General features: G+C 45.7%; 1 protein-coding gene across 1 annotated transcript; it reads left to right on the top strand.

The window, feature by feature from the left end:
* Nucleotides 1–28,157: 28,157 nt before the first annotated feature.
* On the top strand, nucleotides 28,158–87,738 carry OVOL1 (ovo like transcriptional repressor 1). Its single transcript, XM_030219595.1, is given in 9 exon segments — nucleotides 28,158–28,602; nucleotides 77,957–77,976; nucleotides 77,978–78,029; nucleotides 78,032–78,109; nucleotides 78,112–78,172; nucleotides 78,269–78,374; nucleotides 78,377–78,445; nucleotide 79,667; nucleotides 84,822–87,738. Coding segments are annotated over 9 exon segments (783 nt in total). The 5' UTR covers nucleotides 28,158–28,502; the 3' UTR covers nucleotides 85,118–87,738.
* Nucleotides 87,739–144,179: the final 56,441 nt, after the last annotated feature.

Below are 144,179 nucleotides of genomic sequence, written 5' to 3'. Positions count from 1 at the left end.
ATTTGTTGGTTGGGGCCAAGGCCAGGACTGGTAGAGAGCAACAAGCAGAACAAGCAAGCCATCAGAATTCATTCACTCACCACTCCATTATTCAGTCCACACTGAAGTATTTTATCATGAACCAGAACTCTTTACTATATTCCTCAACCAATAAGGTAACAGTTGCACTTCAGATAATTGTTGGCCAACTATTTACAATGTTGTTCTCCTCTCTCCTCTATTATTACAACAAACATCTCTTTAATCCTCTCTCCTTAGACATAAGAATAGCAATGCTGGGTCAGACCAATGGTCCATCTAGCCCTGTATCCTGCTTCTAACATACTCTCCAAAATACTTGAACGTGCTGTTCACAGCCGCTGCCTTGATTTTCTCTCCTCTCATGCCATCCTCGATCCGCTTCAATCCGGTTTTCGCCCTCTACACTCGACAGAAACGGCACTCTCTAAAATCTGTAATGACCTGTTCCTTGCCAAATCCAGAGGCCACTACTCCATCCTCATCCTCCTCGACCTATCCGCTGCTTTTGATACTATCAATCATGATTTACCTGAATTCCAGCCTACAACAGATATCAGGTATTTTACGGGGAGATGTGGCTGAATTAAAGCAGGCTCAGGAAGTGGCTACTACTAAAATAGCAGAGCATACAACGAAAATGGAACTTTTTGATAAAGATTTAAAAGCAGTGAATTCCTCAGCTTTATTGTTGATAAAAAGCAATAACCTCCATCAGCGTAAGATGGAATATTTGGAGAACCAGATTAGGAGAAATAACTTACGTTTCTTGAACTTTCCCAAATCTCCTCCGATTCCAGCACTGGAAATGTTAAAAAAATACCTTAGGGAAATATTGGGTGTCCCTTCTGAGGGTTTTCCACCCATTACTAAAATGCAATATATCTCCGGTGCTGGAACAGGAACTTTACCTAATGCTCCTCAACCTGACCTAAATTTAACAGAATTCCTGGAGAGTTCAATGGAGGTTATAACTGAAAGAACTACGCTGCTGGTCACTTTCGCTCTGGAATTAGACCGCAATAATATATTCAAGCTTTATTTTCGCCACATGAACTCAAATTTCCTTGGATCAAAAGTCCAGATTTTTCCTGATTTTGCTAGAGAAACACAAAGAAGAAGAAAAGAATTTCTGTTGTTGAAGGAGAGAGTTCTCCGATTAGGAGGAACTTTCCTGCTTAGGTTTCCTTGTAAATGTTGTGTTTCCTTAAATTCTACTAATTATATGTTTTTTGACCCAGGGAAATTGTTAGAATTTATTTCCTCTAAAGAATAATTTTGTAGTAGTTCTTGATTGTTAGCGCTTTAATCTCGGCTGCGACATCTAGGCTCTCTCAGCTTTAATTATTAATTATTTGAGAATTTATTTGAATTTAATTTACCTAGATCTTGTATCATTATATTGTGGACTAAATATATTAAGATAATATGCCTATTTTTTTTTGATTAATGTTTGTTTTTCAATATACGAATTTATGAGTATTTTCATAAATGTAATCATTAAATTTATAAATAAACAAATAAAAAAAAAAATCATGATTTACTTCTTGCCACACTGTCCTCATTTGGGTTCCAGGGTTCTGTCCTCTCCTGGTTCTCCTCCTATCTCTCCCACCGCACCTTCAGAGTACACTCTCATGGATCTTCCTCCACCCCCATCCCGCTCTCTGTTGGAGTTCCCCAGGGATCTGTCCTTGGACCACTTCTTTTTTCAATCTACACCTCTTCCCTGGGCTCACTGATCTCATCTCATGGTTTCCAGTATCATCTTTATGCTGATGACACCCAGCTATATCTCTCCACACCAGACATCCCCGCAGAGACCCAGGCCAAGGTATCGGCCTGCTTATCCGACATTGCTGCATGGATGTCCAACCGCCACCTGAAACTGAACATGTCCAAGACCGAGCTTATCGTCTTTCCACCAAAACCCACTTCTCCTCTTCCTCCACTCTTTATCTCAGTTGATGGCACCCTCATCCTCCCCATTTCATCTGCCCGCAACCTCGGAGTCATCTTCGACTCCTCCCTCTCCTTCTCTGCGCATATCCAGCAGATAGCCAAGTCCTGTCGCTTCTTTCTCTTTAACATCAGCAAAATTCGCCCTTTCCTCTCTGAGCACACCACCCGTACTCTCGTCCACGCTCTCATTACCTCTCGCCTTGACTACTGCAACCTACTCCTTACTGGCCTCCCACTTAGCCATCTATCCCCCTTCAATCTGTTCAGAACTCTGCTGCACGTCTTATATTCTGCATGAACCGATATACTCATATCACCCCTCTTCTCAGGTCACTTCACTGGCTTCCAATCAGATACCGCATACAGTTCAAGCTTCTCCTTCTTACCTACAAATGCACTCAGTCTGCAGCCCCTTATTACCTCTTTACCCTCATTTCCCCTTACGTTCCCGCCCGTAACCTCCGTTCACAGGACAAATCCCTCCTCTCAGTACCCTTCTCCACCACCGCCAACTCCAGGCTCCGCTCATTCTGCCTCACCTCACCCTATGCTTGGAATCAACTTCCTGAGCCCTTACGCCAAGCCCCCTTCCTACCCATCTTCAAATCCTTGCTCAAAGCCCACCTCTTCAATGTTGCTTTCGGCACCTAACCTTTATACCTTTCAGGAAATCTAGACTGCCCCTATTTGACTGACTGTATATTTGTCCTTTAGATTGTAAGCTCCTTTGAGCAGGGACTGTCCTTCTATGTTAAATTGTACAGCGCTGCGTAACCCTAGTAGCGCTTTAGAAATGTCAAGTAGTAGTAGTAGTTCTAACAGTGGCCAATCCAGGTCACAAGTACCTGGCAGAAACCCAATTAGTATCAACATTCCATGCTACCAATCCCAAGGCAAGCAGTAGCTTCCCCATGTCTGTCTCAATAACAGACTATGGAGTTTTCCTCCAGGAACTTGCCAAACCATTTTTAAACCCAGATACCCTAACTGATGTTACCACATCCTCCGGCAGCAGGTTCCAGAGCTCAACTATTCTTTGAGTGAAAATATATTTCCTCCTATTTGTTTTAGAATTATTTCCATGTAATTTCATTGAGTGTCCCCTGGTCTTTGTACTTTTTGAAAGTGAAAAATGGATTCACTTCTACCCATTCTACACTACTGAGGATTTTGTATACCTCAATCCTATCTCCCCTCAGCCATCTCTTTTCCAAGGTGAAGAGCCCTAACCTTTTTAGCCTTTCCTCATATGAGTGGAGTTCCATCTCCTTTATCATTTTGGTCACTCCTTTGAACTTTTTCTAATTCTTTTGAGATATGGTGACCAGAATTGAACGCAATACTCAAGGTAAGGTCACACCATAGAATGATACAAAGGCATTATAGTATTCTTGGTCTTATTTACCCCCTTTCATAATAACTCCTAGCATTCTGTTTGCTTTTTTGGCTGATGCTGCACACTGGGCAGAAAATTTCAGAGTATGGTCTACCCACTACGTCGCCAACCAACCCTTATCTTTCTATCCAGGATTTTAAGACGTTCACAGGATATACATGGGTTTTTCCCCAACCTTGTCACCAGGCATAACTGTTGGGTTACTAAAAAAGGGCCTTTCCATTTAGCTAATAGCTTATTAGCAGATGTAGGTATAAGTACTAGCATATTGTCCTGGGGTTGAAACCCCCTCTCTCTAGCCCAGCATTTTTCAACTGGTATGCTGCGGCTGCTCCAGAGGTGTGCCACAGCCCAGAGCTGCATGGGGAATCTGCAGGGATCCTGCCAGAATCCCCTCTAGGTCTTCTGGGTATCCTGTGGACATAGAAGTAGTTCCTGCAGGGTTCCTGTGGGAGTTACAAGCCTCTTCCCAACCAAGGTCCTCCACGACACCCAAGTACCGCCTCCTCCTCCTCCATTCAGTAATTCAGCACAGCCGCACTTGCTCTCTGTCTCTGCCTGATTCAGCAAGGCTCACACTGACACATTCACGGACAGCAGCATCAGAGGTCACCTGATCTACTGATGCATGCGTGTGGCGTCCTCCATGTGCAGCTTGCCTTGCTTACAGAGCAAGTGCAGATGCAGTGAATCAAGGGAGGACTCGGAGGACTTACACTGCTATTACCAGTAATATAGTTTCTTGTGTGTATATCTTTATCTGTACATTGCTTAGTTTGAAAAATTATGAAAATGATTTCTTAAAAAGATATAAAAAGTTGATGTACTGGCAAAGAAATTGCTTTCTTGGGAATGCCCATAAACTGTAAGATGTCTATTGTGCCACATGAGCAGGAGTACCGTTGATAATTTCTGTAAGACTGTGGGAAAACGCATCTTTAAGTTGTTCTTATTGCTCCCAGTTTTCTGAGTAAAGTTCTGAAGAAGAATAATCTGGGGATTACCATCCTTGCTCTATGCTTGGGAGAATCCTGAGGATGACAGGCTATATGAATAAGACTGTTGGTCTGGGTATTTGGAGTCTTGTACAAGTTCTGGTGTAGAGGGTTCAGTTGCAGGGTTCAGTTGCAGTGGAAGCATTTTGAATAAATTGTTTCATTAGCTGAAGCAGCTGAGCTCCTCCCTCAGAGTTGGAGCCGAAACATTCTTTTTGTATGATGGGTTGGCACAGAAGATGGGTTGGCAGTGGTAAACCCATAGAGTAAGAAGATCCTTGACTCTTGTTTCAGTACTATATACCAGCATTTTTCAACTGGTGTGCTGCAGTCCAGAGGTCCATAGGAAGTCTGCAGCACACCGGGACTTATACTGTTATTACCGGTAATATACCTGCTTGTGTGTATATTGAGGGTGTGCTTGTCAACCATCCACCCTTGGACAAGTGAGATCAGGAAACATCATGGATGTGTCTCCAGGGAATAGTGCCCAGGTGGGAAGGGTTAGGACAGCTGCTGTAGTTGGTGATTCAATTATTAGGCATGTAGGTAGCTGGGTGGCTGGTGGACGTGAGGATCGCCTGGTCACTTGCCCGCCTGGTGCGAAGGTTGCGGACCTCATGCATCACCTAGATAGGGTTTTAGATAATGCTGGGGAGGAGCTGGCTGTGGGTACCAATGACACAGGAAAATGTGGGAGAGGTTCTGGAAGCCAAATTTAGGCTCTTAGGTAGAAAGCTCAAATCCAGAACCTCTAGGGTAGCATTCTCTGAAGTGGTACTCGTTCCACGCGCAGGGTCCAAGAGACAGGCAGAGCTCCGGAGTCTCAATGCGTGGATGAGACGATGGTGCAGGGATGATTTGTTAGGAACAAGGCAACATTCTGGGGAAGGGGGAGCCTATTCCAAAAGGATGGGCTCTACCTTAACCATGGAGGGACCAGGCTGCTGGTATCAGCATTTAAAAAGGAGATAGAGCAGCTTTTAAACTAGAGACTAGGGGAAGGCTGACAGTCACTCAAAAACGCATGGCTCGGAATAAGGTATCTTTTATAGATATCACCAAAACAGGGAAGATAGGGTATCCTGATAGTGAGGTTGCAAAAGAGACCGTAGTAGATCAGGTGTCCTTAAATAAAAAACAGAGAAAAGATAGCAAATTAATACTGTCAAGTACTGAGCATGATGTAAATAGGAACAACAAACATAGCTCGAATGTCTATATGCAAATGCCAGAAGCCTAAGAAATAAGATCAGAGAGTTAGAATATATTGCACTAAATGAAAAATTAGATATAATAAGCATCTCTGTGACCTGGTGGAAGGAGGATAACCAGTGGGACGCTGTCATACAATTATACAAATTATATCGTAGTGATAGGGTTGATCGAATTGGTGGAGGGGTAGCATTGTATGTTAAGGAGGGCCCTGAATCAAATATAGATTGAAAATTCTGCAGGAAACAAAACACATCTTGGAATCCCTATGGATTGAAATTCCATGTGTAAAATGGAAAAGGATAGTCATAGGTGTGTACTGCTGTCCGCTTGGCCAGGATGAACAGACAGATGTAAAAATGTTATCGAAAATTAGGGAGGCTAACAAACTGGGCAGCACAATAACAACCGGTGATTTCAATTACCCCAATATTGGCTGGATAAATGTAACATCAGGGCATGCTAGGGAAATAAAATTCCTTGATGAAATCAAGGACTGCTTTATGGAGCAGCTGGTACAGGATCAGAGAACAGAAGGAAAAATTCTAGACCTAAGTGGAGTGCATGATCTGGTGCGGGATGTAATGGTGATGGGGCCACTTGATAACAGTGATCATAATTTGATATTAGCTTTGAAGTAAGCATATGCAGGAAATCCAATACGTTAGCGTGTAACTTTCAAAAAGGAGACTATGGTAAAATGAGAAGAACGGTAAAAAACAAAAAAAAAAACTTAGAGGAGCAGCTGTGAGGGTCAAAAATTTACATCAGGCTTGGATGCTGTTTAAAAATACCATCCTGGAAGCCCAGACCAAATATATTCCATGTATTAAAAAAGGAGAGAGGAAGACCAAATGACAGCCAGCATGGTTAAAAAGTGAGGTGAAAGAAGCTATTAGAGCTAAAAGAAAATCCTTCAGAAAATGGAAGAAGGAACCAACTGAAAATAATAAGAAGCAGCATAAGGAATGTCAAGTCAAATGCAAAACCCTGATAAGGAAGGCAAAGAGGGACTTTGAAAAAAAGATTGTGTTGGAGGCAAAAACACATAGTAAAGATTTTTTTTAGGTATATTAAAAGCAAGAAGCCGGCAAAAGAATTGGTTGGACCGCTAGATGACAGAGGGGTAAAAGGGGTGGACAAGGGAAGACAAAGCCATAGTGGAGAGATTAAATTAATTCTTTGCTTCTGTCTTCACCGAGAAAGATTTGGGAGAGATACCGGTGCCAGAATTAGAATTCAAAGCTGATGAGTTGGAGAAACTGAATGAAATCTCTATAAACCTAGAGGATGTAATGGGGCAATTTGACAAATTGAAGAGCAGCAAATCTCCTGGACTAGATGGTATTCATCCCAGAGTACTGATAGAATTGAAAAAAGAACTGGTGGAACTATTGTTAGTAATATATAATTTATCCTTAAAATCGAGTGTGGTACCGGAAGATTGGAGGGTAGCCCATGTAACGCCGATTTTTAAAAAAGGTTCTAGAGGGGATCTGGGAAATTATAGACTGGTGAGCCTGACATCGGTGCCGGGCAAAATGGTAAAGACTAAAGAACAAAATTACAGAGAATGTTCAAAAGCAGGGATTAATGAGATAAAGCCAACATGGATTTAGTGAAGGAAAATCTTGTCTCACCAATCTATTACATTTCTTTGAAGGGGTGAACAAACATGTGGATAAAGGGAAGCCGGTTGATATTGTGTATCTGTGTTAAGCGGGGAGAGTCTGATAGGCACGGACGGGGAGAGGGATCTTGGGGTGATAGTATCTGAGGACCTGAAGGCGACGAAACAGTGCGACAAGGCGGTGGCCATAGCTAGAAGATTGCTAGGCTGTATAGAGAGAGGAGTGACCAGCAGAAGAAAGGAGGTTTTAATGCCCCTGTATAAGACGTTGGTGAGGCCCCACCTGGAGTATTGTGTTCAGTTTTGGAAGCCGTATCTTGCGAAGGATGTTAAAAAAATGGAAGCGGTGCAAAGAAAAGCTACGGGGATGGTATGGGATTTACGTTCCAAGACGTATGAAGAGAGGCTTGCTGACCTGAACATGTACACCCTGGAGGAAAGGAGGAACAGGGGTGATATGATACAGACTAAATGGACCAAACAGGTCTTCATTTACCATCATTTACTAAAAATTAGCGTGCAATAAAGCTAGACACACCCATAGGAATATAATGGTTGTCTTTAACGCCTGCTAAAAAGTTAGCATGCCTACAGCTTTGTAAACAGGGCCCTAAATATGTTAATATAAATACTGATACAACTTACAATACATAGATAATGTCCATTTTAAAGGAAATGTACCATCTCACTTTCATTATTGAGACCTGCTGGATATACAGTATTGTTAAAAAATGATTCTTTGCTCCAATCTTATGTTTAAATATTTTTTATTGAAAGTGCAACTGTACAATGCTACATCAACAAGGCATTCATAATATTCATAACATCTCGTATTGTACACCAAATAATAACAGAGCTCAATATCCAATAATCTGTTTCCAACATTTTCTCCCCAATTCCCTAGTACCCCCCCATCCCGTTATCCTCTGTCCTACTCCCACTCATTCTCCTATTATGCTTGACCCTTCATTACCGTTCATCTCTCGTCTTCACCTAAAACCATCCCCCCCTCCTCTGTATCCCCTGGAGCCTGGGCTCTTATGGCCCCAAGGGCCCCGTAGGGTAGGGTCCTATAGTATGTCTCTAACGGTAGTAGGGATAAGTAGATGGACAAGAACATTCCAAGCCTTTTATAAAACTATTGGATCTCTTTGCAAACATAGCCCTGTCCATTTTGATTGCGGAGTCTTCTTCAACCCTTCCACCCCCTCTCTTCCGCCCTCTCTAATCCTTCCAGCCCCCCTTCTCCCTATATTAAAAACTCCTTTGGGGATCACATTACTCTGAATATAGTGTGATTTCCTAATGTATCCCAATATTGTGGTGTCCCCCTATTAGTACCAAATCTCACCTCATCCCATCCCCCCACCTCTCTTCCCTTCGGCTCTGTGTTCTCCAAGTGGGGGTATTTCTCAATCATCCACAATCTCCTCTGGATCCTCCTTCCCCCTCCGTTCCCTATTCCACGTGCTCTGAGTGATGTTCATGAAAACGTGTTCAGTACCAAACTACGGGCTCTGTGAGACAAGGATTGGATATAATTATTCCAAACTGACAAAAAATTGCTGTTTCCGCTTAAATGTCACTCGAGCATATTGCAACTCGAGCAGCATCAGACTATGCAGTCTATTCCTCCAATGCCAATATGAGGGTGCCTGATCGCTGGTCCATGCTCCCAATATCACTCTCTTACCCAGCATTGCTGCCCTCCGAATTAGCAATTTATAATTTTTATTATGTACCCCAAAATCCTCATACTGGTCTAACAACCATCCTCTAGGTGATAACCTAACTGGCCCAACCCCCGGCTGTCCATGTAATGAACAAGTTTCTTCCAAAAAGCTTGAATCCGATCGCATTTCCAAAAAGCATGTATAAAGGAATTAATTTCTGTCTTACATTTCTTGCAAATCAGCGAATCAATGCCTCCCGCTTTAAAGAGACGTTCCTGAGTAAAATAAGCTTGGTGCAAAACACGAAAATTGCATTCTCTGAGTTCCGCACTCACCGACCCTGATGGGATCCTCCCTACCAATTGATTCACGTCTATTGTTGCGACCGGTATATCCAAATCCTTACTCCATTTTCGCTGCAAATTCCCCCTCTCTGGTGGCCGTTGAATGGCCTCTAGTGCCTTTTTAAGATTGGACACCGAAACACCTCTATCTTGAATAGGTTCAAAAAAATTGTTTAGTCTCTGTCTCAAAGGAAACCGCTCATCTGCCAATTCCAAACTATTAATATAATGACAGACCTGTCTATACACAAATAGATCGCTTCTTTCCACCTTCCCAGATAACACCAGCGATTCCCACTTCATTAGTAATCCTTCCGTATCTAGAAGATCACCCACACACTGAAGTCCCCTAGAGGCCCATCGTCGAAAACTAATATTGTCGCTCCCCGGGGTAAACTCTGCATTGCCCACCAAGGGTAACATATCGGATTGATGTATTTTCCCTCCCAACAGGGGTACCAGATAATTCCATGTCAGCCGCATCGACTTCAAAAGTAAGCTGGAGCGCATCTCCTCGGGAAGTCTGGTTGTAGGACACTGGACTAAGTGAAAAAAATTCCACTTACCATATGCGGCCTGTTCCAGCATCCTAGGTGTATACAAGTGACTATCCATTACCCAGTCCCCCAAATGACGCAACAAACTTGCCCAGTTGTAGCTTTGCAAGTCCGGCATTCCAAGTCCCCCCCTGTCGCCATGACCCGATCAAATACTTAAAGGATGTTCTAGGCTTCTTCCCCTGCCAGCAAAATTTAGATACCAGTTTGTGCAGTGCACCAATTTCCTTTTTTCTGAGTTTAAGTGGTAAGACCTGAAGCATATACAGCCACTTGGGAAATAAGATCATGTGAAACAACTGGAGGCGCCCATGAACCGAGATGGGTAACATCAACCAATGCGACAAGGACTGATCTGTCTGTTCCATTAAATGCGAGACGTTCAAGTCGTGTATGAGAAACTATTTATATGGGAGTTTAAAATAGCGCGTGGCCCATTTCAAAGGAAAGGGTCCCTCCCACTGTCTCTTCACTAAACTACTTGTTGGCAAGGCCAAAGACTTATCCAAATTCAGCTTAAACCCGGAGAAATCTCCAAATTCAGCGAAGCTTTCCATCAGTGCAGGCAGGGACTTCCTGGGATCAGTCAGATGCACTAACAAATCGTCGGCAAAGGCCGATATTTTAAATTCCTGCCTTCCCATTATTACTCCTGCAATCTCTGGGTGCGACACAATCTCTCTGATCAATGGGTCTATACTCAAGACAAACAGCAGTGGTGATAACGGGCAACCTTGTCTGGTCCCCCGTTGTATATCTATAAATTCTGAAACGATCCCATTGACCCATATCGCTGCCCGTGGTGTTTGGTATAGTGCCCGTACTGCCCGTACCCAATTGCCTCAAAGCCATACATCTCTAAAGTCGCGAATAAAAAGTCCCATCGCACTCTTTCGAATGCCTTCTCCGCGTCAAAACTGATCAACAGAGAAGGCGTCCCATGTCTTTCCACCCATTCCATAGAGGCCAAAATTTTCCTCATATTTTTTGCTATTGTCCTTCCCCTCACGAACCCAACCTGACTCTCTTCTATCAGTGATGGCAGTATCACCGCAAGTCTGTTAGCCAAGATCTTAGCAAATATTTTAGCTTCCACGTTGAGCAGCGAGATGGGTCTATATGAGGATGCTCGCTCAGGATCCCGGCCTGGTTTCAGCAAAACCACCATCCTCCTTCAAAGAGTCTGACATATCACCAGTCTCCATAAATGTATTAAATAAAGCTGTCGGGGTGTTACAATCTGGTGGTTTAAAACTTTGTAAAACTCATACCGAAAACCGTCTGGGCCTGGTGCTTTAAATAGAGCTCCCTGTCGTATCGCTAGTAGCACCTCATCTTCCGTGATCTGGTGATTCAGTGTAGTCCGCTGTGAGTCCCGCAAGGTTGGTAGGTCTTTCCCCTCCAAATAGGCCCTGCTTTCCAAGTCGTCTGTGTTCGGACAGGTATATAACTCTTGGTAATATTGCTGAAAAGTCGCAGCTATTTCTGTATCTGTTCTTGCGAACCCTCCTCCTGGCCTTAAAACTTGTAGTACCTTCTGTTTTCCAGTTTTCCGCCTTACCATTCCAGCTAATAGTTTCCCTTGTTTGTTACCATGGAGGTATAACTGGAATTTATAATATTGCATTGATTTAACTGCCCTAGCGTGCAGCAGAGTATTAAGGGTAGCCTGTACGGCTAAGAGATGCGATTTATTCTGTGTCGTGGGCCTAGACGCCCACTGCCTCCTGGCCTCTCCCACCTGATTGCTGAGACGAATAATAGCTTTATCTCGCATCTTCTTTTTATAGCTCGTATAAGCCAGTATTACCCCCCGCAGCACCGCCTTAGCAGTTTCCCAGTATAGTATCGGGTCCTCTCGGTGAGCGGCATTATGTGTCTGATAGTCTATCCATTGCTTCGTTAAGTGTTCCCGGAATTCATTATCCTGCAACAGATAACATGGGAATTGCCAGTGAAACTGTTGGCTCTGCCCGGACGTGCCCCTCATGGTCCACCAGACATAAGCATGATCCGATATCCCATATGGACCGATACCCGCGTCCTGGACACCAGAGAAAAGGGTCCTAGACAAAAGCCAGTAATCAATTCTAGATTGCGAGGAGTGGGCTCTAGAAATATGCGTATAGTCTCTATCACTTGGGTACAGCAGTCTCCACACGTCTACCAGATCCAGGGCCATACAAAGTAATGGAATCCCTTCCTTTGGAGACCCTCTTTCCGCCCTTTGACCTCTTGAGGAGTCCAAACTAGGGTCATGTACTGTGTTCAGATCCCCGCCCATAAGTATCGGAATACCCTCATGCTTGGCAATAATATGGACCATCGACCTGAAAAATTTATGATTAGGAACATTGGGGGCATAGATGTTCACCAGCAAAAATGTTTGTTGGTTGATCCTGACTTTTGCAATCACATACCTACCATCCTTGTCCCGCCAGCAAACCTGTGTCTGAACATCAAGCGTTTTTTTGAACAATATCATCACCCCAGCTTTACGAGCCTGTGTCGAGGCTTCCAGCAGAGAACCCACCCACCATTTTTTGAATTTAGCATGTTCCATTGAGGACAGGTGGGTCTCTTGTAAGAATACTACATCTGCTTTCTGCCTATTCAAAAGCTGCAAAACTTTTTGACGTTTAATTGGAGACGTAATCCCCCCCACATTCCATGACACAAACTTCAGCGTCTTCATCCTTCTCCCTTTGAAAGCCCTTTAATCATTGGATCAATCTTTCTTATCAAAAGGAGGGTCAGCCCAGCCTCTAACCCTCCCCGTTCCTCCTTAAATTTAGGAGGGTCCAGCATGTTAGCCGCTTCTCCCTCTCCCTCTTGAGATTTCCTAGATTCCTCCTCCCCTGGTCCCCACAGAGCCGATCCTCCCTCCCCCCTACCATGTCCCTCCCGTCCCCAGATCCTTGTCCTATTTTATTCACCCCCCCCATTCCCCCCTACATTACTAAACAACCTCCTTTGAGGTTTTCCCGCCCACAGCATATCTGTGTCAGGCGGAGCCTATTAGGTCACTTTCAAAGAGATGCTCCCTCCCTCCCTCCAGAACAGCTTATCCACCTATAACCCTCTTCTTGTCATATTCCAGCCAAACCTCTATTTATAGGTTATACATCTATCCCCTTGAATACAGCACATTTTTTTCCCTTCCTCTTCCCTCCCACCTCCCCACTCATATATTTCAATATATCATCACAATACATGAATATGCAATCGGCATTTATACAAGAGGCAAAAATAAAAGGAAATATCATTAACAGCCTTTCTGTCCACAAGTTTAGGAAATTAGAAATCCAAGAATTTAGAATGTAAAGAATACAGCACATTTTTAAGTTTATAGAGGTTAACAAAAAGGTTAACTCATGCCTTTAATTTTTGGTGTATACATCTCTCCCACTACATTGCAAACCAGTAGAGTACTGCCTGTCCCCCCCTAAGCAGCGATAACTATTCAAATGTCCTTTTAACATAAACAATTCAGCAACTCGCAACGAAATTGAACTTGTACTTCAAATTAACATTGTTATCCCCTCTCTCCAACCCATTTCAGTGTCCTTCCCCCACGCCTCCGTAACTCCAGCATTTTATCCCTTCCAGTAGCTTTGCATTTGAATGACAGGAGAAGAAGAGAGAAAGGAAAAGAGAAGAAAAAAAGAGGGGGAAAAAAAAAAACCCAAAAACCTTTTATAAGTAGCTGAGGATCTTTAATGTTTATTCATCTTATTCATCATCTCCTGGCCATATAATATCCTCTTTGGAGTCGCGGGGTGTCATTTATAATACCAAGGCAAGGGTTTATGAGTTTGTTTACTTATCTCAGCATGAGGAGATTTGAGTCTGTAGTCCCAAATCCCGGGGCGCTCTCCTCCACTTTCACAATCCTCTAAAGTTCGAGTCTCCTCGGGCTTTCCGAGTCCCCTCTCACGTTCTATTGCCGCTGGTCACAAACCCTTGCAGCTCCATTGTAAAACCTCTTGTTGATTCTCATTGTATTTCGTTACCCGCACCTGTACTTCTCATCCATTCTGTCTCAAGCATACACAATCCTGTGAATTGTCCTGTCAAGTCGGCTCCTCCATTCCGTGCGCCCTGACTCCTCTACCCTGCGTTCATTCAGCAGCCGCCCGTTGCACTGCATCTGGTATGTCAAAAAACGCACGCGCTGCTTCAGGGGTATCGAAGAAGGTCGCTTTGCCATCCGAGAAGACTTTCAGGCGTGCCGGGTATAGCAGTGCAAATTGCACGTGGCGCTGATGCAATGTGGAACATATTGGTGAGTATGCTTTCCTCAGCTGTGAAACTCTTGTCGAGAAATCCTGAAAGCATAATACCGGCTTGTTGTCATATTTTAACTGGCCTTTCGCCCTAATTTCTTTGAGGATTTCCAGTTTATAAACATAGTTCAATAACTTTAATATAACAATCCTCGGTTTGGCATCTCCCTGTCGTTTTGGCCCCAATCGGTGTGCTCGTTCGATTCGAAGTGGGCCTGCTTTCGATTGCAATTTTAGCGTACTGGTGAGCCATTCCTCTAAAAAGGATCTCAGTTCCAAATCTGTGATGGTTTCAGGCAAGTCCACCAATCGAAGATTGGCCCTTCTAGATCGGTTTTCAAGATCGTCCAATTTAATTTCCAGCGCGGTGACTCTCAATTGTAGTTTTTCTTGGCCTGTCTGTGCTTGCTCTACTCGATCCTCTAGATCCGAGATTCGAGATTCTTTGACACGATGCCGCAAACTCGCCTGTGAGTGATTCTATTTTTCCATCCATCGCGTCAAGCTTGTCCGCCATTCGTTGGAATTTCTGTTCTAGAGACTGATTTATGGCCTGCGTGACTTCCGTTACAATTTCGGACACCCATGCAGAGCAAATGGAGTTCGGACCTCCTTCTTCAGCTGCTGCCATTTTGTGGATTTCAGCCGCTTTCGGCTTCTCACTTTGTTTTCGCAGCGTTTTTGAGGCCATTAACGTCCGAGTCCTACACCCTCTGCGATGCGATATCTCCACTTTAATTTCCACTATTGATATTTCTCTGGTATTAAGTTGTTTAGCTAGCGTGAGCTGTTCTTTCGGTTGGGGCCCGGGAGCTCTCCTCGTCCACGTCTGCTATTCAGCGTGGCATCACGTGACCCATTTGCTCCAATCTTAATAAACCTGCATCAATGTCACCTCCTCACCAACTTCTCTTAAGTACAGGAAACACCAGAAACGAAATATCGACTGTGTTATGTCGTGCATCTAACCAATGTTCCACCAGAGGGGCTGATTTGATCTATTTATAGCAACTGCGGTACTCAATAATTCTTGTTCTTAGCGTTCTTTTGGTCTTGCCTACATATAAAAGTTTACATAGGTAGATTATAAATGTACACAACATTGTCAGAGTTACAATTGCTGCTAAAGGGTAATTTGTAACTTCTGCCTGTTAACAGATGAATGAACATAGTAAGTGCAAGTGAATGTTTGCAGACAAAGACCCACTCCAGGCATGACCTGTGTTGATGGTGTGCATTGTATTTTTATCTGGCAGGCAGGGTAGAAGGGACAAGGTAATTCTTGAGGTTAGGACTTCTTGAGAGGGCAAAAACCGGTGTAATATCCTTAAAACAAGGATATGATTGTTCAATGTGCCAGTGTTTCTTTATAACTTTCTTAATGAAATGGCTCACAGATGAAACACTGAAGGTACAGACTAACTCAGGGGCCTTTTATGTACCAGTTTTCATAAGGTCTTTTCTTGCGTGTGTACTTGCTTTCTGATATCCGTCAGTAATGCATTTTGTGGGGTACCCTCTTTTTAGAAATCTCTTTACTAAATCTTTGAACTTGTGATGAAAGTCATCTTGTATTGTGCATAATCTTCGTAACCTCAAGAATTGGCAATAAGGCAAGTGATTCTTCAAATCTCTACTATGGTAGCTGGAGAAGTGCAAATAGCAATTCTTATCCTTAGGTTTCCTATAAAGAGTGGTGGATAACCAATATCTTTCCTTCTTGACCACAACATCCAGAAAATTGCATTTTAAATCTGACTAGGGTCATGACTATTCATCCAAAGCAGAAAGGAATGTAGTTGATCAGTGTTTCCTTTCCAAAGAATGAAGATACAAATCAAGGTCAGGTATACACAAAAAGTAGCACATATGAGTTTATCTTGTTGGGCAGACTGGATGGACCATGCAGGTCTTTCTCTGCCATCATCTACTATGTTACTATGATATACCTTCTATACTTGCAGATCTCTTTTTGAAAAGGGTGGTCAGTAAGGTTTAATTTCTCAAACTTGGCCATATAAAGATTGGCAAAATCAGGGGCCATGGATGCCCCCATTGCTGTGCCTTTTACTTGCAAATAAAATTATCCATTAAAGTAAAAATAATTTGTTGTTAATGCAATCATGGTCAGTATAAGGATCAGCCTATTTGGAATGCGCTGATCTTACTGTCTGTTATGTAATGTCTCTTCAATAACAATACGGGCCTCTAATTGTGGGATGTTTGTGTATAAAGATTCAATGTCCAAAGTAACCAAAAGTAAATCACCTAAGTCACCATCATATCCTTCCAGTAATGAGATAAAATGGGAAGAGCAGAAAAAATAAGAATCTATCAAAGGTACAAATGGTCTCAGAAAATAATCTGTAAAATTTGACAAAGGTTCTAAGACGAATCCATTGGCTGAAATGATGGGCCTGCCAGGTTTAATAATGATAGACATGTATTTTTGGAAGCATGTATATTGTCAGAATAGTTGGATGTTCTGTAATCAAGTACTGTTTCTCTGTCATAGTCAAATAGCCCATTTTGCTAACATACACTAACTATTATTTCTTTAATTTCTGCTTGTAATGCTTCTGTCAGTATCTGTTTCAAGTGGTCTAACTCCCAGTGGCATGTGCCACATTATAGATTCTTTTTTTTCTCAGTTTCTTTTTGACATGTTCACTTTTTGAATATATAGCACACGTGGAGGGGCATAATCATAAAGCGGCGTCCCACCCGTATTATCAAAACAAGATGGCCGGCCATCTTTCATTTTCGATAATACGGTCGGAGTCGGCCAAATCAGGGATGGCCAAAGTGTAGGGAAAAGGCCGCCATTAGACATTCCATTATCATGGTTGAAACCGGCCAAATCATACGAAAAAATGCGCGTTACTGTACTTTATACTTCTCAATGGCCCAGATGCACTAAACTTTAACAACCCTTTTACAACCCTTTAACGAACACGTTTTAAACCATGACATGCATTGAAGGCCTTTTTCTGACGTAGGTAGCAGCTAACGAAAACGGAATGCAGATGAGCAATTCGTGTACAAACCCCATTGTAACAAGATGCACTAACATTGTCCGATTGCCTTAACGCAGGAAATCTAACAGAGGTCTGTACCTATCGTTAGAGCTGCCCAGCTGCCAAAATGTAATGAAAAAAAAAAAATTCGGGAGGGAGGGGGAAGAACGGGCGTCAGGAGCGTCCTTTATTGACGCCTGAGGTCCCTGCTGCTCCCCGCTCCCCCTGCATTTAAAAAAAGGGGGGGAGGAAAAAGGATCGGGATGGGGCAAAGGCGCTCGTCAGGAGCATCCTTTATGAGCGCCCTTGCCCCCCCCCCACCGCCCTCCATGAAGTTGTCGCCGCCGTTCCCCCCCTCCACCGGTGCCCCCCTCCTTGTTACCGGGCCATGCAGCGCCTCTCACCTCTGTGTGAGGGCGCTGCACAGGGAAGAACAGCTGATCGTCTCCTCTGCAGTCTCCGACGTCCCTCCTCCCTCCTGGGCCTGCCCTCCTCTGACGTAACCAGATGAGGGCGGGCCCAGGAGGGAGGAGGGACGTCGGAGACTGCAGAGGAGACGATCAGCTGTTCTTCCCCGTGCAGCGCCGTCACACAAGAGGTGAGAGGCGCTGCACGGCCCGGTAACAAGGAGGGAAGCACCGGTGGAAGGGGGTAACGGCGGTGACGACTTCAGGGAGGGCGGCGTGGGCGGGGCACGATGCGGAGAATAGCGGGAGGCGGAACTGGGAAGAAAGAGAAGAGAGGAAGGGAGGGGCGAGCCGGGGCAGCTTAAACTTTGGATTTTTGGCAAGCGGAGAGCAGTGGGGAGCAGCGGTGACCTCGGGCGGTGGGTGGGGGGGGCAAGGACGCTCATAAAGGACGCTCCTGACAAGCGCCTTTGCCCCTCCCGAAACACACGTTTGGGGGGTTTTTTGTTTTTACGTTTTGGGACATGCGCAGAGCAGCCAGCATAACACTTGGCTGCTCTGCACATGCCTTACGGGCCGATTACGGACGTTTTTACCGAACGGTTAGTGAATGCAAGTGAGCTGCAATGAACAGCTCATTTGCATTCCCTATCCTTCGTGCATTCTTCGTTTTTTTTACATTCGGTAACTTCTTTAACGTTTTAGATTTTTTTACGTACGGTTGATGCATCTGGGCCAATGTTCCTTATATTTTCCCCGTACCTGGATGTCCGCAACTACATGCACTGTACTTGCGGAACATGCAGCTATGGGAAATATAAGGAACATACATATTTTATTGTGTATATATGAAGTTCGCACACTTGATGATCCATATAAGGAAAACTCCCATAAGGAGGCCCCGCACGCGTGATGACAGAGACCATGGACGTCCATGCATCACGGCCGTCCATGTGTGGAGCCATTATACATACCAAGACGTACACGTACTGACCTATGCATATATGGGATGGTGAACCATATATGGAGCTGTGCATGTAAGGACGGCCATCACGAATGGGCGTCCATATAAGGCAATGCACGCTTTCCAACGGTTATTCACTGAGAAACATGGCTCTCAGATGGGAGACAAATTTTAGCATCACAGAAAATCTGCTCCTGGTACACCTGTGCTTGTGTTTCACTGCCCTCCCCCGGGGCTATCAGGGCCCCCTCCTGTAGCTACACATATAAGAGCTCCCTCAGCAGTGTAAGCACAAACTGTAGTGTGCATTCAAGGGTAATCAGTGATATGTGCACATACACATTCATTAATAGAATCTATGTACTAGAAAGGAAAAACATTCCACATCCCTACAATACTGCACACAAACAGTTCTCTCTGTCCTCACATCCACCTCAATTTCATAATCTGTACCAATGTAATGTCCCCCCACCACCCCCCAATCTGTGTTGCGAGTCTCTTCTATTTGATTTCCAAATGAATTTGACTTGACATTCCTTATGCTGTTTCTTATTATTTTCAGTCAGTTCCTTCTTTCATTTTCTGAAGGATTTTCTTTTAGCTCCAATAGCTTCCTTCACCTCACTTTTTAACTATGCCGGCTGTCGTTTGGTCTTCCTCCCTCGTTTTTTAATACACAGAATATATTTGGCCTGGGCTTCATCCTGGAAGCCCAGGCCAAATATATTCCAGGATGGTATTTTTGAACAGCATCCACGCCTGATGTAAATTTTTGACCCTCACAGCCGCTCCCCTAAGTTTTTTTTTTCACCGTTCTTCTCATTTTATCATAGTCTCCTCTTTGGAAGTTAAATGCTAACATATTGGATATCCTGTGTATACTTACTCCAAAGCTAATATCAAATCTAATCATATTATGATCACTGTTATCAAGCAGCCCCATCACCATTACCTCCCACACCAGATCATGTGCTCCACTGAGGACTAGGTCTAGAATTTTTCCTTATCTTGTCGGCTCCTGTACCAACTGCTCCATAAAGCAATCCTTGATTTCATCAAGGAATTTTATCTCCCTAGCATGCACCGATGTTACATTTACCCAGTCAATATCGAGGTAATTGAAATCACCCATTATTATTGTGTTGCCCAGTTTGTTAGCCTCCCTAATTTCCGATAACATTTCTACATCCGTCTATTCATCCTGGCCAGGCGGACAGTAATATCACTCCTATCACAAGAAAAAGGAATTGGTCGCTTTGAGAAGAGACCCAAAAATCCCTCCCATAATTCCCCTTATCTGTTCTTCCAGGTACTATCTATTTCAAACACACACACCCTCCTCCATAATCCCCCCAAAATCCCTGTCACCTCCTCCAGTGCCAGCCCCCCACAGAGTGTCTCTCTGCAGAGACGGATCACTACCTGCCAACAATCTCACACTTAACAACCAATTTATCCCCCCACCCATCTCACTCATTCGCTCCCCAGAAATTTACAATCCAACCAATCACTCCATTGTTTGTATACCTGAATTGTACCCCATCTTATAAAAAGAAAATATACATAACACCATTAAACATGTCAATCAAGACTGATAAGAAAAACCTCAGAAACAAGAAAACAACAGTAAGTCACAGTCAAGTCCAAGGGATACCCGCTGAGGCAGGGGTCAGCACCATGTAATATAGCAGAGGTCCAGTTCACTGAACGTTGTCTGTTCCAAATGGTTCCAATAAGTTCCACATCTGAGAGTCCACCAGATCACCAACATCTCCCATTAGAGTCAAATAACAGTATAAAGGGAAATGGGACTTGATATACCACCTTTCTGTGGTATTTTGCAACTACATTCAAAGCGGTTTACAGGTACTTATGTTGTACCTGGGGCAATGGAGGGTTAAGTGACTTGCCCACAGTCACAAGGAGTTGCAGTGGGAATCGAACCCAGTTCCCCAGGATCAAAGTCCGCTGCACTAACCACTAGGCTACTCCTCCACTAAAAGGCACCAGTACCATCTCGAAGGACAATAGCAGGTCCAAAATCAACGGATCACTTGCCAATGCAGAGATGGGTAAAGAATACATAGGCTGCAGTGCATCGTCCACACATAGGTCATCGCCCCCTCCAGAGTGCCAGCAATCCAACACAGGCATGGTCCCAATGTACAATGATCAAATGTCAAAATGTCTCCAAGAAGAAAACTTGCAACCAACCTAACCCCTAGCGATTGAAGATCCAGAGCCATCTATGAACAGTTAGGAGGTTGAGGTTCCCATTTTCCGCACCCTGGTGACCAAACATGGCGGTCTGTGCCTTTGTTAGGGCCAGCCAACCAGATAGGAAAGACTAACAAAAATGGCTCTCTCAGAGCTGAGACGAGCATTATACAAATTGTAATACTCTGATGCCCATTCACGCCAATACAGAATATCCAAAAGAACCTCTACACTGTCACTGCAGTACTCCCATTTCACTGCCATCTCAATTCAGCCAATGTAAAAACTCCTAAGCATCAGAAAGGGTGTTTAAAAAACAGTCTTTCCCTGGTGAAAGACCCAAAAACGGACTGAGTAGAGAAGAACATATCTATTGCTCTTTTCGTCCAAGCTGGATCATACCGGTGCAAATGTCTGCCACTTAGCTGCTACACCAGCCAAATAATCCTGAAAGCAAAGTACTCATTCTCTTAAGAGAGAAATTTCCTTGCAAGGAGTTTCCTGCAGGACAGCCTCCTTTGTGAGCATAACTGAATATCCACCACAACACAGGCCTTGGTTTGTTGTTGGTAGGAGGTCGAAAGCCTACCCAGTGTGCTCTTTCTACCTGGAGGGGGCCCAATTGCACAGGGAGTTGCAGTTTGGTGATCAGCCAGTTCTCCAAAACATGTGTCATGTCCTTAGACCCCACCGACTCCAGGAGGCCTACCAAATGGAGATTATTTCTCCGTGACCTGTTCTCCAGGTCCTCAATCTTGGAGCTCAACTAGGCCTGCACATACACAACCTCTTGCACCCAATCCCCCAGTACACTTGCTCGCTGTTGGAAGGCCGCAAACTTAACCTCCACTCTGCCTCGATTGGCTGCAACTTCCGTGCCAACACCTATTCCAGGGCCACGGTCACATCCAAAGTGATCTCAGCTGCCTAGGCTGAGCCAACAGTAGGCGTGGAGGGACTGGGGGGGGGGGGCATCTTAGTCTCCAGCAGCTTCCCATGCTCCTTGTCTTTTTGTTACTGTTTAGACGCCATCCAACAACGGTGAGTAACTAAAAACGACTCTCTCAGATACCAGGAACCACACACCACAAATATCCAAGTCAGGCAGGCAGTGAATTAGCAGATTTTATAGGAATTCCAGGGTGGAAGCAAGAGAAGAGCTAACCAGCCTCTTCCCTGTAGCATGGTGTCATTTGATCTCTAATGCAAGTTAATAGTTAATGCTTGCTAATTTCCACATTTGATTTATTGATACTTAATTGATCGCATTTCATCACAGGGATAACAAGGCAATGTACACAACTAAAATAAGAGAAAACCTGGACAGGAATACTAAAGGTGCAAATACTGGGGTCAATGCACAAAACATTACTGCAGGTTTTACTAGCCAAGCAATGCTCAAATGGTTTCAGCATGGGTATTAACTTGAGCAGAAACCATTACCACAGACCACATTAAAATGTATGTTAATGTGGTCGTTAGGTATTCTGTCTCCATGCTTTAAACAACAAAAAAAAAATCTCACACACATGTGCAGTAAACTTTTCAGCAGGTCAAGGGCAACGTAGAAGGGTTGGTTAAGAGGAGTGGGTGTCTAGTGGCAGCCCTTCTCTCCCTCCAACCAAACTACTGTGCCCTGGATTGCTTCTTGCCCCTGTCCCCTAAAGTTTCTCAGGTGATCTAGTGGCCCTCTTTCCTTTAACATTAAAAATATATATACCCTGGTGGTCTAGTGCCCACTCCTGCCCTCTCTCTCTCCCTACCAAACAAATTCCTTCATAGACTAGTACTCCTCTCCCTCCCCTCCCCAGTTCCAGAAAAATCCCTGGTAGTCTAGTGGGCCTTCCACCCACATGCAACTCCAAGCCGAAGCCCCGTGCCCTACTCACCATCATCTTCAAAAAGGTAAACTGATCTTGCCTGATGTACCATGTGGGGCAGAACACCACCATTTGAAGATGGCAATGACTGACGCAGGAGTGAGTGGGCATCAATCCTGCCTCCTTTGAGGTATAGGGCCAAGGTGGCCTGGGCTTGAAGTCACAGGGTGGGTAGAGGGCCCACTAGACTACCACTGATTTTTATGGGAATGGGTGGGGGGAGGGAGAGGACTACCAGTCATCTAAGGAATTTGCGTGGGAGGAGGAGAGGGAGGGGGCCAGGGCATCTTTTTTTTTTTTAATATTAGGGGAAGGTGGCGTCAGGTCACAAAGAGGGGTCAAGGGGCCACTAGACCACCAAGGCATAAGAACATAAGACTAGCCATACTGGATCAGACCAATAGTCTATGGAGCCCAGTATCCTACTTCCAACAGTGGCCAATCCAGCTCACAGGTAGCTGGCAGAAACACAATAAGTAGCATCATTCCACGCTACCAACCCAAGGCAAGCAGCAGCTTCTCCCATGTCCATCTCAATAACAGACTATGGACTTTTCCTCTAGGAACTTGTCCAAACTTTTTTTAAACCCAGATATGCTAACTGCTGTTACCACATCCTCTGGCAGCGAGTTCCAGAGCTTTACTATTCTTCAAGTGAAAAAATGTTTCCTCCTATTTGTTTTTAAAGTATTTCAATGTAATTTCATTGTCTCCTGGTCTTTGTACTTTTTTAAACAGTGAAAAATCGATTCACTATTACCCATTCTACACCACACAGGATTTTGTAGACCTCAATCATACCCATCATACCCCCCCCCCGTCAGCCGTCTCTTTTCCAAGCTGAAGAGCCCTAACCTCTTTAACCTTCCTCATATGGGAGGAGTTCCATTCCCTTAATCATTTTGGTAGCTCTTTGAATCTTTTCTAATTCCGCCATATCTTTTTTGAGATACGGCGAACAGAACTGAACAAAAGGCATTATAATATTCTTGGTCATATTTTGCATCCCTTTCCTAATAATTCCTAGCACCCTGTTTGATTTTTTTGGCTGCCACCGCAAACTAGACAGAAGATTTCAGCATATTGTCTACAATCAGGCTCATTTTCGAACGAGGACGCCCATCTTTTGACACAATTCGGAAGATGGGCATCCTTCTCACAGGGTCGTCCAAATCGGTATAATCGAAAGCCGATTTTGGACGTCCCCAACTGCTTTCCGTCATGGAGACGACCAAAGTTCACGGGGGCGTGTCGGAGGCGTAGCAAAAGCGGGACTTGGACGTGCCTAACAGATGGGCGTCCTTGGCCCCTTAATGGAAAAAAGAAGGGCATCCCTGACGAGCACTTGGACGACTTTACCTGGTCCTGTTTTTATTAAGACCAAGGCACAAAAAGGTGCCCGAACTGACCAGATGACCACCGGAGAGAATCGGAGATCACCTCCCCTTACTCCCCCAGTGGTCACTAACCCCCTCCCACCCTAAAAAAAAATCTTTAAAAATATTTTTTGCCAGCCTCAAATGTCATACTCATGTCCATCACAGCAGTATGCAGGTCCCTGCAGTAGTTTTAGAGGGTGCAGTGCACTTCAGGCAGGCGGATCCAGGCCCATCCCCCCCCCCACCTGTTACACTTGTGGTAGTAAATTTGAGCCCTCCAAAACCCACCACAAACCCACTGTACCCACATCTAGGTGCCCTCTTTACCTGAAAGGGCTATCGTAGTGGTGTACAGCTGTGGGTAGTGGTTTGGGGGGCTCAGCACACAAGGTAAGGGAGCTATGTACCTGGGAGCAATTTATGAAGTCCACTGAAATGCCCCCTAGGGTGCCCAGTTGGTGTCCTGGCATATGAGGGGGACCAGTGCACTACGAATGCTGGCTCCTCCCACGACCAAAGGGGTTGTATTTGGACGTTTCTGAGATGGGCTTCCTTGATTTCCATTATCGCAGAAAATCAGAAACGACCATCTCTAAGGACGACCTAAATTTCAGGATTTGGGCGTCCCCGACTGTATTATCGAAACGAAAGATGGACATCCATCTTGTTTCGATAATACGGGTTTCCCTGCCCCTCCACCGGGACATTTTGTGAGGACGTCCTCAGCAAAACTTGGGCGTCCCTTTCGATTATGCCCCTCCACGTCACCTAGATCTTTTCTTGAGTTGTAACTCCTAAAGTGGACCCTTTCATCAGGTAACTATGATTCGGATTATTCTATCCAATATACATTTTTTTAAAAAGATATCAGGAGGGCAGGTGGGTGCCACTAAACAACAGTGATATTTTTTTTGTGTGTTGGGGGGGAATGGTGTCAGGGTGGAGGTAAGGCGCTTATGCATGCAATGGCATGCTTGTGATTTTTTTTTTTTAAGTGTTCACCCTTTGTCAGTGCCTGAGCCAATCACCCAGGCTTTGACAGGAAAGTTGACATTTAGAAATGCGCCACAGATTAGTTCCTTGCTTTAACAGAACAGTAATTTGCAGGCTCATTGATTAGTGCATGCCGTGGCATTTTTTGTGGCACATTCACAATAGAGCGAAGACTCTACCTAGAGCTTTTGAGCATCAACCCCACTGTGCCTTACAGTTAAAGCAGAGGTAGTTACACAGGTTAACTGTATCCTGTTATCTGCTGAGTTAGCTTCTGCAAGCCTAACCACACAAAGGAGTTGAGTACAGGAGTAAACTTCTGCAGTACACATGGCCTCACATTTCAGTGGGCGAATAAGCTCCATAATCAGGGGCGTAGCTACGGGTGGGCCCAGGCCCACCCAATTCCAGCCCAGGCCCGCCCAGCGCCAGCTCCCATTGCCAGCCACTGCTGCTTTTCCTGATGAGCAGCAGGGCCGGCGCTACAAAAAGAAGAAGCGCTCAGCTGACTGAGCTGAGCGCCAACGCGTCGCTAAGGACAAGAAAAAATGTTTTTTAAAAAATGCGGCACCGCAGGCAGCCTCGAAGCATTGGCTGCTGGCTCTGTGCAGGCTCCTCCCGTCTCTTACATCACTGCCCCTGCTTCGCTACAGGGGCAGTGACGTAAGAGACGGAAGGAGCCTGCAGAGCCAGCAGCCAATGCTTCGAGGCTGCCTGCAGTGCCGGGTTTTTTTAAAACATTTTTTCTCGTCGGGTTAGCGACGCGTTGGCGCTCAGCTCAGTCAGCTGAGCGCTTCTTCTTTTTGTAGCGCCGGCCCTGCTGCTCATCAGGAAAAGCAGCAGTGGCCGGCAATGGGAGCTGGGGCTGGTGGGCCTGAATGGGAGAGGGAAATGGATGGCAGGATGGGGAGAAAGAGGAAAAATGGAAGGATGGGGAGAGAAAGAGGGAAAACAGATGGGAGGATGGCAGAGAAAGAGGGAAATGGAAGGATGTGGAGAGAAAGAGGGAAAACAGATGGGAGGATGGCAGAGAAAGAGGGAAAATGGAAGGATGGGGAGAGAAATAGGGAAAACAGATGGGAGGATGGCAGAGAAAGAGGGAAAATGGAAGGATGTGGAGAGAAAGAGGGAAAACAGATGGGAGGATGGCAGAGAAAGAGGGAAAATGGAAGGATGTGGAGAGAAAGAGGGAAAACAGATGGGAGGATGGCAGAGAAAGAGGGGAGATGGATGAAAGGATGCAGAGAAAAAGGGGAGAGTGGAAGGATGTGGAGAGAGAAGGGACACTGAACAGAAAAGGGTAGAGAGATAGACACTGGTTAGAAGGAGGGAGAGAGACATTAGATGGAAGGATCAGGAGAGCGGGTAGATGGGTGGAAGGATGGGGAGAGAAAGAGGGAAGACGCTGGATGGAAGGGTAGGGAGAAAGAGGTGACACTGGATGGAAGGATGCAGAAAGAAAGAGGGGAGACTATTGGAAGGATGGGGAGAGAGAGGGGAGACACTGGAAGGATGGGGAGAGAAAGAGGAGAGCTGCTGCATGGAAAGGGGGAGTAGTGAAAGATTGGAGAATAAGAGGAAGGGGCATGGGGAGAACAAGGGTGAGAAAAAGATGAAAAGCCATAAGTAGATGAAGGAAATTAAAGAATGGATAGTAAGAATGGACACAGAGAGGCAGAAAAATATTGAAGAAAGCAAAGGAGAGAAAAATGACAAATGGCCAGGAAACCCTGGCAGAAGAGTCAAGCGAAAACGAAGGAAAGCAGAATCTAGAGACTGGGAGCAACACAATGAGAAAAAGTAAATGGCCATACAACAAAGGTAAAGAAAATAATTTTATTTTTAATTTAGGATAAAGTAATATGGTGTTAATAAAGTTTCAGAGACCAATACTTCCTTCCTTAGGTCAGGAGAGGATACCGTAACAGCATTATACTGACCTGAGGCAGGAGGTTTTGGCCTCTGAAAGCTCACTGAAAAGGGTGTTAAGGCTATTAAATAAATTGTTTGAAATCTGATGCACTGAAAAGCAGCACTTTACCCTGTGTGACAAATGCATCTGAGTGTGACTACATTTTGCTGGGGGGGGGGGGGGGTAGAGAGAAAATTTTGTGCCCACCCACTTTGGGTTCAGGCCCACCCAAAATTGGCAGTCTGGCTACGCCACTGTATAATGCACAGAAGGAAAACTGTGGCTTTTAACAGCACAACACGAGAAATTTTTCACCAGGTCCAGGGGCAACCTTGGAGGGTTGGTTGAGAGGATTTCGTGTCCTTTTATGTGACCAAAGTGCCTCAATTTTCTTTTTTATGCAACCCGAACAAGTACCTGCAACTTGCAAAGACAGAGGTAACAGTAACAAACGTGTGTGTTCAAACAAAAAATGAGAGTACCAGCAAACATCTGCAGTGGTTGTTCTGCACATAAATATTAGCTTTGAAAAAAAAACCATTTTTTGTTAAGCAAATATTTATAAGCATTACAGCCGCCACAGACGTGTGCTGCTGCTGCTGCTTTCATTGTCTCTATATTGTGTGCACGAGAAGCTGCGCGCTGCTTACCCCTGAACCTTTGTGTGCACGTGCTCAGCAGCCTCCCCCCAAAGCTAAAATTTTCATCTATTTTGCATGGCACAATTTTAAAGCTCACAGTAAAAGTCGCATGTTCATGGCTTTCTGCTTTGACCCCAGACAGGACTGCCCAAAACACCACCTAACATTTAATACAGACGGTTTTGCACATTAATTTTGGTGCTGTATGATAAGTGCATTAGTAAATAGGCTCCCACATCTTTTTAGAACATAAAAGAAACGAGACTGAGAATAAGACCAAACAAAGGCAAATACGCCTGTATAGGAGGTGGTAGGAGCTCTTGCCACCCTGCAGACGTTTGTATTGTAGACAAATGTGCAGACATATAAAATATAGCCAAATATATGCTTAAGTGTCTAGCTCCCGACCTCCATCTCACCTGGCAGGAAAGGCTAGTGTTTATGTCTTTCCAGCTCTTCTTTTCCCCATTTGCAAGGTGGTATAACGGCCCTCTGTTAATCATGCAAGAATGGGTAGAGCTGCCAGCCTGCCACAGCCTGCGCGTCCTCCGCCCGATCCACCCTACAGGAAGAACCGGTTTTACAGGTAATCCCAGCCAGGTGGCTCTCACCGTTATTTCTCCACGCTTGCGCCGTCCTTCCCCCTTTGCATACAATCTCCATGGCTTCCTCCTTCCTTTCTAAATACAGATTAGATCTTTTCCCCTCTCCCTTCTTTTACTGCAAACACCGGAGATAAACTCTACTGGGTCCGAAGCGGAGCCATGTGCAAGGTGTTCCCTTGGCAAGCAGAAAGTGCAAAAGAACCGCTTTCCTCTCTCTCTCTAACTTGTTTTATGCCTTAATTCAAACCTGCTTCGCATTTTAAAACTTGCAATTTATTTGGTTAAAAAAAAAGTGGCACGGAAAATCTTTAGCACTCTCTACAGTTAGCAAAGCAAGAAGACTGAAAAAGGGGGAGAAAATATCACTTAAGACTTTTCTATTTCAAAATCGGACTTGTCAAAATAAGGAAAATGCCCAGAGCTTTTCTGGTTAAAAAAGCAGCGGTAGCTACGAGTAGGAGGAACTGGAGTGAGCTCCCTGATGAAGAAAGAGGAGAAATTTATATCCCAGGTGAGTGTTGGATAACAACAGATTGAATTGTTATTATTTAAAATTAATTATTCAGACCTTTCTAATTAACTTTGCATGCAAACACCATTGCGCCAAGGATCAAAAAAAGTTAAAAAAAAAATCTCTTTATTTCCCTTGCTGGAAGGTGGATAATGGGGAAATAAGGGAAAGGTAATTGTTATTTCTAGCTTACTTAGAAGAAAATACTTGTAATCAATATTGTGTGTCTAATTTAAAAATACAAAATCATTAAAAAAAACTATGACCTTGCTTATAGTGACTTTTAAAGTTTCTAAATAAAGATGCTGTTTGAAACCTTATAATTTGGCTTCCCAAGAGAAGAGGTGTAAGCAGTTTACGTTCAGGGTGGCTGCTGGGGTGAAGGGGGATGGGACTAGGAGTGTGGAGGTGGTCTGAGGTGAGATTTAAAATATACTGCCTTTCTGTAGATACTTATTTTGTACATGGGGCAATGGAGGGTTAAGGGGTAAGGGCCTCTTTTATCAAGTTGCACAGCAGTGCTGACGGAGCCCATTCAAACTGAATAGGCTTTGTTGACACTACCGCAGCCGCTAGCATGGCTTTGCAGCACATCATTTTAGCTCTAGCGCTGGGCTACCGCAGGAGCCCGACAGTAGTGAGCGCCATTTCCGTAGCTTAAAATATATTTTTTTATTTAATAGTGCTGGGGGCTTACATGGCAGCAATTGGGCAGCCCCATGCGCAGCCTGGTTAGTATGGGAGCCCCCCACCATCTAAATAGGTGGCAGACAGTAAGAGCCCACCCCACCCCCCCCCCCCCCCAAGAAATGGCTGCAGGGCAAATGGTTCACTTATTCTATGGCCATTAACTTTTTTTTTTCTTTTAAAGCCTTTTACCCGCTGCAGTAAAAGGGGGATTCGTCATGGTTCAAATCCCACACGCTACCGCAGTGACCCTTTTACCACAGCTTTGAAAAAGGGGCTCAGTGACTTGCTGAGAGTTACAAGGAGCTGCAGTTGGAATCTGGCCGGTTCTCTTAGTTCTCAGGTCCCTGCGCTAACCATTGGGTTACTCCTCCACTCTGAGGTGGTGAGACACACCTTTATAAGGGGCTGAGGCCCCAATGCTCAAAACTCTAGCGTTGTTCTGAATAGCGCAGTAAAAATACCGCCGGAACAGAGCAAAACATTGCCCTAATGCCCAGCGCTAATGAGATGTAAATATAGGCACACTCGTGTGGCGCATTAGAGAGTTCAGCGGGAGGATTGTGCTTGGTGGATGCGCAGAAGAGTTCCGCAGTAAGCCTGGCTCCTATGCACATGGCGCCTGGTAAAACCTGAATATGAAGCACACATTGGCATCTGTTTTCTGCGGCCTAAATATAAGCGTTTTTAATTTTTTAAAGCTTGGACGCTTATATTTAGAAGCAGGAAATGGATGCCACTGTGTGTTTTCGCTTAAGGGCTTGCAAGGGCTTCCGTCTGCTTCCAAAAGCAATCAAAACCTTCAAAATTTGCAGAAAGATTCATGACCTTTCTTCCAACATCCTAATTTCTGCTCCGACCTGGCCTTATTTGTTTTGCAGCAGTAAGGCAGTTTTGTTTCCAGTGATCTTTTCTGAGCATTGGGGAGGAATACAAAATGACCTCATTTAATATGAGCTTGACTATATTAGCATGCTACTTGTGGCGTTCATTGGAGTGCTTGTTTGTTCCTATACTCTGGGCCGCTGAACATTCTGTGCAAGTAAATGCGGGAATGCAGGTGCTAGTACCGCGCTAATGGCCTCTAGCGCCCACATTTACTTTTGAGCATTGAGCATTTCTGTGGGGCTTAAGGGATAGGATAGGTGATGGGATTTGATATATTGCCTTTTTGTGGTTACAATCAAAACGGTTTACATATTATATACAGGTACTTATATAGGTAGTGGGGGCTGAGGTATTTGTAGTATTAAAAAGGCATACTAACCCCCCTTAATTTAAAAAATAAAAAAACCAGATACATATTGAGAGGTCAGTTAAATATTGTCTGTGTTTAAAATGGAGGGGGTGGGGGAGGCTGAAAGTAAAACCCCAGGTTAAATAAATAGACTGACACTGGATTGTTTTGTATTTGGGGTGGAGGGTGATTAAGTTAAATGCAGACCATTGCTCCCATTGTCTTAGATTCAAAGAGCTTTTAACTGTCTTTATTCATTCAGGAGGCCAGGAAGGCTCCTGGAGTCTGCTGAAGCAGAGACCCCACACTTTCTCTTGCAAATCCTACAGTCAGGGCTAAGGGAGTGGGAAATGTAGGCTATGCATGATCTGTAGGTAGTGGAATACGTTCAAATTATGAGCCTCCACAGTGGCAATAGCCAGGAATTTTAAACAGGGGGTGTGGCGCACACCACATCTCATTCCTACTGCTCCTCCCCCTCCCTCCCCCCCACCCTGTTCCTTGAAATCACCTCCAGTCTTTGCCTGGGCAGTGTCAGCAGCATTCATAGGGTGCCTGCGGCCTACATCAGGGCTTTTTCTCTGAACAAGATGTTACGTCAGAAAGGGCAGGACAGTTCAGAGAGAAAGCCCAGTGCAGGCCGCCTATGAGTGCCGCTGGTGCTGCCCAGGCGAAGACTGGAGATGATTTTAAGGCATGGGGACATGTGGTGGGAGGGACTGACAGGGAGTGCGTGCGTGCGTGTGTATGCATACAACACATGCACCTCAAATGGATATGCCATTGGGCCTCCAGAATATGGGGTGTCTGCTTCAGAAGAGCTGATAGGAGTTACCAGTGGTCCTGTACATTGGATGTGGCACTCGCAGATTTTGTTACTGTCTGGAGTGAGACCTTTCTGCATAAGCCAGAAATTTCTATATCCTTTCTATAGTTCAATTAGATGCTTTCAGGACTGCTATGGAACCAAGTCTTGGTCTATCTTTTTCATAAGAATTGGCAAACTGGGTCAGACCAAGGTTCAAAAAGCCCAGTATCCTGTTTCCAGTAGTGGCTAATCCAGATCTCAGGTGCCTAGCAAGATCCTGAAAAGCAGAAATTCCATGCTGCTCATTCCCAGATACAGTTGTGGTTTTTTTTTTTAATTTCAAGTTTGTTTTTCTTGCATCCAGGTGAGCTTAAAGAAATGTGACTATGCAGCTTTCTAGTTTCCTCTTGTACGTTTGTAGGCCTCACACCTTCTGTATGTAGTGGGTCACCTCCTGCATTTTCAGTTGAGAGCATAACTGACACATCTAAGTTTCCAGCAAAACTTCTTGAAGGATCCTGAGCTGGCTCTGCCCACTGTTTCAGCCTATGACCTCATCTTTGGGGACAGAACAGGTGAACCTTGAGCAGGAACACCCAACCTCCAGTCACATGACCTCCAACCTGTATAACCATGCTTTCTTATGTTTCTAGAGGTGTGATTCAGCACTTGCTACCAGCCCGGGGTTAAACTTAGCCAAAACAATGCCACAAGATTCGGATTGTGAGTTCTGAACTCTAGCTGTGCCACTGCATACAACCTGTGGGGAAAAGTTACTTTATCTGAACAGGAAGTAGGTGTCCTTTATGCAGTATGAGTGGAGTCAGAGGCCCAGCAGGAGAGCAGGTCTCCTTTAGGCACAATTACAGCCTGAACAGCAGCTATATCTCTGTGGTCTATATGGGATCACATCCTGAGACAGAGGCAGGTCTCCTTTCAAAAAACAAAACATCTTCTTAATTAGGAAAGCAATGGGTTACATAAGTATTTCCATACTGGGAAAGACCAATGGTCCATCAAGCCCAGCATCTTGTTTCCAACAGTGGCCAATCCAGGACACAAATACCTGGCAAAATCCCCCAAAAGTACAAAACATTCTATACTGCTTATCCCAGAAATAGTGGATTTTCCCTAAGTCCATTTAATAATGGTCTATGGACTTTTTCTTTAGGAAACCGTCCAAACCTTTTTAAAACTCTGCTAAGCTAACTGCCTTTACCACATTCCCTGGCAACAAATTCCAGAGTTTAATTACACGTTAAGTGAAGAAATATTTTTGCCGATTCGTTTTAAATTTACTACATTATAGCTTCATCGCATGCCCCCTAGTCCTAATATTTTTGGAAAGCGTAAACAGACGCTTCACATATACACGTTCCACTCCACTCATTATTTTATAGACCTCTATCATATCTCCCCTCAGCCGCCTTTTCTCCAAGCTGAAGAGCCCTAGCCGCTTTAGCCTTTCCTCATAGGGAAGTCATCCCATCCCCTTTATCATTTTTGTCGCCTTTCTCTGCACCTTTTCTAATTCCACTATATCTTATTTTGAGATACAGCGACCAGAATCGAACATAATATTCGAGGTGCGGTCGCACCATGGTGCGATACAAAGGCATTATAACATCCTCATTTTTGTTTTCCATTCCTTTCCTAATAATACCTAACATTCTATTTGCTTTCTTAGCCGCAGCAGCACACTGAGCAGAAGGTTTCAATGTATCATCAACGATGACACCTAGATCCCTTTATTGGTCCGTGACTCCTAACGTGGAACCTTGCATGACGTAGCTATAATTCGGGTTCCTCTTTCCCACATGCATCACTTTGCACTTGCTCACATTAAACGCCATCTGCCATTTAGACACCCAGTCTCATAAGGTCCTCTTGTAATTTTTCACAATCCTCCTGCAATTTAACGTCTTTGAATAACTTTGTGACATCAGCAAATTTAATTACCTCACTAGTTACTCCCATCTGTAGGTCATTTAAAAATATGTTAAAAAGCAGCGGTCCCAGAACAGACCCCTGGGGAATCCCACTAACTACCCTTCTCCATTGAGAATACTGACCATTTAACCCTACTCTCTGTTTTCTATCTTTTAACCAGTTTTTAATCCACAGTAGAATACTACCTCCTATCCCATGACTCTCCAGTTTCCTCTGGAGTCTTTCATGAGGTACTTTGTCAAACGCCTTCTGAAAATCCCGATACACAATATCAACCGGGTCACCTTTATCCACATGTTTGTTCACCCCTTCAAAGAAATGTAGTAGATTGGTGAAGCAAGGTTAATTAAGCTTATCTCTCTGATCAAACCTAACATTTAATTTTTTGCTGGTTCTGGCTGAGAAAAGTATCAGTGACAGCTGCATAATGCCAATTGTGCAGAAGGAGGTCGTGCAGGACTTTTATATTTTAATTTTGTTCCTGTGTATTTCATGATTATGTGTTTCACCTTGTAACTAGCTCCTGAAACTTCTGAAAGAGAGTGACTGAAGGTGTTTTTCACTGCTAGCTGGCCTCTCATGTGTGCTCCATTCCTGCTGGAGAGATGGCCCTCCTCTCTGCCTAGTGATCCATGAGTCATCCTCTATCCCCCTGCAACTGCTTACCAAACCTAGTCAATGATGGCAGCCTGTTATGCTTCCTGCGGCCTCATTAACCCTATAGTAAATGAGAACAGTGATGCTTGAAAGTCTGAGAGAGCTATTGTCCAAGATTAGGGCATGAAAGAGAAATAGGAAAGTACTGGAGTGGAGGAGTGACCTAATTATTAGTGCAGTGGGCTTTGATCCTGACAACCTGGGTTCAATTCCCACTGCAGCTCCTTGTGACCTTGGGCAAGTCACTTAACCCTCCATTACCCAAGGTACAAAAAACTTAGATTGTAAGCCCTGTAGGGACAGAGAAAGTACCTGCATATAATGTGTGTGATGCTATAGAAATGATTATTATTATTATTAGTAGTAGTAGTAGTAGTATTGGGGTTCTAATTCACAAGCTGCCACCAATTCTCTGTGTTTAACCTTGAGGGTAGTCCTTTATATCTCTCTGTGGGACAAAAGGTTGAGTGGCAAACTGAGAACTAAGGAAGCTAGGATTCAGATCCTCTTCTCCCACTTACACTCCTTGTTACCTTGGGCAAGTCACTTCACCCACCATTACCTCAGGTATAACTTAGATTGTAAGCCTCCCCCTTAGGGACAGGAAAATGCTTGCTTTAGCTGATTGTTGCTCGCTTTGAGTTATTACTGTAAAGGTGTAAGCTAAATTAAAAAAATAAAAAATGGAGGGGGAACAAGCCCTTAAGGGATCCTTCCTCTGGGGTCAGTGTCTCCAAATCCACATAAGTACATAAGTATTGCCATACTGTGACAGACCAAAGGTCCATCAAGCCCAGCATCCTGTTTCCAACAGTGGCCAATCCAGGTCACAAATACCTGGCAAGATCCTAAAAAAGTACAAAATATTCTGTACTGCTTATCCCAGAATAGTGGATTTTCCCCAAGTCCATTTAATAATGGTCTATGGACTTTTCCTTTAGGAAGCCGTCCAAACCTTTTAAAAACTCTGCTAAGCTAACCGCCTATACCACATTCTCTGACAACGAATGCCAGAGTTTAATTACACATAGTAACATAGTAGATGAAGGCAGAAAAAGACCTGCACGGTCCATCCAGTCTGCCCAACAAGACAACTCATGTGTGCTACTTTTGTGTATAACCTACTTTGATTTGTACCTGTGCTCTTCAGGGCACAGACTGTATAAGTCTGCCCTGCACTAGCCCCGCCTCCCAACCACTGGCTCTGGCACAAACAGTATAAGTCTGCCCCGCACTATCCCCGCCTCCCACTACCGGCTCTGCTATCCAATCTCGGTTAAGCTCCTGAGGATCCTTTCCTTCTGAACAGGATTCCTTTATGTTTATCCCACGCATGTTTGAATTCCGTTACCGTTTTCCTCTCCACCACCTCCCGCGGGAGGGCATTCCAAGCATCCACCACTCTCTCCATGAAGAAAATACACGTTGAGTGATACCATGGTAATGAACCTCATTCCTAAGCCAGGGTATATGGAGTATGATCTATGTCCCCTAAATTTACTGCTAATATTTGCTGTAGTACTTGCCAAAGAGAGCTTCGTTCTGGAGTTTATACGATGTAACACATATAAGCAACCTATAGGTGTGCTTGGAAATTCTTTTACATCAAGTTTATGGCAGCCAAAATGATTCTGTATCTGCCACATTTTCTTGGTCTAGGACTGCATTTCTTCCTCCTGGAGGCCTCTCTCAATCCCTCACCTTCTCATGGATATGATTCAAATGCTGTGAGCCATTCAGTTTTATTTTCACTCCTTATTTCAGCTTATTATAACACAAGGGTCATACATCAGCACAATGTGTTCCAATCACATTTTGACAAGTCATTTATAAACAGCCTTTTTCCTCTCCGAATTGCCCCTCTGCTGCCCCAATTTCAAGTTCAGAGCACCCAACATACCCAAGCACATAAAAGCTATATGATTTGGAATGTCTGCCTTTCCTTGTGGTATGTGGAGTGGGGGAGCAGTGTGTTTAACAACCCCTCCCCCCAGCACACACTCTCTTATCAAACATTAAGCTTTGCACTGCAGAGCCTCATTGTTAACAAATTGAGGAACTGCTCCATGTTCTCAGGAATTTATTCACTACCCATTTTTCCCACTATATAGACAGATAACCTCTCCATTCTCCTGCATCTGATTTCTCCAAAGAGTAACATCCAGCGGGCCCCAATCAAAGGAGGACCTGCAGCTAATTCTCTTAACAATTTCTTCATCTGATAGCGGGACTTGTCCGACCAGCATATATTACACCTGCATTGAAAAGGTTACATTGGTTGCTAATTGTGTAAAGAAACACGATGGCAAATAAAGGCCATACGGTCCATCCAGTATAAGATTCTTTTGTTAAAGCATTTGTATGTGGAAGTACCTGGGTATTTTACTGATGTGTTGAAATTGTATATTCCTAAGACTTGTGATGGGCTATACAAATACTTTGCAGACTCCGAGCACATCAGTTAAAGCATGTCATTATGTTAAGATGCGGCATTGCGCTTTTTCTATGGCAGCTCCTGTTTTATGGAATGGGCTTTCCAATTATTTATGATGCTGTGAAAATATACAACAATTTGCAACATTTTTGAGAACTCACTGTTTTGGTAAGGCTTTTAGAAGAGTAAAAGTTTATACTACCTTACTACCTTATCTGTGCCTCTCTGGACAGACAGGGTTTTTGGGGTGTTATGATTTTTATCATTTGTTTTTGATTGATTGTGTACATTGTTTATGAATGTCTACTTGTAACCTGCCTTGATAAAGGCGGGATATAAATTTTAAACTAAATAAATAAACAGAGGGACTTCTCATGAGTAATGCATAATCCTGAAAACCTATCAAAATTGCTAAGATGATAGTTTTCAACATACTTTTCTACCCTTAAGCTCCCACACCTATGTCCTGTATTCATTTTTGGGCTAGTGGTTCCCTATACAAAAGCAAAACTGGAGATAGCGGGCACCTCTGCATAGTGCACTGCTCCCACAAGAATTAAACTAACACCCTTCCATTAGTAATTACTTGTGCTCTTGAATCTCGATAAATTTTAATCTTTTGCAGTATCTCAGCCAAAACAAGATTTTTTTAGGGTTTGCCACAGATATGTCCAGGACATACTATCAAAAGCCTTTTCAATATCCACACTGACCAGTGCAGCTTCGGAGTCACTAGACCATGCTGCCATTATTGTTTTACTACGCTTACAGCAGCCACTGTGGTTCTGCCTCTTATAAAGTCCACTTGATGTGGGCCAATCTTGGCAAAACCTCTTGTATCCTGTTTGCTAAGACCTTTGCATAGAATTTAAATCTACATTTGTTAATAATATTGGTCAATAGGTTCCCGCTATTGCTGTTTCTTTCCCACTCTTAGGAAGTATTGTTATCAAAGCAAGATTAAAGAGAGTACTCCTTTCGCTCTGCTTCTTCACAAGCCATTTCTAATGTAAGTACTACTACTACTATTTAACATTTCTAAAGCGCTACCAGGGTTACACAGCGCTGTACAATCTAACAAAGAAGGACAGTCCCTGCTCAAAGGAGCTTACAATCTAAAGGACAAAAAAGTGCAGCCATTCAAATTGGGGGCAGTCTAGATTTCCTGGATAGAGGTACAATGGTTAGGTGCCGAAAGCGACATTGCAGAGGTGGGCTTTGAGCAAGGATTTGAAAATGGGCAGGGAGGGGGCTTGGCGTATGGGCTCAGGGAGTTTATTCCAAGCATAGGGTGAGGCGAGGCAGAAAGGGCGGAGCCTGGAGTTGGTGGTGGTGGAGAAGGGTACTGAGAGGAGAGATTTGTCCTGTGAGCGGAGGTTACGGGTAGGAGCGTAAGGGGAGATGAGGGTAGAGAGGTAATGAGGGGCTGCAGATTGAGTGCATTTGTAGGTAAGAAGGAGAAGCTTGAACTATATGCGGTACCTAATCGGAAGCCAGTGAAGTGACTTGAGGAGAGGGGTGATATGAGCATATCGGTCTAGGCGGAAGATAAGACGGGCAGCAGATTTCTGAACGGATTGAAGGGGGGATAGATGGTTAAGTGGGAGGCCAATGAGGAGTAGGTTGCAGTAGTCAAGGCGAGAGGTGATGAGAGAGTGGATGAGAGTTTGGGTGGTGTGCTCGGAGAGGAAGGGGCGAATTTCGCTGATGTTATAGAGAAAGCAGCGAGAGGTCTTGGCTGTCTGCTGGATATGGGCAGAGAAGGAGAGGGAGGCGTCGAAGATGACTCCGAGGTTGCGGGCAGATGAGACAGGGAGGATGAGGGTGTTGTCGACTGAAATAGAGAGTGGAGGGAGAGGAGAAGTGGGTTTGGGTGGAAAGACAATAAGCTCGGTCTTGGCCATGTTCAGTTTCAGGTGGCGGTTGGACATCCAGGCATTAATGTTGGATAAGCAGGCTGATACTTTGGCCTGGGTTTCCGCAGTGATGTTTGGTGTGGAGAGGTAAAGCTGGGTGTCGTCGGCATAAAGATGGTATTGGAAACCATGAGATGAGATCAGCGAGCCCAGGGAAGAGGTGTAGATTGAAAAAGAAGGGGTCCAAGGACAAATCCCTGAGGAACTCCAACAGAGAGTGGGATGGGGGTGGAGGAAGATCCATGAGAATGTACTCTGAAGGTATGATAAGAGGAGAACCAGGAGAGGACAGAGCCCTGGAACCCAAATGAGGATAGTGCAGCAAGAAGTAAATTATGATTGACAGTGTCAAAAGTGGCGGATAGTTTGAGGAGGATGAGGATGGGGTAGTGACCTTTTGATTTGGCAAGGAACAGGTCATTACAGACTTTAGTGAGTGCCGTTTCTGTTGAGTGTAGAGGGCGAAAACCAGATTGAAGCGGATCGAGGATGGCATGAGAGGACAGAAAATCAAGGCAGCGGCTGTGAACGGCGCGTTCAAGTATCTTGGAGAGGAAGGGTAGGAGAGAGATGGGGCGGAAGTTGGAAGGACAGGTAGGGTCCAGTGATGGTTTTTTGAGGAGTGGTGTAACTACAGCATGCTTGAAGGTGTCAGGGACAGTTGCAGTGGAGAGAGAGAGGTTGAGGATATGACAGATGGGGGGGGGGGGGGTGACAGTAGGAGAGATGGTGTTTATTAAGTTGGTGGGGATGGGATCAGAGGAACAGGTGGTGCATTTCGAGGAGGAAAGAAGGTTGGCGGTTTACTCCTCGGTGATATCAGGAAAAGAGGAGAAGGAGGCCTGGGTTGGTTGGTTGAGGGAGTGGGTTAAACGGTGAAGAGGAGGAGGTGGCTTGGTAGTGAATTTGAGGTTGATCTTCTGCACCTTGTCATGGAAGTAGTCAGCTAGTGATTGAGGAGAGAGTGAGGGGGGGTGGGAGCAGAGGGCACTTTGAGGAGGGAGTTAAGGGTGGCAAAGAGATGACGAGGGTTGGAGCCGAGAGAATTAGTCAATTGGGTGTAATAGTCCTGTTTGGCAAGTACCATATAATGTCCCAATATGTTAAGAAATTCCATTAGGAATCCATCAAGCCCCGGGCTCTTATGGTTACCCATCTGTGCCACCACCTGTCCATTTTCCATTCGCGTAACTCTTGAGGTCCTGTAGGGCCAGGCAAGGCAGTTGAGAGGGCACAAAAGATTCATCTCCCTGCCCTGCTTGATACAGTCTTCTATGGTACCTAAAAAAAACAAAATGAATCCCCCCCACCCCATTGATCTCTGAATTGGAGTGTACCCTTCTATTATTTTCAGCCTGCACAGTTAATAGATCTTGGCCCTTTTGCCAGGCAGTTATTGGAGGTAGCTGATCTCTTTGTTCCCAAATATGAAAAACACATGTTTATCCTACATCAAAAGTCTGCAATGTTCTCATATGTATCAACTCATTCAGACTATGCTAAGCAGGTTTCTATTGACTTTTGCCCTCTCTCTTACCAGATTTACCCGTGGCTGTTGTAGATCCCTTGTAAGCAATAGGATCTGCCTGTTTAAACTCACACACATATTTTACATATGAAATGATCTCCCCCTTTGCACTGCCTTTCTTGCTTCCCAGAATAGCCCATGGGTAACCCTATGATTCTGATTATTACATGAGTACTCTTCCCATTTCTTTATGTAAGACTGTACCTTCTTCCAGCCCCCTCGGCATTGTCCAGAATGCAAGACACTCCCTCCTAGCAAATTCCCAGTGCATGATCCAATATCACCTGACCAGGGGCCTATTTCCACCCCTATCACTTGAAAAAGAGCCTGTCTTATTAACATGTAATCCACTCTATCTCAAAAGCCTTCGATAAGTGGGTGTACTCTTCTGTGGGGCACAGAGCTTGCCAAACATCTACCAACCCTAGACTCAAAATACAGGCCTGCTTTTCCCCAGTGCTCCTTTTTTCTCTTTACTATCCCTGTCCCACTGTGGGTCAGCTATGTGTTCCCCAAGGGGTATGCAAAAAATCAGCAAGGGGTATGTTGCACCCAGCATTCAACTGCTACCTTTCCCTCCCTGTTGCCCCTTGTTTGCCTGCCAGGCCACTGCCTTCCCACGACTGCAGTGACAACAAGAAATAGAAACCACGGCCTTTCCCTCCCTGCTGACCCCACTGACTCCATGTTACAAAGAACCCAAAACCAGGTGCAGAGTCATAACCCTGTATGTACCACTGGCAGATCTTGCCGGTCCTCAGGAAGTTACATCTTAGGGGAAGGACCAGCAGGAGCTGCCAGTGGCACGCACAGGGCTGTGGCTCCACACCTGGTTTTGGTTTCTTTGCAGTACAAAGTCAGGGAGGCAGAGGTGCCAACAAAGGTGGGAGAGAAAAATGAGAGAGAAATGGTGTTGGATAGTGGTAGTGGAGGGAGATGGAAAAAGGTGCTGGTTGATTTATATATAATATATCAGGGGGGTGGAACTGCCTTGATATCTGCTGATGATATGGCAGTATAACAAATGCTTGATTAAATAAATAGTGAGACAGAAGAACAATGTTGGATTGGTGGGGGGGAGAAATCCACCAAGGATATTCTGCATGGTTGGGGGGGGGCAGCTCACACTGGTAATGTTGCTTGCTACAGGACCTCACAGACACAGGCAGATTGCAATGTACAGTCAAAAGGAAAAGCCTTATTGGTGCACAAATAATCAGAGCAATACAGTCTGTTCTCCCGTCAGACTCTGTTCTACTTTGGGTAACATCAACAATAACAATTACTTCCTTCTCTCTAATAGTTCTACCTTCTTCAGTACGGTTCTAGTTACTCATATATAAATCCAGACCTGGCTTCAACTAGGACACTCAGGACCTGGATCTTCATAGGTAAATAAAGCCGCTCTTCTGCCTATGCAGTCTTCTATTCTTTCTCATGCAATCCTTGGGCTTCAACAGGGTGCAAACCTCTGAGCTAGGGCTACACCTTAATTCCCTGGGACTCCCCCACAGGTACTGCAGCCCAACCAACACCTTAGGGAAGATTCCTTCTTTTGGGGCTTTCATCCAGGAGATCTCTAAGCTCTACACATGCTCTCTCTCTCTCTCCTGGAGACTTCTTGCCTCAGGACCTCCCTGAGCCACTTTGCTTCAGGGCATTTAACCATCTCCAGGCCTGAGCCCCACTCTTCTGACTTAGGGCTAGATGCACTAAAGTCCTCGGAAGAGCCGTTCCCTTACCGATTCCATAGCGAATCGTTAGAGAACAGCAAAGCATCAAGGAAAGGGAATGCAAATGAGCTGCTCGTTGTAGCTTACTTGCATTCTCTATTCCCTTGGAAACCAGTCGGCCGGTCGAGCATGCGCAGAGCAGCCAAGGACATCCTTTTAAAGTGCCTAACATGGACATCCTTCACTAAACCAAAAAAGGATGTCCCTGACGAGCAGGTCGGGCTTTTTTTCAAGGGTGCTCGATTATGCCCCGCCTCCAGGTCTCTCTCAGCCAATCACAGTGCTTTTAGCTCTCACTGGTGTCAGCTAAGCGTGCTGTGATTGGCTGAGAGGCCGTGGGGGGAGCCTCACAATTGTCCATTAGCCCTCTCTTCAGCTGCCGATGAGGAAGGGAAAAATGTCTCAAAGGAAGATTTAAAATAGAAGAGTGAGAGTAAAAATTAAGAAGTACGACGTCCTTTTTTTTTTTTTTTTAATTATTGTTTTGAGTGAAGGACGTCCAAAAAGGACGTCTTTTTGGAGTCGTTTTTTATTATTATTATTATAAGTGAAGGACGTCCAAAAAGAACGTCTTTGGAGTGGGGGGTTTTTACAGGTGGAGGACGTCCAAAAAGGACGTCCCTGACGACATTTTTTTTTCTTCCGATTCTTTCCTTTGCCCCAACGAGAGGTATAGACCTCCCATTAGATTTTCCATGGTTAGGCAATCGGAAAACGGTAGTGCATCTCATTACAATACGATTTATACACATTGGGGTACTAATTTGCTCATCTGCATTCCGTTTTCGTTAGCTGCTACCGTGATCGGAAAATGGCTCGGAGAAGCATTTAGTGCATGCCACGGTTTACTACTTGCTTGTTAATGGCTCGTTAAGTTTAATGCATCTGGCCCTTAGCCTCTGACATGGCAGGTTAGTGCCACCTGCCTTAAGGTGACTAAACTTAAATCTCAATGAGGGATTCTACAGACACCTGCTACTATACCATTCACTCCCTCACATACCCTCCCCCTCAACTTATCCATACCAGGTTGAGCGCTTGCCTCTACCTGGGCCACCTTGCTTAGGGGTTGAGAACTATCACTCCAGGGACCAAAAACCTGCCCTTGGGCCAAATCCAGACACCCACCCCGGACAGGCAATAGGTCCATCACTAGCACACAAACAGAGCATAGTAAGCACAGCAGCCATTGGATCCTGTCACATCAATGACCTTGCAACATCTAGATTTGGCCATCCTTCCTCCACTCTGGAGCCACATCCACAGGTGACCACCACTCAAGGACACTTCAGTTCACTCCTCATAGACCGACTTTCCTGGAGGCGTTCCTGAGAACTTTCAGCACCTTCCAAGCTCACTTCATTTTCCAGAACTGCTTGGTAGCAACTGTTCCACATGACATATCCTGCACTCTTGAAGCATCATTCACATCCACAACTGGAGAGCCCTGTACCAAAGGAGCCTCTGACTGCTCTCCATCTTCTCTGTGGAGTTGAAGCTGTGCATGTGTATCCAGTTGTACGGGTACTGTATTTCTTTTCACTTTAGCATTCTGGACCATCTAACAATGGTTGGGAGCCTTCCCACTTCACAGGCAAGGAAGTGCTTTCCCAGTTTCTCATGAGCTCACCAAGAGCTCTGCCTCCTTGGACTACACTTTGCAGCTGCTGTACAGTGGCTTCCTCATATGCCTACATCAAAATCACTCAATACAGCCATGTTCTTGGTGACTGTTCTCCAAAATTCAGGAACACTGGACTAGCTCTCTTTCTCTGTACTGGTCAGGTCACTCTATCCAGGGTGACCCCACTGATCTCAGTCGTCCACTTGGTGCACACTTGGTTTGCCGCTGAACCACTTCAGTAACTGTTTGGACTAGCGCCCCCTGGAGTCTACTGTTAGTCTCTGGCTCATGTTGCACGTGATGAACTCTCTCAAGCTCTGCAAGGCATTTATCATGCCTTTCTTGATATCTGACTCTTCCTTCGAGTGTCTCCTTAAGTCTTCCACTTGGAGAGACATCTTCCTGGTTTGAGTCAAGACATGGGGACTTTGAAGGCATAAATAAACATGTCGATAAAGGTGAGCTGATTGATGTAGTGTATCTAGATTTTCAGAAAGCTTTTGACAAAGTTCCTCATGAGAGACTGCTGAGAAAATTAAAGAATCATGGGACATGAGGCAATGTTCTGTTGTAGATTAGGAATTTGTTATTGGAAAGAAAACAGAGGGTAGGGTTAAATGGACATTTTTCTCAATGGAGGAGGGAGAATAGTGGAGTGCAGCAGGGATTTGTACTGGGACTGGTGCTATTTAACATATTTATAAATGATCTGGAAATCGGAACAAGTGAGGTGATTAAATTTGTATGGCACAAAACTATTCAAAGTTGTTAAAACAGATTCAAAGTTGTTAAAACAGACGGACTGTGAAAAATTGCTGGAAGACCTTAGGAAACTGGAAGACTGCTCAACTCTTGTATTTCGCTCTGGAGCATGGCATTCAGGTCCTCTAACCCATGTGTCCTCGCTTGCAGTTCCTCCTGGATCTGCAGGACTCCACTTAGCTGCCTCTGCAGCTCAGTATGCTGAGTATACTATGGCACTGTTGGTGCCAATTCTTGCTGCAGCTGCTTCACTTGAGCTTCTGCAGCCTCTGCTGTGGCCTGATAGTTCTCAATCTGAACTGTCAAGTTAACTTGGTCCTTCAACTCCTAGACCACTTGTAGCTGCTGCAGTGACGATACTTGGTCGGCTGCCACCTGGGGCGGATCGCCGCTGTGCACCCCCCCCCCCCCCCACGGGTGTAGCGACATCTGTCCCCCCAGGGTGTAGCATGACACCCCCATGGCACATCAACCCCCCACCCACCGGGTGCATTCTTAGCTGCTGGGAGCAGCCGCGTGGCTCCGCTGGTTCCCTGCTCCCTCTACCCCGGAACAGGAAGTAACCTGTTCCGGGGCAGAGGGAGCAGAGAACCAGCAGAGCTGACAGGCGCATGGCTGCTCTTCACCCCTCCAGCAGCGTGCACCCGGGGCGGACTGCCCCCACCGCCCCACCCTCGGTACCACTGTGCTGCTGTGCCAGCTATTAACATAGTAACATAGTAGATGACGGCAGAAAAAGACCTGCACGGTCCATCCAGTCTGCCCAAGAAGATAAATTCATATGTGCTACTTTTTTTATTTGTACTGTCCTCTTCAGTGCACAGACCGTATAAGTCTGGCCAGCCCTATCCCCGCCTCCCAACCACCAACCCCGCCTCCCAACCACCAGCTCTGGCACAGACCGTATAAGTCTGCCCAGCACTATCCCTGCCATCCACCACCGTCTCTGGCACAGACCGTATAAGTCTGCCCAGCACTATCCCCGCCTCCCAACCACCAGCTCTGGCACAGACCGTATAAGTCTGCCCAGCACTATCCCTGCCACCCACCACCAGCTCTGGCACAGACCGTATAAGTCTGCCCAGCACTATCCCCGCCTCCCAACCACCAGCCCCAGCACAGACCGTATATGTCTGCCCACACTAGCCCCGCCTCCCAACCACCAGCTCTGCCACCCATTCTAGGCTAAGCACCTGAGGATCCCTTTCTTCTGCACAGGATTCCTTTATGTTTATCCCACGTATGTTTGAATTCCGTTACCGTTTTCATCTCCACCACCTCCCGCGGGAGGGCATTCCAAGCATCCACCACCCTCTCCGTGAAAAAATACTTCCCGACATTCTTCTTGAGTCTGCCCCCCTTCAATCTCATTTCATGCCCTCTCGTTCTACCGCCTTCCCATCTCCGGAAAAGGTTCGTTTGCGGATTAATACCTTTCAAATATTTGAACGTCTGTATCATATCACCCCTGTTCCTCCTTTCCTCCAGGGTATACATGTTCAGGTCCGCAAGTCTCTCCTCATACGTCTTGTAACGCAAATCCCATACCATCCTCGTAGCTTTTCTTTGCACTGCTTCAATTCTTTTTACATCCTTAGCAAGATACGGCCTCCAAAACTGAACACAATACTCCAGGTGGGGCCTCACCAACGACTTGTACAGGGGCATCAACACCTCCTTTCTTCTGCTGGTCACACCTCTCTCTATACAGCCTAGTAACCTTCTAGCTACTGCCACCGCCTTGTCACACTGTTTCATCGCCTTCAGATCCTCAGATACTATCACCCCAAGATCCCTCTCCCCATCCGTAGCTAGCAGACTCTCACCGCCTAACACATACGCCTCTCTTGGATTTCTACTCCCTAAGTGCATCACTTTGCATTTCTTCGCATTGAATTTTAATTGCCAAACCTTAGACCATTCTTCTAGCTTTTTCAGATCCTTTTTCATGTTTTCCACTCCCTCCGGGGTGTCCACTGTGTTACAAATCTTAGTATCATCCGCAAATAGGCAAACTTTACTTTCTAACCCTTCATCCCTGGGTTCCAGTAGTTTAACTCTCTTGGTTACCTCAGGTTAGACCTTTCTGCATTTCTTTGAATTGGTCAGGTGGGACTCTCCTCTCGAACTATCCTTGCAGTTTCTGCAACCTGCAGGTTACTACTTTCACTCTTGCACAACTGGCTTTCTCCTTCACAAAGCATATGGTACTCTCTTTTAAGCTGGGCTTCCTTGCAGCGCAACTTTTCTGCCTGAAGTACCAGCTGCCTGCACTGCTTACAAGACTGGCTGACTTAAACCAAGAAATTCTCCAATTTCTCCTTTGCACCTTTGCCTTCTCCAATTCATCAAGCAGGTCCTCTTCCCGCTTCTGCAGTGTCTCAGTGGAGGACTTCACAAGGGTTACCTGCGCCTGCAGCTGAGTAACCTCCTCCATCTTATGCTTCAGGCAGCTTCTCAACTCTGTGTCATCCTGTCACTGGCTTGATACAGGATTTCCTGGGTTTTAGTTTTTAATCGGGCCTTCAGCCACATATTCTGGCTCTGTGTGACCTCTCTCTCTCTCTCTCTCTCTCTCTCTCTCTCTCTCTCTCTCTCTCTCTCTCTCTGTAGCTTAAGGAGGTCTCCAAGGCCTGGAGCTCCTCCAGTCTTGCTTCTATTCCTGTCTCTGCAGGGTCCCTTCCTAGGGATTTGGCACTCAGTTGCTTTATCTCTTGTTGGTTGTTCAAGGTTCTTCTGAGCTCTGCTTTCTCCACTTCCATGTGCTGGAACATGCCTCATATTCTTTCGTTCCTTGACTTTCAGTTTGCAACAACTTGGGTACAAAAGCTTCAGATTTTATTTAACAGTAGCACATGTACTGAAGGTTTATGAGAAAAAAAGGATGTGATTAAGCACCAGGATCTTTCCTTATAATAAAAAATTTAAGAGGCCCAGTTTACATTGCACCATTCCAAACAATGAGCCATTTTTCTTCTGGACTTCGGCAAAAGCTGTGGACTAAAAAAACTGACACTGGGGAGGGGCAGGAAATGCAGTTAATGTCCCATTCCAACCCCCTGCCAGTTTGTAAACTTTGTCTCCATACTGCAGAGCTCTCCAGACAGTTTGGTCCTTAACCTCTACCAGTTGCTTTTGGAGGAACTTCTTTTTTCTCGCGTAATTGACCCACACATATAGCGGCTTGCTGTAATTCTTCAGTCAGCATTTTAATATAGCGGTCGGCTTTCTCTGACTTACTAACTAGATCTTGAGGTGGGTATTTAACTTCTACTGGGTGATCTTATAAGTACACTAGTAAAAAAGGCCCGTTTCAGAAAGCAATGAACGGGCGCTAGCAAGGTTTTGAGCGATCAGCGCGATCGCCGGTATGCGAGCCCTGCTCCCTGCCCCCATGTGCTGCAGCGCGCGCACCTACCTGCACCATGATGGGCAGTCACAGCGAGTCCTTGGCAATGCTGTGCCCGCATTTCTTGCATGAACCTCGGCCGCTGTTGGCGTACTCGGCCCGGTAGAGCTTCTCACCTGCCTGACAGTCCTCCATGGTAATGGCTGCAGGAGACAGCGGAGCAGGAGAGGAGGACGCAGACCGTTGCCCCGCGCTGGCGCAGAGCCGCCTTCACCGCTGCAGGCCGCCAAGCAACAGCTTGGCGAGGCGATGCCATTCGTTCAGTGTCAGTGCTCCGCACTCGACGTCATCACGTTGTGACGCGAGGGCGGGGCAGACACTAAACTGAATATCTATGCCACCTCAAGTTTCCGGCTGAGGTTTCATTAGAACGTTGGAGGTGCATTTTATATATATATAGACAGTGGTGTGCTGGAGCCGGCTCGCACCAGCTCGCAAGAGCCGCTTGTTAACTTTGCTCAGCTCTTGCGAGCCGGTTGTTGAAACCCGCGAGCCGGCTCTCCTCCCTCCCTCTTCCCTCACATCACCGACCTGACGAATTCTTCGGGGCAGGCCGTCTTGCCTGCCCACTGCAAGTGCTGACTCTCCCCAGCTGGCGCTGCAGGTTTGCGCTTTAAAAATGGCTGCCGAGACTTCGTCCTTGTAAGTCTCGGCGGCCATTTTAAAGTGCGAACCGGCAGCGCCAGCGGGGCAGAGTCAGCACTTGCAGCAGGCAGGCAAGACTGCCTGCCCCGAAGAATTAAAGGAGTCAGATCGGTGACGGGAGGGAGGAGAATTCTATTAACAACTCGGGAGGGGGTGGCAGGGGAGAGAACTAGGGAGTCACTGGGCATGGGTGGATCATGGAGGGGAGAGAAGGGTCGTCGCTAGGCATGGGTGGATCATGGAGGGGAGAGAAGGGTCGTCGCTGGGTATGGGTGGATGGAGGGCAGGGGAGAGGAGGGTCACTGCTGGATTGGGTGGATGGAGGGCAGGGGAAAGGAGGGTCACTGGGTATGGGTGCATGCAGGGCAGGGGAGAGGAGGGTCACCGGACATGGGTGGATGGAGGGCAGGGGAGAGGAGGGTCACTGGGTATGGGTGCATGGAGCAGGGGAGGGTCGCTGGGTGCATGCAGGGCAGGGGGAGAGAAGGGTCACTGGACATGGGTGGATGGAGGGCAGGGGAGAGGAGGGTCGCTGGACATGGGTGGATGGAGGGCAGGGGAGAGAGAAGAAATGCTGGATATGGATGGAGGGGAGGGAAGAGTGAGGAAGGAGATGAGATGAGGGAAAAGGAAGAGAGGAGAAAAACTGCATATGGATGAAGAAAATAGGCAGAAGTTGAGGACCAGAAATGAAGAAGAAAGGAAATAAATAAATGGAAAGGAAGCCCTGGAAACGGAGTTAAGAGGACAGATAGCAGCAGAATCGGATACTGGGCCAGCATGATCAGAAAAACAGTCACCAGACAACAAAGGTAGAAAAAAAATAATTTTATTTTCATTATAGTTTTTGGAATATGTTCACTTTGAGAATCGGGTGCTCAACATTAAAAGTTTATATTTATTTACTTATTTATGGCATTTTATCCCACATTAAACATGAATTAGATTGGAACCTGGGATCATTTAATTTTTTTTTCCTGGAGAGAGTAATGCATTGCTGCCCCCCCTCCCCCCCCCCCCCCCGGCTATAGCCAGCTCTGCAATTTTGGGGCGGCGCAGAGGTGGATGGGGGGGGCGCAGAGGTGGATGGGGGGGCGTAAGGGTGGACGGGGGGGGGGGGCGCAGAGGTGGACTGGGGAGAGAGCCTGTTGTTAAAAATTTACCAGCACACCACTGTATATAGAGATAAGTATCGCCATGCTGGGACAGACCAAAGGTCCATCGAGCCCCAGCACCCTGTCACCGACAGCGGCCAAAAGAACAAGCAATTTGTCCCGCCCATCCTAGAAACACTGTATTCCCTCGTCCATTCAATAACATTCTATGGCTTTTTCCTCCAGGAAGCTGTCCAACCCTTTTTTGAAGTCCGCTAAGTTAACTGCCTTAACCACCTTTTCCGGCAGCAAATTCCAAAGTTTAACTACGCGTTGAGTGAAGAAAAATTTCCTCCGATTCGTTTTAAATTTACCACACTGCAGCTTCATCGTATGCCCCCTTGTCCTAGTATTTTTGGAAAGCGGTAACAGACGCACCACATCGACCCGTTCCATTCCACTCATTATCTTATAGACCTCTATCGCATCTCCCCTCAGCCGCCTTTTCTCCAAGCTGAAGAGCCCCAGCCTCTTCAGCCTATCCTGATAGGGAAGTGATCCCATCCCCTGTATCATCTTTGTCGCCCTTCTCTGCACCTTTTCCAATTCCACTATGTCTTTTTTGAGGTGCGGCGACCAGAATTGAACACAATAATCGAGGTGTGGTTGCACCATGGAGCGATACAACGGCAGAATAATATCCTTATTTTTGTTTTACATTCCTTTCCTAATGATACCCAACATTCTATTTGCTTTCCTAGCCGCAGCAGCAGGTTGAGCAGAAGTTTTCAACGTATCATCAACGACGACACCTAGATCCCTTTCTCGGTCTGTGACTCCCAACGCTGAACCTTGCATGACGTAGTTATAGTTTGGGTTCCTCTTTCCCACATGCATCACTTTGCACTTGTTCACATTAAACGTCATCTGCCATTTAGACTCCCAGGCTCGTAAGGTCCTCTTGTAGTTTTTCACAATCTTCCTGTGATTTGACTACTTTGAATAACTTTGTGTCATCGGCAAATTTGATTACCTCACTAGTTACCCCCATCTCTAGGTCATTTATGAATATGTTAAAAAGCAGAGGTCCCAGCACCGATCCCTGAGGGACCCCGCTAACTGCAAGGGGCTCCTTCTCTTCTACTGGGGACACCACGCAGCCAGACGATTCAGGCCTTCTGTCAGCTCTGGACTATGGTGTTGAACCTCTTAGACTGCATTTGTGGTGGGTACTTGACCTCTACCTGTGGCCTGACATGTCTCTATCTTTTTTTTTTTTTTGTCTTGTTCCTTGGGGCTTTAGGACTTGGGTTGCAACTCACTCCTATGCTCGGGCATCACTTCCATGATACTCAGCTGCTGGCCTTCCTTCTGGCTTGCTGCGCTTGGAGCCTCTTAGAGGCTCCTTTATCTTTCTTCCTCCTGGCTTTTTCTTGGCTAACCCATTAGGCTCCCTGCCAGTCAACCTTTGTGATTGTTTCATGGTCCTTTTTTAGCCTTGCATCTCTCTTCCTCAGGGCACTGCTGCAGGAGTTCCAAAACTGCCTGGCATGCCTGATTCCTTGCTCCCTTCCACCTTTTACAGGTACCGTAAGGTTCTCCTGCCAGGATATACAGAGGCTAACTGGCTGCCCCCTTTGATGCGGGCAGACCGCCTTTACACAGCTGCCCCACTCCGGATTTTCCACAGATCCAGTTGCAGCTGTTTTCTCCTCTGCTGGGATGTTCTTAATCTTGAGCCTTCTAGTATGCATTAACTCTGAGTTGGCCCTTCCCAGGAACCAGCTCCAGCTGTACTCCCACTCTGGACCGGATTTTTGAACTGCCCCGTTTCAGCCTCTCTGGCAGCAGTTCTGCTCTCACTACTGTTCTGTACACACAGTTTGTACTTCTGTTCTCTGCAACTTCTAAGAGCCAGCTTCTTACTAACAGCATCTTGCATATCTGGTTCCAGCTCCACTCTTTAATCTGGACCAGCTTTCCCTAGTTGTTCCAGCACCAATTCTTGGTTTCACTTTCCAGGAGAGCTTCCTTGCTCTAGAACCAGCTTCTTTCTGCCATTTACTTATACTTAGATACTCATTCTCAGCTTGAATGGGTAACCCCCCAGCTTGATAATCACTTTTAATTTTGTTTTTCTTCTGTTCCATTGGCTCAGTGGCAACAGTTTGTAGCTTACTTTGAAGCCCCAACCATACACTCTTCCTCTCCCCTTCAATTAAGGAACAACTTCCAGGGTTTAGTTGTTAACTAGCTTTTAACCTTGCCAGCATCTCTGGCTATTTTGTGCCTTGCGTATCAGCCCAAAACACTCTCTGCAGAACCATTCTTGACCACTCTGGGCCAGCTTGTGTGGCTTCACTCCAAGCCAGAATTTGCTTCTTGCTCTACAGCACTCTTCAACCCCAACCCAGAAAAAAAAATCCTGCTTGTTCCAGTGGCATAGCCAAAGGGGCCTGAGGGGCTTGCCCACCCCAAAAAATTGGAGTAGATATTGCAGACGAGATCCACTGCTCAAACAGGCCTCCTTTCCAGTTGCTGACATCCACACTCTTCATGCATGCTGAGTTCACACATGATCTGAGTATGTGCGAAGAGTGCAGACATTGGCAGCTAGAAAGGAGGACACTGACTTCTTCCTGCTGAGGTAGTTTGGGCACGGATCCCGTCTGCTGGTGGAGATAGGGCATCCCTGCCAGCAAAGGTAAGATTAATGTTGCGGTGGCAGGGAGGAGGTAATGCATTGCTCCATCCATGGGCACCCCCCAAAATCCAGTGCTTTCTATGTCCTTGGATTGTTCAGCACTTTCTAGTCTTTTTTTTTTTTTTCTTCTTCTTCTTCTTCCTTTTTTTTCTCTCTAAGAGCTAATCTCTTTAGCCTTCAAAAAAAATCCAACTGTTCTGTGCTGAGGCCTTAAGCCCTGGAGCTAGGTGGATTTTCCTCTTGTATAGAGATGCATTTATCCCACAGCCAAAACCATAAGTGGTAACATGACTTGCGGTTGGCTACAGGACCTCACAGACACAGGCAAATTGCAATGTAAAGTCAAAGGAAAAGCTTTATTGGTGAACAAGCCAATACAGCAATACAGTCTATTCCCCTGTCACAGACTCAGTTCAACCTTGGGCAACAACCATAATAACAATTACTTTCTTCTTTCTCTAGCCGTTCTACCTTCTTCAGCACAGTTCCAGTTACTTATATATAAATCCAGGCCTGGCTTCAACTAGGACACTCAGGACCTGGATCTTCATAGATAAAGGCACTTGTTTACTTTTGCAGTCTTCTGTTCTTTCTCATGCAATCCCTGGGCTTCCGAGCTAAGGCACTCTTTACTTCCTTGGGACTCCACCACAGCCCAGCCCAGCCAACACCTTAGGGAGGATTCCTCCAGATCTCTCCACTCAGGCTCTCTCTCTCTCTCTCTCTCTCTCTCTCTCGGGGGCAGATGATCAAAAGCAAACACCGGCGGTAGAGGCTGTTAGCGCCATACTAGCGCCAGCATTTGCTACTGCCCCATGATCAGAGCCCTCGAGCGCGTGAAACAATGCGCTCGAGGTCTCTTTGTGCAAGTAGCATGCAAATGCATTCTAAACAGGGCTTAGCGCATTCATCGCCAATGATCAGTGGTCAGCGTGCCAAAATTTGGGTCGCTGGCTGTGGCAAACCCTACGCCAGCTCCGAGCTGGTGTTAGGGTTTGCAGATCATTGGGGAGGAATGGTGAGCCCTGTCCAGCATGCCAATGGGGCTGGAGGTCTGGAAGTCTCCCCCGATGACCCCCCCCCCCCCCACAAAGGTTCAGGGAGGGCTGGAGATCCAGTGGGTCTCCAGCCCCCCCAAACCCCCAGAAAATGGTCCCTGGTGGTCCAGTGGTTGCTGGCCACCCCCCAAAACAAACCTGCCAATGGGGCTGGAGGTCTGGCGGATCTCCGGTCTCCCCCGATGACCCCCCCCCCCCCCCCCCAAGGTTCAGGGAGGGCTGGAGATCCAGTGGGTCTCCAGCCCCCCCAAACCCCCAGAAAATGGTCCCTGGTGGTCCAGTGGTCGCCGGCCACCCCCTCCCTTATATGGTCTGTAGCCCCGCCCAGCGCATCCCAGGATGCACTGTGTGGGGCTGGGCTACGCCATTTTGCGGCGGCTTCAATCCAAGGAAGAGGAGGGAGGCAGGCTACCTTCCTCCTCCAATTCAACTAAGGAAGGGGGGCCGTGAGGGAGTTCTTTTTCACGCTGGACCACCAGGGATTCGGCAGACAACGCTGGGGGGGGGGGGGGATTTGGGATGGGCTGGAGGTTTACCAGACCTCCAGCCCCTCCGTTGCTCGCTGGGAGGGGGGGGTTTGGCCGGTGGCCACTGGACCACCAGGGACCATTTTCTGGGGGTTTGGGGGGCTGGAGACCCACCAGATTTCCAGCCCTCCCTGAACCTGGGGGGGGGATCGTCGGGGGGACCAGAAATCTGCCGGACCTCCAGCCCCCGTTGCTCGGGGCAGGGGTAGTCAGGGCCTGGGGGTCCCATGGACCTCCAGCCCCTGTGTTTGACAGGTTTGAGCTTTTGACAGCCCAGACCTGTCAAACAAGTGCGTGAGGATTGAGCTGAGCACATGCTCAGGCACAATTTGCCCGCACTTCTACCCCATGATCAGAGATAATTACGCTGCTTAAATTTGCATGCATTATCTCTGATCATAGGTCTAATAGCGCCCCGTGCTGTTCCAGCGCTATTTTAGAGCGCTGTTTGGAACAGCATGGGGCTTTTGATCATCTGCCTGCTGGAGACTTCTTACCTTCGGGGCCTCCCTGATCCACTCAGTTCCAGCGCATTTAACAACCTCCAGGCCTGAGCACCACCCTTCTGACATGGCAGGTTAGCGTCACCTGCCATAAGGTGACTAAACTGTAGTCTCAGTGAGGAAGTGTTCCTAGGGACACCTGCCGATATACCGCTTGCTATCTCTTCAGGTCAGGTACCCATACCAGGGCCATAAACAAAAGTTTTATTTCACTGAGCTGGTTGTAGGCTAGGGTCAGGCTTGATCCTGGTAGGCCGTAGGGTTTCAAGCCATACTTTTACTTATTCTCTTTATTAGACTTTGAACAAATTGACTTCACTCACACTCCAAAGAAACTTTCCACTCCAGGTTTTGTATTTAATGCCAAACAGAACTTTACTGGACCACTGCAAACTTCATACCTTTATTTAACAATCAGTTCACTTAGCTGAAAGAAGTTTTTGTGCCAATCCAAGACTTTTGGTGAAAAGCTCCAATTACTAAATTAATAGTCTCTTGAAAATCCAAGGGTATTTACATATTTACAGTATTCACCAGTCCTCCAATACCCATCCTTTCTGGCAGAACAGTCCAGGGCTATGGCTTCCCGCTCTTTCGGCAAGCTCTACTGCTGAGCTTTTTCCCAGCCGCCAGATTAGGGTTACCATATGTCTGGATTCCCCCAGACATGGCCTCCTTTTCAGGGGACTGTCGGGGGTCCGGGCAGTTTGTTTGGTTTTCTGGGGAGGTGGGCTAGCTTGCCTTCTCTCCCCCCTCCCCCCCGTCCCCGAACCTACCGTAACGCACCCTGGTAGTCTAGTGGCCTCTTCGGGGCAGGAAAGAACCTCACTCTTTCCTGCCTGCTGCCACTGCTTCTTGAAAATGGATGCTGAGACGTCAAGCGGCGGCCACGCAAGACTTTCCTGGAAGTCTTGCAAGGCTACCACTTGAAGTCTCAGCAGCCATTTTCAAAGAGTGGTGGTAGCGGGCAGGAAAGAGTGAGGTTCTTTCTTGCCCCAAAAAGGCCCCTAGACCACCAGAGCTTTAAGGTAGGCCTTGGGAGGGGAGTTGATATGCTGTACATGGATGGGAGGCAGAGGGACACGAGGACATACTGTACATAGAAGGAAGGAAAGAGAAAAGGGGGAATTGCAGCACATGGCTTGAAGGAGATGGAGAGGAAAGGGGACATGCTGCTCATGGATGTTTGCTTTTTTGGACATTTACCATACATATTTTCTAATTTTGCATTTAGCAGAATATGGAAGAAAATATATTCCTGTTACTTTATCAAAATTTTCACTGCTTATAGAATCTGGCTTTCTTGGGAGGTCAAGGTGACGGTGCGGCATTTTATTTTTGTGTCCTTTCGTTTTCCTCTCCAAATGTGGTGACCCTACGCTAGACTCATTCAGGATCAGTCAGACCTCCCTGTCCGTCCGTCCATCCTTCCTTCAGAGATGCACTTCCCAGAGCTGTTGCCTCTGGCACTAAAGAGGCTCTTCCTTTTTGCTGGGGGTGAGGAGAGGGTAAAGGGGGAGGGTGGGTTAGGGGTTAACCCGTTCTACCCACCTGGAGCTTTCCTCAAAGTTAATGCTATTGCTAACAGAAACTCCTTCTTTAGTCAGGTTATTGGGCCTGATCAGGATACCCCTCCCCCTCCTCAGGGGTCCTGGAGTGGGTGAAGGCAACCAGAGACCATGTGCTTACTAATCCAATAACTTTTATAACCTTCCAACTGGACCCCAACTATTGTCAGTTATTCTCTCCTAAACCTCCCTCTGGGCTGGATTCTACACCTCCCCACTCATGCTTTCTTGAACTTCAAAGTGATTTTTTTTTGTCTCTCTCCAGCTCTGCAGTGTCATATTGAAGATATTCCACAGTATATCTCAAACTGAGCCCCATTCCACTTTATATTTCCCAAGCTATTGACCTTGTTCATCACTGCCGTCTTGACTGTGAATGTGATGTTACTCGGTAAATTACTGAATTATGGGCTCACTCTACTGTATCGGGCCCAGCACTGCTAGAATTACCACACACACACCTCCTGAACAATTTCCATACAACTCTCATCAGCTTCCACCTTCAGCACCCCCCCCCCCCCCCCCCCCCACCAATTGCCAGGACCATCTCTCCTCAAGTTCCTCTTTCTCCTTTGCTTCATCTGAATTCTCAGCTTCTCAAAAGATGACTCCTACTCCTTGAGCATGTGATCCACCTCCTGTGCCCACTTACAGTTTATTTATTTATTTGTTTTCAAAACTTTTATACTGCCTACACCAAAGCAGTTTACATAAAACAAATAAAGCTGGCTGTTCAGTTCTTGTGTGGTCACTGCATTAGCTGCAGCTTTAACATCGTCTTCCAAAGAACTCCCTTGATAGGTACTCATTCCTGCTCTGCATGTTCTACCTCTAAGGTGCCTTCCAACTCATGATCTTCAGAATTGTGTCTTCAGACGTCCCATAGGGGGGGGGGGGGAACCTCTTAATCTCCTGGGGTTTTGCTAAGCATGCCCCAATCTCACTTGTGGCTCCTTATACTCTTAGCTGTCCTCTTCTTGATACTTTGCCTGGGTGAAATGTTGAAGGATTCCAGCTAATTAGGGGTTCTTCACTGGGAGCTCCAGGCTTAGGCAAGAGGAAATGCCTCTTGTCTATTCAGTTTAACATGAGGAAATAGGTTAAATTATCATTTTAGGGCATTGGAATAATCTTATTTGCAAAAGAGGGTTCATTCTACTGAATTCTCCTTTGCATGATGCTCTTACATTGGGAGAACACCATTAATTGATAACAGCTTTGCTTAGTGTAGGAATCATTCTCCTTGTTGAAAAATCAATATAAGAACTTATAGCTTCCATTTCTGAACTAAAACTTTAAGGGGCTCTTTTATGAAGAGGCAGTAGGGCTCCTGATAGGATTGCTTGCAGCAAATTGGCCCTGCCATCGGGCTTGCCCAGGAGCCAGCAGTAATTCCAAGTTTGCCACTCACCATTTCCGACGCTAGAAAATATTTTTTATTCTCTAGCAACGGTGGGTGGGGGATTGGGTATGCCTAGTGGTAACCACGCAGCACTGCACGCTGCCCAATTACCGCTGGAGTCCTCACCACTTCCTAAATAGGAGACAGTAAGGGCGCAGGCGACCTTTATCTGCTGCATGGTGAAAGGACCCTACTACTAATACTATTTAGCATTTCTATAGCGCTACAAGGCATACGCAGCGCTGCACAAACATAGAAGAAAGACAGTCCCTGCTCAAAGAGCTTACAATCTAATAGACAAAAAAAATAAATAAAGTAAGCAAATCAAATCAATTAATGTGAACGGGAAGGAAGAGAGGAGGGTAGGTGGAGGCGAGTGGTTACGAGTCAAAAGCAATGTTAAAGAGGTGGGCTTTCAGTCTAGATTTAAAGGTGGCCAAGGATGGGGCAAGACGTAGGGGCTCAGGAAGTTTATTCCAGGCGTAGGGTGCAGCGAGACAGAAGGCGCGAAGTCTGGAGTTGGCAGTAGTGGAGACGGGAACAGATAAGAAGGATTTATCCATGGAGCGGAATGCACGGGAAGGGGTGTAGGGAAGGACGAGTGTGGAGAGATACTGGGGAGCAGCAGAGTGAGTACATTTATAGGTTAGTAGAAGAAGTTTGAACAGGATGCGAAAACGGATAGGGAGCCAGTGAAGGGTCTTGAGGAGAGGGGTAGTATGAGTAAAGCGACCCTGGCGGAAGACGAGACGGGCAGCAGAGTTTTGAACCGACTGGAGGGGGGAGAGGTGACTAAGTGGGAGGCCAGCAAGAAGCAGATTGCAGTAGTCTAAACGAGAGGTGACAAGGGTGTGGATGAGGGTTTTGGTAGAGTGCTCGGAAAGAAAGGGGCGGATTTTACGGATGTTGTAAAGAAAGAAATGACAGGTCTTGGCAATCTGCTGGATATGAGCAGAGAAGGAGAGAGATGAGTCAAAGATGACCCCAAGGTTTCGAGCTGAGGAGACAGGGAGAATGAGAGAGCCATCAACAGAAATAGAAAACGGGGGGAGCGCGGAGGTGGGTTTGGGGGGGGGGAAATGAGAAGCTCGGGTTTGGTCATATTTAATTTCAGGTGGCGTTGAGACATCCAGACAGCAATGTCAGACAAGCACGCTGAAACTTTGGTTGGAGGCAAGGTGAGATATCAGGGGTAGAAAGGTAGATTTGGGAGTCATCAGCATAGAGATGGTAGGAAAAGCCATGGGATGAGATTAATGAACCAAGGGAAGAAGTGTAGATAGAAAAGAGGCGGGGACCAAGAACAGAACCCTGAGGTACGCCGACAGGCAGAGGGATAGAAGTAGAAGAGGATCCACCAGAGTGAACACTAAAGGTGCGGAGGGAGAGGTAGAAAGAGAACCAGGAAAGGACAGAGCCCTGGAATCCAAGTGAGGACAGAGTATCGAGAAGTATGCTGTGATCAACAGTGTCAAAAGCAGCGGAAAGATCAAGAAGAATGAGGATGGAATATTGACCTCTGGATTTAGCCAGTAATAGGTCATTGGAGACTTTTTTAAGCGTAGTTTCGGTTGAGTGGAGAGGGCGAAAACCAGATTGTAGTGGGTCAAGAATAACATGTGAGGAGAGAAAATCAAGGCAGCGGCGGTGAACAGCACGCTCAAGTAATTTGGAGAGAAAAGGAAGGAGGGAGATGGGTCGGTAATTAGAGGGACAAGTAGGGTCGAGTGAAGGCTTCTTAAGGAGAGGTGTGACCACAGCTTGTTTAAAGGCAGCAGGGACAGTCGCAGTGGAAAGTGAGAGGTTGAGAATGTGACAGATAAAAGGAATAAGAGCAGGAGAGATGGCATTAAGAAGGTGGGTGAGAATGGGATCAGAGGAACAGGTGGTACATTTTGAGTAAGAAAGGAGAAGTGTAGTTTCCTCAGTAGTAACTTCAGGAAAGGAGGAAAGGGAATGAGGGGAAGGAGAGAGAGGGGAACGGACTAGTGAAGGGAGAGGTGGTGAGGTAGAGAAAGCAAGGTTTATCTTTTGAACCTTGTTGTGAAATAATTCAGGAAGGGTCTGAGGAGATAATGAAGGGGGAGTTGGGGGAGGGGGCACCTTGAGGAGAGAGTTCAATGTGGTGAAGAGAAGTCGAGGATTAGAGCAAGAGAGTTGGTCAGTTGGATATAATAATCCTGTTTGGCACGTAAAAGAGCAGATTGGAAGGAGGTCAGCATGAACTTAAAGTGTAAGAAATCAGCAAGGGCCTGAGATTTCCGCCAGAGGCGTTCGGCAGAGTGGGTACAGGAACGTAGGTAGCGGATATTAGAAGTCAGCCAAGGTTGGGGTTTTGTACGCCTTACAGGGCGGGTCATCAAAGGTGCAAGAGTGTCTAAGGCAGAGGATAGAGTATTGTTGTAAGAAGAAACAGCCTCGTTGACAGACGTGGATGGTGCCACAGTAGAGAGGAGGTTTGAAACATGGGAGGATAGAGATGAAGGGTCAATATCGTGAAGATTCCTAGATAAATTAGATAGGACGGGACTGGGAGGGAGGAGATTTAAGTGTGAAAGTTATAAGATGGTGATCAGAGGAGGGAAGATCAGAGGCAAGGAAACAGAGGGTGAACAGTTGGAGGAGAAGATGAGATCAAGACAGTGACCATTTGATGAGTGGGGAGGTGGAGCATAGTTGGAGATTAAAGGAGGACATTAAAGCGAGTAACTTGGAAATATAAGAGTTGGAAGGATCATTAGCAGGAATATTAAAGTCACCAAGGATGAGAGAGGGGGAGGAAGGATCATGGAAGAAGGCAAGCCATGCGTCAAAGTCACTGAGAAAGGATGAAAGGGACTTATCAGGGGGACGATAAATGACCGCTATTCGAAGAGGCAGAGGAGAGAAAAGGCGGATAGAGTGGACTTCAAAGGAGGAAAACAGATTGAGGTGGAAGAAGGGGTTGAAATCTGGAGGAGGGAGAGAGAAGTAGTCCAACACCGCCCCTAAGTTTTGTACCATTCTTTAAGAATGTTTTCATGAAAACTCAACTGGTTTCCTTAATAGGAGATGGCAAAACTGAGAAGAAACATTAAAAAGGTTATGAAAATATAAAATGCAGAGAAGGTACCAGTAACTTGACGGCATTCTGGCAGGTTTTCAGTCACTTTTAATTGTCATTAAGTCACTATTATTATTAATTTCAATAAACATTTGCTCTGTCTTTCTGGAATTTTGAATTTCCTTGTGTTCTCCAAAACATTGGCTTCTCTTGTTCTGTAACTTTGCTTAGTCAGGGCTGGATTTCAGATGCTGGTGCCCCCAGGCAGCAAGTGATGGTGGTGGGGTGAGGAGGTTTATCACAAAAGATCATAGAGCACAGTATTTTATACACCTGTGCAAGCACACTTTATAAAATATGACTATACATGCTTTTATTTATTTAGATGTAACTGTCTTTATGAAGTGAGACATGAGCTCTTTATAAAAAAAACCTAGGCCGTTAAGCCCGTAAAAACGGGCAAGATTTCCAGCTACCCTCCTCGCTGCCGCTCCCTCCCCCCTCCGTGCCGGGCCCCCTGCACTGACCTGACAGCGCCTCTCACCTCCGTGTGAAAGCGCTGCAGGCAGCAGCAGATCGCTCTGCTGCTGCCTGCAGCGCTTCCACACGGAGGTGAGAGGCGCTGTCAGGTCAGTGCAGGGGGCCCGATGCGGAGGAGGGCGGGAACGGCGGCAGGGATGGGGTGGAGGTTGGTGCGCGCGATGTCCGTTTCTAGGCGGCAGCGTCCGACAGTGACTCCGACTCCATTTCCCTCTCTGTTCCGCCCTCTGATGTCATCACGTCTTGACGCAAGGGTGGGACAGAGAGGGAAGTCTCTACTGCGCATTTGCAGGTGAGGTCGGTCACTTGCCGTTCATATGTTTGATTCCTGTACACACATAGAACACATAAGTGGCACCTGTACTGGAGCTTTGGAGCAGGTGTAAATTGTGCAGCACCTTTTGTGTGGTCCAGGGATGGTTCTGGGAGCCTGTTTTACAAGGGCAGATAACGTCTGTTGCCTTTAAAAACTGGCATAATTTTGGAAATTTTATAGGTGTGCCTGTGAAGAAGTTACAGACAACATGTCTATCCTATACCTAAGAGGTAGAAATATATTTAGAAATGTAGATACTGGTCAAAATATATATATATATTTTAAAATAAACTTTTGTGGGTTTTTGCTCTTTTTTTTTCCCCCTCATTTTTCCTTATTTTGCTCATCATATATATTTGTCCATTTTTAGGCTGTGGTTTTCTGAGTCATAGGAACTGGGTACTAAATTGTAAGTCTCCAAAGGGCCCTGTTTACTAAGGCACTCTAGCATTTTAGCGTGTGCTAAAATGTAGCACCCGCTAATGCTAGAGACACCCATATATTCTATGGGTGTCTGTAGCGTTAGCGTGTGCTCATTTTTAGGGTGCGCTAAAAACGCTAGCAGGGCTTACTAAACAGGGCCCCAAGTGACCTGTTGCCCAGGAGTTTTTCAGCTCTGCCGCATGTTTTAGTTCTGATACAGATTTTCCTTTTGCAGTCTCCACTGGTAAATGCTTTCAGGGGTTTATCTCCTTTCCAGTGTTCTCTTGTTCCTTTTTTGCCATCCTTGCTGCTCCATACAATAGCCTCTTTCATTCTATGGAAAATGCTTCCTTCTGGTACTTTCTTGGAAACCTGCTAGCTATTGAATTGATGTCCCTTTATTTTCTTTTAGGAATAACATCTTTAGCGCTCTTAATTGTCTGGGCATGATTTATAGCGCGATCTAATGTGAAGATATGCCAATTGCTGTTATGGAACTTGCTTATGTAATGTGAAATGTTACAGCTGATTATGTTCACTTAATAAAAATGATTGAAACATAGCGCGATCTATGCACTGTTTGGTGGCCCTCCTTTAAATTGTCTTGCTTTTACAATATATAACTACCCTGGCTCCAGTCAGCTTTTGGTTAGCTGATTGGATTCTGAGCTTCAAGGTTATTTTATTTGATAAACCGTTAAGAGCAAACATTAAAGCAGGGTACATAAAACTAAGAGGGTCCCTTACTAGGTGTTTTTATCTTGCACTAAAAATTGGCTGGTGCTAAACACTGAGATGCCCATAGGAATATAATGGGCCTCTCAGCTTTTAGTGCCAGCTGGTTTTTAGCATAAGCTATAAATGCTAGTGCACTTTAGTAAAAGACTCCCTAAAATAGCAATAAAATCAAAAGAATCAGAAAAGGAATACCAACCATATGAATGAAAAGAGTAAAAGGACAGAATAATACAGCATTTAAAACCAAAAATAGCAGAAAAAGAAAATAAAATCCAAAGCCATAACCTGCTGAGCTGCAAGAGCCCCAGTCCCCTGCACATAATGCCGTAACTCTGCTAGCTGGACAAAAAGACAGGGGAGGGGAGGGGAGGGGAAGGACCAGGAAAGAAGACGACTCACCTCAAGGAAGACCGCCTGAAAAAAAGTGCATTTTAAGCAGCCTCTTAAAGGTCAGTAAAAATGGTTTCCAACCTTAAAAGGGCTGGCAATTGATTCCACAGCGTTGGCCCAGTCACACTAATCATTGCATTGCGCTGTGGAGCTAAGGAGACCTGGAAAAAAGGGCACAACCAGTTGGCCCTGGCCTGCCAACCTGAGATCTTGAGTGCTAAATGATAGGCCAAACTAATGAGTTTTAAACAGCAGCACCAAAACATTAAATTTAATGTGAAATCTTACTGGTTACCAGTGTTCCCCCTTCAGTAAAGGGTCACACGTCATATTTACGCACCCCAAATAACAGCTTTACTGCCATATTCTGAATCAGCTTCCTGAGGTTCCTTAAAAGGGATTCTATTTATACCTTCAAAGTCCCTTGACCTTGGTCAAGACAGGATGAGTTCTTGTTGAAAAGCTTTGTCTGAGATAATTACATGGTCTAGGCAGAATTCACAGAGAGGCTTAATCATATCCTAGTTAAACCTTATTGCAGAAACTTGCCTAGATGTTAATCAGGTTGGGAACTGTAGACTAGCACATCTCTCGTGTATCAAACCTATTAAAATGGGGTGTCAGTGGCATCTCTAGACCGAAATATGTGGAGTGGCAACAGGTGGGTAAGCTAGGTATGGAGTGGGGGCAAGTCAAAGTGACATTTCACACATCATCCCTCTCACCCCTCCCCCACCCCGACTTTTAAATTAGCATGATAATTGATAGCATCATTCAACAAAATTCTTCTGTATGGGAGTGTTCTGTATTCTCTACAGGACTGGTCAGAATCCTCTACATAAACCCCAAAGGTCCAGTTCTATATCTCAAACTTCATATTCCCCAACACTGGAACTATCCTTCTTAGAACGCGCCATATAAAAATATTCAAATTGTGATTATCACCTCATGAACAGCATAAGCTCCTTCCACTGCCAGACACTTTCTTTAAAGCAGATGGGTTTAGTTTGTGTGGTAACGCTATAGGATGCAGAGATCCATTAGTCCTGATCATTTTTATTTTGGGTGACGGGCCACATTTGGCAGCCCTCGCCCCAGAGCCTGCTTTCAAACAGGCCACAGACACTTAGCAATATAACACACACAAATTCTATACAGGAAAAGCTTACCAAACCGTAACAGCCCTGACCCACCCATGAAAAGACTTAGGCCTCTGTTTACAAAGCCGCGCAGCAATGCAGACACAGCCCATTCAAAGTGGGTGGCTTTGTAAACGGGGGGGGGGGGGGGGAATGTTAGATTGGGCCCTAGAGCACCAATATACCTGCTACTGGGAAACTGGAATGAGCTGGACTGTTACACAATATTACACAGACACTACATTTTAGCAGAATCCTTCACTTCAGTCACACAAAAAAATAACAAACACAAAACCAAAAAAGAAATTACACAGACATTCCAAATGCCTGTGTGAATAGCCAAATCTATCCAACTGGATGAAGGTTTACAGGCTGACTAAATCTGCTGAAGGCAAAGACTGTTTCATTGGACACACTCATGTTCCAGGTGGGGATTTGTACTTTTATTCTTTTGTGTGTGTTTCAATAAATTTGTATTAATTTTCAAAAACAACAATGCAGAGTCAGTATGAGAGAGCATTTGTCAAACTGTACCCAACTCAACACATCACTGGACTCCCCATTAAACCTCCTTCTTCCCCACCCATGAAAATATTCAACTTTATCTCTAATACAAAAAATGTAGGAGAGACCTTTTAGATTCTGTCCTCTGTCAGTGGAAACCTCTCTCTCATTCTTAAAGCACCTGTGATTGCTTAATTTATAAAAAGCTTTAATATATTTGCTTCCTTGGTAGCAATTGCTCAAAGCTGTGTATATTACAGTGCAGTTCACCTCTCAAAACTTTCCTTAGCAGCCTCTCAAGTTAGGAATATCTCCCAGGCCTGAGTTTTCACAGAGATCGACTGTAGCAGAGCTTCCCAAACAGTGGGTCATGACCCCAAATGATATCCTAAAACCTGTGTTTGTGGTCAGGACTTGGAAGGCTGCTTCATAGGAAGTCATTGTCCTGTGCCACACTAGGGTCATACTGTTTTTGTGTCAGCACAAATTGGGGCCATGGCTGCAGAAAGTTTGGTGAGCACTGGATCACAGTAATTCTCTTAGCACTGAAAAGACTATGCCGCCTTCAGATGATTCAGAATTGTTTGGACCATTTGGTATCTGGTTGTTTTATTGAGGACCATATTTTCCCAGTTTTGGTCTTGTATGACTGGCAGACTACTGCCCTATCTGCAAATGGAGTTCTTTTCAATTAAATTTGTTTTTCTTTATTGTAATTTTTATTGTAAATCGCTTAGCTCCTCTTTTGGTATTAGGCGGTATATCAAGTTGTAATAAACATAGTTTGCACTGTCTCTTTCTGCAGTTTAGGTCCAGTTCAGAATCCTTTTGTTTGACTTACAAAGACCTCCGTGGTAGAGGTCATTAGTACGTGACTAGTCATTCATGAAACATGTACCAGCCTCTCTCCTGAGAGTAGAGGATAATGTCCAACTATCTTCCACCTAGCAAAGGAAAGTAGATGGATCAAAACTAGAGGCAAAGCTTGTATATTTATCATCATCCCTTCCAATGGCAATGTATCTTGAGCAGGACCACTGCACACTGAGATTTAGGGAAGAGGGTGGCAGGCAACAAGGATTCAGCTAGGATTGCTGACATCCATCCCTGGGCCTGTTGTTGCTACCGCCACCACCTCCCCTCCCACCCCCCCAGTCTGCCACCACCATTGCAGTGCTGATACAAGGCCTTCCTCCATAGGCCTGCACTGCAGCATTGCGACCTCCCACCACCTGTGATGACTTCCTGTCAAAAGGGGAAAGACATGCAGCACTGAAACACAAATCTAGCACTGTGGTAAGTCTGGTAAGTGTGGTTCCCCCAGAAAAGTATTAAAATTCATTTATTTATTTATTTTTATTTTATGTTTGTTACATTTGTACCCCGCGCTTTCCCACTCATGGCAGGCTCAATGCGGCTTACATGGGGCAATGGAGGGTTAAGTGACTTGCCCAGAGTCACAAGGAGCTGCCTGTGCCGGGAATTGAACTCAGTTCCCCAGGACCAAAGTCCACCACCCTAACCACTAGGCCACTCCTCCCCCTACCCTCCTCCCAATCAGTGGCCAGCAGAACCTGGTTGCCTACCATAGCACTTGCACAGTAGCAAGAGAGAGTGGAGGAGAAAGGGGACATGCTGCTCCATCAGATTGGGGAGGGGGGGAGCATGAGATGCTGCAGTATGGAAGAGATGTTGGAGTACTGGGAGGTGGTGGTATCTCTAGACAGACATATTTGGGGGCAAGCCATCACCACATCACACACCCCTTCCCCAACCCCCTTTTTTAAAAATTAGCAGTGTAAGACAGCATGAACTTCTACACATAAAGAAGCCCTCCTCATTCTAGTTCGTTTAGCTACCAGGTAAAACTGCCATTATAATTGAGAGCACTATTCAATAAAATCTGCTGTATGGCTTGGTCTGGATTCTCTTAAAGGATTCTCAATATAAATCCTGAAGCTTCAGTTCTGTACCACAAACTCCATATTCACCAACAAAGGAGCAGGAGTGCACTGACCATTCGGGCAACTGGGCAGGGTCCAGGGCAGTGGGGGACCCAACCTCCCACATGCCCGACATTCTACTCTACCGACCGGGACACCCCCTTTCCCCCTCCTGCACATCCGTCTTTGAATCCCATCCCCTGTCCTTTCCTCCATGCAGGCAGGGCACTGGCAGCTACATTGGCCGATGCCGCTGATGCAGAACTTCCCTCCACTGTGGCCTGCCCCCCTTCTGACTTAACTTCCTTCTTACACAAGACCTCAGGACAGTAACTTGTGGACTCCGCTTCTCCTTACATAGGTATGGACCGAACGGGAGGAGGAGTTATGTCTCCATACAGTTTAGGTTCTTTTCCAAATGCATTCATTCTGGGCTTATCCTTGCCTCTCTTAGTTTTCCCTATAATCCGGCTCCTTGTAACTTCTGTTCATAGAGGCAAGCTGCCTTTATCTGTACTTTTCTCCATCATTACCACCTTCTGACTGGTTTCCAGATGCTTGGAAATTGAGTGTACAGTCCCTAACACTCCCCCCTCCACCCAACTCATAACGTCTTCTCCCAATGCATGCTCTCCTGCAAACCCCTTAAGCCGGTATCCAGCCTCCCACACCTCTTCTACCAGTCATCCTCAGTCACCTTGTCCTCCCCCCCAGCCCCTCCAACCCATCTTTCTCTACGTTTATGTTTTAAACAACACTTCCCCCCCCCCCCCCTTTTTCTTAGATCTCATTCTCTTGCTTTGTTAGATCTTATCTTAGTGTCACTGAGCAACTATCGTGTGTCCTTCTTTTAATGGTGCAGTTCCTATTTGATGGAATAAGTTACCAGTGGATTTAAAATCAGTAACCAATTATTCCCTTTGTGATACCATCTGAAAATTTGTCTTTTCATTCAATTGTAGGTCAACTTTGGAGGATTTGTGAAGGTTCTTTGTTGTATCTATTGTACTGATTTTACCTTTATACCTATATTACCTTTATTGTTTTACCGAGGACAATTTCTCAAGTTAGTTTTGCGCACAACCATGATTAAGCTAGGGCATGTGAGTATGAGATCAGTCTCTCAAATTTCTTCTGTTTGATTTTTGTTGTTGTTTCTGATTTGTAATCTGCTCTATATTCTTGGTAGAGGGAAAGGGCAGAATATAGATGCTTCAATTTAAACTTTAATTGAGTAAACTGCAAAAGCAGACTTTTCAATTAGAAACATGTTGAGCAGGACTGACTGCAAGTCCAGTCCTTAAGGCACTCCAATAATCACTGGGGGAGGGCAATGATTCTTATTGCCCAGGGGCCCAGATCACTGTTGGTCTGGCCCTGCAACAGAATTATCCCTCTTATAACACATCATACAAAAAAAATGTTCAAATTGTGATTTATCATCTCAGGTGCAGCACATGCTCCTTCCACTGCCAGATACTTTGATTAAATCAGATGGGCTTTTGTTTATGTGACAACTGTATAGGATGTGAGACCACTAGTCTTGAACATTTTAATTTTAGATGCCAGGGAACTCTTTTCAAATATGACATTCCTTGTCATCAAGGCAACAACAAAGAGAGTCCAAAATCTCCCGCAAAAAGACAAAATAACAACAAAAATGGGCGGAAGCTATGCAGTCTGGTCTTTCTGGATAGCTTCCGCCCATTTTTGTTGTTATTCCTTGTCATCAAGCAGATGAAGCCATTACGTATGGGTTGTGTCCATCAACCAGCAGAGGGAGATAGAGAGCACTCAACTTTTCACAGTGCCTCATGGCCAGCTAGCTCCACTGCCTCTTCAGTATTCTCTATCTCCCCAAGCAGGGTGGCTGCAGCTTCTTCGAGCTCCATCAAAATCTGCCTGGGGGTGGCTCCTGGCTTGCCAGTTGTTAGCTGGGGTGTTAGAGGCTATAGCAGCTTCACTTTGAAGGCACATAGGTCAGCCCTTTCCTGCCTTACCCATGCCCCCGTGGATGTGGACATATTAGCTTGCTTTTCCCTGTCCTTTTCCACTCAGTGGATGCAGGCACATTGGTTCGCCTTTCCCTGCCTTTCCCACTTATCTGAGCCTCCGGAGTGTTTTTATTTACCTCTTTTGCCTCTGCTTTCCTCACAGCGTTAAAATAAATAAATAATTAATTAACGTCGCGCTTTAGCACAGCGATCTTGGAAAAGAGGTCTTTTTTCTTGAGATTCTTCTGCAGGACCGGAGCTGTGATACTCGGTCTAGTGAGGTAAGAGTGTTTTCTGACTCCTCCGGGGTGGGCCCGCGATTGGGATGTTTTGGCGCGAACTGCCATTTTTGAATTTACCGCCGTTTTCGGTGATGGTAGCGGAGACTGTAAAGCACTGTTCTAAATGTGACAAGCGCAAATCAGCAGCGGGGCTCTGTAATTCATGCTGTACAGACGGTATGAGCCGGTCCGAGCATGGCGAGCGGCGATCTTTCGCGCTCTGAGCTGGCAGCGGACACTATTTTGGATTTTCCACATGGCGCGGCCTCCGTTGCGACGGAGAGCCCTGAATCCGGGGGGGTCCTCTGAGTGAGGCTAATAATAGAGCTGATAGCCCTGGGCAGGATCCGGGCGGTCAGGGAGCGGTTTTCTCCCCTGATTTTGTTTTAATGCTGCATAAGGCATACATGCATAAAAAGAGCTCTTCCACAGGGATCTTCGGACCCTCTGCCTGCCCCCCAGGTGGATTATGGCCTTTTGGAGTTGGCTTTGCCTGTTTCTTATCCTCCTGATAAACGCAGAAGGGCTAATTCCCCTTCTGAGTGTGGCACTTCCCCCCCCCCCCCTGGTCGGGCTATGAGGATTCTGAGGGGTCTGGCAGAACTTCTTGGGCTGAGGAGCCAGAGTCGGGTGCAGAATTGCCACAGGAGCTTGATGATCCATCTGCGGTGAGGATTTTCCACCGCGAGGAGCTGCCAGCGCTTATTTCAGATGCCTTACAAGCCCTCTCGATTGAAGATCCTGGGAGTGGCACAGCCTCCTCTGTTAATCCTAGGATGGCTAGTACCAGAAAGCCTGCTCGAGCCTTTCCTTTGCATGACTCCATCCAAGAGCTTATTTCGGCTCAATGGGCTGACCCCGAGGGACCTTTGAAGGTTGCCAGGGCTATGGGGCAATTATACCCTCTGAGTGAGGAACATTTGGCTCGCTTTGCAATGCCTAAAGTGGATGCCCTGGTCAAGGCTGTGACAAAGAGAACTACCCTCCCTGTTGAAGGAGGTGTTGCCCTGAAGGATATCCAAGAACCGCAGGCTTGATTCAGCTCTGAAGCGGTCCTTTGATTTGGCAGGTCTCACTGTTCGGGTGTCTGCATGCAGTTGTTATGCTGCTAGAGCCCGCCTGGCTTGGTTACAGCCCGGTGATGGAGCGGAGACCTTATCTGAAGTGGCTCCGCGGATGGAGTCCGGCCTTGTCCTTTTTTGGCTGACGCCCTTTATGATATGGTCAGAGCTTCGGCTAAACAAATGGCTGTAGCAGTGGCGGCTTGCCTGCACTCTTTGGCTGCGACATTGGGCGGCGGACATGGCCTCTAAGCAAAGGTTGGTGAAGTTGCCCTTTCAAGGCCTTCTCCTGTTTGGTGAGGAGCTGGAAAACATTGTTAAAGGCCTGGGGGATTCCAAACCTCAGCGCTTGCCCGAAGATAGGCCGAAGCCTTCCTCTAAGGGTCAGACGGTCCGCTCCTCTTACAGACCTCGCTTCCGTGAAGCTAGAAGGTACCGCCCAGGGTGTGCTGCTGGGTTCACTTCGCGTGCTCGCTTTCAGCAGAGAAACTCCTTTCGCTCGGACAAACGTTCCGCAGCTGCCGGTTCAAGGCCTGGAGTTCAGGGGTGACCCTCTCAATGATGGTGCGCCGGCCCCCTCCTCGTTTCCTGTCATCGGAGGAAGACTTTCCCTCTTTTCGAGGAGTGGGCCAAAATCTCTGCAGATCAGTGGGTCTTGGACCTGATCAGAGATGGATACCGAATAGAATTCGATGCTCCGGTGAGAGACGTGTTTGTGGAGTCCCGATGCGGTTCTGCCGCCAAACGGGCGGCGGTAGAGGAGACTTTGCACAGTCTGTGCCAGATAGGGGCTGTGACCCCGGTGCCTCCCACCAAACAAGGTCTAGGCCGCTACTCCATTTACTTTGTGGTGCCACGAAAAGGCGGGTCTTTTCGCCCGATCCTGGACTTAAAAGAGCTAAACAAGTCCTTAAGAGTGCGGCATTTTCACATGGAAACCCTGTGCTCCGTCATTGCAGCGGTACAGCCAGGAGAGTTTCTCACGTCTCTGGACCTGAAAGAAGCTTACTTGCACATACCAGAAGTTTCTGCGGTTTGCGGTGTTGGGAAAACATTTCCAGTTTCGGGCCTTGCCTTTTGGCCTCGCCACAGCTCCCCGAACCTTCTCCAAGGTAATGGTGGTGGTAGCTGCCTTTCTCAGGCAAGAGGGTATCCGGGTTCACCCGTGCCTAGACAACTGGCTCATCAGAGCAGACTCAGAAAAAGAGAGTCATCTAGCTACAGCCAGAGTGGTTTCAGTCCTTCAGTCTCTGGGCTGGGTCGTCAATATGGCCAAAAGTTACCTGACCCCTCGCAATCTCTAGAATATTTGGGGGCCAGGTTTGACACAGCCTCGAGCTATGTGTTTCTTCCCGAGCAAAGGCGGTGCAAGCTTCAGAATCAGGTCCGTCTGCTCCTGAGGATGCCCCGCCCGCGAGCTTGGGACATTGTCCAGCTGTTGGGATCGATGACGGCCACCTTGGAAGTGGTGCCATGGGCGAGAGCGCACCTGAGACCTCTACAGTATTCTCTACTTCAACGATGGTCTCCAGTATCTCAGGACTTTCTTGGCTCCCTGCAGCCCGCCTCAGTATGGAGTGGTGGCTCTCGGACAGCATGTTGCGGCGGGGAATGCCGCTGGCGCTCCCCGATTGGTGCCTAGTGGTGACAGATGCCAGCCTAAAGGCCACATTGCCAGGGGAAGCATGCCCAGGGTCTGTGAACGCCCGACGAGTCGGAGTGGTCTATCAACCGCCTGGAGTTGAAAGCGGTGTTTCTGGCTCTTCTGGCCTTTCAAGTGTCCCTGGAAGGATTGGCTGTCCAAGTGATGTCGGACAACACGACAGCAGTGGCCTACATAAATCGACAAGGCGGCACTCAGTGCAGAGCTCTAGCCGCACAGGCCGAACAAATTTGCCACTGGGCCAAGCTGCATCTACAGTCCCTGTCAGCAGCTCACATTGCAGATCAGAGCAACGTGCAAGCCGACTATCTAAGCAGGCATCAGATCGATCCAGTAGAGTGGGAACTAGCAGACGATGTATTCCTGCAGATATGTGCCAAATGGGGCAAGCCAGTGATGGATCTTATGGCGACCAGTTCCAATGCCAAAGTCCCCGTGCTTCTTCAGCAGACAGAGGGATCCTCGCTCTTCCGGTTGGATTGCCTTGGCTCACCCTGGCCACTGGGCTTGCTGTATGTCTTCCCTCCGTGGCCCTTGATAGGGCGAGTGCTCCTGCGGATTCGGCTGCATCCAGGAGAAGTGGTGCTCATCGCCCCGGATTGGCCCAGGAGGCCTTGGTATGCGGACCTCCCGACAGATGCTGTTGGAGGCTCCCTTTCCGTTACCTCTGGTTCCACACCTGTTGTCACAGGGTCCGGTGGCCATGGAGGATGCCTGCCACTTTGGTCTTATGGCATGGCGATTGAGAGGGCGCAATTGAGAGATAAAGGCTACTCAAATAAGGTTAATTTCCACTCTCCTGCAGGCCCGTAAGCGCTCCATTTCCGTGGCTTATGCCAGGATTTGGCGCCAGTTTGAAGTCTGGTGTGTTTCAAGAGTGCTTTCTCTGTTGCGGGCTCCTGTCTCGCCGATTCCTGGACTTTTTGCAGGATGGTGTACACAAAGGCTTGGCCTATAATTCCCTGCGGGTGCAAGTGGCAGCATTGGCCTCCCTGCGTGGCAAGGTTGAAGGGCGTGTCCTTAGCTGCTCATCCAGATGTATCACGGTTTCTTAGAGGGGTGCTTCGGCTCCGTCCTCCCGTGCGGGCACCTTGTCCAGCTTGGAACCTGGGGTTAGTAGTGAAGGCCCTTCAGGGGGCTCCCTTTGAACCGCTTCGGTGTGCTTCAGAGAAAGATTTGACACTGAAGGCCGTCTTTTTAGTGGCCATTACCTCGGCGAGACGGGTGTCAGAGCGCCAGGCGCTGTCCTGTAGAGACCCTTTTCTGCAATTCTCAGAGTCAGGGGTCACGGTTCGGACCGTGCCTTCCTGCATGCCTAAGGTGGTTTCAGCGTTTCACCTAAACCAGCCTGTTTTTCTTCCCTCCTTTGTTGAGGAGGAGTTTTCAGATTCATTTGGGCAGTTGCACCTTTTGGATGTGCGCAGGACTCAGTTGCAGTATCTGCGAATACAAATTCTTTTAGGACCTGTGATCATCATTTTCTGCTGTTTGCAGGTCCTCGCAGAGGGTCTTCAGCGTCTAAAGCCACTATTGCCCGTTGGCTCAAAGAAGCTATCTTTTCAGCATATCTGCTGTCTGGCCGGGCTCCGCCTGAAGCCTTTAAGGCACATTCCCACAAGAGCGATTTCCTCTTCCTGGCGGAAACTGGAGCACTATCTCTTCATGAGATTTGCAGTGCTGCAACATGGGCTTCTAAGCTCTCTTTCGCGCCGACATTACAGGGCTGGATGTGGCTGCCAGGAGGGATGCGCGGTTTGGAGCACAGGTGCTAGCGCGTTCCCACCCTATTTGTTCCCACCCTATTTAGGGATTGCTTGTTACATCCCATACGTACTGGCTTCATCTGCTTGATGACAAGAAGGGAAAATTAGGTTCTTACCATGATAATTTTCTTTCCTTTAGTCATAGCAGATGAAGCCATGAGGCCCTCCCTGTATGATTATCTGTATTGCAGTGATTCTGATTTTAGGGTGCGGTTCTTGTTTCCTGAAGTTATATTCCTTCCTTGGGGAGTCGGAAACAGTCTTCAGGATTCTTGTTACAGTTATAGGAGGATGAGTTAATTCCCTCCAGTTCATGTTTTGGGAGGATTGATTATTCCCTCCAGGAGGATGCAAGTATTCCTCCGTTTATACAAAGTGGAGGACGAGCTTATTCCCTCAAGGAGGTGAGTTCATTCCCTCCTTTTTGAGTTCCTGCCCTTGTTAAGGGGCCATCGTTCGCTTGTGAGGAAAGTTCATGTTATTCCCATTGCGGTTTGGCCATACTGCTTTGGAAGTTTCAAATACTGAAGAGGCAGTGGAGCTAGCTGGCCATGAGGCACTGTGAAAAGTTGAGTGCTCTCTATATCCCCCTGCTGGTTGATGGACACAACCCATACATAATGGCTTCATCTGCTATGACTAAAGGAAGAAAATTATCATGGTAAGAACCTAATTTTCCCTTTAGCATGATAACACAAAAAACCCTTCAAAGACACATTCAAAACCTAAAGCCCCCCCCACCCCCCGAGCCCTACAAACATGTGTTGTTTACTGTCAACACAGACAGTGATCACAAAAAGGCTCCCTCTGGCCAACCCCAGGGTCCTTCCCTCTGTCGCAACTTCCTGTTGTCACATAGGCAGAAATCAGCAGAGGGAAAGCTCGGGGTGGCCAAAGGGAGCAGCTTGCAATCACTGCTTGCAGTGCCAGTGAACACCACAGGTTTTCTAGGCCTTTGGTGGGGGGGATAGATGGAGGTAGAAAACAAAACTGGACCCGCAGGAGGGAAGGGGGGTGGGGGAGGGAAGAAAGCTGCACATGAATGGAAGGGAATGGAGAGGGGCAAATACTGCACATGATGGAAAGAAAAGGGGAGGGCACACAATACTACACTTGGAGAAGAAAGGAAAAGATGCTGGGATGATGGGGGTAGGGTGACATTTTGTGTCCTCTGAAAAAGAGGACACATGTCACGCCCCCTACCCCCGCCCTCCACCACGCCTCATGTCCCGCCCCCGCCACGCCCCCTTCAGGGTCCGGGTTCCGCCCCTATTCCCCCCCCCCCCCGTCACATAGTCCCCTCCCCCCCATCACATCCCCCCCCCTCACTTACTGGTGGTCTAGTAGAGTCCTTCTCTTCGGGGCAGGAAAGAGCCCCCTCTTTCCTGCCCGGAGCGCTGCCTGCCCTTGCCTGCTGCATCCTCCTCGTATGCTGGGGATTCAAAATGGCCACCGAGAGTTGAAGCGGGCCTCGCGAGAGTTCAACTCTCGCGGCCATTTGAATCCCCAGGCCAGACCGAGAAAGATGATAGACAGGGGAAGGCAGCGCTCCGGGCAGGAAAGAGGGGGCTCTTTCCTGCCCCGAAGACGTCACTAGACACCAGGGAACATGGGTAAGGAGGGGGAGGGGACGGGAGGACCAGGTCACCAGACCCACGGCGCCGATCACACGCCCACCTGCACGCACGCGCCTGCTCGCAACCCGCGCCCACGTTTGTCCAGAAATCGGACAAACGTTGGGCGCGGGCAAAATCCGCCGGACGCCCCGGACATGCCCTCAAAAAGAGGACATGTCCGGGGAAATCCGGACGTATGGTAACCCTAGATGGGGGGAGAGAGAGGGGGGAGAAGGAAAAGAAGCCAAGATGGGGGGAGGGAGAGCTTGCCAGGATGCCTGGTGTGGGGGGGGGAGAGGAAGAGAGGCAAGGACAGCTGCCAAAGATTTGGGGAGGGGAGGAAGAGCTGCCAAGACCAGGGTGTTAAGAAGGAAGAGCTTCTGGGATGGGGAGGGAAGAAAAGAGGAAATGATGCCAAGTACTGTGAGGGACAGAAGAATGAGGGAGGAAGGTCTGGGACCTGCAAGGGGAGGGGCAGAGAGAGGAAAAGAGATGGGAGATATGCTGGACACATGGTGGAGGAGGCATATGGGAGAGAATGCTGGCACATGGTGGAGGGGGCTAGGGATGCAGAGAGAAGAGGCTGGTGGATATGGAGAGAAAAGAGTGCCAAATGAAACGATAAGACTCTAGCAAGGTCAGGTAAGAAGAAGATGAGAGGAACACAGAAACCAGAGACTGGGACCAACACAAAGTAAAATTACCAGACAACAAAGGTAGAAAAAGCTTTTTAGTTTCTGTTTATTGATTAGAATATATCAGTTTTTGGAATGTGCATCTGCCAGAACTTGTTTTAGACATGACTGGGGCCCATGAGAAAAACCTCATTTCTTGGCCTTCAATCTTCAGCATAGCGGTGGTAAATCTCCAGCTTTGGGGGACCACCCTTGATGTTCCTGCAGAATGCAGTAGAGCAGGAGTTCTCAAACCCAGTCCTTGGGACACACCTAGCCAGTCAGGTTTTCAGGATAACCACAATGAATATGCATGAGATACATTTGCATGTGTACCTACATTGTATGCAGATTTGTCTTGTGCATATTCATTGTGGGTATCATGAATACCTGACTGCCTAGGTGTTTCCCTAGGACTGAGTGAGAACTCCTTCAGTAGAGGGAAGATCCCAGTGCTGTCCAGAAGCTGCCTGCTTTAATCACTGCTGCCACTGGTGATGAGGCAAATTTGTAGGAAATGGGAGGAGGGGGGATAGCAAGACGCTAGACTCATGGGGGGAATGTGGAAGAGAGAGACAGACAAGAAAGCCAGAGCTTGGAAGCAGAAAGTGGGGAGAGGAGAGAGAGAGAGAGCCGTTGGCTGGACCGGGGAGGAGACAGAGGCGGACTGTGAGTTGGGGACAAAAAAAAGGCTTTTGTATGTTGTTTTTAGGGGTCTGTTGGCAGCCTGCCTGGCCATGACAAACTAGCCAAGCTAGGTGAAACTTGGCGAGTTGGCAACCCTAGCTGCTGGGTATTGGTACAGGTGGTGATGCTTGTTACAGGCTGGGCTGGAAGTTCCTGGTAATGATGTCTCTAACCACGTTACTGGGTGGCACCTGGAGTAACCGGTTCCCAGATGTTTGCTTCTTTTTGCTCTCCATGGCCATCCCAAATCACATTCAGTGCAGAGGAGCCAGATGGCACCTGACAAGATGGTACTCCTGGGTTCTGTCCTGGGGTAGGTGGCAATGGGAGGGCACAGAGACATATTTTAACCCTCAGGATACTCTCATCTGCCTACCCTGTTAAGAGACTATTTAACCCCTGAGCAAATTAGCAAAAGGATCATTGTGTTTATATTGGAATCATTGGCTGACTATTAAGCTATTCTTGGTTTCAGTATGCTCCCTCTCTCCTCCCCCCACCCTGTTTCTCCCACTTCCCTCGAGGGTTCATAGGTCATGCAAGGCCCATTAGCGGGACGATGTTTTCCACAAATGTGGTCCAGAAGATAAAAACAAGTTAGGAAAATTCTCCTCCTCCCCATACCCTACAATAAATGGGGGTGGGGGAGGGGGTGGTAGTGCAGGATTAAAGCATAGACAAATTAGGCACATGCCTAGGGCCCATATGTTTAGGATGAATCTTCTCAGATGTGCAATTTTAATGACTCCCAAGGCAGATTTTTTTGTCCTGCTAAGTCTGCTGTGGCAGAAAGAAGGGACAAGAGTCACCACTACTCTTCAGAGGTCTCTCTCTTTCCCACTCTCTGTACATTGTTCGCCAGTGGTCAGAGTTGGTGAGCAGCATTTCTTTCCTCCTGCTTTCTTCACTGGCGTTTTTGGAACCCCTTTTGGGAGTTTGATCATTCTCCCTGACCTCCTGATTAAAGCGCGTGTTGCTTTAGAAGGTGCATGTTTTATTTTAAAGGTTCTGAATGGCTTGGTTCCAATGATTTTGCCTTCATTGATCCCTTTCTCCAGGGATAAGGAATCTTCCAGATCAAGGAAATGTCTTTTTAACTTTGTCCGCTATAGGAAAATGGATGAGTCAAGTATTTTCCTATCAAGCAGTTCCGATCGGAACTAGTGTTACCCTCATTGACTAAACAATTGTCTTCTAAACATTTTTTAAACTTACCTTTTCAAAAATTCTTGATCACTTCTAATAATTGTTAAACATTTACATTTGTTAATTTTTATGTATTGTAACCTGTTTTTGTACCTAAATTTTGGGGATAAATTGGCCTATAATGCTTAGATTATGATGCGGGGCTCAATGTGCTGTTGCTAAGGCCCAGCAAAGAGTTAATCCTGCCCTAGCAGGTGGCAGTGAGGAATGCTGACCACCAAGAGAGTAGCAGGTTGTGCTGGCTGCTTTTGTATGTGGAGCAAAACTGCACCTGCTTCCTTAGTGGCAGTATTTGTAAGATGTTGTGCATTACAATCTGATTGGACAATACTGATGGTGATGATATAAATAACATTGCAAACACTAATATTTGATTGGCTCGCATTATGTGCTGTCATCTTTAATATCAGAGAGGCCACACCTAATGCAGTGGTGAGATACTGGATCAATCCTGGCTCAGCGAGAGCCCCTTAACGTATACGTGTGGTGGTGATGGGGAGCATTGGGCCAGTACTGAATCAAAGAGCGAGTTTGTCCCTTCACTTTCTCATACTGCTTTTTCTGAGATCTCCTGGAATCAGAGCCTGAGCTGCTGGTAACAGTTCTTGATAACAAAACGGCAATGCCGTTCCCTCATAGTCAGACCCATAACTTCAGGGAGTGGCCCAGTGAGGACTGCCATTCATAATCCTCAAAATTATTTATAGCGCCTTCAGATCATAATTGAGAGAGTGGGCAGGCATTCATTGCTGATCTTTGCTCCAAGCTGTTGGAAGTGACAGGCTTATTTGGAAAGAAAAATATTTTCTGGGGCTGCTCTCTCAGTTGAAAGGGATCCCACCCTTCCATCTTCTACCTCTCCTGCGCTCCCGGCGGGGTGTGTGCTAGGCTTCTAATGAAGCAATGATCCTACTGAAGAGTTTCAAGAAAACCACACAAGTGACACATACCTTGGATTTTACAACTTTGCAGAAACACCAAACAAGATAAAGTTCCATGATTGCATAAGTTGTTTTTCTTGTTATGCATTTTCTGTCTGTGCTGTGCCTTCCCCTCCCTATTTTACTGTGTTTCTTGGCTGTACAAACAGCACATGCAATGATACCTGTGATTTTTATCTCTTGCAGTGACTCTGGGCCTGACTGCCGCATTGGGATGAAACGGTGTGCTCGTTTTCACAGTCTCCGCCCTGCTATGATGCATAGATTTATCCCGGCATGGGTGCTACTAGCCCTAGCTCCCGGGGTTGCAGTTACCTGGCAAGGGCAATGCAGGACAGGCATGGATATAGAAAATCAGGAGCAGGGTTTTCTGCACCCCAAAATGAAGGTAAAGGATAAGGGGCGGGAAAATTGTGAGCTGTCATTTGTACGAGGAGCACCAGGGGAATGTTCTGCACTCACATCTATTGCTGGTGATTTTGTGGCAGGTGACAGGAGGGATTCAACTCGAGACACCTTCACTGTCACATCTGCCAGAAGAGCTTTTCCTATCAACCGCATGCGGACCCGTCACATGAAGTGTCACAATGAGGTCAAACGCCACCCCTCTGCACCTATTGCCGGCAAGGGCTTCAATGATACATTGACCTGAAGAGGCATGTACGGACCACACAGGTGAGACTTAGAACATACTCATACATAGTTTCAGTACTGTCATGATATGCACAAAACAAACCCATTTGAGACAATACCCATGAGGTGGGGAGAGAGGAAGATGTCTACCAGACAGAGTATCAGCAGAGGCACCTATATGATACTTGGCCACTCTCCCTCCCACTCCCCCAACAGCATTGTGCGTTCCTTTAAGATAGCTTATGATCCATTTGGGCCTAAAACATAATATCCAGCCCTGAGAAGGGAGATGTGCTTTCACTTGACTGGACAATCCATCACTTAGATTTCTCACCAGATAATTTCCTCAGGCTTCATCTAGAAGCTGATGCTGAGGAAAAAAAACTGAACTTCAAAATTCAGACAGTTAAGGTAGGTGTCTATTTTCAAACAAATTTAGGTTTATGTGCCCAAAATGTAGGCCTCTAAATTAAAGCCTGCCATTTATTTGCTTAGATTTTTGGATAGTAAGTTAGACCTTTATGAAATGGTGCTTGAAGGTTGGCGCCCTCTGTACAAAATTAAGATTGCATGTCAAATACCAGCATATACATGCACATGTGTGCACATAGTCTGGCTATTCATGATTCTATAACATGATGCTTAAATGTGATAGCATGTAGTTTGAAAGTGGGAGCGTACACATGGGTGGAGTATGGGCAGGGCACATAGTTGCACGTGTAAATTACAGAATGCTATCATATACATTTGTGGGGGGTTTTAGCCATCTAGGCACAAGCATTTACACCAACTCTGTGGCTGGTATAAGTGGTCACACCTAAATTGTATGTATGTATTTGTGCTGCTATGCTAGTATTCTATAAAGGAAAGAAGGGACCTACTTTCCTGTATAACATTGGCTCCACATAGGCATCTTCTTAATGCCTAGAATTAGGTGCTCCTTTATAGAATTGCCCTCTTAAGGGGTAATTCTATAAAGTAGATACCAGCCATTTTATAAAGCCGCGGTAAGCCCAATGCGGGCCCTTTTTCCTGCAGCTTGGTAAAAGGACCCCTTACATATCAAAGACAATAATTTTCAATTTTGCTTATCTTTATCGGCTGAGAGGACATCATGCTCGACTGAACATATGCAGCTTGAACAAAATGAAACTTCAACTTCCAGGGGAGGCTCATAAACTTTCAACATATCCCCCCAAAAGGGCTACTATCACTGGTTTCAACTTAAACTGACATGATCACATTTTGTAGTAACTGCTTCAGGGTGGAGGCTCCTGCAAATATAATATAATCGGTGTCCAACCTTTAAATATTTCTCTTAACATTTTGGCACAAAATTCAATAATAAAATCTTAGTTATCAAAACTTTTCACTGCTCAAATCTTCATATTCATAACAATTCCAATATGGTGCTGACATCCTTACTGTAACAAAGAGAGGGAACTAAGCACAAAACAAAGTCCAAGCAAAAAAAACAGCACAAAGGGCCTTTAAAAACGAAAGGGACACAAAAACTTATATTGAAAAACCTTTTAATGATCAAATTTGATTGGAGGAAGACCCGACACGGGCCGTGTTTTGGTGCTACCGCACCTGCGTCGGGTCACACCAATGACATGGAGGCTTATACAGACAAATTCAGAACATCTGTTGAATTTCAAAGTTGTCTATAAATGTATTTCTCCGTATATCATGAAATATTGAGCTTTAAAAGTGAATGTCAAAATGACAAAGAAAGAAAAGACACCTTAAAAGTGAATGTCAAAATGACATTCACTTTTAAGGTGTGTGCGCTCAATATTTCATGTGAAAAAACAGGTAAATCCAGGGAGGATAACAAAGGAGTCTTTATTAAAGATACTTATAAAACCGAACCGACCCGACACGGCCGTGTTTCGGCCCAAAGGCCTGCCTCAGGGGTCTTGGTAAATCTACATAAAAAACAGTCATGAACAAATATTGTGTTTATGTCTGTTTTTTATCTAACGTATTTCAGCAGAATAAATTGACTTACAGGTAGGAAAATTAAGACAGGTAATCTGTCACACCAAAGGCTGGATTGTGAGAAGGCAAAGTAAGAAGGGGCAACATATAATCAGGGACAGTACCAAATAAAATCTGAAATATGAGAGCACAGAGCTTAAAAATAACCCTGGTCTTAATAGGAAGCCAATGCAGTTGAATCAGCAGTGCATTAGCCCTTCCAAAGCCACAGTATTCTGGGCAGTTTGAAGCTTCCTTAAAACACATTCTTTGCAACTAGCATAGATAGAATTACAGTAATCAAATTGGGTCAATCCTAGAGACTGGACAAGTAACCTGAAAATATCTATTGAAAAAAAGGGCCTAATTCACTTCAGCTTCCAAAGTACCTTAAAATATTTAGTGATTATGGAGGACACCTGAGATTCAAAGGTTAAATGCCGATCAACAACAACCCTCAATGTTTTAAGAGTAGTTTCCAAGGCATAAGTAATGCAGTTAGTGCTAAAATTGCTCCAGGGATCATGGTCAAATGAACTGGTTAATAACAAAAGTTTAGTCTGTCTCGATTTAATTTTAGCCTAAATTCAGAGGCCCCGGAATCCATTAAATCAAGGCCTGATTTAATTCTGTGGAGAATTCCATGGATGCCACCTCGAAAGGAGATGCAAGTAGTGACATCAGCTACAAAAATAAAAGGATGGAATCCCATAGACTCGAGTCTCCCCCCCCCCCCTAGCAGAGCCATTATGACATTAAATAGTATTGGCAATAGAGAAGAGGCTTGGGGTACACCAGTCAGGAGACCAAGGGTCCCTTTGTTATCCTTGATCTTTTGTAACACCAATTGCTTCTTTGTCATCCTTTATCATTTGTAACACCAACTGTATCTATTATCCTGGAATGGTCATGCCATAACAGGATTGTGTAAGCCACATTGATCCTGCAAATAGGTGGGAAAATGTGGGATACAAGTGCAATAAATAAATAAATATATGCGTAACTGCAAATTGGTGCTAGTTAAAGCCAATTATAGATATTGCCAATTAAGGGATAATTAGCACCACTTTTCATGTAAATTATGCATGCTACTGCATGTGTCACAGTGCATGCCTTTTATAGAATTAGAGGGATAGATTATAAAATATGCAGATGTAATTGTACAGTACACAGTGGCATCTCTAGACAGCAATATTTGGGGTGACACCAGGGTGGGGCAAGTCACAATGACATGACATTTTTCACATCTTACCCTTCTTCTCCCCCCCCCCCCCCCCCCCCCCAGACACATTTAAATTAGCATTATAATTGATAACTTCAACAAATTTGCTTCTGTATGGGAGTGGTCTGGATTCTCTACAGGATTGGGTAGGATTTCTACATTAATCCTGAAAGTCCAGTTCTATAGTACAAACTTCATATTCCTCAACAATGGAGCTGTCCTTCTTAGAACTTGCTGTACAAAAAATATTCAAATTGTGATTATGCCCTCATGAACAGCACACGCTCCTTCCACTGCCAGACACTTTGTTTAAAGCAGATGAGGATTTGTTTGTATGGTGACTGCTATAGGATGTGGAAACCAATAGCCCTGAGCATTTTTATCTTGCATGACAAGAGCTGCCAAAGGCAGCCCTTGCCCCAAAGCCTGCTTTCAAGCAAGCCAGATACTTTGCAAAATAACACAAAACCCTGCAAAACGACATTCAAAGCCTATATAGGAAAACTTACCAAACCATAACAGCCCTGACCAACCTATGAAAAGGCAGTGTTAAAAGAATATTTTATAAGGCAGTGCACCTAAGTCCCATAGCGTTCATCTCGAAAAAGGGCATGGGCATATCGGGGCATTCTGAAAATTTGCACACGTGGTTATAGAATACTGGGTCAGTGTGTCTAACTTTGACACCAGTATTTAAACCAGGTTTCAGCAGGTGTAAGTCTGGCACTCAACGTTAGGCACACGATCCATGCTTAAGCGCTATTCCATAAAGGGCATGCATCCCTTACAAAATAGCACTCAACGCCAGTTTTTTCCCAGCACCTAATTTTCAGCACCATTTATAGAAACTGGCCCATTGTGTTCAGTCACTTTATTAAAAAACATTGAGGGGGTGTAGTTGGGTTTTTTTTTAACTTATGATGTAATAATAATTTAAAAAAATGTTTTGTTACGTTTCATAATGCTCAATATCCTGCTTATAATCGAAAGAGAAAAACGCCTATATTGTGACCCAAATCGGGAGATGGGCGTCTTTCTCCCGTGGGCGCCCAAATTGGTGTAATCGAAAGCCGATTTTGGGTGTTTCCAACTGCAATCCTTTGCGGAAACGGGTAAAGTTGATGGGGGCGTGTCGGAGGCGTGGTGAAGGCGGAACTGGGGCGTGGTTATCGGCCGAGGAGAGATGGGTGTCTTTAGCTGATAATCGGGGAAAAAAAAGGCGTTTTTACCGCGATTTTGGGTCACTTTTTGTGGACCCTTTTTTTTCACGAACAAGTCCCAAAAAAGTGCCCCAGATGACCACTGGAGGGAATCGGGGATGACCTCCCTGGACTCCCCCAGTGGTGACTAACCCCCTCCCACCAAAAAAAAACCCCACTTTAAAAACTTTTTTTCCAGCCTGTACGCCAGCCTCAAATGCCGTACCCACCTCCATGACAGCAGAATGTGTTCTATCCTGTGACAGCCTTTCCCTGGTTCTGATGTGGCTCTCGGGTGAGTGTGACACCTTTTCTGTTATGCGCACTGCAGAGTCACATCAGCAATGCATTGTCGTGGGTGTAGGGTATTGGGCTCCGTGATTCCACTAGCTTGTGTTAAATGCTCACGATGTTGGTAGTTGGTAGGCTCTACTCCCATGGTGCTGTTCCCCCTGCTTACTAGGTCAGAGTGTGCCCTGTTTTGTTTCCGGTAGTCCATGAGGTAGTGGCCATTTTTGTAAGCCAGTTTTAGATCCCTTTCACATGTTAGCCACGTTACAGAACTTAATTCTTACCTTGAATGTAGCTGAAAGAGGGCATTGTGCACCATTCTGCCAGCTGTGACCTACTGCTAATCTCAGTACCAGGGAGACTCGTTGCCAGTGGGGCACAACCTGTGATCTGCAGTTAACTGTGAGTAAGCGTGCTTATTCCAATAAAGGACGTTTTCGGAGAGATTAGTCTTCAGGTGTCAACTGGTGTGCCAGTGTTATATAGCAGCAACAAGTCCTAGAGGCCTGCGTATATGCAGGTCCCTGGAGCACTTTTAGTGGGTACCGCAGTGCACTTCAGCCAGGTGGACCCAGGCCCATCCCCCCTACCTGTAACACTTGTGCTGGTAAATGGGAGGCCTCCAAAACCCACTGTACCCACATGTAGGTGCCCCCTTCACCCCTAAGAGCTATGGTAGTGTTGTACATTTATGGGTAGTGGGTTTTGGGGGAGAGGGGTTCGGGGCTCAGCACCCGTGGTAAGGGAGCTATGCATGTGGGAGCGTTGTCTGAAGTCCACCGCACTGACCTCTAGGGTGCCCAGTTGGTGTTCTGGCATGTCAGGGGGGCGAGTGTACTACGAATCGTGGCCCCTCCCACGACCAAATGGCTCGGATTAGGACGTTTTTGAGCTGGGCATTTTTAGTTTCCATTATCGCTAAAAAACACAAACGCCCAGCTGAAAAATGTCCATTTTTTTTCGAAAATACGGTCTGCCCCACCTCTTCACGTACCCGTTTTTGGACATAGACGCCCATGGAGAAAGGCGTTCGCGTTCGATTATGCCCCTCCACGTCTTTTTGACCCTAAGCAATTGACCACTTTTCTGGATAATACATTTCTCATTTAAATTGGTGTTGCATCCTAGGCTAGTATTTCCCAAGTCCAGTCCTGGAGAACCCCTTGCCAGTCAGGTTTTTAGGATATCCACAATGAATATGCATGAAAGAGATTTGCATATAATGGAGGCAGTATTCATTTTGGACTTGGGAAACACTGTCCTAAGCTATCAGAGTCTTCAAGAGAGTGTAATCGGGCATTTAGAGTTTCATGCACGGCTGTTATTTCCTTATTTAATTTTGTCATTTGAAATTCCTCCATATTTCCGCTCCCTCTTTCCTTTTTTTCTGTAGTGGACAGAAGTATTGTAGTTTATTGTATTGTGATTTATTACCTAAATGTTTTCATGTAAGTGATGTTTTCTTTGCTGTATTCAAGTAAATTGCTTGTAAATTTTGTGCATAAATTTAATAAAGTTTTTTAAAAACCTACTTTGGAGGAGATGGGAGATGCATCTGTCCTGTAGTAGCCCACAAGGGAACAGCAATGTTTCATGGACAGGACTGTGTTGTGCAAGACTTGAGCCAGTGTGCATGTCTGATGTTTCTCTTTTAGTGCATAGGTAATCATTTTCTACATGTGTTGGCTTCTCCCTCCTGTTCTTCCCACCCAACCTTTTGCAGGTGTCCGGCCCTACAAGTGTAGCCTTTGTGACAAAGCCTTCACCCAACGCTGCTCATTGGAGTCCCACTTAAAGAAAATCCATGGTGTACAACAGCACTACGCCTACAAAGAACGGCGCACAAAGTTATATGTTTGTGAGGCGTGCGGCTTCACAGCAGGAAGCCAGGAGGCCAGTGTTCTGCACCTGAAAGAGCAGCACCCCCACAGCCCTCTTCTGCACAAGACCTCCAAGAAGGTGGCAGCGGCCCTGCAGAGCACTGTCAGTACATTGTTGCAGAGCGGACACCTGATCTGAACTCAGCTGGTGCCAGTTCCAGACTTTCTTTTGAATTTTTACATCCTGTGCTGCAGAGTAGAACTAGACGTCCTTTATTGTTCCTTCCTGAGGTTTGAAGTCGGATTGCAGCTGGGAATTTCCCTAAACATTCACACGTAGCAATATCACCCAAAGGGTGTTTTTATATACAGTGCTTTGGAGGGGGAAGTTGACCATGGAAAGAGATTTCTTGGTCCCTGGCATTCTGTCTTGAAGGTCAAAGGTCAGCATGGTGTCTGTATGCAAACAAATGACCAGCTGCTCTGTTTTTCCATGCATGGGTGTATGTAGGCCTAGATGATAATAACAAAAAATGACACATCTCATGTATTCATGAACACTGTCAAACTAAACCCCACTCTAACGCAACTCTAGTCAACCCAGGCTGAGAAACCACCTTTTCAGAAAGGTTCAGCATCCCCAATCACTTTCAAATCAACCTCTCGAACAAAGTCAAGGCATTTGCTCAAGTATCCAGTGGACCCACGTTGCTGGTATCTATCCATAAGGGGATGGGTACAGGGGCTCACCAGATGGCTTTCTAATTTTAGTAACTTTTAATATGAAGCTGGCTGCATGTGAGGAGGGGCAGAGGAGAGGTTTTTTTTTTTTTTGTTTGTTTGTTTAGGGATAGAGAATTCATATAACCATTGCATCAACACAGAATCCACCTCTTCTGTTAATTTTTTAATACATTACCTGAGGTGATGATACAGTTATTTAAGCATTTTGCAGTAAGGGGGCTACTCCTACTTTGAAATCACTAGAGCCCACTGCAGTCCTCATACTGATTCCTGTAATTCATGCATACTGCACAGACAGCTGCAGAGTGGATCTTCATCGGAGCCTCTTGCAGGCACTGCATTGATAAACACAAAGCAGGAATACAATATGAATAGTTGAAGTGGCTGTTTATCAAAGCCCTGTGCTAGCATCATACTGGTATATATGAATGAACACAGCAAAGACATCAAATCTTCATCAAGTGATACACATAGAGCTTAAATATACCACAGAGTGATAAGGATTATCATCAGAGCTGAATGCTGGTGTCATACTGACAGGATAAAAATGAGAAAATATTTTTAAAAGGAGACTGGAATATGATCAAATAAGGCTGAACAAAGCCCAGAAACTCACTGCTGGATTGTTTACAGGTTAATAAGTGTATTAACCTCAAAGAGGAACATTGTGGCTCCCACACTAATTTATCCAAATAGATCTGTTGAAGGAATTGAGAAAAGTGTTGCTTGAAAGAGATTTTTAAGAGTAAAATCTGCCAGTAGGGCAATGGTAAATGAATTTGAATTTGGACTAATGCCTGTTCCGGTGGGCTGTTGCATTAAAGGAAAGCTGATACTGCACTGCTGTTTGCTGCTGGGGAATAAGGCCATCATTTGCCAGGCAAACCTTCATTAATGGACTTTTTTTTGGGGTGGGGGGGAGGAAAAGTAGGATTTCAATGCAAAACTACCTTGGTTTATGGACTTAAATTTATCACATGGCAGACAGACCAAGGCCCAAAGCATTGGTACCCAAATTATGGTTTGGGACTTCAAATGGGATCATAGTGGTAGATGGGGGTCCCAGAAAGCCAGCAGCTCCCCCTCCCTCTGGACATCCACTGTGACCTATGCTTAATAGTGGCAGTTAGCATAGGGTCTGAATCAGTGAACATTCACAGGCCCTGGCTCCTCTGGCAGGGTGGGCTTTCGGTGTAGAGTACTGGAGTTTGTGAATGCACACTAAAGCACAGGCCCCTGTGCCGAGAGTCATTATTGGCGCCGCCACTGCTGCCTTCACACTTTGGATAAGTAGGGGAAGGAGGAAGTGCATGCGACGAGGAAAAGTGAAAGTTGGTCACGTATTAATTTTTAAAGACTTGGGCAGGGGCAGTGGAACACCTTGTGTTGTATTGGGCAGATTAATGGTTTGGCCATATCCCCAGTGGCCCACCCCATTCCACTGCCTGTGAAAATGGGGTTATATTATGTGAAAGCTTGGGCAGCACTAGCCCAGAGACTAAATCGATTTGTAGAGGAATCAATAGGAGACCCTTCTCCACCCCCAGCTAGCCCAACCTATGCTTGAAATGTTTCTGGACTACTACCTAAACTGGCCAGTAGGACTTCCCCTCCACCTTTATTTCTTCTGAGCGACTGGGAGTGTCCACATTTAGATGAGTTGACATTCCATCCCACCCCACCATCTGACTGGGAATGGTTGTGATATTACAGCCACGATGTTTGCTCTCAGTGCTGGCACTGGCTCATGTTTGATGGACTATCATCTTTCATTTTGCAGGAAGAAGTGAAGTGTGTCACACCAGAAGTTGAAAAAAAAAACAGCTTAGTATACAATACAATGCCTGACTTGTATAAATAGAACTTAGATCTTTATTCCTGACCCCTTCTCTGTCCCTTTCCCCAATGATGCATTGTCAATTTCAGCTACACTTCTTATATAGCCTGTCTTATTCAAAAATACAAAAAAAAAGGAGTAGCTTAGTAGTTAGACCACTGAACTGACAAGGAAGCCAGGATTCAAATCCTATTGCTGCTCCTTGTGACTTTGAACAAGTCACTTAACTCTCCATTGCCTCAGATACATATTTACCAGCACCCCACACACACACATACACACACAGACTCTTTACAAAGTCATGCGGCAATGCTGACACAGTCCATTCACTTTGAATGGGCTGTGTAGGCATTACCGCACGGCTTTCTAAAAGGGGGAACTAGAGAGGATGTTATCAATATGGTCTGCCATTGATATTTTATCTTACTGTGAACCCCAGTTATTAGTAATTAGGTCTCATTGCATAAAATGGGCCCTATGCTAAAATAGCATGAGTTAAAGGTAATATAACATGTCCTCATGGTAACCCATGTTGATAACTATGCCTCTTAGATTGAAAACCCTTTAGGGACAGGGAAATACCTAGTGTACCTAAAAGTAATTTTCTTTCAGCTACTACTGAGAAATAATGTGTGACATTTTGCTTTTTGTAAAGTGAAAATTGTATTTATAATATATAATATATTTTTTATTGTACATGTTTAACTCTTTTAAGGACATTTTGATGTCCCCACTGGTTGATTCAAGGGACATTAGTGTTCTAGTAACGGCCCCTTCTATTATTTGAACTGCAATGTTCCTACCAGACACTGGGAATGGCTGTGGCTGGTGACCGTTCATACAGACCAATGAGACAGGGTGCAAGGTGGTGTGATGAGCTTTGGCACTGTACCCTAGTACCTTGGAATTCTCGCAACATATCCAGAAACCATTCACCACTTTCTCTGCCACCTCTCGTTTGTTTTTTGGGAAGATTCAGAGCTTACAGGACAGTCAAATATCCCAGGGATAACTTGTAGTTTGTATGTAGTATGTTCCTTCTGTGTCTGCTTGTCCTTGTGCACAGACATTGCCTATTGATATATCAGATGGGTTTACTATGGAGGGGGAAGGTGGTTGGCCTGTGACCTTATTAAAAAAGAAATTTCAGGGATTTAAGTGCCATGTTGCCTTCTGTACCTGTCGAGGAGGGTGGTGGGGAAAGAGTACACCAAAGGGTAGGATGAAGGGAAATAGGATGCAGAGGAGCACAGTTTCAGGATGTTCCAGGCAGCTGCAAAATTTGGCACCATCCCTGTGGAATACTAATACTGATATGACCCTGCTGCCTCCCATTTTGGAAGCATGTTTAGGAATGAGAAGAGGTGGAGCAGCAGTGTAGCAATGATGGATTATGCTTTATCCTGATCAATGGCTGCTCAAGTGCCACTGAGGAATAGGACAGGACAGCAATGTTGGGAGGAGGGGAAGGTGTTTTTTTTGTTGGCAATAATTGTTCCACCAAATTGACAATTAGATCTTTTGACCTACCTCCTTATCCTTACATTGAATTACTCCATTCAGATTGATTCCTTGAGCTATACAAATCAGGATTTAAATCAGATATTTAAAATAAAAAAATTTTTTAAAATCTTCTAAGGTAGATTTTCAAAAGGCATTTACTGGTAGCAGATGCTGCTAACCAGATAAATGCCAGTGAGATGGATATCAGTGGTACTAACTGCTGACAACTTTAGCACTGTCTGGACAGGGCCAGGCTAGTCTGTGGTTGGCAGTGAGGATTATCTGGTTAGCGGTTATATTCAGGCCGCTAACCAATTTAATTAAGACTACATAAAGGCTGAATGTAGTCGCTAACCAGATAGCACTTCCAGCTCAGTGCAGAAAACCAGATATTCAGTGCTGGCCAATATCCAGGCAAAGGCACTGAATATCCAGTTTTCATTTTAATTGTGGCGCCAGCATTTTGCTCAACACTGACCACCATGGTTAAATAGCAGGTGGTGTATATCTTTGTCATTTTCCCTCACATCATACTCTTCTCTCTTTCCTCTGTTTACATCTTCTGGCTCTCCTGACTCCTGTCCTGTTTTCTTTCCATGTTACTTTTTTTAGTTCTTATACTGTTTATTTGCACATGGTATACCACTTTCAAATCACTGTTCAAAGCAGGTTACAGCTAAAACAATAGGAACAGAAAGAACTACAATAAGTAGAGGAGTAAAGTATAGAAGGAACAGAAAGCTGGATGTGTGCTGTGCTGCCAATCAACACAAGCTACTGACCACCATCAAAAGCCTTGGAAAAAAGGTGGGTCTTAACGGAAGCCTTAAGCGAGGATATGATAATTCTGCTTGAAGATCTGGGTAGGCAGTTCCAGAGCGTAGGGGTCAGTGAAAAAGAAAACAGAGGGTCTAGCGAACTCAAGTCTAGACAAGAGAGGGGAGGAGTGGGTAAATGATTTCCGGTAGAAGAGTGTAGGGGGCATGCAAGTTTGTAGGGAACGATCATGCCAATAATAGGAGGGAATACCAGTATGAAGGACTTTGTGGGTTATTACCAGAATTTTGGAGTGTATTCAGAAAGAAACTGGGAGCTAGTGCTGCTGTTTTAATCGGGGTTATTCTGTTTCTTCCTCTCCTGTTCTTTCTCCCCCTTTGTCTTCTCTACTTAGCCCTTCACACCTCTCCTTTTATCTATTTGTTTCTTTTACCTCCCCCATCAGATTCCTCCTTGGTTTAGTTTAGACCTCTTTTCATGAGTCCACAGCTGAGATTATTGGATTGCATACACTGCTAACACATAAGGAGAGGCAACAAAAACAAGAACATTCATCCTCAGTCCATTTTACAGGCCAGAATCTTGCCTACCAGGCCAATGTTGTGTGTAAGACAAAGCAGCTCTACTTCTGGATAAGGCAAATTGTGTTCCACCACCTATTCAGAAGTAATTTTGTATAGTCTTTCCAGTTATTGAGAAGTAGATCAAGTGGGGGGGCATAATCGAAAGGGACGCCTAAGTTTTGTTGAGGATGTCCTCGCAAAACGTCCCGATGGAGGGGTGGGGAAACCCATATTATCGAAACAAGATGGACGTCCATCATTCGTTTCGATAATACGGTCGGGATGCGCAAATCTTGAAATTTTGGTCGTCCTTAGAGATGGTCGTTTCTGATTTCAGCGATATGAAAACCAAGGATGCCCATTTCAGAAATGACCAAATGCAAGCCCTTGGTCATGGGAGGAGCCAGCATTTGTAGTGCACTGGTCCCCCTCACATGCCAGGACACCAACCGGGCACCCTAGGGGGCACTGCAATGGACTTCATAAAATGCTCCTAGGAACATAGCTCCCTTACCTTATCTGATGAGCCCCTCCAAACCCCCCCCTAAAACCCACTACCCACAAATGTACACCACTATCATAGCCCTTATGGGTGAAGGGGGCACCTAGATGTGGGTACAGTGGGTTTCTGGTGGGATTTGGAGGGCTTGCTGTTTCCTCCACAAACATAACGGGTAGGGAGGAGGATGGGCCTGGGTCCGCCTGCCTGAAGTGCACTGCACCCACTAAAACTGCTCCAGGTACCTGAGTAGAAATCTGAGGCTGGCAAGAAATATTTTAAAAAATGTTTTTTGAGGGTGGAAGTAACGGGAGGTCATCCCTGATTCTCTCCGGTGGTCTTGGTACCTGCATACTGCTGTGATGAACCTCAGTATGACATCTGAGGCTGGCAAGAAATATTTTTTAAAATGTTTTTTGAGGGTGGGAGGGGGTTAGTGACCACTTGGGGAGTAAGGGGAGGTCATCCCCGATTCTGGTGGTCATCTGGTCATTTCGGTCACCTTTTTGTGTCTTGGTTGTAAGAAAAACAGGATCAGGTAAAGTCTTCCAAGTGCTCATCAGGGACACCCTTTTTTTTTCCATTATAGGCCGAGGATGTCCATGTGTTAGGCATGCCCAAGTCCCACCTTTGCTACGCCTTCGATACACCCCCTTGAATGGAAAGCAGTTGCGGACATTCAAAATCGGCTTTCAATTAAACTGATGTGGGTGATCCTGGGAGAAGGACACCCATCTTCTGATTTGTGTCGAAAGATGGGCGTCCTTTTTCGAAAATAGTAATATTCCATAGACAGCTGTTATCTGAAATGCCAAGGAGCTTCCACACAATCACTTTAAATTCCAGTTCTTCTTGGGAGCTTTCAGAGATCCTTTTCCAAATTAATGCCCAGTATGGAAAAAGGTGCAGAGAGTGAAAGAGCATATGAGAAACGTTTCCCATAGCTCCCTACATGACCAACATTTATGAGGGAATTCTATATATTGCGCCGAACATTAGGTACTACTTTCATACTGAATGTTTGGTGTGGAAAGCGTTCTAATGGGGGTAGGATGGGATATGATGGACTGCCTTTCTGTGGTTACAATCAAAGCAGTTTACATATTATATAAAGGTACTTATTTTGTACCTGGGGCAATGGAGGGTTAAGTGACTTGCTCAGAGTCGCAAAGCTGCAAGCTACCGCAATGGAGCAGAAACAGGAGATCCGCTCAAAAACACGCCCACTTATAGAATAGTGCCTAAGTATTTCTGCATGGATTTGTAAAGGGGTGTGGCCATGGGAAGGGCATGGATAGGTCAGGAGTGTTCCCTTAAAATTCACGCAGTGTTAGAAAATAGTGTGGAATAGTGCCCAACTTGCATGCCAGGATTTACACCTGGTTTCAGTTGGTGTAACTCCCAAATTCACTGGGGATCCCAGTGCTGCATGCTATTCAAAAAAAGGGAGCCAAATTCAGTGGCCCATTATAGAATACCATTCAGTGCCAATTTTTGGCACTAAAGTGTAAGCACCATTTACTTGAATCCAGCCCTTATTATACTATTTCTACTGGAGACAGCTTAGCCATCTTGCCAAGCATCCAAACAGTTCTATGTACTATCAAATAAGAGGACTGAATGATAGATATTGATGAAGACATTGTTTGATTTACTCCAACTTTGCCCAAAGGTCAGAAAACACTTTCCCAAATCTGCCTCCAGGACTTTCTCAGTACCAGCTGAACCTTTACTGCATTCCCTAGTCAATAAGTAATAGAAATATGAGGAAGCTGTACAAGTATCTTCAAGCACCCATGTGTCCAGTAGGGAGGCTAAGTTCACTTAATACAGGGCTTCTTTACAAAGCCGCGCTAGCGATTACCATGTGGCAAATGAGAGGAAGCCCATAGGAATTGAATGGGCTTCCTCTTATTTGCCACACCTGGAATTGGTAGTGCGGCTTTGTAAAAGACGCCCACAATGACTTAATTGGAGCCATGTTAAGTAGAAGTGGTTGGGGAGATCGAATTCCCTATGGAGACCAGCAAACCGTCTTAAGCTTACCATCAGCTACAGGTTACCCCACTGGTCAGAAACTCCAAGTAATCAGTTTATTTTGTATTTAAAACCTATGGACTACACCTAAAGGGAGGGGGGCAATCCTTCCGAACATCACCATATAGGTTTGTTCTGACTAGCAGGTTTTATTTGTTTATTGGGATTTATTATCTGCCTAACAAGATTCACCCAAGGCTGTGTACAGTGGACATAAAACTTGCAATGTTGTTGACAGTATAAGCAATAATAAGATGAACAACAATAAACACAAATACAAACAATAAGATAAACTGATGCCAAATTGAATCCTAGTAATAGGACTAATATGAAACAGTATCAAAAATATAAACATTTATCAGAACCATAAAACAACCATATAACAGACGTGATAAATGTCAGAAGAATACAAATTATACCATAATAGGCAGCATGGAAGAACATTCATGTAACATATGATACAATGTCAACACAATACAAATGAAACACCCATCAAACGTTCAAATCGCACAGATATGATGCTAAGGCTGTTTGTATAATACAATACAATGAAATGTCTTAATAGTAGACAAGGGGGAAAGTGCAGCTGAGTTATATAGGTAGGACAAACAGATCAAATAATATGTACAACTGAATAAGATATGAGGAACTGGTCTAAGTTACAAGGTATGCAGCAAGCTAGTCCAGGTGTGGAGTGAGTGAGTTATCAGACATTACATGTTTTAAAGGTTTGGGAGAACAGCCAGAATTTCATCTGCTTCCAGCTTTCAAGAGGTAGTCTTAAGTTAGACCTAGCACCTCTTGGGAACGAGTTCCAGTGTGGGGGCTATTCCTGAGAAGGCTTGCTGGCAGGTAACACGTCATGCTAGTTCTTTTGATAACACTACGGGTAGTGATGCTCCTTAGAAGCCTCAAAGGTGTGTAATAGTTAATTTATTCTTTAAGTAATTTGGCCATTTTGTCTGAGGACCTTGAAAATCAAAGATAGAGTTTTAAATTTGGCCCTGTAAGGTACTGGTAGCCAGTTAGGGTTGCCAATTTTTTGACAAAGAAAAACCCAGCACGTGTACTGCTCCATATCCCGTCCATGCCCTGACCCATCCCTTGCCACACCTACTGTTGTACTCTTCTCCTGCCCTGCCTTTCTACAGCCAACTGTCAGCACTAGGTTTGCCATCTCAGAAGAAAAAAATGCCACATGTACATACATTCTGTTATTATTTCACAAACCACATAACAGACACAGAACTCCAGTAACCAAATTCTGCAAAAAACAAAACAAATTCCAGACTGTTACAGAAAATCTGTCATAATAAAATAGCACTAATGTCCAGGATGGGGCAGAGAAGTAGCCTAACAGAGCAGCAGGCTGGGACTTGGAGGGCCCAAGTTCAAATGTTACAGCAGCTCCTTGTGGCCTTAAGCAAGTCACTGAACCCTCCATTGGTTTGGAATGGCCAGGGATGAGACTGGCAACCTCACCCCATTTAGGGCCTGCTAACACTTTCAGCAGCCCCAGAAGCCTTTCAGATCTGGCTCCTTGTGGGCAGCAGGGACTAGAAAGAATGCCTAAGACTCAAAACAGCAACATTCCAAGAACACTAGTATCCTTCCTGCTAGAAAAACAGAGCAAGTCAGAATATTACAGATCCCTACATAGAAATTAAACACTAGCAGAATACCACATCTTGGTCACACATTAAAAAAAAACCCCACACAGTTCCTTAAATATGAAACAAGGGACCATGCATCAGTAATAGAGATATGAAGGCAAAACTGAACTGGAAACCTCAAGAAGTCAGATTCTGCATACATAGGAATATTCAAGGAATAGAAACTGAAATGCAAGATATCAAAAATACACATTTCCAAAAACTGATATATTCCTATCAATCAATCAAAATGAAATATTTTTCTACTTTTGTGATGTGAGCATTTTATTTTGGCACAGTGGCTCTTTTCTGATTTTTTTTTCCTTTCTAATTCTCTTGCCAGGGTCTCCTGTCTATTTCACATTTCTACGTGCCCTTGTCTCTTATCCATCCTGTCCAGCATCTCTCCTCTATCTCCCTGTCTCTGTTCTCTCCCCATGTTCAGCATCTGCCCTCTCATTCACCCCTCAGGTCTGGTCTCTCTCTTTTTCTCTCCACTGTCCCCCCCCCCCCATGGGTACAACATCTCTCCCCCCCTTTCTTCCCCCTCTCCCAGTACAGTATCTCTCCCTCCCCACTCTCTCCCTCCCACCCAGGTCTGGCTTCTCCCTTCCCACTGATTAGGCATCAATCCCTCCCTCCCCCCACCCCATGCAGATCTGAAATCAATTGTTCTCTCTCTCACTCAGGTGCAGATCTGGCATCAATCCCTCCCTCCCACCATGCAGATCTGGCAACAATTCTCTCTCCCTCCCCCCAGTACAGATCTAGCTTCAGTCCCTTCCCTTCCCTGCCCCCCCCCCCCATACAGATATGGTATCTCTCCCTCTCCTCTTGCCTGCCCTGCAGTTCACAGTGAGCAAAGAAAACACACTACAGCTTGCCTCAGAGCCTTCTCTCTGATACATTCCATTCACCGGAAGTTGTATCAGAGGGAAAGCCCTGGGGAAGCCTGAAGTAGCAATTCTTCCTTGCTGCTTGCAACTCACTACTGTTGGAGGTGCTGCTGTAGTGGGGGTGGGAGAGATGCAGAGGCATAGCTAGGTGGGTCACCATGGGAGTGGTCACTCTGCCAAACAGACTTCTGACAGCGCCTATTTTTGACGTGATCTCTCAGGTTTAATTAAGCGCCAGCGCCGTTGGTAGTTTGCTCTCTGCTCTCCCCGTGCCCTCAACCTGGCTACACTTCTGGAGAAATGCCACCAGCCCCACTGGAGCCTGGGGTAGGGGAAAAGGCAGATGGAGAGATGCCGGATTTGTGAGAAGTAAGAAGGGAGTAGGAGCTGCTTGACTGGCAAGGGCAAGGAGCCTAAGGCACAAAAAAAAACAGCTTTTCTGTTGCCTGTTTTAAGGGCTCTGCTGGCAGCTGGCCTGGTCATTCAAAAACTGGCCAGTTGGTAACCCTATAGCCAGTGTAGAAAGGTAGCAAGTTCAAATCCAAAACCTCTAGTGTAGCATTTTCAGAAATGTTCCCTATTCCAAATGTAGGAGCAGAGAGATGGGCAGAGCTCCTGAATCTCAGTGTCTGGATGAGACAACAGTACAGGGAAGAGGGCTTCAAATTTTTGTTAGGAATGGGACAACATTTTGGGGATGAAGGAGCTTAGTCCTACAGGATGGACTCCAGCTCCACCTTAAAGATGGTAGAACCAGGTTACTAGCATTAACTTTAAAAATGAAATAGGTTTTAAAACTAGTTCATGAGGGAAAACCAACTAACTCGGTATGCATGCTTTGGCATAAGGTATCTTCAAAATGCTGAAGTTTAAAATATCCTGATAGAAGGATCATGTTAAAAGTTGGCATGACCCAGGTGCATTTAAATAAAAGACAGAGATAAATGATTTCCAAATTACCTCCATCAACTGCAAAGTAGTTATGAATAAAAAAATTTTTTAAATTTTAAACTTCTAGCATTTGCATTCAGAGAATTACAAAAAAAAGATTGGAGAGAGGGATAGTATGGCACAAAAATGAAGATGTGGACATAGGCACCCTTTTATAAAATCCCCCTTATGTGCCTTTATAAAATAACTGGTCAATATTCAGTCTGTGGTGGTCAGCATTTTTAAAGAAATGAGCGCTATGGGCAGAATTAGCTCAAAATATTTAATGTTGAGCCATGCCCAGGTCCCAAGCAGTAATGTTCAAGGAAAATTCAGCATATGCTAGCCATTGCAGAAGTCTTGCAAGGTCGCTGCTTGAACTCTCGGCAGCCATTTTGAAGCAATGCCAAGAGCAAGCAGGTCTACAGCCATGCCAGGTAGGAAAGAGGGGGCTCTTTCCTGCCCCAAAGAGGCCCCTAGGCCAGCAGGGCACTACAATAAGTTACAGGAGCAGAGGAGAGGGCTAGTAAATGGAGTCATGTGGGTGGAGGGAGGCTGGAAAATTGGGGAGGAGATATATGGGGGGAGAGAGGGGGAACCTGGCTTTTTTTTTGGAGGGGGTCAAAGTGATGGGTACGGGCAGGGGTGTGACGGGGTGAGGCTTGTGTCCTCTTTTTTTTCTTTGGGCAATATGGTAGCCCAATCTGGTTAATGCTACTGCAGTATTCATTTTGATGTAAAAAAAACACAGTTACAAGCCTAACTTCAAATGTCTCTGGAGTAGGTTTCCCTATTAAAAAATCTAAAATATTAACAGAACTATGAAGAAATAAAATGCAGTTGGCTTGCCTTCAAGAAACCTGGTTAGACAACTGTGAGCATGAGAAGTTGCAGATGGATTGGGTTAGAGAAGATATCTATGCATCCTATGGGGAAAGGAGGGATGGGGTAGCTATCCTGTTTAGAAAAACAATGCACTGCTCAGTAGACAAGGTAGTGGCAAGTCCCTCTGGCAGATATACATTGGCTTTGGTGAGGTGGCAAAAGCAGCAGGTTATCATTGCTAACATCTATTGCCCAACCTCAGGGCCATGTTTTCCTCATAGAGGTTGCTCGCCGGTGTTTGTTCTGGGGGATTTTAGCATGGTCATGGATCCCATTATGGATAAGCAGCCACCGCGCAGGGGGTCTTGATCTCTTGTGGCAGTCTTATAAGATTGCCCCTAGAGGTCATGGTGGCCATTTGAGAGCAGAGCCAGCATGGGCAGGAGTGACTGGTGATCACTCCTGCCCTGACTACACCCCCTAGACCACCAGGGATTGTAAGATAAGCCTGAGGGGGCACCTACAAGTGGGCAGGGGGAGAGAGGGAAACAGGATAAAGCACAAATTTTTGTCTTCCACCGAAAACAGAAACCATGGCCATAGCCTTTCAGCAGAAACAGAAACCAGGAAGAAAAAGGATTTGGGGCCAGTTATGTCACCATATAACCAAAACTGAAATCCGGTTGGCCACTACTAGTGTGTGTGAATAATATATGTGGAGGGGCATTTTTTTTGTATGACATCTAAGTCGGACTTTGGATGTTTTGTGCTAAATGTTCCAAATCCGAATAGAAAACATGACCATTTTTGGAAACCACAAAACATGTCTTTTTTTTTCCTTCTAAAATACCATTTGCAACAAGGTTTTTATGCTATCTGGAAAAAACACGTACAAATGAAAAACGTAGAAAATCAAGCCATTGCGATAAAGTGAAAATCAATATTTTAATGGTTCTGTAACGTAAACTTTCAAATGTGTCATATGCCTTTGCAAAATGTAATACTGAAACTGAAGTGAAAATTAGTATGGTACTGTACCTTTTGGGAGTCTTACAAATTCATAAGACCAAGCAGACCTATAACTCGCTGTCATTTACAAAATTGCTGTAAAATATCATGAGCAGTCTTCCTGAGACATCAGCGTTGTTTTTTTTTTTTTTTTTTTTCCAGTTGTTTCATTTTTAAGAAAGGCTAATTCTATTCCAACAACATACTGAGCCTTTTACAAAGCTGCAGAAAATAGGTGATTTATCTAAAGGGGAGCTCCCCATAATCCCCAAGGCTAAGTTAGGGCATTCATTTATGATCGCAATAAATCACATGTGCTTTCCTGCAGTATAATTCACAGCCAGATACTGTGTTCTTTGCCTGTAGTTTTTCTGGTTCGCTTGCAGGTCCAGCTTTGTGATAAAATGTTCATTTTACTGCTCTGCTTCAACCTTTCTGAGGCTTCACAATTTAAAAAAATGGAAAATCCTAAGGTTTGATTAGTCAATGTTTTACATGAGTTCTGTTGACATAGGGAGAGGGCAGACATTTGTTTTGAAGCTGTTTTCAAGAGTAAAACTGTACTTTACCAGCAGAAGGAGGCTTTTTAAAAACTCCTTGATCTATATGTGAGTAACATTATGGCCCTATGTAACTGAAGTGGCTAATGCAGGAATTAGAATAGGTTAACAGTTAACTGGCAGTTTATCAGTGCACTACTGTTCATGCACAGCTGACAAATACCGAATGAAACAAAGCATGGGGGAAGCCACAAAGTACATGTGCATAAATTTACACCAGCTCCCAGACAGGCCAAAATGTGTGATGTGTATTACCTGCGATTTACAGGATAGCACCTGCCTGGATCCTCTGCCCCACATTTTTGTTTTGTTTTGTTCATTTTTATTTTCCTCATTCATGACTCCCTCAACTGGAACTGTATCAACCAATGGCATCTTTACCTTCAAAGGACCCCCCCCCACCCCCCTGAGTTTAACCTACCGAGAGCTCTGAATATTTCTCCTTCCTCACTTCCTCAAAGTCTTTGTCTTCACCTGCACGGCGGACCCTGCAGATACTCGAGCCACACCATGCAGGAAGTTGGGGAAGTCTCATGATTTCAGGTGGGGAGGGGGCATGTGTTAAAAAAATGTTGCAACATTAAAATGAACTTCTGCATTAAAAATGAATGCATTAATCATTTATTAACGCATTAATTGCCTACCCCTAATGCACCTTTAGTGTACACTCTGGTGGATCCTCTTCTACTTCTATCCCTCTACCAATCGGTGTACCTCAGGGTTCTGTTCTTGGTCCTCTCCTGTTCTCCATCTACACTTCTTCCCTTGGCTCTCTGATATCATCCCATGGCTTTCAATACCATCTCTATGCTGATGACTCCCAAATCTACCTCTCTACCCCTGAAATCTCAACCAGCATCCAGACCAGTGTTTCAACCATAAGACAAACCAAAAGACAATACTACAAAACTGTAATTGGACCAAATTACAAAGACACACACAAACTCTTCCAACTCGTGAATAAGTTATTAGACACCACTCCAGTCACCAACAACAGTAAATATACACTAGGAGCGGACGATTTGGCGAAGTACTTCAAGGAGAAAATCATACAACTGCGACTCAAAATACCTGTCAGCCCCATCGAATACACCACACTCCTAGAAGGCCTAGACCCAGACCCTGGAGTTTACCCAGCAGATAGGATCTGGACTGAATTCACAATACTACCGGAAGATCTTATCTCACAAACGCTTAAAAGATTCGCCAAATCTCACTGCAAATTAGATATGTGCCCAACAACCTCATGAAGCTGGCCCCTCAACAATTTATAACGGATCTAACAACCACTTGAACTTATGCTACAAAATGAACTCTTCCCAAGTGAGAAAGGTAACATTTACTCACCCCCATACCCAAGGATGCAAAGAAATGCTAATGAATTACGAACTACAGACCAGTAGCATCCATTCCCTTAATTACCAAAATAACAGAAGGTATCGTGACCAAACAACTCACAGAGTATCTAAATAGTTTTCAATATTACACGATTCCCAGTCAGGATTTCGCTCTAATCACAGTATTGAAACCGTACTAGTTACGCTCATGACCAAATTCAAACAACTGATAGCAAACGGCAATAATATACTACTGTTACAATTTGACATGTCAAGCGCATTTGACATGGTTGACCATGGAATTCTATTACACATCCTCGAATATTTCGGAATCGGAGGGCAACGTTCTCAATTGGTTCAAGGGGTTCCTAACTACACGTTCATATCAAGTGACATCAAATTCGACTACATCAGCTTCATGGACACCTGAATGCGGAGTTCCACAGGGATCCCCCCTTTCACCAACCATATTCAACCTAATGATGTGACACCCTTGGCCAAACTACTATCGAATCAGAACCTAAACCCATATATATACGCTGATGATGTAACAATCTTCATCCCATTCAAACAAGATCTAAGGGAAATCTCCAATGAAATCAAGCAAAGCCTACATATCATGAATTCCTGGCAGATGCATTTCAGCTGAAACTTAATGCAGAAAAAACCCAATGCCTAGTACTCACCCTCGCAATACAATAAGAATAAATTTACCACCATCAACACACCTAAACTAACTCTACCAGTTTCGGACACCCTAAAAATCCTTGGAGTCACCATTGATCGACACCTAACACTTGAGATTCATGTGAAAAACGTAACTAAAAAGATGTTTCATTCAATGTGGAAACTAAAAAGAATCAGACCATTTTTTCCAAGGTCTGTCTTCCGCAATCTGGTACAATCATTGGTACTCAGTCATCTGGACTATTGTAACTCACTCTACGCTGGTTGCAAAGAGCAAATACTCAAAAAACTTCAGACAGCCCAGAACACGGCAGCCAGACTAATATTCGGCAAATCAAAATATGAAAGCGCAAAACCCCTACGAGAAAAACTCCACTGGCTCCCACTTAAAGAACACATCACGTTCAAACTTTGTACCCTAGTCCATAAAATCATCCATGGTGACGCCCCAGCCTACATGTCAGACCTAATAGAATTACCACCCAGGAACGCAAAAAAATCTTCTCGCACATTCCTTAATCTTCATCCTCCCAAGTGCAAAGGTCTGAAATACAAATTAATGCACGCATCTACCTTTTCATATGTGAGCACGCAGTTCTGGAACGCGTTACCACGCAACCTGAAAACTGTCTATGAACTGACCAATTTCCGAAAACTACTGAAAACCTATCTCTTCGACAAGATATATCACAAAGATCAGCACATGTAACTGTACAATCTTTAATACATCCAGAAATGTCTTATATCGTCTTTTGCTTTAACACTATCATGTATTCACTACCATGTACCCAAAACCCTCTGTAAAACCAAATGTATATTCTCTTCTACTTCCAGTATCCATGATGAATTGTAAGCCACATTGAGCCTGCAAAGAGGTGGGATAATGTGGGATACAAATGCAATTAATAAATAAATAAAATAAATATCTGATATCGCTGCCTAGATGTCTCAACATCATCTGAAACTTAACATGGCCAAAACCGAGCTTCTCATCTTTCCCCCTAAACCTACCTCTCCTCTCCCCCCCCCCCCTTTCTCTATTTCTGTGGATGGCACTCTCATTCTCCCTGTGTCATGAGCTCGTAACCTTGGGGTCATCTTTGACTCCTCTCTCTCCTTCTCTACTCACATTCAACAGATTGCCAAAACCTGTCGTTTCTTTCTATGTAACATCAGCAAATCCGTCCCTTCATCTCTGAGCACTCTAACAGAATCCTTATCCACATCTTATCACCTCTCGTCTTGATTATTGTAACCTGCTTCTCACCGGCCTCCCTCTTAGCCATCTCTCTCCTCTTCAATCAGTCCAAAACTCTGCTGCGCAACTCATTTCCCGCCAAAGTCGCTATGCTCACATTAGCCCTCTCCTTAAGTCACTTCACTGGCTCCCTATCCATTTACGCATTCAATTCAAACTTCTCTTATTAACCTATAAGTGCATTCACTCTGCCGCTCTCCAGTACCTCTCCACTCTTGTCTCTCCCTACGCCCCCCCCCCTCGAATACTCCGTTCTGTAGATAAATCTTCTTATCTGTCCCCTTCTCCTCTACTGCTAATTCCAGACTTTGTTACTTTATCTTGCTGCACCTCACGCCTGGAATAGACTTCCCGAGCATGTACATCTAGCCCCGTCTTTGGCTGTTTTCAAGTCCAAACTTAACCCCACCTCTTTACCACTGCTTTTAACTCCTAACCACTACTCACTTGCCCTGTCCTTTTATCCTCACCTCTTTATTCCCTTACCCTTAATTGTTCTGTTGTTTACCTGTCTTATATAGATTGTAAGCTCTTTGAGCAGGGACCTATCTTTTTGTGTATGGTGTACAGTGCTGTGTATGCCTTGTACCACTATAGAAATTATAAGTAGTAGTAGTAGTAAAAAAGGCTCGTTTCCAACAGAAAGGAAATGGGCGCTAGCAAGGTTCCAGGGCCCCCTCCCTCTGTCCTCCGAGTTCCATGCCCCCAACCTGCCTCCCTCCCTCTCCTCCGAGTTCCAGGCACCCCTCCCCTTTGAGTTCCAGGACCCACCCCTCCCCCCCCTCACCCTCCTCCTCCCCCCTCTCTCCTCAGGACCCCCGTCCCCCTCCTCTCTCGTCTCAGGACCCCCTCTCTCTCATCTCCGGATCCCCTCCCCCCCCCTCTGGTCCCGTCCCGTCCGCGTTCCATGCACCCACTGTCGTCCGAGTTCCACAACCCCGCAGCTCCCTCCCTCTCTCTCTGTGGCCTCCGAGTGCAAGCAGGACGTGTGCGGGTGCCCCAGCCCTTCGTACGTTTAAAACGTTTTACCTCCTGCTCTGCCAGCAACAGTGAAGTGCAGCATGCAGAGACACCGCTTCAGACTGCCTTTGGTTTCGCTTCTGTTTCAGCTGTTCCTTTGGTCCCGCCCTCATTTCCTGTTTGCGGAAGGGTGGGACCAGAGAAACAGCTGAAACAGAAGTGAAAGCAAAGGCAGTCTGAAGCGGCATCCGTGCATGCTGCACTTCACAGTTGCCGGCGGAGCAGAAGGTAAAATGTTTTAAACAACAGCTGGCACTTACGAAGGGCTGGGGCACCCGCACACGTCCTGCTTGTATTCAGAGGCCACAGAGAGAGAGGGAGGGTGGCGCTGGGCGGCGGAAATTGGAGGAGAGGTGGGGCGCGGAAATCGGAGGAGAGGGGGTCATGGAACTCAGACGGGAGTGGGGGCCTTCGGACTGGAGTGGGCCCGTGGAACTCGGACGGACGGGTGGAAGGAGGGAGGGAGGGAGGGAGGTAGGGGGTCATGGAACTCGGGGGGGGGGGGATTGTTACTCACCTCCGGTGGCTGCTGCTGGGTTCCCTTCCCTCTCACTTCCCATTGGTCCGCCCTGTGACGTCATCCCCAGGGTGGACCAATGGGAACTGTGTTAAGAACCCAGGCATCCAGACAGAGGTGCAAATTATTATATAGGAGGATAGAATATATATATATATATATATATATATATATATATATATATATATATATACAGTGCACTCCATTTAAGTGCACGTTGGATAAGAGCATGCTCTGTTTACCTGCATGCCGTACTTCAGTCCCGTTTTTGGCACCATCAATTTCTATGGGGACAACTTCATTTTAGTGCACCACTGATAAGTGCAAGGTTTGCTTATATGCATGGTTCAAGACCGCTCCTCTGCAGGAAAGACTCCGCATAAACGCGCGCATGTAATATGGAAGCCGATTGGCACGTGACAACCAACGAGATTTCAAATTTACTGCCTCTTTAACTGCCACAGGCAGAATAAGCAAAAGAATGTTGTTAGGGCATACACCGGGGTCGTCGTCGTGGCGGAACTGTAAGACTTTAACACTTGCTGAACAAATAGAAGTTCTTAAAAAATTAGAAAACAAACAAAGTCAAGCATTTCTGGAAGACTGGCAAAACAATACAAATCCCAGTGGCGTTCCAAGAGGCGCTGACAACCCGGGGCGGATAGCCGATGCACCCCGCCCCCCCCGGGTGCAGCGCCCCCCCCCGTGCAGAGTGACCCCCCGGCGAAGGGACATCCCCCCACCCCGGCAAAAGAACCCCCCCGGGTGGACGCCGCTGGGGGGGGTGCCGCGCGCCGGTCAGCGTCGTTCGTTCCATGTTCCCTCTGCCCCGAACAGGTTACTTCCTGTTCCGGGGCAGAGGAAGCATGGAAACTAACGACGCTGACCAGCGCGCAGCACCCCCCTAGCGGCGTGCACCCAGGGCAGACCGCCCCCACCGCACCCCCCTTGGTATGCCACTGACAAATCCACAATGGAAACGAAAACGGGTGGGAAAAGTTGAGGAGGTAGAAGATGCTCTTCGGTGGTTTTCTCGAGTCAGGAGCAGACAGTTTCCTGTCAGTGGTCCACTGCTTATGGAGAAAGCTAACCAGGTAGCAGAAAGTCTTGAACTACTGAATTCAAAGCCACTGTTGGATGGTTGGAAAGATGGAAGGAGAGGAACAGCATAAAATTCAAGAAACAGCAGGGTGAGAAACAAGACGCTGATGACTTTGGTGCTAAAAATTGGGTTGTTTCAGTTCTTCCTACCATCTTGAATGAGTTTGCATCTCGTTACATTTTCAATGCTGACGAAAATGGTCTCTACTGGCGAGCGATTCCTGATGGAACACTTGCATTCAAACATGCCGAAACTACTGGAGGTAAAACATTGAAGGACCAACTGACAATCCTCCTTTGCTGCAATATTGATGGGAGTGAGAAGTTGGAACCCCTCGTCATTGGAAAGAGCAAACAGCCCCGTTGCTTCAAGGAGGTCAAGCGACTTCCTGTGTCATACAAGGCTAACGCAAATTCATGGATGACTGGGGAAATTTGGAAGCAGTGGCTAAAGAAGTTAGACACTAGAATGCGGGCACAAAAGCGTCAGATTTGCTGCTTTGTGATAACTGTGCTGCACACAGGGATGATGTCAGGCTGTCTAACGTCAAGGTGGTCTTCCTGCCACCGAACACTACCTCTCTGATCCAACCTCTGGATCAGGGCATAATAGCCAATTTCAAACAACATTATCGTGCTCTTGTGCTACGTCATCTGATGAGCATTATAGATGACCAGACTGGGAAGGATAAACGTGCTATTGAACTGGCTCGTAATCTATCACTGTTGGATTCCTTACATAAGAAGCCTGGAATCATGTTACACAGGCAACCATTGTGAACTGCTACAAGCAGGCAAGCTTTGTTAAGGATGTGGAGAGGGACGAAACAGGTGCAGCTGTTGCAAAAGTGTCAGATGAAGAGGTTATTGACATCCCAGCCGGTTTTACTGAAGAGGAGTTCCATCGCTACGTAGCTGTTGATTACGATCTACAAACAGCTGAAGACAGCACTGATGTCGAGATATGATCCTACATGCAGGCAACAATGGCTGATGATGGAATAGATGAAGAAATGAGCAGCGAGGCACATGCTGATGAAATTCAACAACCTCCTCCTGTCACTTTTGCAAGAACACTGGAGAGTCTCAACACCGTGTGGGCCTATCTGGAGGCCATTGGATGTCAGTGTTATGACAGTTTTTACAGTTTGGCAGATGTAGTCTATGGAACTCACAGATCCAAGAGTGTAGAGAACTATAACTGATTACTTCAAGCCAGTCTAATGTCAGTTAACTGAGATTGTATACTGTACGTATAATAATAAACAGTACTGTACATATGTTTATCAGATGTCAAGCTTCTTTGGGTCACAACGGTTAAGTGCATGTTCTGGTTAACTGCATGCATTTCTTTGGTCACAGACCCTTGCACTTAAGCGGATTGCACTGTGTATATATATATAGATATATATGATATGCATGTAATATAGTAAATGTCAGCAGATAAAGACCTGCACAGACCGTAAAAGTCTGCCCGGCACTGTTCCTACTTCTCAACTACTACTGGAAATGTAATTAAAGCCCACACCAGCCTTGATCTTGATCTATTTTTGCCATTTATGGCACCCAGACCTTAAAAGTCTGCCCGGCATTGGTCTTATTTCCCAACCTCTGAAGCTGCCATCAGAGCTCACTCCAGTTATGAGGTCATTTTAGTTTTGCTTTAATTAGATTTCTCTCTTTTCTATATAGCAATGGTTCCCAAACATGGCCCTGGAGGAACCCCAGCCAGTCAGGTTTTCAGGATATCCTCAATGAGTATTCATGAGAGAGATTGACATGTTTGAGAAGCCACCAGTTTCACGCTTTCGGGGACTCTGATCATGGGGCGGTAGCAAATGCAGGCACTAGTATGGTGCTAATAGATTCTAGCGCCTGCGTTTGCTTCTGATCATCAGCCCATGAGGGACCAAGAGCAGATATATGATAGGAACAAGATGCATGGTACAGAGTCAGTTGGGATAATTGGTGGTTGTCATATGTCTATCTATATGTATTTCTATAAATATTTGTATATATACACATATGCAAACATATGTTTGTATTTGTGTATATAAAAGCTCCACTCGCTACTCATACAATACAGGGCTAAACTTAAAATCTGTGTCTGACCTTCAAGGAGTTTAAAGGAAATGGGCCAGAGTACTTGAAGAACAGGATCTTCCTTTACATACCTTCAAAGCCACTAAGATCCTCTCAAGGAATATCCTTAACTACATGCTCTGCAAAGGACATCACAAGATGTGACATCTGCCAACAAACCTCCGGGTTAGCCCCCACACTCTGGAATGCACTCCCTGAAAGACTTTGCTCAACACAAGACTCTCCTTCTTGAAGCAGGTGAAAGCTTGATTCTTCTTCTAAGCCTTTAATGGAGGAAGCAATTAACTTGCTGGTCACACATACATAAGGCTAGATTCTATATAAGGCAACCTTAAAAAATCAGCACCAAAAAAGTATTCCTAAAGTTAGGCGCAGTTTATAGAATATGCCTAGTGCCTGTCCAAGTGACTATATTTAGGCACGGGCATTTAGGCCAAGTAAAACTTGGTGCAAATGCTTATGCCTAAGTTAGATGCGGAGCAGGTGTATTCTATAACAGCTCACATAGTTTTTTAGAAATGCCCATGACTTGCCCATTCCATGCCCATGGCCATGCTCCCTTTTCTAATCTGCATCTTAGATTAATGTGCATCACTTTACAGAATATGCTTAGAAAGTTGTGCGTGTAAATTCTAATTAATGCCAATTAGTGTCAATAATTACTTGTTAAGTGGAACTTATCGGCACTGATTGGCTTGTTAAAACTATTAAGTTGCACGCTAATCATAATATGACCTAATTTGCATACGCAACTCAAGACACGCTATATAGAATCTGGGGGATAAATTCTAATACCGACCTCACATATCGTAGTAGGTCTTTATTATCCACTCCTATCCTAGCTGAGATTATATTCATGCATCTTTCTGACCTCATATGCAATTTTCTTTAAATTAGTCCCCTTATCTTCTAACTTCTATTACTCTCCTATGGGAGAGACGTGGGACCTGACTCTCTGCATCATCATTAGTGCTTCCTGTGCCAGTCCCAGAAGTTTACATCAGAGGAGGCGGACCTGGCGCAGGAAGTACAAGCGGCGCTGCAGAGAGCCAGGTCCCGTGTGTCTCCCAAGGTAGTTTATTAGTGTGAGCCTAGTAGAGGTGCAACAGGAGGGAGGGAGCAAGACTGTGCTACAAGCCCATGGAGGATGGGAGGGGAGAGGGAGTGGGCCCTGCACGCAATGAAGGTGCAGTTCAGGTTGAGGAGGCAGCTGAGCCTGACAACAACAAAGTAATAGCCAATCAACAGCTGTTCTGTGCAGGTGTACAGGGCAGGGACTAGAGTTTTCAGGTGATGTCAGACCCTGGCTTGCGTCTGATTGGGCCCAAACTTCCGGTCTCAGTTCAGCTGTTTTTGGGATCGGAAATTCGGGCCCAATCAGCTGTAAGCCATGCTGACACCACTTGGAAAGTCTTTAGAGGGGGAGAAGCAGAGGGATGGAAAATACTTTTTTTTTTTTAACTACTTTCCAGATTTATACTTTGTTGCTAAGCACAAAAGTACAGCTTAAATGTAACTCTTTACAAGTAAAAAGTATTGCAAAAAAATTAAAACTTGTTACAAGTAAAAGTACTGCCAATTGTACTTGAGTACTGTAATGAAGTACAAGTACTTTACTACCCATCTCTGGCTACTCATTTTATTTGAATATTTTAACTGCTGTAAATTGTGTGTTGCCTGTGTTCAGCCTATTGTTGCTGTACACTGCCTTGTGTGAATTTTTTCAAAAAGGTGGTATGTTACTATATAAATCCTAATAAACAACCACACAAACATCTATCTATTTATCTATCTCTACGTATATCTATCTGTCTATCTTTATACCTAGAAGGTGATAAATGGGCTCATCCCCAAACTCACACACATAGAGTCAGTGGCACAGCCAGGGATTAGAATGGAGGCAGAAGGCAATAAAGAGATCCCCCCTCCTCTCCAAAATTCATACACATTCAGGGATTAGAACTGAGGAATAGGGTCATCAAGAAATCCACCCCCAAATTCACCCACAAGGTCAGTGACAGATTTGGGGATTAGAACCAAGGCACAAGATGAGGAAAGGATGCACACCCAAGTTCACTCACATGAAGACTGAGTGTGAGTGTGTATGTGTGTGTGTGTGGGGGGGGGGGGGGAGGTTAGAACTAAAGCACAGGATGATAATGGGACACACCCCCAAGTTCCAGTGTCAGAATGTGGATTCGAACTGAGGCACAGGGAGATAAAGGGACTCCCAAGTTCGCTATCAGAGCTGGGTAATAGAAAAAAGGGACATGGTGATAAAGGGACTCAACTTCCAGGGCCATGCACAGACAACTAGTGCTTGAAACTCATATTGCATAATGGTTAGAGCAAGTGAGTCAAAAACCAGGTAAACCTGGTTCAAATTCCACAGTTTTTCCTTGTGGTCTTGAGCAAGTCACTTAACCCTCTATTTTCTACTTCCTCTGGGGATAGAAAAATACCTACTGTACCCATAGGAGCCAACTTTTCAAAATGATTGGGGGTGCTGAAAATGTTTTTTTTTTTTTTTACAGGTGGTGCATTCCCCCTCTCCCCATCTCCCCTCCCCTCCCCCCTCTCCCCTCCTCTCCCCCCTCCATTCATATCCAGCAATTCTCCCCTGCCCTCTCCTCCATTCGTATCCAGCAATTATCCTCTCTCCCCTACCCTCCCCGCTCATCCATGTCCAGTGAATTCTCCTCTCTCCCCTGCCCTCCCCTCCCTCCATCCATGTCCAACAAATCTCATCTCTCCCCTGCCCTCTCTTCCATGTCCAACAATTTCTCCTCCCTCCCCTCCCCCCAATGTCCAGTAACTCGCCCCAAACACCACCTGCCCCTTTTTAGCCCTCCCTCTCCTCCAAGTTTCAGTCCCCCTCCCTCTCCTCCGAGTTCCAGGCCCCCCTCCCAGACCTCTCTCCCTCCCTCCCTCCGAGTTCCAGGCCCCCCTCCCTCTCCTCCGAGTTCCAGGTCCCCCCTCTCCTCCGACTCGAGTGCCAGTCCTAACCCCAGCCTGACTTCTTCTCCTACAACAGTCCTCCGCCCTCGCCTTCCTGAGTGCCGCTCAGAATTTAAAACTCATCTTACCTCATTTCCTGTTTCTGCAAGGGCAGGACCAGAGCTGAGAGAGAAGGGAAGGCTGAAGTGCCGAGCCTGCTCGCCTTTCACTGCTGCCGCCAGGACCCCGAGGTAAGATGAGGTTTAAATTCTGGGCGGCACACAGGAAGGCGAGGGCGGAGGACTGTTGAGGGAGAAGAGGACAGGTTGGGCTGGCTGGGAAGGGAACTTCCGGTGGATCAAAATATTGGGGGTGCTCGAGCACCCACAGCACCCACAGAGTCAGCGCCTATGACTGTACCTGAATGTACACTACTTTGATGGCTTTCAGGTGATGTATAAGAAAATAAAAATTTTTTGTTTGTCATTAACACCGATCTGCTGTAAAGCACACCTCCTCCTTACCATACAGCAGCTGCAGACTAGGGAACACCACCAGGTGTCTCCCTTGACCTGTTCAGGGCTGGCAAGTGTCATCTCTATGGATGCAGAGTGACTTCTCCTGCCTTTCCCTGTGCCTCTGCACTGGTGAAAAAAAAAAAAGCAACTTCTGAGTCTTTGAAATCTTTATTTCATTTATTATACCGTCATTCAGTAATTGACTATATGGCAGTTTAGAATTACTGAAGTAAAGCAACCGGGAAAGAAAAAATGAAAAGAATAAAGAAAACATTGAAAAGGAGAAAGAGATAGTTTATAAGGGTGGGGGTGGGGGTGCATAGCACAACAATAATTCCAAAAGGCAAGTAGAGAAAACTAAGGGGGGAGGGGAAACTGTATCAGTTTTCACAGCCATTTATGAGGGAGGGCCGTGCCAACACAGTAAGCGCGGTAAGCGCCGCAGGGGGGCGCCTGCCTTCAACGGCGCTGCGCCGTCAAGTTGTATTAAAAAAAAAACCTTACTCCTCTGCTCCATCCCCGATTCCCTGGCGCTTTAAATTTACCTCGCTCCACCTCCGACGTCTGCACAGCGTCAGTGAAAGCGCTGCCTGTCTGACATCTCTCCACCAGCCTTGCCTTCGCTCGTTCGTTCCCTCTGTGTCCCGCCCTCAAGGAAATGACATCAGAAGAAGGCAGGACACAGAGGGAACGAACAAGCGAAGGGAAGGCTAGTGAAGAGACGTCAGACAGGCAGCGCTTTCACTGACGCTGCGCAGACGTCGGAGCCGGAGGCAGAGAGAGGTAAATTTAAAGCACGGGGGCACGCGCGTGCATGCGCGCACACCAACTGATGGTCTGCAGGGGGCGCCAGAGACCCTAGGCACGGCCCTGTGAGGGACAGTGATTAAAAATCAGGGAAAGCCTGCTTCAAGGCTGCATTAAACTTGCAGTGAGAGGATTCCAGACAGAACTCCAGAATGAATTCCACATAAAATAATTAAAGGCCACGCTGGTTGGGGTATCTAAATGCAGCTTGGCAAAAGGGAACCACAAGTAGGTTAAAAGAAGATGATTGCAGTGAACAGGAAGGACATTAAGGGTGATAGTAACATGTGGAGGGGTATAATCGAACGGGGCGCCCAAGTTTTCCTGAGGGTGTCCTCGCAGGACATCCCCACGAAGGGGTGGGGAAACCCGTATTATCGAAACAAGATGGGTGTCCATCTTTGGTTTCGATAATACGGTCAGGGACGCCCAAATCTCAACATTTAGGTCGACCTTAGAGATGGTCAACATAAATGTTGAGATGGTCGACCTTAGAGATGGTCGTCCCCGGTTTTCGGCCATAATGGAAACCGAGGATGCCCATCTCGAAAATGACCAAATCCAACTCATTTGGTCGTGGGAGGAGCCAGCATTTGTAGTGCACTGGTCCCCCTGACATGCCAGGACACGAACCAGGCACCCTAGGGGGCACTGCAGTGGACTACCTGATGCACTAACTGAATGGAAAAAAGCCCTTCCCTTACCAATCCCTTAGCGATTCAGAAAGGAATGGGCATGCATGAAGAAAATCGCATGCAAATGAGCTGCTCGCTGTTAGCTCATTTGCACATGATTTCATTTCTAAGGAGGGGAAGCCAGTGCAGAGCAGTCAAGCGTTATGCGTGGCTGCTCTGTGCATGCCAAAGACAGCTTCATACATGCAGACAAGCTGCGTGTATAATAGCCGTCTACAACCTTTAAAAAACACAAATCCAGGTGAAAACATCCAAGTGCTTGTCAGGGACGTCTTTTTTTTTTTTTGAGTATGGGTGAAGGATGTCCAAGTGTTAGGTGCCTTTGCTATGCCTCCATCCCTGCGATGGACAGTTGACGTCCAAAAGTGGATGTTTCTATGAGAAGGATGTCCATGCCTTTGCTATGCCTCCAACACCCCCTTTATTTATTTATTTGGATTACAAGTAGCAGCAGTGAGATTTGAACTGGCCATCTCTGGATTGCAAGACCAGTGCTCTAACCACTAGGCCATCCTCCACTCCACTCCCTTGAAATTTGGTCGTCCCTGTGGGGGGGGGGGGCAGTTCAGAACGTCCAAAATGTTTGAAGGAAGGACGTCCACTCCTTCGCTATGCCTCCGCTGACACACACACAACTCCCCCCCCCCCCCCCCCCAGGGACCTGCATACTGCTGCGATGGACCTGAGTATGATATTTGAGGCTGGCAAAAAAAGTTTTTAAAGTTGTTTTTTTCAGGGTGGGAGGGGGTTAGTGACCACTGGGGGAGTCAGGGGAGGTCATCCCCGATTCCCTCCGGTGGTCATCTGGTCAGTTCAGGCACCTTTTTGAGGCTTGGTCGTAACAAAAATGGACCAAGTCAGCCAAGTTCTCATCAGGGACGCCCTTCTTTTTTCCATTATCACTCGAAGATGCCCATCTGTTAGGCACGCCCAGTCCCGCCTTCACTATGCCTCTGACACGCCCCCGGGAACTTTGGTCGTCCCCATGACGGGAAGCAGTTGGGGACGCCTAAAATTGGCTTTCAATTATGCCGACTTGGGCAACCCTGAGAGAAGGACACCCATCTCCCGATTTGTGTCAAAAGATGGGTGCCCTTCTCTTTCGAAAATAAGCCTGAACGGTCCATCTAGTCTGCCCAACAAGATAAACCCGAGTTTGATTTGTCCCTGCCTTTCTCAGGGCATAGACCGTAAAAGTCTGCCCAGCACTGTTCCTGTACTAAAAGTTCTGAAGCTAACGTCACAGCCTCTTAAAATTTACACTCCAGCCCATCCATATCTATTCAGCCACGATCAGGGCACAGACCATAGAAGTCCGCCCAGCACTGGTTTTACTCCCCAATTACTGGCGTTGCCACCCAATCTATGCTAAGATGAGAGATAAAGGGGGCTATTGGTGTAGTGGACTATAGGTGTAAGAATTAGGATCTATTTGCTAAATAGATACTTTTGTTCTGTTTTCACTGAAGAAAACCCTGGGGAAGGACCGAGAGGGACTAGCAAAAGTACACCTGAGAATGAGGTGGATAGAGCGCCGTTCACAGAAGAGAGTGTGTATCAACAACTTGGAAAGCTAAAGGTGGACAAAGCCATGGGGCCGGACGGGATCCACCCCAGAATACTGAGGGAGCTCAGAGAGGTTCTGGCGGGTCCTCTTAAAGACTTGTTTAATAAATCCTTGGAGACGGGAGAGGTTCCGAGGGATTGGAGAACGGCGGAGGTGGTCCCTCTTCACAAAAGTGGGGATAGGGAAGAAGCTGGAAACTACAGGCCGGTAAGCCTCACTTCGGTTATTGCTGAAGGAAAGGATAGTGAATTTCCTGGAAGCCAATAAGTTGCAAGATCCGAGACAATATGGTTTCACCAAAGGGAAATCGTGCCAAATGAATCTCATTGAATTCTTTGACTGGGTGACAGGAGAATTAAATCAAGGACGTGCTATGGACGTCATCTACTTAGATTTCAGCAAGGCTTTTGACACGGTTCCCCACAGGAGGCTCTTAAATAAACTAGACGGCCTGAAGATAGGACCCGAAGTGGTGAACTGGATTAGGAACTGGTTGATGGACAGACGCCAGAGGGTGGTGGTGAATGGAGTTCGCTCGGAGGAGGGAAAGGTGAGTAGTGGAGTGCCTCAGGGATCGGTGCTGGGGCCGATTCTGTTCAATATATTTGTGAGTGACATTGCCGAAGGGTTACAAGGTAAAGTTTGCCTTTTTGCGGATGACACCAAGATTTCCAACAGAGTGGACACCCCGGAGGGTGTGGAAAACATGAAAAAAGATCTGAAGAAGCTAGAAGAATGGTCTAACGTTTGGCAATTAAAATTCAATGCGAATAAATGCAAAGTGATGCACTTAGGGAGTAGAAATCCAAGGGAGACGTATGTGTTAGGCGGGGAGAGTCTGATAGGCACGGACGGGGAGAGGGATCTTGGGGTGATAGTATCTGAGGACCTGAAGGCAACGAAACAGTGCGACAAGGCGGTGGCAGTAGCTAGAAGATTGCTAGGCTGTATAGAGAGAGGAGTGACCAGCAGAAGAAAGGAGGTTTTAATGCCCCTGTATAAGACGTTGGTGAGGCCCCACCTGGAGTATTGTGTTCAGTTTTGGAGGCCGTATCTTGCGAAGGATGTTAAAAAAATGGAAGCGGTGCAAAGAAAAGCTACGAGGATGGTATGGGATTTACGTTCCAAGACGTATGAAGAGAGGCTTGCTGACCTGAACATGTACACCCTGGAGGAAAGGAGGAACAGGGGTGATATGATACAGACGTTCAAATATTTGAAAGGTATTAATCCGCAAACGAATCTTTTCCGGAGATGGGAAGGCGGTAGAACGAGAGGACATGAAATAAGATTGAAGTGGGGCAGACTCAGGAAAGATGTCAGGAAGTATTTTTTCACGGAGAGGGTGGTGGATGCTTGGAATGCCCTCCCGCGGGAGGTGGTGGAGATGAAAACGGTAACGGAATTCAAACATGCGTGGGATAAACATAAAGGAATCCTGTGCAGAAGAAAGGGATCCTCAGGAGCTTAGCCTAGAATGGGTGGTAGAGCTGGTGGTTGGGAGGAGGAGCTAGTGTGGGCAGACATATACGGTCTGTGCTGGGGCTGGTGGTTGGGAGGGGGGACTAGTGCTGGGCAGACTTATACGGTCTGTGCCAGAGCCGGTGGTGGGTGGCAGGGATAGTGCTGGGCAGACTTATACGGTCTGTGCCAGAGCTGGTGGTTGGGAGGCGGGGATAGTGCTGGGCAGACTTATACGGTCTGTGCCAGAGCCGGTGGTGGGTGGCAGGGATAGTGCTGGGCAGACTTATACGGTCTGTGCCAGAGCTGGTGGTTGGGAGGCGGGGTTGGTGGTTGGGAGGCGGGGATAGGGCTGGCCAGACTTATACGGTCTGTGCACTGAAGAGGACAGTACAAATAAAAAAAGTAGCACATATGAATTTATCTTCTTGGGCAGACTGGATGGACCGTGCAGGTCTTTTTCTGCCGTCATCTACTATGTTACTATGAGACCACTGCACACAAGAGAAGAGAGGAGAGAGCATTGTGCCCCAACAGTAGCACTGGCTGAAAGCTTGGGCCTTTCCCTTCCTCCACACTCCCATGGCAAGTTGGTGATAGCAGAGGGAGATGGCTGGTGAGCGTCAGGACCTGCCCCAGGAGCTAATGCTCTGAACTCCCATGCTAAAGCCAACGGTGCACACTCCATACAGCTGAAACAGCGCAGAAAACTAGCTCACCAATGTTCAAAGGAAATAAGTACATAAGTAATGCCATACTGGGAAAAGACCAAGGGTCCATCGAGCCCAGCATCTTGTCCACGACAGCGGCCAATGCAGGCCAAGGGCACCTGGCAAGCTTCCAAAACGTACAAACATTCTATACATGTTATTCCTGGGATTTTGGATTTTTCCAAGTCCGTTTAGTAGCGGTTTATGGACTTGTCCTTTAGGAAATCGTCCAACCCCTTTTTAAACTCTGCTAAGCTAACCGCCTTCACCACATTTTCCGGCAATGAATTCCAGAGTTTAATTACACGTTGGGTGAAGAAACATTTTCTCCGATTTGTTTTAAATTTACTACACTGTAGTTTAATCGCATGCCCCCTAGTCCTAGTATTTTTGGAAAGCGTGAACAGACGCTTCACATCCACCTGTTCCACTCCACTCGTTATTTTATATACCTCTATCATGTCTCCCCTCAGCCGTCTCTTCTCCAAGCTGAATAGCCCTAGCCTCCTTAATCTTTCTTCATAGGGAAGTCGTCCCATCCCTGCTATCATTTTAGTCGCCCTTCGCTGCACCTTTTCCAATTCTACTATATCTTTCTTGAGATGCGGCGACCAGAATTGAACACAATACTCAAGGTGCGGTCGCACCATGGAGCGATACAACAGCATTATAACATCCTCACACCTATTTTCCATACCTTTCCTAATAATACCCAACATTCTATTCACTTTCCTAGCCGCAGCAGCACACTGAGCAGAAGGTTTCAGTGTGTTATCGACGACGACACCCAGATCCCTTTCTTGGTCCATAACTCCTAATGTGGAACCTTGCATGACGTAGCTATAATTCGGGTTCTTTTTTCCCACATGCATCACCTTGCACTTGCTCACATTAAACGTCATCTGCCATTTAGCCGCCCAGTCTCCCAGTCTCGTAAGGTCCTCTTGTAATTTTTCACAATCCTGTCGCGAGTTAACGACTTTGAATAACTTTGTGTCATCAGCAAATTTAATTACCTCGCTAGTTACTCCCATCTCTAAATCATTTATAAATATATTAAAAAGCAGCGGGTCACGTGATGCACGGCTAGAGGAAGGCTGTCGTCGTGCGGAGCTCCCTCCTCACCTGCCCTTAATTGTGAAATTCCAACAGTGTTGCGGCGTTCCCCGTTTTTGCAGACCAAAGAGGTGATCGGGTGCAGAGCAAGGAGCGATATTGTGAGAGCAGAATGGGAGAGCAAGCGGAGGATGGCGGCGAAATTCAGAAAAAAAGAAGGGACGCGGAGTCGCGTACCTGAAGCCAAGATGGCGGATGTTGATAGCGGGAGTCCTAAAACAGTGAGCTCCGCGTGGGCTGCGGAGGCAGCGGAGGTTTCTTCTATGCTGGAGGCGTCCGTGGACCTAAAATTGCAGAGGATTGCAGACCAGCTACAGGGGATCGATGAGAAACTGGGAAGCATCCAGTCTGAGGTCGCCCTATACAAGCAGAGGTTATCGGACGTCGAGGACTCAGTGCAGCAACAAGAGAGGTCAGGAGCGGCTTTGAAGCAGCGGGTAGACCGCCTTGAAGCGAAATTGGAGGACCTGGAAAACAGGTCTCGTCGGAGCAACATTCGGATGGTGGGGCTGCCTGAAACAATCAGAGAAGGTGATTTGCGCTCCTTTTTGGAGTCCTGGCTTCCTAAAGTTTTACAGTTACAGCTGACTACAGGCCCTTTGCGTGTGGAGCGGGCCCATAGACTGGGGCCCGTGCGGAAGGAGGATTCCTGCCCTAGGGTGGTGATATTTAAGGTCCTGAACTTTGCCCATAAAGAGGACATTTTGCGGGCGATCAGGAAGGTGGGGCAGCTGAAATATGAAAACTCTGTGGTGCGCTTTCCAAGATTTTTCAAGTGCAGTATCCTCACAGCGCAAGGCGTTCCGCGATGTCTGTCAACGTCTATTTGCGAGAAAGATCCAATTTGCTTTACTGTACCCGGCACGTTTGAAGATCTGGCATCAGGGATCTCAGAAGTTCTTCACAACAGCAGAAGGTGCGGTGAAATTCATGCAACACGATTTGGAAGTGGAGATGCCGGCATGAAGATCCCTGTTTGGATGGACTTTAGGGCAGGAGCAGTTGAGTGGTTGGCTGGGACTGTCAGGTATCTGGTGTAATGCTGGGGCCCAATGTTCCTTTTAGGCGAGCCAGAGTGCGTTGTTACTGTAGTTATGTTGAACTTTATATTTTCATAGGAGGATTTTGGGATTGGTTTAACCTTGGAGGTTTTGGGTGGTCTGTGGTTTTTCATGGGCTTGCAACAAATGATGGGATAGATGATTTATACTTGGGTGAGGAGCGAGTGGGGAGTGTATAAGTGGATTGGTTAAAGAGTGAGAGACTAAGTGAGGGGGTTATGCTGTTGTATGTACTGTGTGGGAGGGGAGGGAGCGCGCGTGATTCGGCTCCACAGGGGCTATGGGGGTTTTTGTATGGGGACGGGAGGGGGAGGGGGTTGGAAGGGGGTGGGGGGGCTGGGAAAGCGGGGGAGGGGAGGGAGGCTGAGGAGATGCCTGGATATTCTTTGGGGAAGGTGTTGTGGGAACGGGTGGCTGTGGGGGGGATGTCCATGGGCTGGGGGACATCCTCTGTTGTTTTTGAGATTGAGAAATTTTGCTACAGGATTAGATTATTGGCTTAATGGGGTCACTTAAAATAGTCTCTTGGAATGTGGGGGGGGGGTAAATTCACCCATTAAGCGTACCAAGGTACTGCAGGCACTGCAAAGGCAGAAGGCCGATGTGGCTTTTATACAAGAGACACATTTGTCTTCCGGTGAACATGCCAAATTTAAACGTAGTTGGGTGGGATCTCTGGTGGAGGCCCCAGCAGTGGGGAGGAAGGCAGGGGTGATGATTCTTTTTAGGAAAAATATTCCTCTTCAGCTTAAGTCGGTTAGAGCAGATCCCGAGGGTCGGTGGGTTTTGGCTGAAGCAGTGCTAGCTGGTCGCCATCTAGTGCTTTGTAACGTATATGCCCCCAATGTTTTCACTGGGAGTTTTTTTCAAGCTTTGATCGGGAGGCTGTCTCCGCACGCTGGGGGGGAACTGATCGTGGGAGGAGATTTTAATTTGGTGTTTGATCCCCTGATGGACAGATCAAATTCGGACGCACAGAGGTCAGGGGGTGGTTGTAGGGCATTGTCTTTGTTGTGTAAGGCTTTAGATCTAGTGGATGTATGGCAGGTGCTGCATCCCTCGGAGCGAGATTATACCCACCTCTCACGGGCACACGGCTCTCAGTCACGTATTGATTATTTGTTTGTTTCCCGATCTATTTTTTCTCAGGTGCAGCAGGCGGAGATCGGACCATACGCGGTGTCCGATCATGCTTTGGTTTGGTTGAACTTGACTGGTAAATTGGGCGGCCTGTGTTGTCGGATCTGGCGCTACCCTTTGGAGCTCGTACGTGATCAGAAATTTCAGGTCTACTTGTTGGAGAGATGGGAGGATTATGTGCACCATAATGGCATTCATGTGGATCAACCGACCCTTTTTTGGGAAACCGCAAAGGCTGTATTACGCGGGGATATTATTTCTTATTTAGCGAGACATCGGAAGGCAAGGGATGGGGAAATCGTGCGTTTGGGAGCATTGATACAAAAGTTGCGGAAATCTTATGGGCGCTTACATACTGCTTCGTGTAGGGAAGCTCTGTTGGGAGCACAAAATGAATTAAATGAACTGCTCCATCAACGGGCAGTTAAGTCTCAGCTTTATTATAAATATCACTTGTTTCAACATGGTAATAAAGCTGGGAGGCTGTTGGCCAGGATGGTTCGTAAGAAAGGAGGTGCATGTCGTGTTTTACAGTTGAAGGCATCGGACGGTCGGATGATGCGTTCAGACAAGGATATTGCAGATACTTTTGGTCGGTTTTATAAAACATTGTATGCCCCTGACTTGGAAGTGGACTTGGATAGCAACATGTATTTGGATAATCTGGATTTACCTCAGCTTTCTGATTGTCAACGGGAACGACTGAATGCGCCATTCACTGAGGGAGATTTGATGTTGGCCCTGCAGCAGAGTGCTTCTCATAAGGCTCCAGGACCCGATGGATATCGGATAGAGTTTTATAAGCAGTTTTTTGAACAGGTCAAAGCGCCATTATTATCTTTATTCAACACAATGGTGGCTAACCAGGAGATCCCAGATACTTTTAAGGTGGCACAGATTGTGGTAATTCCTAAGGGGGGGAAAAATGAGGCAGAGCCGGAATCCTATAGGCCAATCTCTCTTCTGAACGTAGACGCTAAGTTGTATGCCAAAGCTTTAGCCAATAGGCTAGCGATGGTACTCCCGTTTTTGGTTGATGTGTCCCAAGTGGGGTTTGTGAAGGGGCGCACAGCAGTTAAAAATGTTCGTTCTATTTTGACATCTTTAGAGGTGGTGGCCCAAAAACGGTTGTCATCGCTTTTAGTCAGCTTCGACGCAGAGAAGGCGTTTGATCGGGTGAAGTGGCCCTATCTATTTGCTGTGCTAAGACGCTATGGTTTTGGGGGATTTTTTTTAGAGGCCCTTCAGGTCTTGTATTTGGAGCCGCGGGCCTATGTGTGGGTGAATGGAAGGTGTTCAGAGTTATTTAGAATATATAGGGGGACAAGGCAGGGATGTCCATTGTCTCCTCTTTTGTTTGTCTTGTCTCTGGATCCCCTTATTCGTGAAATTATACAACATCCGGAGATTAAAGGGGTACCAATCGGGGGCTCGGATTTTCTCCTTTCAGCTTTTGCTGATGATTTGTTGGTGCATCTTACTGAGCCACACAGTTCTCTGTCCGCTCTCCTAGATCTTTTTTGGGAATTTGGAGATTTCGCGGGATTCCGACTCAATTATTCTAAATCTTTTGCGTTGCCTTCTGTGGAGAGTGTGCGTCAGGAGTGGGGCTCGGAGTTCCCTCTTCATTGGGCGCAGGGATCTTTTAGGTATTTAGGTCTTCACTTGTCCATGCGGGTCTCAGAGTTGTATCACCTGAATGTCTCTCGATTGTTGCAGGCTACTACGGAGAGGTTGCGCACTTGGATATCTCTGCCTCTGTCACTTTGTGGGCGGATCCAGTTGTTTCGAATGGTGGAATTTCCCCGATGGTTGTATGTGATGCAGTTGTTACCAATATATCTGGCGGGGGGAGATCTCAAACTGCTTCAGAGAGTGCTTCGGCGTTTATGTTGGGGGGGAAAAAAGGCTAAGCTCCCGTTGAACATTCTGATGGGATCCTGGGGTGAGGGTGGCCTTGGTTTACCAGATGTGAGGCGTTATAACTGGGCATGCCTTTTGAGGTATTTTGGAGACTGGTTCTTGGCAAGGGATGATTATACTTGTAGGCAACTGGAAAGTCAGTACTATGCACCCTGGCAGTTTCAGTTTCTAGTGCAAGCCCCCAGCAAGATGGTTCCGGCCTTGTTACGTAATAGCATATTGTTGACTCCTTTACGGAATCTTTGGAGAGACATGATGAAGGTGTTTGGGTTAAGCAGAGGGGTGTCGGATTTCCTCCCAATCAGGGGGAACAAGTCATTTCAACCGGGTATGGAAAATGTGGTTTTTCGGAAATGAGCGCAGCAAGGCATAACGAGGTTAGAACATGTGTTAAATGTGCAGGGTTCAATGTTAAATCTTGGAGCCCTGGGTGTGGGCTATGACATGGGGAACATCTTTGCTTACAATCAGTTGACACATTATGTGGCCTCCTTAGACAAATTGGCTTTGGGGTCTAGACATAGTCACTTCCTGCGGCAGTTTTTTCATTCGGTGCAAGGGGAGCGGCTTTCTATTTCTGGCTTACACAGGGTGTTGGGGAAGTTTTTGGGATCAAGGGATCGAGAGTATATTCGACAGCGATGGGCGGGCGATTTGTTGAGACCGCATCTTTCTTTGGATTTTAATGTGTTGACATCTAGAATTCCTGGTCTGACGGGGAATGCGGGATTGCGTGAATGTCAGTATAGGATTTTGCATAGGGCCTATCTCACAAAGGCACAGATTTTCAAGATGGGAGGGACAGGGACGCCCCTGTGTGGAAAATGTGGGAGAGCTCCGGGGTCGTTTTTTCATTGTTTATGGGAATGTCACAAGGTAAGACAATTTTGGGTTTCCATAGTCCATTATTTGGAATCCCTTTTGGGATCGAGAGTGGTATGTTCCCCTATGGGGATTTTGCTGGACAAACATGAGTTTTTTATTTTGCAGGGGCGTTCGGCCCGTCAGCTGATTCGGAAAGCCTGTCTGGTGGGTAAGAGGCTTATAATGAGCCAGTGGATAGTAGACTCTCCACCAGACTTTTGGCACTGGCGGAACAAACTGCACGAATTTATGTTATTTGAAAGAAGAGGTGTGGGCGGTTCCCCCAGGCGGCGGAGATTGTTTCTTGAAACTTGGGGGCCATACGTTCAAAGCTTGTCGGCTAGAGGGAGGAGTTTGGTGGTAAATTCACTTTAGGAGTGGAGTAAGATATAGGCCACTCACCTTGCATTTAGATCGGGGGTTCGGGCATCTCCTTGGGGGGGGGGTTCTGGGTGAGGGAGTTGTTTTGATTGATGTTAATGTAAGTTTGGTTAAGGGAGGGAGGGGAGAACACTGTTAAAACTTAAATGATGAGCTTAGTAGTGTGCTGTTAGTCAGAACCATTTTTTTTTTCTCTCTTTTCTTTCTTTCTTTTAACTTTGCTGTGATTTGTGACTGGTGGTTTTTCTTATGTTGCACCATCCATAATACTTGTTGAAATATAAAACATTAAGTAATAGCGGTGATACCGTTAGGTGCAGGGGATAACAGCCAAAGCCCTTTGCAATATGTTACTCTGAATGGCAGTTTGCTTCAAGTATTAGACAGATTTCTGTCTTGAGGCCGACACTTTGTTAGGCACTATTTTGATGGCATCTTTCTTTACACAGCAAGACACAGCTTTACATCTGCAATGTGGCTGCAGAATATGATGGCACTATAGAATATGTATGGGGGGAAGGGGGAGGGGTTGGGAGGTGGGGAGAAAATGAAAACTTGTATAATGACACTGGCTACGATGTTGATATCTGGTGCTTGTGTTCTGCTTTGAGATGTTGTACTTTTTATGACACTGTCAATAAAAAAAGATTTAAACTAAATATATTAAAAAGCAGCGGTCCTAGCACAGACCCCTGAGGAACCCCACTAACTACCCTTCTCCATTGTGAATACTGCCCATTTAACCCCACTCTCTGTTTCCTGTCCTTCAACCAGTTTTTAATCCACAATAGGACATTTCCTCCTATCCCATGACCCTCCAATTTCCTCTGTAGCCTTTCATGAGGTACCTTGTCAAACGCCTTTTGAAAATCCAGATACACAATATCAACCGGCTCCCCTTTGTCCACATGTTTGTTTACTCCTTCAAAGAATTGAAGTACATAAGTACATAAGTACATAAGTAGTGCCATACTGGGAAAGACCAAAGGTCCATCTAGCCCAGCATCCTGTCACCGACAGTGGCCAATCCAGGTCAAGGGCACCTGGCACGCTCCCCAAACGTAAAAACATTCCAGACAAGTTATACCTAAAAATGAGGAATTTTTCCAGTCCATTTAATAGCGGTCTATGGACTTGTCCTTTAGGAATCTATCTAACCCCTTTTTAAACTCCGTCAAGCTAACCGCCCGTACCACGTTCTCCGGCAATGAATTCCAGAGTCTAATTACACGTTGGGTGAAGAAAAATTTTCTCCGATTCGTTTTAAATTTACCACACTGTAGCTTCAACTCATGCCCTCTAGTCCTAGTATTTTTGGATAGCGTGAACAGTCGCTTCACATCCACCCGATCCATTCCACTCATTATTTTATACACTTCTATCATATCTCCCCTCAGCCGTCTCTTCTCCAAGCTGAAAAGCCCTAGCCTTCTCAGCCTCTCTTCATAGGAAAGTCGTCCCATCCCCACTATCATTTTCGTCGCCCTTCGCTGTACCTTTTCCAATTCTACTATATCTTTTTTGAGATACGGAGACCAGTACTGAACACAATACTCCAGGTGCGGTCGCACCATGGAGCGATACAACGGCATTATAACATCCGCACACCTGGACTCCATACCCTTCTTAATAACACCCAACATTCTATTCGCTTTCCTAGCCGCAGCAGCACACTGAGCAGAAGGTTTCAGCGTATCATCGACGACGACACCCAGATCCCTTTCTTGATCCGTAACTCCTAACGCGGAACCTTGCAAGACGTAGCTATAATTCGGGTTCCTCTTACCCACATGCATCACTTTGCACTTGTCAACATTGAACTTCATCTGCCACTTGCACGCCCATTCTCCCAGTCTCGCAAGGTCCTCCTGTAATCGTTCACATTCCTCCTGCGACTTGACGACCCTGAATAATTTTGTGTCATCGGCGAATTTAATTACCTCACTAGTTATTCCCATCTCTAGGTCATTTATAAATACATTAAAAAGCAACGGACCCAGCACAGACCCCTGCGGGACCCCACTAACTACCCTCCTCCACTGAGAATACTGGCCACGCAATCCTACTCTCTGCTTCCTATCTTTCAACCAGTTCTTAATCCATAATAATACCCTACCTCCGATTCCATCACTCTGCAATTTCTTCAGGAGTCTTTCGTGCGGCACTTTGTCAAACGCCTTCTGAAAATCCAGATATACAATATCAACCGGCTCCCCATTGTCCACATGTTTGCTTACCCCCTCAAAAAAATGCATTAGATTGGTGAGGCAAGACTTCCCTTCACTAAATCCGTGCTGACTTTGTCTCATCAGTCCATGTTTTTGTATATGCTCTGCAATTTTATTCTTAATAATAGCCTCCACCATCTTGCCCGGCACCGACGTCAGACTCACCGGTCTATAATTTCCCGGATCTCCTCTGGAACCTTTCTTAAAAATCGGAGTAACATTGGCTACCCTCCAGTCTTCCGGTATTACACTCGATTTTAGGGACAGATTGCATATTTCTAACAGTAGCTCCGCAAGTTCATTTTTTAGTTCTATTAATACTCTGGGATGAATACCATCAGGTCCCGGTGATTTACTACTCTTCAGCTTGCTGAACTGACCCATTACATCCTCCAAGGTTACAGAGAATTTGTTTAGTTTCTCCGACTCCCCCGCTTCAAATATTCTTTCCGGCACCGGTGTCCCCCCCAAATCCTCCTCGGTGAAGACCGAAGCAAAGAATTCATTTAATTTCTCCGCTACGGCTTTGTCCTCCTTGATCGCCCCTTTAACACCATTTTCGTCCAGCGGCCCAACCGACTCTTTGGCCGGTTTCCTGCTTTTAATTGGTCAGGCAAGATTTCCCCACACAAAAGCCGTGCTGACTCGGTCTCAGTAATCCATGTCCTCGGATGTGCTCTGTAATTTTGTTTTTAATAATAGCCTCTACCATTTTCCCCGGCACCGACGTCAGACTCACTGGTCTATAATTTCTCGGATCTCCCCTGGAGCCTTTTTTAAAAATGGGCGTTACATTGGCCACCCTCCAATCTTCCGGTACCATGCTCGATTTTAAGGATAAGTTGTATATCACTAGCAGTAGTTCTGCAAGCTCATTTTTCAGTTCTATCAGTACTCTAGGATGAATACCATCCGGTCCAGGAGATTTGCTACTCTTCAGTTTGCCGAACTGCCCCATTACGTCCTCCAGGTTTACCGTGAAGTCAGTAAGTTTCTCCGACTCGTCCGCTTGAAATACCATTTCCGACACCGGTATCCCACCCAAATCTTCCTCGATGAAGACCGAAGCAAAGAATTCATTCAGTCTCTCCGCTACGTCTTTGTCTTCCTTGATCGCCCCTTTTACCCCTCGGTCATCCAGCGGCCCAACCGATTCTTTTGCCGGCTTCCTGCTTTTAATATACCAAAAAAAATTTTTACTATGTTTTTTTGCCTCTAATGCTATTTTTTTTCGTAATCCCTCTTGGCCTTCTTTATCTGCACCTTGCATTTGCTTTGACGCTCCTTATGCTGCTTCTTGTTATTTTCAGACGGTTCCTTCTTCCATTTTCTGAAGGTGTTTCTTTTAGCCCTAATAGCTTCCTTCACCTCACTTTTCAACCAGGCCGGCTGTCTTTTAGAGTTCCGTCTTTCTTTTCTAATTCGCGGAATATGTATGGCCTGGGCCTCCAGGATGGTATTTTTGAACAGCGCCCACGCCTGTTGTACAGTTTTTACTCTCTCAGTTGCCCCCCTACGTTTTTTTTTTTTACCGTTCTTCTCATTTTATCATAGTCTCCTTTTTTAAAGTTAAACGCTAACGTATTTGACTTTCTGTGTTACTTCAAGGTCGAAATGGTATTCAAATTATGTTTTCACTGTAAAAGCAAAAGCAAGGGAGGAATATGCTTGGCACATGTGCAGAAGAGTTTCATGGTAAGTGCAGCTCTTGTGTGCATGCTCCAGGCATACCCAAAAGTGACTCTAACAATTAATGTATTGGGATTACCATATATTATAAAAATTCTCTCAAAAAATAATATTTACTACTTAATAATGAAGAAACTCCACTCAATACATATATATTAAAGCAAAAAAACTTTTAAAAAAGTGAAGTGAAGGTGCTCATAATATAACATTAGTGCCGGGGGTCACGTGATGATGTGGAGCTGAGCGGACGCCTCGAAAACCGGCTCCGACCTCCGCGCTACTTGAACTGCAGAACTTACCCGCAAAGACCTCGTAGCGAACCCCAAAACAAAGATCTGAGCGTGTATAAGGCGAGCGCAGTGCAGGGACGGATCGCGTCAGCTTCCTTACTGGGGGGGAACGCCGGCTATGCCCGCTAAGACACCGCGGGGGAAGAAGAGTGCTGGTGCAGTGTCAAACAAGATGGCGGCGACTCCGGAGCCGGTAATGGCGGGAACGCTATCATCTGAACTGGTGAAGGACTTGGCGCAGCAGATCTCTGTTATGTTGGAAGAGAAGCTGTCGAAGTTGCAGGCATCTGTGGACCAAATTCAAGAGACTCTTGAGCGTCAGGGCACGCGTCTACAGATCGCGGAAGAGCGGATATCACAATGCGAGGACGCGGCTGCGAGTACGCGTGGCAGAGTGGAATCATTGGAAAGGAGATGTGAGCACCTAGCGCAGAGGGCCGAAGATTTAGAAAATCGGAGCCGGCGCAATAATGTAAGGATCGTAGGAGTCCCGGAATCAGTTAAAGCAGGGGAGCTCCGAAAGTTTGTAGAGCACTGGCTTCCCACTCAGCTGGGCCTAGAGCTGGAAGGGCCCGCTATGCAGGTGGAGAGGGTCCACAGAGTGGGAGCTGTAAGAGCCAATGAAAATAGGCCGAGACAGGTTTTGGCCAGAATATTAAACTACAAGGAAAAAGAAACGCTCCTGCAAGCGTACAGAAGTAAGCCAAGACCGGAATATGAAGGAAATAAAATCTTGCTTTTTCAAGATTATTCAGCTTTAGTGTCCGATCAGCGGAAGCAAATGGGACGCCATTGCAAGCGGTTGTATGATAAGGGAGTGCGGTTTGCTTTACTGTATCCAGCAAAAGTCCGTGTTCTTCAGGATAATAAAGTGCTGTACTTCACTGAACCTGCAGAATTGGAAGCATTTGTAGAGAGACTGAAATGAGGAGAGACGTAGAGAGACTGCTCTGAAGTTCTCGAATGTGCTGCAAGGAACGTAGGAGTTGACTGAAGAGGCCCAAGATTTGATCCAGGAGCACTAGGACCCTTTTTTTTTTTTTTTTTTACTTGTGTCGGCGGAGGATGTGGCGATGGAAGCTCCAGGGGCCTGCACTCTGGCCAGCTGGCGGGAACTGAGTGCCCTCGCTGTTGGACATTATAGTATGCAGTTGATAAGGGTCATGAAAAAGTTACTTGTTTTATTCTCACTGTTTATGAAAAGTTTGTTGTGGGACCTTATCTGTTGGGGGGGAGGAATGGAGAGGTTCCGATACCTACCATAAGCAGATGGGAGGTATTTGGTGGGGATCGGTACGGGGATAGGAGGGGATAGTGTGGGGAAGGGAGGCCGGGAGAGTTGGTGGTGTGTACTGGGGGAGAGTGTGTGAAGAGAAGTGTTGTGAATCAAGGGGAATGTCTGGATTAGGGGTAAACCTGAGGGGGGGTACAGAGGACAGGGGAGGGAGGCGGGAGGAGGGGTGGGAGGAGCTGGGGGAGGGAGGCGGGGGAGAGGGGGGATGCAGGGTCCTGGATTTGCAATATGATGGGATAGTATGGGGGACAGGGGAGCAGGAACGGGGAGTGTATGGTGGAAAGCTGTGGGCAAGACCAATCGGGAGAGCAAGGGTACTGGGGCTTGGCTGGGAGGCCCCAGGGTATATCAGGCAAGTTGAAACAACAACAATTGAATGTTTTACAATGAATGATGCCTAATTTAAAGATAATATCGCTGAATGTCGACGGTGTGCACTCCCCAATCAAACGTAAAAAAATTTTGCAAGCATTGCGGAGACAGAAAGCTGACATAGCCCTGATACAGGAGACACATCTTAATAAACAAGAACACCTTAAAGAGGGAATGGGTAGGGGACATTTATTTTGCAGCATACAACGGCAGGCAGCGTGGAGTTGCAATATTGATTAGTAAATCAGTGGCATTCACCCTTCATAAAATGTATCAAGATACAGAGGGGAGGTTCATTATAGTGGCAGGTTCCTTGCAGGGGGTTCAGGTAGGGCTTTGCTGTGTGTATGCGCCCAATGTTTATACGCATACATTTTTCACAACACTGATTGCTAAATTACTCTCATTTGATGATTACCAGATAATTATGGGGGGAGATTTTAACACAACCAGCGACCCCTCAATAGACTGCAAGCCACCAAAGAAGGTGGGGAGAGATCATGAGGGAAGAGGGGTGAACTTGATCATGGGGGAACTGGGGCTGGTGGATGTTTGGCGCCTCCAGCATTTAGAGGAGCACGATTACACCTTCTTCTCACACCCGCATGGAGTACATTCACGTCTAGATTATTTACTGGTGTCCCAGTCGGTGAGCTTGATGACCATTAAAACAGGTATCGGTGAGCCAGATGTCTCTGATCATGCTCCGGTGTGGGTGGAGTTGCAGTGGGGATATGGCAAAAGGCCGGTTAGGTGGCGGATGAACCCGGCAATGTACCAGTGCAGGGAATTTTGAACTTTTCTGCGTCAGAGCTGGTTGGATTACATAATGGATAATGAGGCCGCCTCGGTGAGTTCCAGAATTTTTTGGGAAGCCGCAAAGGCAGTCTTACGGGGCAGGATTATTTCATATGCAGCTTCACAGAAGAAGTGCCGAGAGGCGCAACTTCGGGGCCTCACGGTAAAACTGAGAGAGGCCCACAGTAATCTTATTGGGTCTGCCTCCGAGAGTAATAGAAAGTTGTATATGCAGTGCAGGAAAGAAATTCAGGAGGTACTGGACAGAGGAGCGATGTACAATATCAAACTGTATAAATATAAGCTGCACCGGTGGGGCAATAAGACAGGAAAGCTCCTGGCAGCGTTGGTGAGGCAACACAGGGGGAAAAAGTTTATAGCAAAGAAAAGGAGTGGAGAAGGGAAGATAATTACGGAACCAAGTGGGATTCAACGGGAGTTTGTTCATTTTTACTCATCCCTCTATAAGAAAGGTGATTTTTCGGAGGAAAAGGGCAGAGAATTTTTGGCCGGGGTGGGCCTCCCCACTCTGACGGCGGACCAACAGCAAATGCTGAGCGCGCCGCTTCGGGGGGAGGAGGTTCAACGAGTCATCAAAAAGCTAATGCTAGCTAAAGCGCCAGGCCCAGATGGGTTGGGGGTGGAATATTATAAAATTCTACAGGACCTGATTATTGCCCCTTTTATAGCCATGTGTGATGAAGTAAAGGACAGGGGCACTATGGGGCCAGTATTGAATCACGCTCATATTGTGGTCCTCCCAAAGCCTGGGAAAGATGAGGAGGTTGTAGGTTCTTATAGGCCAATCTCCTTGCTGAATCAAGATATCAAGATATTAGCAGCGGTTTTAGCAGATAGGTTGGGGCGGGTGATTCCATGCCTGGTCCATTCAGATCAGGTGGGTTTTGTTAAGGGCAGATTTGCGTCGGCTAACATATTGAAGGTGGGACATGCTTTGTTTGAGGGTCAGGGTCGAGCGGGAGACGCGCTTCTGGTCAGCCTGGATGCCGAGAAGGCCTTTGATAAGGTGGTATGGGAGTATTTGTTTTGGATACTGGGGCGTTTCGGCATCCGGGGTGACTTCTTGGGGTGGGTCCGAGCCTTGTACAATAACCCAACTGCCCAAATTCTTATAAATGACACCCTTACAGAGGAATTCCAGTTACAGGGAGGGACCAGGCAGGGCTGCCCGCTTTCCCCGTTGTTGTTTATTTTGTCCTTGGAGCCGTTGGCAGCTAGAATACGGCAGGAGGCTGAGCTGAAAGGCAAAACTGTGGGAGGTGAGGAGTATAGAATAAATTTATATGCAGACGATATGCTGCTGTTGCTGAGTGAAGCGACACACACTTTACCAATAGTTATGCATATTATTCGGCGTTTTGGGGAATTTTCGGGCCTTTGCATTAATTTTGATAAGTCGGAGGCGCTGCCCATCAGTAACCCATGTTCCAGCACGACGTTGCCTAATTTCCCGCTCAAGTGGGCAGTGGCAGGTATTAGATACTTAGGGATTTATTTAGGAGCAGATCAGACCTGGGTATATAAGAGGAATGTGATAGACAGATTAGAAGAGATAAAGAAGTTGTGTTTCTGTTGGAAAGACCTGCCACTGAATTTCATGGGCCGGATTGCATTGATCAAAATGGTGGTGCTGCCTAAGCTTTTGTATCCGCTTCAGATGCTTCCTTTGTGGGTGCGGAAAAAGGAAGACATGTATTATCGCAGTGTGGTTAGTACCTTTATATGGCATGCAAAGCGTCCGCGGATAGCATTTGGAAAACTTACTCTTGAGAGAAGACAAGGAGGCCTACGGTTACCAGATTTATGCATATATAACGTGGCAGCGCTAATGCGTTGGATTCAGGAATTAATATCAGGGGAGGGCTTTTACGCTTTGTCGGGTTTTTGGGAGAGCTGGTGTAGGCCGCATGATCCGTTCACTGTTTTAGAATCTTGGGTAGTGCAAGGGGCTAGAAAAATAGTGGAGAACCCTTATGTGGCGGCTTTACAGTGGGCCTGGAGGTGGTGGAGAGGGCAGGGTGGCGCGGTGAAAGGGATCAGTCCGTTTGTGCCGTTGGTGGGAAATATGGCCTTCCCAGCAGGAGTGGGAAGGTCGGTTTTTCAAACATGGAGGGAGAAGGGATGTAGATTTATAGGCCAGTTTAGGAAGTCTGGGGAAGTTGCGTTCCCCACATTTGAAATGGTTAAAGAAGAGCTGAAGATTCCGGGTTGCCAATTTTTTGCATATCTCCAGGTGCGGGAGTATGTATTGCGCGAGGAACGCAGGAGCCGGGTAATAGTGCGGTTTTCCACATTAGATCAGGTGTTTCTGCAGATGCCGTCCCGTTGTAATAAATTAGCACAGTGGAGCAGAGTGATCAGAGAGAATTTGAAAGGGCATCACCTCATTCAACTAGCGGCATTGTGGAGCCAGGATGTAGTGGAGGCAGTCACGGCGGACCGACTGGGAGCCATTTTTGGGAACCTGAATAAACTCACTCCAAATGCGTCATTGCAAGATATACAGTATAGAATTCTCTACAGAGTTCCCATCACTAAGGAAAGGGGAAAGAAGTTAGGGATGTGGGAGGATGCTACTTGTAATAAGTGTGGGAATAGAGTGGGCACATTTGTACATTCGTTCATGGAATGTCCGGTTCTGCATGCATTATGGTCTGGGGCGCTGAGTGCGCTGGAAGACGTATTACAGTGCACTCTGGAGTGGAAGTACTCAGTCACATTAATGGGATGTGGGACCTCCCTCACGGAACAGGGGTTGGGGGTGGCGCAGAGTGCATTTGTTCTGCTAGCGATGGTATTAATTAAAAAGTGTATCTTGCAAGTTTGGGTTGATGCGACACCCCCATCCTTGGATGTATGGAAGAATAGCATGAGTGAAATGGCAAAGTGGGTGCTTCAAGCGCAAAAATCTGCTGTTTCACTGAGCAAGCGGCAGTATCGAGACATATGGGGTAGGGTACTCTCCTCGTTCTCTAAAAACAAAGAGTCTTGAACTAGGAATCCGGGACACAGGGTGGGAGGGGAGAAGAGCGGGAGGGAGGGGTAGGGTATGGTGGGGAATGGGGGGGGGAAAGGGGGGGGTAACAACAACAAAAAGTTATGAAGTTCAACATTACAGTGCTTGAGAGGCTTAGAATATGTTTGGATTTTCATGTTGGAACATTTTGGATTTTTTTTTTTTTTTCCGTTCCTTTTCTCTTTTTTTTTTTTTTTTAATGCTGTAATGTGGTTTGTGGTTGACTTCATACAACAATAAAGAAAATTAAAAAAAAAAAATAACATTAGTGCCAGTGGTATACTGATTGCTATAATATCTTTGCACAAAAACAGTAATACAGATAAAATCATAACAAATAAAAGGTGCTAATTGATTACTGGTTTTGTTTGATGCAGACCCCTGATGCAGGCACTGCGCACTGAAACATGGCCCATGTCTGGTCATTTTTTGAAGACTGTTCCCTCAATTGTGTGATTAAAGGAATTCTGCCCCTATTTTAAATGCTCTTTGTGCTTTCTTTTGCTGTTTGGACTTTATTTATTTAGATTTTGCTCACACCTTTTTCAGTAGTAGCTCAAGGTGAGTTACATTCAGGAACACTGAATATTTCTCTGTCCCAGGAGGGCTCACAATCTAAGTTTATACCTGAGGCAATGGAGGGTTAAGTGACTTGCCCAAGATCACAAGGAGCAGCAGTGGGATTTGAACCACCAACCTCTGGATTGCAAGACCAGTGCTCTAACCACTATGTCACTCCTCCACATTGTACCCGCTCCTTGTTGTGCTATAATATCATTGCATCAGTTGTCAGTTTATAACGCAGATTACTGTAATGGACCCTATGCGGGATGCAAGGATCAAATCATAAAGAAACTTCAGACCGCCCAAAATACAGCAGCCAGGCTTATATTTGGAAAAACACGTTTCGACAGCGCCAAACCACTCAGAGAAAAATTGCACTGACTACCAATCAAAGAATGCATCACTTTCAAAATCTGCACGACTGTTCACAAAATCATTTACGGCGAGGCACCGGGCTACATGACAGACCTCATCGACCTGCCAACCAGAAACTCCACAAAATCTGCATGATCATATCTAAACCTCCACTACCCAAGCAGCAAAGGACTCAAATACAAATCCACCTATGCAACCAGCTTTTCCTACCTAAGTGCAAAACTATGGAACGCATTGCCAAAAGCAGTAAAAACTATGCTCGACCACCTAAATTTTCGGAAAGCACTAAAGACAGACCTGTTCAGAAGAGAATACCCCAATGACCCGACATAAAAATACCGGTCACTTGTGACACAACATAACCAAAGACTGCAATGGACATTACCTGACTCTTCTTCCCACTTTCCCTCTCTAAGTTCCCCCAACTGTTTCCTACCATACATATACCTCATTATACCACAATATCACTTTGTATTCATTCATACTATGTATTTGTTCAAACCTTAATCAGCTAACACCCTTAACGGTTATATGTAAGCCACATTGAGCCTGCAAAAAGGTGGGAAAATGTGGGATACAAATGTAACAAATAAAATTAAAAAAAAAATAAATAACCACAGTTCTTGATGTTGAATAAAGTCACAAATTTTCTAGCAACCACTGAAGAAAAATCATAATAATTGAACTTGCACTTATCTGAATATTCAGCTGGTGTCAGGTGTCCATTGTTATATACTACTTGGTTCCATAATCCTCGCTGAAGCATAATGTAATCCAAAATTCAAAGTAATAGTGTTCAATCCCCAAGTGACTCAGGTGATATGCGACTTTTAAAACCAATTGTTATTAAAACTTCCATGCTGGACCAAATCTATACATAGCAGTATATTTTGCATGCTGTGCATCATCAGGAGATCTGACTACAAATAAACAAATTAAATTATATTTTATAGTTTATTGTGATTTGCTAGACCATTCTAACTGCCAGAGCAGGCTAAAAGTTACTTAAAAAGTGGAAAAAGAAAGGAACTCCATTAAAAATAGCTGTGTTCTGGACAGTCTCTAGTTTCTTCAAAGTAGAACAAGGAAGACCTGTATAGATAGTAATATAGTAATCTAGACCGGACGTGAAGGAGGAAAGAATGAGTACATGGAAAGTATTGTGATCAAAAAGGTGGCGGATGTGTTCCTTAGCTGACAAAAAGAGAAAAAACAGAGTTTTGTCAGAGATGAGATATGAGGCAAAAATGAATGGACTGCACTAACAGAATCAGACCAATTTCTTCAAGAATGGGACAACAGATGCAAAAGCATATTAGACAACATAGCACCACTTCAATCGAGAACCTCACGCAGAAAGAACTCAATACCATGGTTTAACGAAGAACTGAAAAAACTAAAAACACAAGTTAGAAGGTTAGAACGAGCATGGAATAAAAAGAAAGATGACTCCACACTCAATGCTTGGAAACAACTACAAAGAAAATACAAGTACACCACTAGACAAACTAAAAGATTATATTACAAAACTAAAATTGGTCCAGACTACAAGGACACACATAAACTTTTCCAACTCGTGAACACATTACTAAATACTACACCGGTTACTTCTAACAGCACAGACACCCCATCAGCAGACAATCTTGCAAAATACTTCAAAGAGAAAATTGAAAAGCTATGACTTACGTTACCTGTCAATACCAACGAATACGTAAAACTCTTCGATTGTCTAGACCCAATCCCGGGCGAATATCCAGCTGACCGAACCTGAACTAAATTCAACACACTCTCAGAAGATACCATCTCCCAAGCGCTCAAAAGATTTGCCAAATCCAACTGCAAACTTGACACTATCCCTCTGATAACCAAACTAATGGAAGACATGGTGACCAAACAGCTTACCAACTACTTAAATAAATTCTCAATTCTCCATGGCTCTCAATCAGGATTCAGATCTAACCACAGCACCGAAACAGTACTAGTCACTCTCCTGACTAAATTTAAACAAGCAATTTGCAAATGGCAACAACATACTTCTCTTACAATTTGACATGTCCAGTGCTTTCGACATGGTTAACCATGGAATACTACTACATATCCTAGAATACTTCGGAGTCGGAGGTAACGTTCTTAGTTGGTTCAGAGGCTTCCTGACCACAAGATCCTACCAAGTGATATCCAACTCGAACACGACAGCTCCATGGAGACCTGAATGTGGAGTCCCTCAAGGATCCTCCCTCTCGCCAACCCTCTTCAACCTAATGATGACACCCTTAGCCAGGTTACTATCCAATCAGGACCTCAATCCATACATATATGCAGATGACGTCACGATTTACATCCCGTTCAAACATGACCTAAAGGAAATCACCAACAACATCAACCAAAGCTTCCAAATCATGCATTCATGGGCGGATGCATTTCAACTGAAATTTAATGCAGAAAAAACACAGTGTCTTATACTTACTTCACAATATAACACAAGTAAATTCACTACTATAACCACACCAAACTTTTCCCTTCCTGTGTCTGACTGTCACGGTCGTGCCCTGGTTTCAGGCTCTCAGTCATCTCGCCCCCTGGTGGCCAGGCCTGGTGGCTGCAATGGATTGACTGTGTGCTTTTTCCCATTCCAGACTTCAGCCCAGTCCAGTCCGGATCTTGCGGCCTGCCAGACTTGCTTGTCTTGTTTGAGCCTGCACAGCACCCGTAGCTGCCTGGTGATTGCTGCAGGTGAATCTCAGCTGCTGCTGGGCTTATTAGCCGTTTGGAAACTCTCTGCTTTGCCTTTGCATCGCCTAAGGCCCTGGTTTGTTGATGCTTGTTGCACTTCTGCCTAGCTTGGTTTTTATTCTAGTTCCTTGTCTGATGCTAGTTAGTCTGTGTGTAGTTTAGCTTAGGGTTATTGTTTGTTTCCTAGACTTGTTCCTTGTCTGTGTTTAGTTTCTGTTTGTCTGTGTTTCTTGTTCAGTGGCTGCTTGGCAGCTTTCAGTTCTGTCTCGTGTTTGTCAGTGTTTGTTCCCTGTTTTAGTGGCTGTTTGCAGCTTCCAGTTCCTACCCTGTCCTGTAAGTCCTGTCGGCCGCCTGCAGCCAGGGGCTCCAACTCCTGGGGAAGGGCGGCTAGTGCAGGTGAAGACTTGCTGTTCCTATCTGGGTTCTGTCTTGTTCCTGGTGTGGGGTGGTTTTGCCTGCCACTGCCGTTCCTCGGCAGTGGCCCAAGGGCTCACTAACCTAGTTCCTGCTTTTGAAAACATGACAGAATGCAAAGGCCATGATCTCGGCACGATCACCCTACCTGCTAGGTCTCCAGCCTATGACTTTTTCCTTTGTTGGCATTCCAGGCCGAGGGCAACTCCTAGTTTCAGGTCAGATTCCGGTCTCGCCTCAGTTTCTGACCTTTATTGTGGGATAACGCTCCAGGATTACCGTGATAGACTTTGTTCTGACCCGGCCTTGAAAAATACTCCTGAAGCCGCTGCTGAGAGGGAACGCCTCGGGGGGCTTGGTTTCCGGATAAACCCAGTTTCCGCCATTGATCCTAAGACCTCGCTAATCAAATACCGTAACCTACTTATCTCCGATCCAGGCTTTGGAGATACTCCAGAAGCTACCGTTGAAAGAAGACATCTTAGAAGTCCCAAGTTTTTGGCTCACCTGCCGCCTTTTTGGAGGCCCAGTTTAGCTTCTGTTCTGAGTCTCGGCCAAGATGCTGAGTCTGACTTTGAGTTCCAGCCAAGATGATGCTGAGTCCACTCCGAGTTTGAGTTCCAGCCAAGATGATGTGGAGTCCACTCTGAGTTTGAGTTCCAGCCAAGATGATGTGGAGTCCACTCCAAGTTTGAGTTCCAGCCAAGATGATGCTGAGCCCACTCTGAGTTTGAGTTCCAGCCAAGATGATGTGGAGTCCACTCTGAGTTTGAGTTCCAGTCAAGATGATGCTGAGTCCACTCCGAGTTTGAGTTCCAGCCAAGATGATGCTGAGCCCACTCTGAGTTGCAGTTCCGTCCAAGATGCTGAGTCCCAGCCGAGTGTCGGCTCCAGCCAAGATGCTGAGTCCCAGCCGAGTTCCAGCTCCAGCCGAGATGCTGAGTCTAGACCGAGTCACAGTTCCAGCCTAGATGCTGCGCCTAAGCCGAGTTCCAGTTCCAGCCAAGATGCTGAGTCCAAGTCAAGTTTCAGTTCCAGCCAAGTTGCTTAGTCCCAGCCGAGTTCAAGCTCCAGCCCAGCTGCTTCTGGTCATGTTTTGAAGCTCCTCCGCAGGTTTCACCATTGTTACCCATGGAGACCTGAATTCCCCGTGGAAGTCGGGGGGACCTTGAGGAGGAGGTACTGTCATGGTTGTGCCCGGGTTTCAGGCTCTCAGTCATCTCGCTTCCTGGTGGCCAGGCCTGGTGGCTGCATTGGATTGTCTGTGTGCTGTTTCCCATTCCAGACTTCAGCCCAGTCCAGTCCGGATCTTCCAGCCTGCCAGACTTGCTTGTCTTGTTTGAGTCTGCACAGCACCTGTAGCTGCCTGGTGATTGCTGCAGGTGAATCGCAGCTGCTGCTGGGCTTATTAGCCATTTGGAAACTCTCTGCTTTGCCTTTGCATCGCCTAAGGCCCTGGTTTGTTGATGCTTGTTGCACTTCTGCCTAGCTTGGTTTTTATTCTAGTTCCTTGTCTGATGCTAGTTAGTCTGTGTGTAGTTTAGCTTAGGGTTATTGTTTGTTTCCTAGACTTGTTCCTTGTCTGTCTTTTGTGTTTAGTTTCTGTTTGTCTGTGTTTCTTGTTCAGTGGCTGCTTGGCAGCTTTCAGTTCTGTCTCGTGTTGTAATGGTATCAGTTTATTATTGAAATATGTAGCATGATATTTTGCTGGATCATATATAGCAATACAAAAATACAGCTTTAAAAATACAGTTTTAAACTACAGCAGAGAAAATAGTTTCATTTCAAGCCCCTCTCTCCCCCTCGCTTTATCCTGGGGACTTCTGATAGCAGGACTAGTCAATTATAAACACTAAACAAAGACAAAAGAGAGATATATAGCTTCCTCTGCCCTCCCATCTAACAAAAGCTTGACTAAGGTGGGTACCTGAATGCTCATCCAGACATCTCAGAAAACCAAAGACCCAAGAGACAGAAAGTCTGGAGACCCCATTGAAGACAAAGACTTCAGAGGAAAAGCATAAACAAAACATTTGCCTGTCATCAGAGGTATACCTGCCCCCTCCCATCAGCTATCAGACAAATGGATGCCAGGGCATGTGCAGAAAGGAAAGACTTATAATGTGATCATGTGAACAGATAACCATAATGCCTTGCAAAATATCCAGGACATGCACACACCATGCTTCTCTGCTAACATTATAAAAGGCCTGGAAACAGCCCAGCTCTCTCTCTTGGGACCTGCCTCCTCTTGGGACCTGCTGCTCTCTTTGGGGTCTGCTGATGCCTTGCTCCTGACCATGTGCTCATCAATCAGCTGGACCACAGCATGCTTGTAACAAGGACTAAGTTAACCTATAACCTTAAGATTTGGACCTGTTACTTTGTTCTATTTTATGCACAAATTCTCTGTTCTAAGATCTTTTTAAAAGCTATCTCTCGTTTGTAACCTTATTTATATGATTGCATTAATCATATTGTAAAATAATAAACCTTTTGAATCTAAATATATAGTGTTCTTGTCCTTTAGACCTGGTAATGCAGGTTAATGCAATCCAATAAGTACACTTAATTCCTTTTATTCTTGAATCGTTCTTACCTTGTGGGTAAGTGGTGGAGAAATTTTAGTGAGTGCTCTTAAAATATTCCCCTGCTCTTTGTTCTTAAACATCATATTAGGACTGTGACAATTTTGTAACATTTTTAATGGATATTAAGAACATTTAAATTATTTCCGGTAACAGTGTCTGTCAGTGTTTGTTCCCTGTTTTAGTGGCTGTTTGCAGCTTCCAGTTCCTACCCTATCCTGCAAGTCCTGTCGGCCGCCTGCAGCCAGGGGCTCAACTCCTGGGGAAGGGCGGCTAGTGCAGGTGAAGTCTTGCTGTTCCTATCTGGGTTCTGTCTTGTTCCTGGTGTGGGGTGGTTTTGCCTGCCACTGCCGCTCCTCGGCAGTGGCCCAAGGGCTCATTAACCTAGTTCCTGCTTTTGAAAACGTGACACTGACACCCTGAAAATTCTTGGAGTTACCATCGATCGAAATCTTACACTTGAAAATCATGTGAAAAATACAACTAAGAAGATGTTCCATTCAATGTGGAAACTCAAAAGAGTAAAACCTTTCTTCCCAAGGAGCATTTTTCGCAACCTGGTACAGTCAATGGTGCTGAGTCATCTAGACTACTGTAATGCACTCTATACTGGCTGTAAAGAGCAAATCATCAAGAAACTTCAAACAGCCCAGAACACTGCAGCCAGACTCACAAAATATGAAAGTGCAAAACCCCTAAGGGAAAAATTACACTGGCTGCCTCTCAAAGAAGGCATCACGTTCAAGGTCTGCACTCTAGTTCATAAAATCATTCACGGAGACGCCCCGGCCTACATGTCAGAACTTATTGACCTGCCACCCAGGAATGCTAAAAGATCAGCGCGCGCATACCTTAATCTTCACTTCCCCAACTGTAGAGGACTAAGATACAAACTAACACATGCGTCCAGCTTGGAATGCATTGCCACTCAACTTAAAAACAATTTACGAACGGACTAACTTTCATAAATCCCTGAAGACCTCTCTCTTCAACAAGGCATACCACAATGAGCAATAACTGAAACTGTAACACAGCACCACTCCATCTTAGATTCTTATGTTCTCTTACTATATCTGCCTGCTTAATTCCGTTATGTCAACCATGCTCTCTATGGAACACCAATTGTATCTTTTACTCCGGAATGGCGAATGCTATGATGGAACATTGTAAGCCACATTGAGCCTGCAAATAGGTGGGAAAATGTGGGATACAAATGCAACAAATAAATAAATAAAAATATTATTTCACTACAATCTTGTAATAAATAATGTACAATAGGCTTTTATTGGATGTTAGACATTGTGAAGTGTGTGTGAATTATACATTTTGCATTGAGACAGATAGCCTCCAAGGGGGAGGGAGTGGTTGTTGAATCTGTAAGGTTTTTTTTTTTTTACCTTAAAGTCAAAAAATTAAAAAAATGTATCCTTCCTAGGATTATTTTTGTAAAAAAACCACACACACACGCAAACATTAATGCTTCCTCTTACGTTTTTTTTTTAACTTCCAAATGCACAGGTTTAGATTTAATACTCACCTTTCCCAGATTCAAACTCAAAGCAGGTTACATTGAGGTATGTTATTTCCCTGCTCAGCTGAGCTCACAATCTAAGTTAATACCTGCCTGAGGGCATTCTTACAAAACGTACATTCATGGATTCAGCCCTGACCCCAATATTAAACCAGAACACATTGATTACAATATGAAAGAATAATCATTTATTGATCCCTGATACAGAGGTGATAAGTTTACAATCATGTGGCAGAGAACTTCCTAGCATTTCTCCACAGAAACATGTTCACAGTTAGAGCAGGTGGTGGGGGCAGCTGTTGTCACAGATTAGGCTTGGGATGGCCCAGCTAGCAGGGCAAACTGGGCGTGGAGGGAGAAGAAGTTCCTGTGCGTAAGGTGCGTGTCAAGCCCAGGCATAGCTGCTGCTTACCCAGATGCAGGTAATAGCTTCCTGAATTCAGGTACATCAAAGCTGGATGTCCTGCCAAGAAGCAGACAGCAGGAAAGAAGATGAGAAAGACAGGAGAAATTTATCCTGTTATGTGTTTGTAGAGGTGCATCAATGTATTGTTCTTTGATACATAATTTTGGCCATAAACAGTCAAGGGGTTACTGCTACAACCAGGGTTGATTCAAGGCACTGTTGCTTGAGTCAAAGGATGTGCTGCACCTCTCCCCTCCCATTAGACAAGATAAGACAGTCGCCTAGAACAGCAGTTTCTGGGAGGTGGCAAAAAGCAGCTGCAGTTAAAACAAAATAATAGATCCTGTTAGCCACACAAACTCAATTACTTTTATTAGATGGACAATTTTCTGTATGTGTGTGTGCATGTGTGTGTGAGATATTCTTTACTGCATTTGCTATACCGCCTAAACTGATACACAGGGCTCAGCAGTTTACATTAAAAATATAAGTGGACGAGAAAAGAACTCCAATAACCCTCCATTGCCCCATGTAAGCCGCATTGAGCCTGCCATGAGTGGGAAAGCGCGGGGTACAAATGTAACAAAAATAAAATAATAGGAAAGAGGGGAGAAGTAGACAACACTCAGACAACGTTCAAAAAAACAAAAAAGACAAGGGAAAAAACCAATAGGGCAATTAGAAACTAAACAGGAAGAGAGGTAGAAAGGGAAAGGAAAGAGGGCAACAGGACTCTGTCATCACCTCACCATCACAGTCCAAAAGCCTGCTTGAACAACCAGGTCTTGATTGCAGTTTTAAATTTGGAAGGGAAAACTCACTACAGATATCTAACAGAAGATTATTCCAAGAAGCCGGGGCTAAAAAAATAGAAAGCACTATGACATGATCCTGCTTATTTTCGAACGAGAAGGCCGGCCATCTTCCGACACAAATCGGGAGATGGCCGGCCATCTCCTGAAGCCGGCCAAATTGGTATAATCGAAAGCCGATTTTGGCCGGCTTCCACTGCTTTCCATCGCAGTGCTGGCCAAAGTTAAAGGGGGCGTTTCAGCAGGATATGGAAGGCAGGACGGGGCGTGGTTATGAGATGGCCGGCTTCGGCCGATAATGGAAAAAAGAAGGCAGGCTCTGACGAGCACTTGGCCAGCTTCACTTGGTCCATTTATTTTTAGGTCCAAGCCTCCAAAAAGTGCCCCAAATGACCAGATGACCACCGGAGGGAATCAGGAATCACCCTCCCCCCCCCCCCAAAAAAATTAAAATTTATTTTTTTTGCCAGCCTCTATGCCAGCCTGAAATGTCATACCCAGCTCCATGACAGCAGTATGCAGGTCCCTGAAGCAGTTTTTAGTGGGTGCAGTGCACTTCAGGCAGGTGGACCCAGGCCCATCCCCCTGTTATACCTGTTACACTTATGGTGGTAAATGGGACCCCTCCAAACCCCCCAAAACCCACTGTACCCACTTGTAGGTGCCCCCTTCACCCCTAAGGGCTATGGTAGTGGTGTACAGTTGTGGGGAGTGGGTTTTGGGAGGGATTTGGGGGGTGCTTAGCACCCAAGGTAAGGGAGGTATGCACCTGGGAGCTATTTTTGAAGTCCACTGCAGTGCCCCCTAGGGTGCCCGGTTGGTGTCCTGGCATGTGAGGGGGACCAGTGCACTACAAATGCTGGCTCCTCCCATGACCAAATGCCTTGGATTTGGCCGGGTTTGAGATGGCCACCATTAGTTTCCATTATTGCTGAAAACCAATGCCGGCCATCTCAAAGGTTGAGATTTGGCTGGCTCCAACCGTATTATCGAAACGAAAGATGGCCAGCCATCTTGTTTCGATAATACGGTCGGGAAGCTAGTTTACGGGGCCGGCCTTGAAGATGGCAGCCCATATAGATGGCCGGCACCGTTCGATTATGCCCCTCGATATATACAAGTATAATATCTTAGGAGGGCGGGGCAGGTTAGGGGCCTAAAAGTTAATTGAGGAGGGGTTATAAGGCCGATGATTCACCTAGGCACCCAATATCCCTCAGGCATGAGCTGTTTACAATGGCATGAGACATGGCTACAACAACCCCCATGTCATTGAATGTCATTTACCAATGAGAATAAGCAGAAAAAAAACAACATTCTGTGATTATTATTAATTTTTGTTTTTTTTCTGCTTATTCTCATTGGTAAATGACATTCAATGACATGGGGGTTGTTGTAGCCATGTCTCATGCCATTGTAAACAGCTCATGCCTGAGGGATATTGGGTGCCTAGGTGAATCATCGGCCTTATAACCCCTTATAACAGAATGTTGTTTGTTTGTTTCCAAAGAGTGTGCACTATTCACAAAGATGCCACTTAACTGAGTCTACTCAAAGGTTAAAGTATTTCTTCACTTAGTCAATTATTGCTTAACATCAAATTGCTTATGACCTTTACAGATTACAAATACTTTTTATACAATTATTGACACTGCATAAACAATGTATTACATTTTATTTATTCCTACTTTAGAAACATGAACAGATTAAATCTTGTAAACGATTCAACTCATTTACATCAAATCAAAGTTTTCTGGACTAAAATTCAGAAAGGATCAGCCAATATTTGAATGTTTGTTCCAATCACAGTCCGCTCACTGACAGCTGATGCCAAACTTTTATTACGCTACGGACTCTCCGAGTGATATATCAGTTCTTCTACCACATTTGTGGTTAACTGTCAGTAACTTCAGATGTCCAAATAATGTCCAAATACTGATCAAAAAAAGATTTCATTCATATATAGTCAAAAATCCAATGAGTCAACTACAAGTCTCCAACTGCAAATATCTGTAGCATGTCTCGATCTTTTCAACCAGATATATGGATCAGTGAGCGGACTGTGATTGGAACAAACATTCAAATATTGGCTGATCCTTTTTGAATTTTAGTCCAGAAAACTTTGATTTGATGTAAATGAGTTGAATCGTTTACAAGATTTAATCTGTTCATGTTTCTAAAGTAGGAATAAATAAAATGTAATGCATTGTTTATGCAGTGTCAATAATTGTATAAAAAGTATTTGTAACTGTAAAGGTCATAAGCAATTTGATGAACTTATCTGAGTCTGGTATAAGAACACAGCCAGACTTGGCTAGCTGGTTATATTGCACGAAATAACTGGCTATCTGCCGATATTCAGTGTGAGTTTGGCAGCCATATTTGCTCATGTGAATACCTGGAATATCTTTGGCCAGTTCAAATTTAACCGGCCAGCGCTGAATATCTGCTTCATCGGTTAAGTTTGAATCAGCCAAAACTTAACTGGATATTCAATGCCAGTCACAAGAAACAGCCTGGCATTGAACATCTGGGCTCAGCACTGACCATGGGAGTTAGCTGGGCTAATTCCCGCTGTTTGAATATCAGGCCAGATGTTTGTTGCCTGAGTTAATTTATATTGTTGCTGTTGATTACATATAATACCTCAGATTGTGGAATATTTGGACTGGTCAATGTTTTTGTATAATTTCTGGGCATTGTGTTGTGGGGTTTTTTTTTCTGTCAGCAACTTAATAAAAGTCATTATTAAAAAAAAGTTGGCTGCAGACGTCCCTCCTCTGACAAGATCTGATACAAATATTTGATTGCTTTCTGCTTCCATTTTTTAAATGCAGGGTATATGTCCCCTGGGGGGAAAGCTGGCTTTCTACATATGGAGATGAATGGGCTGGGCTTTGCCAAAAAGTTATGGAGTTTGCATACCCAACGCCAAACTTTCTTAGCTGTTGATAGTATTGAAGTTCTTGCTAGTTCGTGTGGAATGGGCCCTCCTGCTTCATGTATCAAGCAGCTAAAATGCACTTTCCCGGTAAGTTCTAGTTCAATGGGGGTTGCTGAAAAGTCTTGTGTTGCTCTATACCAGTCTGCAACATG

This window comes from Microcaecilia unicolor, chromosome 11 (genome assembly GCF_901765095.1).
Source record: "Microcaecilia unicolor chromosome 11, aMicUni1.1, whole genome shotgun sequence".
Lineage (NCBI taxonomy): Eukaryota > Metazoa > Chordata > Amphibia > Gymnophiona > Siphonopidae > Microcaecilia > Microcaecilia unicolor.
Note: the sequence above shows the minus strand (reverse complement) of the source record. Positions and strands in the feature narration are given on the sequence as shown.